The 144,179-nt window shown below is 40.7% G+C and overlaps 2 protein-coding genes across 2 annotated transcripts; one reads left to right on the top strand and one right to left on the bottom strand.

Moving 5' to 3' along the window:
• Positions 1–30,284: 30,284 nt before the first annotated feature.
• Positions 30,285–31,436, bottom strand: LOC139654639 (5-hydroxytryptamine receptor 1B-like). The gene has a single exon (XM_071531760.1). It carries the CDS (start codon positions 31,434–31,436, stop codon positions 30,285–30,287), a length of 1,152 nt encoding a protein of 383 aa, XP_071387861.1.
• Positions 31,437–38,850: 7,414 nt separating this feature from the next.
• mei4 (meiosis-specific, MEI4 homolog (S. cerevisiae)) lies at positions 38,851–96,258 on the top strand. The gene is made up of 4 exons (XM_071531759.1): positions 38,851–39,061; positions 47,278–47,807; positions 58,261–58,392; positions 95,983–96,258. The coding sequence occupies exons 1-4, from the start codon at positions 38,851–38,853 to the stop codon at positions 96,256–96,258; spliced, it is 1,149 nt and encodes a 382-aa protein (XP_071387860.1).
• The last annotated feature ends 47,921 nt before the right edge of the window (positions 96,259–144,179 follow it).

Genomic DNA, 144,179 nt, shown 5'->3' with positions numbered 1-144,179 from the left:
ACTTTGACTAAATTAGACCTGTCTTTAAACTGACATGTTTTCATCTTGAAGTGTTTAGAAACTTGTGTAATAGATGTGTAGTTAAAGACATGGACGCTGTGTCCAGAGGGTGTGTGTGTGTGTGTGTGTGTTTTAGCGTGATGTACAGGTAAAATTCACACTCCAGATTATGTAGATTGACTAACTGAAAATATGTTGGCTGCTCAAAATGTGGTTATTTGTCTCTAATTTACAGTTTCACAAATTGTTGACGCAGCATCTAAATGGTTCATCTCCCTCCTCTCTCTTCTGGGATCAGGCCTTTACTGCGCTGATAAAATAAATTAGTAACTCCACTTATTCCACTTTTATGTTTCCCCCAGTGATTTTATTCATTTATTTATTAATCTTTACTTATCCATGGAAAGTTGACTCCGTCCTGCTTCACATTCACCCTGGGAGCTGCCCGGTGCGAACACTTCTTCTTCTTCTGCCACTTCTGCAGCCAATCAGCAGCTGTAATGAGCGGCTCATTGCGGTTCAGGGCAATCGGAGGTTAAGTGTTGCTCAAGGGTACTTTGGCAGTAATTGCTGAGATGTCATTTCTTATTCACTTTCCCCACCCAGATTATTATTACCTTCCCATATCCCTCCCAAGTGTGGCGGGATGGCTTTTTTATTATAACGACCATCTCATAAAGGCCAGGTTCAAGCCAAGTGCTGCTGAGCAAGGCACTGAAGCCCGGCCTGCTCACTCACTGTCAGTCATGCACACCAATAATCTGATCCACCAATCCGTGCTTAGCATCCGTCTACTTCCTCCGACATGTTGCTCCAACAATTCCTTTCTTTTCAAAATCTTCTTATAGAGATTTTCAACAAAAGTTCCCAGGGTTGGGCAGGCATATTCCACATTGTTATAAAATATACCACCAATGTAGTATCATATAAAAATAAAAACAGTAGTAGTGACAGTAATAAAGTAAGACGTCTCTACCCCCCCACCCCCTTGATTACCTAGAATAGGTACGAGGCACAGTATCTAGAAATAAAGAAATAAAACTGAAGATGTTTTTCCATGAAGTCAGGTGTTATTTTCGTGTGAAGGGCAGGGCTAGAATGCACGTCACACGATGTCCTTTGGGTGTTATGAAAGAATGTCAACAAGGGTCCCCAGGTCTTACAGAATTTCTCCCCAGAGCCACTGATTGAGAAGCGTATCATCTCCAATTTAAGGCAGGACATTATCTCCAACAATTCCTACAGTTCCTACAGAGCCTCTGACATCGCACAGAGTTTGGCTCAGAAGCACAAAAGTACGGCTTTTGTTGCAGCGGTTTGAAGGACAAAACACAGTAAAAATGTGTTTTTGTGGAACCACTAAGGCAGATTGTAACGTCTACAGTAGCGTCCATCTTCAAAGTTTGTCAGACATAGCAGCGGTAACTAAGGGGGGCGGGCCGTTAACAGAAATGTTGCAAACGATCAATTATAATGCGATTAAGGCAGTAATGTGAGTATGGTGGAGCCATGAAAACACCAGACTCTGATGTTTGCACATTATATAAATGCAGTCCATTATGTTAATGTGAAAATTCACGGGTTGCTGCTTATCCGCATCCAGAGACGTCACGTTGAACGAGGGCGAGGCAGGCAACCCAAGTTCCACAGGTGATGCCAGCGAGGCTGAGATCAATTGATCAGTTGATCAATTGATCAGCTGATCAATCATCAAGAGGACGGCATTCTGCAGCTGGAACAGGCCGATAAAATGGCTATAGATATGAAGTGGGAGAACAGCAGAGTGTTGCGGGACAGATTTAGAAACTACCCACAATTCTTCAAATAATCGGATAACTACGAGTCATGTAAACATCTTAATCGGAGTAATGCCTTACTCTGATTAGGCAAGGCAAGGCAAGGCAAACTTTATTTATATAGCACATTTCATACACAAGGCAAATACAATGTGCTTCACATAAAACAGAAAAAATACATAAAATGACATTAAAAACGAAAGAAAGAAACATATTGAGCAGTCACTCTCACACTGGTGACACTGGTGACTCCCTCAATGTTTCCTCTCAAAAGGAAATCAATTTAGATGAGATCTTGAAGGATTCTTCGAAGGAGCCTAGAGTCTTTCCAGTGGTCTTACCCCCCCCCCCCCTATAGGCAGGCCCCACAGCCCCTATAGGACTTGTAAATGTTCCTGTAGAACAATACACAGATCATCTAAACAATTACAATTATAAACTTTAAGAAATCTTTCAATTCTCAATACAGGTTTGAGGATCCTGATTATTGGCCATAATCGCATTATTAGCGTGCATGTAAACCCAGTCAGTGACTCAGCTCAGTCAGATAACACCATCAGCTAAACACAGTAAAAACGCTTTGTAACTCTGCTTTGAAAAGTGCAAATCAAAGAAAGTTGATCATTATTATATTTGAAAATATATAGAGAGGGAAATCTTCAGCCTGCAACCACACACAGACAATAAATTCGATGATCTCTCACTAATCTCTTATTGAATCTTCTGGGGTGAAGCGGGGAATAATTTGAGAGCGATTTAACATTTTATGTGCCCAGAATCCGCTTTCTTGAATTTAAACTAATCGCTGAGCGGCTTGATGCCAACATTTTTTCGGGTGGCCTTCCCCTCACTGCACTTGACATGCCTGAGTCACCGGGCGCCGCGTGTCTCTGCTGTGAAACACTGGAGGGAGGTGAGGAAGATACAGCAGAGGCCTTGAAGAAGTTTAACAAGGCAGACAGCGCTGTCAACTGGCTAAAACAATGATGAGGTTTGTAACTTATTCTCAAACGAAGATGGCTTTTGTGATTTAATTAGATGTTAAGTGCTGCATTGAAGTGAAAATGTAAAAGCCTGACTGGTTAGAATTTGCCGCAGTTGGGAGTAAACATTCTCAAAGAGGAGATGAGGAGAAAGAGGATGCTTAAACCTGCAATAAGCGATATCAGACCTTATAACCAGTCCTGAAACTAATGTGTGCTATGTGGAGATTTCATTGTTTCATAATGATATAAACCAATATCCACACAGCAGCAGCTGTGTTGCTGTTTTCTCCTCTTTTCTAAAGCTTGTTGTCAAATTCCGCTCCTGAACGAAGCTCCTCCCGCTCCATTCAGCAGCTTTTCATGTTTTTTTAAAACTAGCTTGCCTCCTTCCTCGCTGTTTAAAAACAGCACTTTCCCCCTCCCATTGCTGAAAAACATTCTCATAATGGTGGAATCGTACGGAGCCCCTCTGGGGTCAGATGTTAGAAAAATAAACTCAATGTGTAAATCCGTGCGAACGGATTTGTAAACTGTGCGAACGGATTTGTACAATAAATGCTAAATTTCACATAATAGCTGTGAAACTCCAAAAACACAGTTAAGTTAAATCAATTGAACTAATTTCACTATTGTTGCCGTTAAATCTAGATAACATTGAACTTACTTGCTGGATGTGGTCACCGCAGTCCATGCAAGGGAGGTCCATTCGCTGAAGAACAGAAGAGTGCATGTAACCGTGCGCACAGATTTGTAAACTGTGTGAACGGATTGTGAAACGGTTTACAAATCCGTTTGCACAGATTGTGCATCTGAGGGCATGGTTTAGAAAATCTGTGCGTACGGATTTACACATCGAGTTTTTTTTTCTACCATGTGACCCCAGAGGGGCTCCGTAGAATCGACAAAGCGAGTGAGTAAACTTGTTAAACTAGTAAACTTGTCACCTGCCTCTTCACTTGTCATAGTGGGACATGTAACGTTCAGCGGGAGAAAAATCTGTCAGTGAGCCTGGTAACCGTGACTCTTCTCTGTAGGTACGTTTAGCTTATCTGTTAGCATTTAAGCATGGTTTGTTCGTAGGTGCTTCCGTAGTCCAGTAGTTTTGCTGTGCTTTATCTGTCACCCTATAGTGGTCGGAAAATCGCTTATTGCAGCTTTAATTAATCTAATTAAAATATCATGTTATATCTGAACTCTGTGACTGTTACAAAGTTACAAAGTTGCTACAAAGTTTCGACCGGGAAAAACAAGCTATGTATTTATACAGATCATGTGCTTTTAACGCTACATGGTTTTGATGAGTTAACATGGCTAGTTAGTAAGTGCTAGTTAGGTAGCATAGACAGAAAATAACAATAAATTGATGTGACAAAGCTTACCAGCGACCCCAGCGATGGATGCAATTGTTCTCCAAACATAATTTTTGAGACGTTTATTCTTTTAGTCTTTCAAAATAAAAGCTTTAGAGAACTGGGAAGATTTGAATAGTTGGAATCAACTTCTTAGTAGGAACTATTTATAAAACCAAATCAGATCAGTAAGGAAACAAGGAAGTGCAGAAATCTGATTGGCTGTTGACGGCCACTGACCGCAAAACTTTTAGCTTCTCTCGGCCAACAAGCTAGTCAGCTGACATTCTGCTCTGTATGAAATGAATGGACTCTCAGTGACTTGTTGATCGTGTTGCTCACAGTGAGAACACAGTTAGATCTGTCACCATCTGAGAGAAGTCTGATTGGGTATAGAGGTCCTTCAAACATCATAAAACTCTAAACACAGTGTCTATTAGCAAAACCTTTACTTTGCACCTCATTAACTACACAGGCAGAGTCTTCTTCTCCTGTTACAAAGCTGTTGAATGTGGAAAAGTTGCTCAGTCACTTCATGGAGAAAGTTGCTGTGATTGACTGTTGACTATACTGTGTTATATGGTCCATGAAATTTCTCAGCGGAACAATATCGCCTGTCTGTTCTCACCTTGACAACACCATTATGAGTTTGTTGAGAATGTATATGGGGCGAGAATAATTACTAATTTATTTGGACTGAGCCAACTCAAAAAGTGTAGCTTCAGTTATGACAGCTCACTGTCATCAGAAAACTGCAATTCCATGGCAACAAATCATCACATAAAAGCATGAGAGTAATGAGTTGCAGTTGGGATGAGTAAAAATAAATTATAATAATGTAATTATCTTTATCTGATACATTTATCCAAAAATTCAGAAGGTCTTTGTCAACGTCACAAAAGAAAGACAAAATGTTTACACAGACAAACATCACGTCCCACACTTTACACCAGTGATTCTCAACCTTTTTCATATCAAGGACCCCTAATTTAGTCCACATTGGGGCCACGGACCCCCATTTAATGACATTTTGTGTCTCAGACCCAAATCTGAGAATTTGTCCAGAATTCCATGACACTATGATCAAAATAGTCATTCTTCTACATTCTCTAATTGTGTTAACTTCTTCTACATGAAATAATGGTGAAGTTTAACAATTCCTAAATTTGCTGGGGACCCCCTGGAACTCCCTCAAGGACCCCTGGTGGTCCCCGGACCCCACGTTGAGAACCACTGCTTTACACTATCGGTTCAACCAATATGGGTTTTTGAAGGCCAATATGAGAAAAAAAAAATTGACAAATTCTACAAATGCCACTTATTCCTATTGAAGGCTCAGCTGATGAAGACTGTGATATACAGCTGGTTTGACTGCTGTTGACAAAATGCACTTATTGTAAGTCACTTTGGACAAAAGCGTCTGCTAAATGACGTAATGTAATGTAATGTAATGTAATGTAATGTAATGGATGATATGATACCAATATTTTCACTTTTATTCACCTTCACTCATCATATCTCAACATGCTGCAGACCTTGTTAAAGTCTCAATGAAGTCAGAATTGACTCTTTCACCTTGTTAGCTAATTCTCCACATCATAACATAAACCTATACAACAATAAATACCCCAAAAATTGCTTTTTATTTTTCCATATTTTTTATATCAAAATCCCATTACTTTGCCTTCCTGGAAAACAGTGTATTTTTAGTCGTTACTCCATGCTGTACCAGTAGGTGACATATAAATAAACCCAATAAAACCATCACAGATTTTTGAACACCTAAAAAAAAAAAAAATCTAATAAATAAATCTGTATTTCCTCATTAATATGCAAATGTGTGCAGCAAGGTGCTCCAAAATCCAATCATCCCCTCTATAGGGGGAACCTGAGGTGAAAGTATGAAGTTTCTATTGCTCCTGAGTTATTGTGTTCACAAGAATCTGTCTATAGCATGTGTCAAGCTGAGATATCTGAGCGGTTTAGTGCTTCTGCCTCTGGAGCGTCATTTATCCCACTGATGCAGGACTGAATACCAGCAGAGCATCTCTCTCTCTCTCTCCTCTCTCACTCAATACTTCTTCTACTGTAGAAAGACAGAATATAAAATAAAGAGAATCAAAATACTGTTTAGATTTGGTTTAGCCGTGATCTAAAAATACAGGACTTGGACGGGAATCTACGAGCGTTTGAGTGTTTATGCTGCTGACACATTGTGTGAAAACCTTGTAACTCTAATTTAGGTGATTTTTTTAATGCTTTGATTTCGATTGAAGGATCACATGTTCCTCTATTGTTTGAGAAAGTTCTGCAACCCTTGGGCCGATGAAACCCTTTCAAAACCCCATTGGATAATGTCAGAAATGCATCGCCATCAAGCTAAAAACAAGACTTTTTTTTCTTAGCTCCTGAAAAGTTGACATTTTGGAAATACAAGCTTTTTACCTTACAGCGACAATATTTTTTTTCCTGATTTATTCCGTTATTTATTTTTGCTTAGGCCCAACTCTATGTCAGCACCCATTTACGACATCAAATAACACCGTGCTCCGAGATAAAAGTTAACTGGATCAAGGCGTATTTTCAGCCGGGAGCCCGACCGCAATATCTTGACATTTAGTGTCCAGAATCCGCAGGCTCGCCGCAATCAAACGGCGGCGGCGCCGCTGAGTGCGGCGGGCTAGATAAGCCGGGCCGAGACGCGTGCCGGCTGAACCGCTCTTTACTCCGGGATCGCGAAGAGCTGTGAAGGACCCCGCCGCTGCCATTGTGGAGCGATCGCGAATCACCGAGGAGATATCTGCACCTCAAACAGCCTGAGGAAATTGGTCTCTGAAGCCCCCGGAAAAAAAAAAAAAAAACACACCCGATTTGGAGAGGTGATGGTTGGAAAAAGCCAATATGCAATTGATTTTTTTTTTCTCTCCTCTTCCATCCAATGACAGAGTTCCTGGGTGATGTGTGTGGCTCAAACACTCAGACACAATCAGGCATGTGGCAGCGGTGAGGACTCGTTCAACCCGTAGTGTTCTGCAGCCAATCTGCCGCAAATGTTTTCCTCCTATCAAAAAGCAGCAGTGAGCGAACACAGTCGCTGAACATCACACCGAGGTGCGGCGGCAGAACTCCATCAGATGTCGGGATCAAAAGGCAAAAATTTGTATGCGAATTTAACTTCAGGCAGATTAAACCGAGCGTCTCTGTGGGCCGAGCCGCGGCACAAACCTGTCCGACTGCATTTCACCACGTGAGGCAGACATGATGCTGCAGCTCATGCAGGTGTAACGATGGTAATAAGTGTAATAATTTAAAGTCATGGTTAAAAGACAATCAAGTGTGTGACCATACTCTGTAACTTATTCAAATAACCTGAAGCGTGCTTTGTTTTATGTATTGTTGTCCTTGTTTTAAAGTATTTTATGTGTTCTTATGAAGTACATGTCATGTTAAGAAACTGGTACAGTCATGCTTTTTTCAATTAAGGAACATTGCCAAAATCAATACTTTTCTCTCTTTTCACAACACTGAACGGGGTAATTAATGCCTTTGTGACATCATGTTTAGACTGTTGCAATGCATTGTTTACCTGCCTGAATCAGTCGGCCTTGGGACGGATCAAACTAGTTCAAAACTCTGCAGCAAGATTGTTGACCAAAACTAAGCGTACGTCACACGTTACACCTGTCTTAGCCTCTTCACACTGGCTTCCAATGGAGTCCAGAATTAAGTTTAAAATTCTTCTAATTACATATAAGGCCTTGCATGACCAGGCACCTGAGTATATCATTGAGTTGCTTCATCTATACCAGACCACAAGGTCCCTTAGGTCTTCCAACCAAATCAAAAGGTAATAAAGCATTTGCAGCAATGGCACCTAGTCAGTGGAACAGTCTGCCTCCCATTGTAAGATTGTCTGACTCCGTTACTACTTTTAAATCACGTCTCAAGGCACATTTTTATGGTTTGGCTTTTAACTGATTGTACTTATGTCTTTCTTTCTGTCTGTTTCTATTTTCTCTGTAAAGCACTTTGTAAACTCTGTTTTTTGAAAAGTGCTATATAAATAAAGTTCATTATTATTATTATTATTATTATTATTATTAATTGTGCTCTGCTATATGTACAGTATTGCTGTTCCTGATTTAATGTATTTTATGTGTCTTTTGTAGCTGTCATTACACCTGCCCACGGACTGCAGTTGAAAATTAGCCAAGATGGCTAAACTGGCACATTTAGGGAAATGTCTATTAATGTGCGCTGTCCCTGTAACTTTAAACTGTATACATAAATAAATAAATAAATAAAATAAAATAAAAAATGCAATTTAGATGAGTTTTGTGCTGAACACCATCTAAAACTTATAATGATGAAATGAATTCAGTTCTGCTTGGTGGCTCATGGATTTCATTTTAGTGTGTGAGTGAGGAAAGTTACTAAACAACAGAAGACAAAATAGAGCAGCCCATACACTGTTATATAACATAATGTACACTCACCGGCCACTTTATTAGGTACACCTGCTTGTTAATGCAAATAGCCTGCTCCTCCAAACAGCGAATCATGTGGCAGCAACTCAACATAAAGGTTTAGTTTTGTGTTTGACTGAACATTAGACTGGGTAAGATGCGTTATCTAAGGGCGTTTTCACACCTGCACTTTTAGTCCGGTTAAATCGGACTCTATTTTACAGTTGTGAGTGGACTAAATCAGGGGTCCTTGATATGAAAAGGTTGAGAACCACTGGCCTAGATACAGAGGCCGGACTTTCCCGGACATATTGGCAGGAACATGGCTGCTCACCCTTAAAATACCAACTCCTGCTCTGTCTCACATACGCTACATTTTGTATCACTGGATGAATAAGAGTCCAAACTCTATAATAATAATATATCCTCTGCAGGAAATGAAATAAAACAGGTTCTGGGACTCTACCTTTATTTTTTCCTCAGTAGGTCTAACAAGCTGCCACTCGAGGTGAAACCTAAAAACCAATTTTGTGATTTTCATCACACAAATGCTCACAACATTTCCCTGCTTGCAACAGCAATTTCTGTGTTGTCTATCTAACATGAAGCAGAATGAGGCAGTGTCTGCAACACAACAAAGAAAACCCATTCATGCAGTATTGGTAGACAACAAAAAAATTGAGAATCAACATTACACCCAAACAGATAATTCACCAAACTGTTGCCAGTGGATGTTGGCACCATGACTGCAAACAGGAAATGTGGCATCTGTGACATGTTGAGTTTTGCTTTTGTGTCATAAAAAAGTGTGTCATAAATAAATAAAATGTCTAATTATTTCACAGCAAATGGTCTTTTTCAGGTTTCTTGTTCACCACATTTTGTTCATGTTCAATTCATTGTCCAGAGAGTGCATTTGCTTTACAGACTGGGTTTACAGTATAAGCATCCACTAAATGCATATAACTAATTGATCCATTCGTTGTCTTTAGCCGCTTCTTCCTGTTCAGGGTCACACGGGGCTGCAGTCCTTCCCAAGATGCACTGGGCTGCAGGCAGGGAAACAGGGCTAGAAAAGCAATCAATAAAAAACACACATAGCATAAAAACACGATAAAAGTAATGAGAAATCGTTACAAAATACACCATACAAGCATCAGCTGATGAGACCAAGCAGGGAGTCGATAGCTCGACAGAATATAAAGTCGCTCATTAGTTCAGAATACAAAATTCTCGTACAGGTCTGAGATGCTACATCATTTCAAGTGCAAATTAAGCGATCGAGCTGCAGTGGGAATAAATGGGTCTCTGGTTATTTTCCTGCTGAGTTCAGGCTCTCTAATGCTGCGTTCAGGTGGATCCAGATAGACAGCAGACGGCAAACCAGATGTCATGTTAGTGGACAAGTAGATGGTATTCCCATCCAAAGTTAAAGGTCCCATATTCTACACTTTCCAATGTTTTGTTGAGGTCCATTCAAAGCTGTGTGTGTGGCGTCATGAACCAAAAACACTCTCAATCCATTTTGACACGTTCATTTTACAGCATCTCTCTGAGCCTTACCAAGAACAGGCTGTTTCTGTCGCCGTGTCTTTAAGGCTCATTAATATTAACGACCCCTCTGTTCCAATTGGCTAACCGTTTCAAGAGTGAAACGTGAGACGCCGCGGCCCGGCAGCTACAGGTAGGGAAAACTCTCCGGTAATAAACAATGACAACCGCTCAACCGCTTTGAAAAAAACACTTTGTTAGTCTATTATTTCTTACAAAAATGATAATGAGCGAACCTTTGTGACGCCACAAAGTTACGGAAGTCCAAACAGCTCGTTTAGAGGCTCGGTTCAGGTCTGTCCATCTGTCCTTCCTCACCTAAAGTTCCAGTTATCTGTTCCCGGCTCACACCAGTAACCTTCCTGCCTGTTTCCTTCATGCTCCCCAGTCTGTTTTTCCTTAAGCTTGAGGTAGAAACCAGGCTGCAGTCCAACAGCTTCAACACAGCTGATAAAACAGGGTCATCGTTTCACCACCAACGCTACAGGAGTTCAGCTTCTGTCGGAAGAAACAAACACTGCTGTATCTTCTTAGATTGCATCTGGATTTGCCTCAAAGCAAAGTCTGCTATCAACAACAGTTCCCAGATATTCATAGTTGTTAACAAATCCTTTTTTTTTTGTGAACAGGTTTGTTTTTACCTTCTAAAATCCATGACCATGTCCTCACTACTCAGCAGCTACTCAGTTTCAGTGATAATAGTAAATGTAATTTGGTTCTTCCACCCTTGTTGCTGCTGAATCGCTAATACCTGATGATTAAAGGCCCATTCACATCTAGAAAGATAACTATAAACTATAATGTTACATTGTTGCTCAAGCATTCACACAATATCTGTGATCAGTTCCCCGCGTCACTGCAGTGAGCTAACGAATGCTCCGCCCCCTTGTTTCTTACGACTTTAATTTGATTGGTTGAAAATGTTTTATTGTTATTTCTGCATCCAAAAACTCACTCTGAGATTGAACCAAAAATATACTTATAGTTATCGTTTTGGATGTTTTTATAGTTATCGTTGTAGTGGGAATGCAGACACTCTATTTACTTTTTATAGTTACAATTACGTGAATGGGCCTATAAATTGAAAAATTTTAAATCTGGGCATGTGATATGGAAAAAAATAGAGGACCTAATAATTTTGTTCCCATAGAGCATGCATGAGATTCAACAGCTAGTGTCTGAATACTGAATGTACATTTGCATTTTCATTCCAAAATACTATATATCTATTTTGGAAAAACATTTGGCACCTGAAATGCATCAATATTTGAAAAACATAAAGGATTCTGTCGTAAAAAAAAAAAAAAAAGAGCTATTTTATAAGCAAATGTCCTAACTTCAATACTAGGCCATAATGTGCTTCACTTTCATGCCTGCAGACAATATGAGAGAGTGGGTGTCATTTTCTTTTTTTAAATGATGGATATGTCATTTTGGAATGAAATTCTTCATTGTGAGATTCTATTATCCCTGTACAATATGTGTCTGTATGTAATATTTTACTATGGAACTTGTTTATGTCACCAAGACAAAATCCTGCCTGTATTTTTTGTACTTGGTGAATGAAGTGATTGATTTTGAGCGACATTACACCCGCCTGCCTACAGAATACTCTAAAAACACTCAACAGCTACAACTGGGAATAAAAACAAAATAATAGTCTATGTGAAGGAACAATTATACAGCTTTGGTTGCCGCCTCGTATTGGCTTGATTTTTTTTCAGTCTTTTATCAAAGCCGCACAGAGAAACAGACTTGATTAAGCCTTTACACTTGGGAAAGTCTCTTCGGTGGCTTCACAGCCGGCCCTCCTGTCGATATTGTACTTTTAACCAGCCGTGTAATTGTGAGGAATGAGGTGCGTTTGGCCGAGGACCTAAGTGGGCAAGATGTGGGACTTGGCCGCCTTTGAAAGCTGATCCATGCGGTCCAAGAGGTGGCGGGGTGAGCGAGCTGCTCTCTGCTGCCAGCCAATGACTTTTTTATCTATTATTTATCCGGGGAAGGACAGAGCCACACTCTTTTTCAGCGATACACCCAGACAGTCACACACATCCATGATATGGAGTCTGCCTGGTTCATCCATAGCTTTCTACTGCTGGCAAACTGGCAGAGGTGGAGCGAAGTGGAAAGTAACTAAGTACATTTACTCAAGTGTACTTAAGTACAATTTTGAGGTACTGGCACTTTCCATTTTGTGAGACTTTCTACTTTTCCTCCACTGCATTTCAGAGGGAAATATTGTACTTTTTCCTCCACTACATTACAGTATATGGAGCAGTTAGACCTGCAACATTAAAATACTTCTTACAGGTTAATGCTTCAATAATTTGAAGCTGCACTAAGTGATTTTCCAACCACTAGAGGGCGACAGAAACCGCAACACATTTGTAAATAAACCACAGCAAAACTGCTGGACTACAGAAGCCCCTAAGGACAAACCGTGCCTAAAGGCTAATAGCTAAGCTAAACCTACGAACCAAACATACCTACGGAGAAATATCACCGGTTACCGGTCTCGCTTTGCCAGATTTCTCTCCTGCTGAAGGTTACATGTCCCACAACGATAAGTGAAGAGGCAGGTAGCAGGTTTACTAGTTGAAATAGCTTATTCGCTGGCTTCATCGATTCCGCCATGTGTAGTTGTTGAGGAAGGGGAGATACTGGGCGCACTTGTTTAAGGGCAGTGGATGCACCAGCTGGGTGGAGTTCGGCCCTCCCAGCAGCTGAACTGGATAAAAAAAAACAGCTGACAAGAACACAGACAACAATTTGACCTTTAAGCACTCTGAAATTCAATGTCCAAAAGTATCAAAACAAACACTCAAAGCCCCTGTACATTTCCTCTTATCTTCTGTTGTTTTTTCCTGAAGCGCTCATACGAGCGTATGTAGGTATTCATGATGAGGCGTGAATGCCCTTTATCACAGTCTGTCTCAAAGGATTGTACAGAGAATGAGCCTAACTAGATCTAACTGATCAAAATCAAAATCAACCATAGAACAGAATGATACAGGACAAACATCAGGAAGAGCAAGACACACAAAAACAGGTTTTAGCAAGACTGCCTACCTATTCTACAGCCTAACCTTCCAGACATAAATATGTGACATGCATGACAATGTTTTGGCGAGGGAGAGAGAACTCCAGCTGCTTCAGATCTAGAAACAATCAAGACATGAGATGCATGTTACTGCCAGGAGGAAAGGAAGCTTCTCTTGATCCTTGATACGTTTTGTTTTGCTGCTGCCACCGGATTAGGAATACACTGGATTACAGCGGCAGACCCCGCCCATCTGTCCATCTGTCATGTGACCCAGAGGGTACCGGTGGTTCTCAACCTGGGGGTCGGGAAAGCCCAAAGGGTCGCGAGATGATTTTGGGGGGTTGCGAGATGATTTATGGCAGTGATTCTCAACCTTTTTCATATGATGGACACCTAATTTAGTCCACATTAGAGCCACGGACCCCCATTTGATGAGATTTTGTCTCTCGGACCCAAATCTGAGAATATTTTTATTGTTAGATATGATTTTGTCCAAAATTCCATGACTATCTGTATTGTAGGTAGAAAGATAACAGAGAAACTATGATCAAAGGCCTTCAAGGACACCTGCCCTTCAAGGACACCTGGTGGTCCCCGGACCCCACGTTGAGAACCACTGATTTATGGGACAGGAAAAAAAACATTTCTATTATACAAATGATTGTTATCATGTCCATTTTTTCTGATTTTGCTCTAAGATTTGCTTTTTGCTTGTGAAATACTGAATAGTTTAAAGCCTCTAGGTCTCCCCCTATAATAAATCAAATGAAACAACCTGAAAATTATTCTTTGTTCATCGCTCTGCATACGCAATCTGTGATGCGATGGGTGTCACAAGTAGGCATTGCTTCATTTTAAGGGGGTCACAAGCCAAACAGGCGGAGAACCACTGCGCCCCGTTTCTCATTCCCTTCCCCCGTCCAGACTTTCCCCAGCTGATCCAAAAATCTGATCTGGCAAGCCTTTCAGTCACAAGCCCACTTCTCTGAGCTCCAGGCTGCCGCTGACAACAACTCCGGCTTTGTTTGCCAGGAGGACTGACATTGTTTTCCTGGGGAGATGAGGGGATCATTACACCCACTCAGCAGCCTCGCTGTGAAAAAGGCGTTCCGGAGAGAGCGAAGGAGCCGGAGGAGCGATCCAGCCGCCGCCCCGCCGGGCCGCCGCACATCCCTGCCCCCCCCCCCCGCCCCCCCCCGCTCCCCGGCCTCATCAGCAAACCATTCTCTGAGAGAGAGAGAGAGAGAGGGAGAGAGAGAGAGAGAGGGAGAGAGAGAGAGATCTTATGCAAAGAGGTTTTGTAGTACTTTGCCTGTGAGTCATGTAGAGCTGCAGCGGCTGTAGAACTCCCATTTTTAAAGATAAATGGATGTTTTAATCTTTAACAGCCGTACACTGCCATGCCTGCATCAGTTTTTCACATGGGTCCCCCCACCCGACACACACACACACACACACACACACCTCCCCATTTTCCTTCTCTTATCCTGTCTAAACACCCCAATAATCAACAGGTCTTAGGGATAATATTACTATATTTTGATCCATAAATCACTGGTGCCTTTAAATGTTTGTCAGTTTAACCCCATGTCCATATTCATTCATTTTATGTACCATAATGCATTCTTTGTTGTCTTTCTATATTACTATTTATCTGTCATTTAAAGGAAAAATCTGTGATATTTTCATATAAATAAATATCTTAGTAATTAGCATGAGCAGCGATAGCCACCATGGCTGAACAGACAAAGAAAAGAGAAACTCAAACTGCATCGACAGGAAATCCAAGCTCCACCCACACTGTTTGATTGACAGGTGATCTGTGGGAAGTGCAGAGCAGAAACACCACAGTGATGAGCGCTTAGGAATGAAGATGGAGACAAATTGGAAAAAGAAAACACGGATATTGCAGATATGTGGAGTTTTTTTTCCCCATGTCTATATCTGACACAATAAAAAAACAGACAATGTTAGCTGTTAGCTAGTCTGAATAGAAAAAAACGAACCCCTAACCTTGACAGTGTTGACAGTGATACAGAATACAGAATCCAGAGTTCAGGTGGGACTGAGGTCAGACAGAACAGCGCAGTACGCAGTTCTTCAAGCAGAAGAAGAGTGCTTCTTATTCACTTTCATCACCATGATTTTCCAAGCCGGTCTGGGATCCAAGCCAGCGATCCTTCCAGTCACACGCGCATTTGTCCGGGCTGCAGGCCGACACCGCCGTCTGGCAGGCTTCTTACAAATGGACCCAGATCCAGAAGAGAGAGAGAGAGAGAGAGAGCAGAGAGAGAGAGAGAGAGAGAGAGAGAGAGAGAGAGAGACAGAGAGAGCAGAGAGAGAGGGTCTGAACGGACTAAACACCCTGATCAGCCTGCATCCTGCTGCTACTGCTTTCCTTTCCTATTCAGATCTTTGACTTAAGTAAAAGTAGCAATACCACAGTGTAAAAATACAAGTAAAAGTCCTGCATTCAAAATCTTACTTAAGTCAAAGTACAAAAGTATCAACATCAAAATATACTTAAAGTAGCAAAAGTAAAAGTACTCATTATGCAGAATGGCCCATTTCAGAATCATATATATCATGTTATTGGACTATAATTATTGATGCATTAATGTGTTCAGCACTTTAATGTTGCAGCTGGTAAAGGTGGAGCTAATTTTAATTACTTTATATACTGCTGGGTAGCTTAACCTATGAAAATATATTATAATTTATTAGTTGATTTAAATAATAAATGTCAAATAAATGTAGTGGAGTTAAAAAGTACAATATTTCCCTCTGAAATGTAGTGGAGTGGAAGTATAAAGTAGCATGAAATACTCAAGTAAAGTACCTCTAAATTGTACTTAAGTACAGTACTTGAGTAAATGCACTTAGTTACATTCCACCACTGCCTTCTGGATCAATCATCAGTGTGATCCAGAACCCCAATAGGAGCACAAGTGCAGATATGTACATGGTAAAGAATTTATCACAGTAATGCATTTATCATGTCCCCCTCTCTTCTTTCCAGAAGGTAAGGACAAAACTCCTATCAAATATGCATGTACAGTGTTTCTTCTTCTCTTTCTAAAAGTGTTATCCCCCATTTCAGAGCTAAGTATGTCTCTTCAGATGTTTGTGTTTCAAAAAGTTTCCTGAACATTTCTTTTCTCCAAAATGGTACCCAGTAACCACTGGTGGAAGAAGTACTGAGATCTTTTAAATAAATAAAAGTAGCAATACAACAATGTAAAGATACTCCATTACAAGTAAAAGTCCTGCATTCAAAATCTTACTTAAGTAAAAGTACATAAGTATTGGCAGCAAAATGTACTTAGAGTATCAAAGTAAACGTACTCATTATGCAAACTGTCCCCATTTAGAGAGTTATATTTTTCATAAATTATTGGAATATTAATACTGATTTATTGACATACATGTACATGTAAGCAGCATTTTAAAGTTGTCAACGTGAAGCTAATCTTAACAATTTAGCTATACTTTTGGGTAGTCTAATCTATAACAATGCTATTTTATAGTTATTTTATAAAGATCAAATGTTTTAAATATAAAATATTGATCTGAAAAGTAACTAGTAACTATCTCTGTGAAATAAATGTAATGGATTAAAAAGTACAATATTTCCCTCTAAAATGTAGTGGAGTATAAGTACAAAGTAGCATAAAATGGAAATACTCAAGTAAAGTACAAGTACCTCAAAATTGTACTTAAGTACAGTACTTGAGTAAATGTACTTAGTTACTTTCCACCACTGCCAGTAACAGGCAACGGTTCCAGCTAATATTATGTTTCATGAATAGTGGTCTATGTGGAAGACATTATGAATCTCCTAGATCTTGTGAATATTTTCATTTATCATCATATTGTCCGCAATTTCCTAATAATTTCCTAGAAAGAAACTGTTAATTTCTTGGGAAGTTTCCTGGAAAGAATCATGAAATTATGTTCTAATTATAGGGAAAATAGAGAAAAAGAGTTCAATGGTAGTTGGTAAGTTCCTCCAATTTCTTCTGGAGTTTCCCAGACAGAACCATGAAATTCAATCAATTCAATAAATAACTATATTATATAATTATATGAATAATGACTTGGGTTACCAGATTGACCTCTGCCTATTATTTTTCCAATAAATAGTTTATAGTTTTGCAGTTTTTTCCAGGAAATTATTTTAGAATTTGACAATACCTTCACCAGATATCGATATTGATTTCACCAGACTGCTGACATTTTCTGTATAACTACTACATCACTTCAAACTTCCAAAGAAATTAACAGTTCCTTTCTAGAAAATAATAATTAATTGTGGACCCAGAAAATAAAGTGTTACCACAACACATAAGCACATATATGACCCAGGCTCTTAATAGTGACCACAGGCTGCTATAGGCCTCCTACCATTAAAAAAGTTTCCCAGCCTCTGCCTTTTTTTGGAAATTCAGTGTTTGGCAGATTCAATTATTTGATTTGATTTCTTTCCACATCATATTTGTCTTGATGTCTTTAAAAAGCGAAGCAGTAAAGAAGTAAAATCATCAAGACGTCATGATAAAGTCTCATAGGGCGATGGGCTTCCTGCTGCGTCTAGACTCTGAATTATTATTTTAATCATTGCTCTGTTAGCCGTTATAATGTTTGCTGTCGTTATAAATAATGGTCTACAAAGAAGGAAACTATTAAAGCCATTCATTACCACGGCTCAGCAGCTGTTTTTTTTTTTTACAGCTGACAATTTACCTCTCTTTGCACCTGTGACATCTCCACAACTGTCAAATAAATATTCACAACACAAGGAGACGTGGCAGACATGGTGCTGATCAGGACATCGTGACTTTGGACTCTTAAAGTTGTCCTATTACAGGAATTCAGATTTTCCTTTTTTTTATATCCACATATGATCAAAGCTGTTTAATGCTGACATTATTAAAATTTGGTTTGGTTCAAGTGGTTCAATTTAAAGTTATCGCAGTTTCTAAAATCCGTCCTTTTCTCCCAGGCAGTTTCAGACTAACTCCAGGAAACGCATCACAGCTGGACTCGGTCCTGATTGGCTGCCTCACTAAAGAATGACTGAAATCCGTCCAATCAGTCCAGTTTGCTTGCCTGGTATCAAGCCCCTATGAATTGCAGTTTTCAGCACTCTTCGAATTTGCATGGCGATTCATAAGGGTCTGGACGCAAGCCTATCTACTGGCATTTATTTCAGACAGATACTGTCTGAGATACCTGATTGGCTGGTCGATGTAGGCGGGACTAATCTACTGATGATGCCATTACAGAGCGCAGCAACAACAACAACAACCAACATGGCAGCAGCACCGGAAAAGGAATTGGATGATAGCGAGCTAGATTTAGCGATTTCGTCAGTCCTTAAAAAACCTAATGGCATCGATGAATTAAAACAGGAACAATCCGTGTGTTTAAAAGCCTTTTTCAGAGGTCAGGATGTATTGGCGGTGCTTCCCACCGGCTTTGGTAAGAGCTTCATTTACCTGCTCGCTCCTCTGGTGGCTACAGAAATGAGACTGTGCCAAATCCTCTTGTTATTGTCATTTGTCCGTCGGTCGCTCTTATGGAAGATCAAGTGAAAGAGGCCGCAAAATTTGGTATTTCTGCCTTGCGACTTATAGTGGACTCCGCAAAGGAAATACAGGAAGAACGAGGGGCGATCAAGCAGTCCGGGGGCCTGGGAGCTCGACGACAAGCGGCAACAATATTGTCGTTGACGAGGTCCATCTCACTCAAAAATGGTTTGTACAAGAATAACACACTGTTGTCTTCACTGGGAAGTGAACGCCGCCATGATTGTTGTTGCTATGGGGCACCTCCAGATTACGTCAATCTGCTTTGCTACTGTGATTGGTCAAAGAGTTTGATCATTGAGAACTAACAGCAACCAATCGGTTGGGGCAAGAAATTACGTCACCGAATCAGTGGTGGACAGGCTAGAGTCCAGACCTTTATGAATCGCCATGCAAATTTGATGAGTGCTGAAAACTGTGATTCATAGGACACCAGGCTACCAGTTTGCAGCATTTGAACTGGAAAGCCTCCACTCAGCAGGTTTGAACCTCATTTGAATTAGAGGAGTTAGTCAATGTGTTCCCATACAATGTTTGTACGATATTTTACAAAAACGTATTACCTTCATTTGTACTATGCCTGCACATTTGATTCGTAGTATACCTATGCATGGCCATCGCATAACCTGCCCCAAAACAACTTTTAAGGTTAAGGTTAAGGTTAGGCGACTAAAAGTTTAGTCAAAGTTTTAGTAAAAATGTAAAAGGTCAAGGTTAGGTTTTTGTCATGGTTAAATAATAAAATCTTTCACTGAAAATTAAAACTTCATTCACAGCAGAAAGCTTGGGTTGGGATTTGAACCCAGGTTGCAGGATGGAAGCTAAATGTATCTATTTCTTGTTTCATTGGAATATCGTACGAAATTATGATGCAATACTTTTCGTAATTTGCTATGAGATCATCCTAAACTGGTATTGTCGGCCAATCAGGGTCCAGTATTGTGACTGTTCTGTCTGTCAAATTCATTCAACAAATCCCCTTTTAACTAAACGATTTATCTGCAAAACCATCATGAGGAGCATTATTCTCCTCCTGAGCCAGAGTTTATCTGACAACAGAATCATGAAAACTGAGTCATGTGGGACCCGATTCATCCTGACATTTGGATTGAAAATGAGTTCTTCGCATAATCTTTGGCTGAAGCTAGACTGTTATTCTGAAAATGTTTTTCCGTAAGCGGGCAAAAATGCAAATTAAAAAGATTCAATTAGTTTTACTCTATGGGTGTGAAAAATTGAATGCTTAACGGCTCACAGCCACTCTGAGCGCAGATGATCCCCGGCTCACAACAAACCGCACACAGCAAAGTAAAGCAGATTTTTTCGGGGGGTAATTTCTTGTAGTAGCATTAGAAACTAAACTAATATGTAAATCTGCAATATGGTTCACTACCAGTCAAAAGTCTGAATGTTCTGTGGTGTTCATTCTCCTAAAGCCATTTTGATCTAAAGGCTTCTGCTTGAAATTAGTTTCGTAGACAAATAGAAATAGTGAAGTTGATCCTATGTATGAATTTCTTTCCAAAGCCTTTGCCTTTCCATCAAGGCAAAGGGCGGCTACTTTAAAGAATCTAAAATATAAGATGGTTTTGATTTGTTTAACACTTTTTTTGGTTGCTGCATAATTCCATTTGTGTTATTTCACAGTTTTGATGTCTTTACTAGGATTCTAAAATGTGCAAAACAGTAAAAATAAAGAAAAATACATGTGTCTAAACTTTTGACTGGTAGTGTATATATACTGCTTGGGCTTAATTTCACTGCGAAACTCATTATCTATTCCATGTTCCACAATGCCGCAGCGCATATTGACACATCTAAAGGGGGATTAGCGGTGCAGAAATGAGCACACTAGTTATAGATGCGAGAAGACAGGCAGGAGCCCTGTACAAATAGGACTGATATGTACAGGGGAGATATGTACATGGTAAATAATTCATCGTGAGAGTGTATTTACCATGTAGGTCGTTGCAGAGCTCATAACAAAACTCATGCAAAATTCACGGCCGAGGGGCATATGCTGCCGGCGCCGGGAGAATGCTGACTGATGCACAGGCGGAGTGAAGAAGAAGCTGACTAACAGTTAGTGCAGCACAGCCGTGTGTCTGTGACGCCACACACACACACACACACACACACACACACACACACTCCCACTCACTCTCCCTCCGGTTTCACTTTCCTCCATCAAGGCTGTGTTCATTTGTTTTTATTTTCTTTGTCGTTTTAAGGATCTTGTTGTTCTGCTGCCGCTTCCCTCTGTCTCCTGTCCTGATGCCTGATCCTGTTCAGCAGATTCTCTCATCTGGTTTGGGTTTTGTCTTTGCTTGTCGTCTGGATTTTTTGTTTCTGTAGTTTGTTTGGAGGTGGGATGTCTTTCTAAGCCTCCTGGGATTTTCACCTGCACAAATGACTCATTTTTCTATTTTTTCTGTGTTTATATCATATTTATTGACTGTGGGAATTTTAGGGTGCGTTTGGTGCGGTTTCTCTGAACTCTGCAGTGTTTCCTCCTTCAGTTCAGTCGGTTTCTCCAGGTGAGAACGATGACCTTTGAACTCTGGTGGCACCAAATAACGACACCGAGAGTCTCAGTCTCAGTAACAAGAGAACTGCGGTGCGGTTCGTTAATCCAATGGTTCTCAGCGAGGGGTCCGGGGACCACCAGGGGTCCTTGAGGGTGTTCCAGGGCGTCCCCAGCAAATTGATGAATTGTTAAACTTCACCGTTATTTCATTTACAAGAAGTTAACACAATTAGAGAATGCAGAAGAATGACTTTTTTGATAGTTTCATTGTTATCTCTCTACCCACAATACAGATAGTCATGGAATTCTGGACAAAATCATATCTAGCAATAATAGATATCGTCAGATTTGGGTCCGAGAGACAAAATCTCATCAAATGGGGGTCCGTGGCCCTAATGTGGACTAAATTAGGGGTCCTTGATATGAAAAAGGTTGAGAATCACTGTGTTAATCCAGGAAACCACCCCGAAACACAAGGGATTATGGGTGGAAGGAGACAGATGCGGTTCCTCATGCTTGGAAAGCCTAGCAGAACAAAATGAAGTCTGCACTGATGCTCATATTCAGCTGTTTCTTCATGTGTTCTCAACTGGTATGAACACCACAGAAGAAGAGACAGACAAGTCCATCATGCTGAGATAAAGTTACAGGAGCTGGAATTGGGTTTTGTTTTGCTTCTACTTGCTACTTGCTTGTGAGTCATGTGACTTTTGTTTACAAGCTGCGGTTGGCTTCTAATCAGGCGGTGTGAACACAAACAAACCAAACACAAAAACTGCCACAAAGCAAACTTTTCCACTGTGGTTCAGACCGAAGACTCTGTAGGTGTGATCGCAGCCTTAATCACTTCAGCTGTTTGTTTTATCACTGTGCCGAGGAAACTAGCCTGAGCTAAACTCCTCAGCAGCAGAGACACCAGGCTGTATCCACAAAGCCTCCTAGTACTAAGAGTTGGTCCTGGTGGTGAAATTCTAAGAAAACTCTGAGAGTGATGACGTTTTCTAACAATTTCCCCTTAAAAGTAAGACTAAATCCTAGCAAAGATAAAAGCTATTCACAAAGCATCTTAAGAGAGCTCCTAAGGTGGAAAACTGTTAAGAGTAGAGAGGAGGACTTTTAGGGGCTGAGGAGTTTCTTAAGGAGAGGAGGAAATGGCTGAAAGACGCAGAAAAGACGCATTAATGCTATTATTATTATGAAAGTTATCACAATGTTAAGATATTTAGCATCAGGCAAACAGGGCAGCAGTGATAATTTAGGTTTATGCAACCACATAGTAGAACAATCACACAAACAATCACAGCTCCATCAGACTCATATTGTGACGCAACCTGTTTAATTCCCACTGGCCGATCACACTTGAGTTTTCTCTGTATTGTCTGGTCACTGATGGGACACACGTCTGCATCATCTGCAATATACTCATGTTCAAAAATCCCATTCATACAGGCTATGCTACTGAGTCTTGAGCCATTTTCACAAAATCTTAATATCAAATTAGTAAAGTATAATAACATTACTGTATTAGCCCAAATAAAGGCATAATGCATCAAACTGTGAGGACTGCACAAGTATTAAAAAGTACGGTTCGTATGGTTTTCAAAGATTTTGTCCAATGAGCTCTATTTTTATTTTATTTTTGATAGTATAAGCAAACCACGCGTTAATATTGAGTAAATTGTGTTTTATCTTGTGTGATTCCTTGTGTTCATTCTGGATGACAAAAAGAGGCGTGTTGATTTTGCTTGATCAACCAATGACAGCGTCCGAAAGAGAGCGTCACACCTATCAGCGGGGTCGACCACACCTCCTCACTAAGATAAAAGTTCTTGTCCATTCCTTGCTCAGAGTTGCTCTGAGAACTTTCCTAAATCACTCCTAAGCTGGGACTCCTTGCTAAGGAATTTTAGGCTGAGATAAGACTCTCTGAGGTTGTGGATACGGCCCCAGGCAGTCACAGCACAATGCCACAGGTTCGATCCCCGCGACAACACACGTGTCCATTAAACAGCCGTTTGTCCATTTTGTCCTTCAGCAAGACACTGACCTGCCTACACACACAGAAAAATAAAGGTGCAAACTGGAACTGAAAATGCTTCTTCCGGGTGATGCCATAGAAGAACCATTTCTGGTTCCACAAAGAACCTTTCAAGAACCTTTTAATATCCCAAAAAAACATTAATTCTTCTCTATTGGATGGTGGGTGATGGCATAAATGTGGAAAATAACCAAACCCCTCCATAGTATATATATCTTGCAATTGCAAATGAGTCTAGTCAAGGGCAGATAAACAAAAACACAAAGCAAGTCTCTAAGCAAAGGAGAGCAGACATGGTTCTTTAAAGCAGTGATTCTCAACCTTTTTCATATCAAGGACCCCTAATTTAGTCCACATTAGGGCCACAGACCCCCATTTGATGAGATTCTGGACTTTGGATGAGAGTCTCGGACCCAAATCTGAGAATATTTTTATTCTTAGATATGATTTTGTCCTAAATCCCATGACTATCTGTGTTGTAGGTAGAGAGATAACAGTGAAACTATGATCAGAACAGTCATTCTTCTACATTCTCTAATTGTGTTAATTTCTTGTAAATTAAATAATGGTGAAGTTTAACAATCCATCAATTTGCTGGGGACCCCCTGGAACCCCCTCAAGGACCCCCTGGTGGTCTCCGGACCCCACGTTGAGAACCACTGCTTTAAAGAACCACACATGGTTCTTCTATTGCATATCACTCTGAAGAAACATTTTCAGTTCCAGTTCGCACCTTTATGTTTCTGTGTGTGCCTCCTCTTTTATTCCAAGTCGCTGTGGATAAGCGCATCATAAATGCCTCAAATGAAAATGTAGATAACTGTCACACGCTGTATGAGCATGAAATATGAGGCTTTTAACAATGTTTTTTAAAAATGTCATGTCATTCTCAGGAAACATTAAAAGGCGGGTGGATGGCAGAGGCACTCTGGAGGAGGAACACAGCAGAGGAAATGAAAAAAAAGGAGCATGACTCAATTTAACAATCCCTACATGCTGTTCCTTTGGTCTAGGACTGTGGAATCAATATTTATGAATGTGAACTCTTTTCAAAGGCAGAGAAACCAGAGAGCAAAACCTTCGAGTTGTGATGTCATAGAGAGGTAAAAATCTGTTGTTGCTCCATAGAGAATGAACAGGGGGAAGATGGGAAAGATGAGAAAAAGAGGAAGAGAAGAGAAAAAGAGATATTTTTGGGGGGATAAGAGGATATTTTCAGGTTCAGAACTGACAATATTACTATAAATTAAAGAGAATTTCCATACGAAAACTCAAACGAACGTACTGTGTGTCTATAAATTAAGTTTCTCATTCATTCCCTATGGAGCAGCCCCTGCAATTTTCTGTCAGTATCACAAGTTTCGAGTCTTAGATGTCTGGTTTCTGGTTTTTGGGAGAGAGTCTCATCTATATTCTGGACTCTCCTAGACGATGGGAACAACATTTACAGGCTCTTAGCGCCGAGTCTCCCTCCTCTTCTGAAACAAACCCTCTGATCGTTTGAGAAAGAGGTGCGACGACGTGACATCTCCTCTCGTCCTTCATCTTTATTCCAGACAATGTGTTTATTTGGCTCCTGCAGCATGACACATTTCCAGCAGTGCCTGTGTTGCCATGGTTTAGCCGAGCATCAAACCATGGAAACAGTAATCAGGGGGCCACAGCGGTCTGATCGATTTCAAAAGGGAGCGAATGATATTAATTTTTGACAAAGGGAAGAACGGCATTGGCACAGCGCTTCGCTTTCCAGTATCTGGGGAGGTTTCTCTGGAGGGGATGCCAAGAAGAGTCGGGGTGGTTTGGGTGTTTCTTTGCGTTCAGGAACATGGAGGCCAACCTGACCCGGATAAATTTGACAAGTCAGGTACACACTGCAAAAAAATCTCCATCTTAACAAGTCATTTAGTCTATTACTGAGTCCTAAATTGGTAATTTTCTTAAAATAAGTGAAAAAATCTGCCAATGGAGTTAGATAATTTCCCTTGTTTCCAATGCAAATCAACTTGTTTGAAGAATTTAGTAGAATCAAGAGTCATTTTCTTGACAGCAGTGCAGTGATCTACCTTATTCTGACTGGTTTCAACAGACTGACACTCATTTCTAGAAAACTCCTGAAACAAGTGAAGCTGCATTGGAAACAAGTGGAGTTATCTCTCCTCACTGCACAATATTTCTCTTGGTTTAAGAACAATAAGATTTGAAGGCTGACTATGAGACTAAATGACTTGTTATAATTGACTTTTTTTGCAGTATATTTGGAAAATTTGGTTGCAAAATAAGATCTCCAGCATTTGAAAAAAAAGTGACACTGACCCGTAAAAAAAGACTGATGGCACCAAAATAAAACAAATTATGGTTGTTTTTTTTAAAGGACAGCAGGTATCTTAAGCCCTTAGTTGATGGAATAATAACATTTTGATATACTGGCTCTCCTATATTTCAAAGATATCGAATAATGAACTTCTGGTAAGGCTTTTCTTTTTAAATCCAAAGCAGATATACTGTGTTTTGGAACAGAACTCAACATTTTTTAAAGACTATAGGCCAGTGGTTCTCAACGTGGGGTCCGGGGACCACCAGGGGTCCTTGAGGGGGTTCCAGGGGGTCCCCAGCAAATTGATGAATTGTTAAACTTCAGCGTTATTTCATTTACCAGAAGTTAACACAATTAGAGAATGTAGAAGAATGACTGTTCTGATCATAGTTTCTCTGTTATCTCTCTACCTACAATACAGATAGTCATGGGATTCTGGACAAAATCATATCTAACAGTAAAAAATATTCTCAGATTTGGGTTTGAGAGACAAAATCTCATCAAATGGGGGTCTGTGGCCCTGATCTGAACTAAATTAGGGGTCCTTGATATGAAAAAGGTTGAGAATCACTACTATAGGCTACATCATATATACTGTATTCCCTAATGCAAAAGTGAAAAAGTCTACAAGCTGTAACGCAAGCGGCCGACCGCTTCAGAGTGACGACAGCCTCATTATAGTGCAGTACGCACGCTGAGCTTTGCACATAAATATATAATCCTCCTTAAGGACAAAGACATAGAGGAAGCAGGAACGCATCTCATTAGGTTACAGTTTATACAGCCTGCTTTTAAATAACTGACATTTTCCCCATTTTTTGTTGTTTTTTTCCACTGATTAATTAAGTTGACAAGCTGCATGCCTCTAATGCCTTCACACAGCACAGCCATCAGTTCACATCTGTGAATGTGCAGCGTTCACAAGATGTTTTTATCCCCTCAAAGCTCCCGACCAATCAGACGGCAGAAAATACCACACCAGATCCCAGTAATGATAAAAGAAATGTCAGCACTCTCTTCATATTATTCATGAAAATATGTATGGGGGCAGCAGCGTTTCACACCATCACATTAACACAGAAAATGTTTTTAGTTACATTATTTTAAAGCAAACTCCTAAGAGTGACTTGAGTGACAGGTGCGTAGGACAAAAATCCCACACACTGTCTGCACTTGCATAACACTTTATTGCGATGTTTCGGTCAACAGAAATATCGCAATAAAGTTTCTTTCTCAGTAACATTAGTTGGTAATATTGACCACTGTAAATGAGTATGAAATCACCATTAAGGAAAATGAGAGCCTGTGATTCGTTCATGAGATAAACATTAAGGAAAATGAGAGCCTGTGATTTGTTTAGAAAATGAGAGCCTGTGATTTGTTTAGAAAATGAGAACCTGTGATTCGTTTAGAAAATGAGAACCTGTGATTCGTTCATGAGATCAACATTAAAGAAAATGAGAACCTGTGATTAGTTCATGAGATCGACATTAAAGAAAATGAGAGCCTGTGATTCGTTCATGAGATCGACATTAAAGAAAATGAGAGCCTGTGATTCGTTCATGAGATCGACATTAAAGAAAATGAGAGCCTGTGATTCGTTCATGAGATCGACATTAAAGAAAATGAGAGCCTGTGATTCGTTTAGAAAATGAGAGCCTGTGATTCGTTCATGAGATCGACATTAAAGAAAATGAGAGCCTGTGATTCGTTCATGAGATAAACATTAAGGAAAATGAGAGCTTGTGATTTGTTTAGAAAATGAGAGCCTGTGATTTGTTTAGAAAATGAGAGCCTGTGATTCGTTTAGAAAATGAGAGCCTGTGATTCGTTCATGAGATCGACATTAAAGAAAATGAGAGCCTGTGATTCGTTCATGAGATCGACATTAAAGAAAATGAGAGCCTGTGATTCGTTTATGAGATCGACATTAAAGAAAATGAGAGCCTGTGATTCGTTTATGAGATAAACATTAAAGAAAATGAGAGCCTGTGATTCGTTTAGAAAATGAGAGCCTGTGATTCGTTCATGAGATCGACATGAAAGAAAATGAGAGCCTGTGATTCGTTAATGAGATCGACATTAAAGAAAATGAGAACCATTTCTTGTCCTTCCCAGTAAGTTTTCATTTTTTTTTAGGGACACAAATGAGATCAACATGAAATAAAATGAGAACCTGTGATTCATTTATGAGATCACAATTAAAGAAAATGAGAACCTGGATTTGGTTCCCAGCCATGATGTTTCCATCCCCAAGGAAAAGGGTCATAACCTCATGGTGCCATAGACCTTTTTATTAACTGTTTTTTTTTTTCAGTTTTCACAACAGCAGCAGTGCTTTGCGCTCCGGTTTGAGGCGGACTTCGTCCTACGGAGCAAAGCGGTTACAGTGCATCGCTTATGTGTGCAGAAGCGTTGTACAGCAGAAGCTAACCTGGATGAAATGCAACGTCCGTCCGATTGATACAGCCATCGGATGAGCTTCACATTGAGCCGATCAATACTGTACACAAAAGAGGCTATTCATCACAGAAGTGTAATCGGCAGAATGGGTATGTCCATTGAAATCAAGATTCTCAAAAAAAAAAACGGTAATTTGGCTGGAAAGCTGAAGACGGAGAGCGTTTTTAGATCGCGCTGACATGGAAATGAGCGTCGGTTGTCAGAAGCTGGTGTTTCCATGACATGTCCATAGTCCGATGAGCGTTCAGGTTTCAGACGCTCATTTACATGTCAGGGTAAAAGTCTCTGGCGGCCATCTTCCATGTACTGACAGTACTCACCACGCTGCACCAGGAAACGCCCTCCTTCTATCCTCCATAACTCTGCTGTTTCTTTTACAGAGAGTCCTTCTGCTTCCACTGCTGCCACAACTCCTGTCTGCAGCCATGTTGCGGCAGCCATTTTGTGTCCTTTTGTGTCCAATAAGTTTTCAGTTTTGTTTTTTGTTTTTTTGTTTTTTGTTTTTTTTTGGGACACAAAACGTCAGAAGTTCAAAGTGTCCCATGGTCAGTTCTCCACTTCTACTGTGCTACTGAATCCATGGGTTAAGCGTTTATCAATTCAGTTGAACTTAAAATCAAAATTTACAGGGTTCCTACACACTCATCACATTCTGAGTTTTCCTTTACTATTATGGCACAGTTTCCAGGACCAATATGTGTCAGTGTCTTTGTTTTTGTTTATTCTATTTTTTTTTGCATCTGATCTGAACGTCCCAGGTCTTGTTTTGGGAAGCAGCAAACCACTGACTTGGGTTTTATTCAGTCAGGAAATGCGTTACTTGGCTTATTATTTCTTCCAGCAGCAGCCAAGCTTGACATTTAACATGTTCTCAAGACTGGTTGAGAAAGATTAAATCAGATTACCATTACATTTCCCAACGTTTTAGGCCATATATCATCTTCCATAACTTTCCCAGGTTTGCCATGACCGTAGGAACCCTGTATTAGCCCTGTTCCCATTAGAACGCAATACATTTGAATGGCTATTTGTTCAGCCTGATATGAAATGAAACATCAAAGCTAGTCTTAACAATTGAGAGCGCGTCATTAACAAGAGGCCTGGTGAAGAGGGTTGGTGTTTTACGGTATTGGCTCTTCATTCTTTCAGAGATGAGATCATTTTGCACTATTTTACAGTATGATACCCAAGCTGCCACGTTTTGACTGAGCAAAACTCAAGCTCATTAGCAAAATAAGGTAAAAATCACGCTGATGTCGACAACGCATACAGATTCGTACATTTACGCTCATTTCGGAGCCCGGATTGAAGTAAACATCAGTCACAACAAGAACAAAAATAAAAAGATTACATACACTGACCACAAGATAAAATAAATTTTGTATCTTTTTTCCCAAACTGAAATCATGCTCATCTCCACCTGGGCCAGGCACATCTGAGGAACGAAACAAAACTGTTGTAGGCACCAGTGTTTCCCCTTATTGAGTCAGGAAAGGAAACAAACAAACAAAAAAAATCCTTATTCTTATTTTTTGCCCTCGGTGGGGGGATGGTAGCTTAGTCCTAAGCTGTTTGTGCTTACTAGCCAACAGATGTTGACTGTCAAACTTGTATGGCAACATGAGTGTGCAGGCTGCGGTCCGGTCCGGTCCGGTCCGGTCCGGTGCAGCGTCCGGGGCTATGGGCTTTCTCCAGAGAACCAAGTCAGTGTGCAGACTATCAACGGCAAAGCAGTCTCAGTGCTTCCTCCCTCCTGCTCCTCACACCCCCCTCCTGCCATTTCTCCTCGCACCCACAGCAGGCTATTTAAAAATCCAATGGTTATGGAATGACAGCCATTCATTAAGCAGAGCCGGAGATATTAGAGTGTGCAGCCTAAATTGCACCCTTATGCAATGGCAGTGACAGGTCAATACATTTTCACACTCCTCTGCGCCAATTTATCAGGTGGAAACCCCATTGTGTGGCCACATCATCATAAACAATATGGATTTAGGTGATGTTGCCCTTGGGCATAACTGGAGAAATCAAAGTATTTGTGCTGCACCATGGATTTGATTGAATTCTGGCATTGTACTGTAGGCCAAAAGCTGCTGGAAGGTCGGACATGGGGGAGTGAGAGAGGGGGGTAGGAGAGATATTATGGCTGATAATCATAGTTCATGCCCTGCAACATCTAAATCGTATCAGTTTGTGGAAAGCTTGCTTGAAGTCCTCGTTGGACATGGTGTAAATGATGGGGTTGATTAAGGAGTTGAGGTAACCCAACCAGGTGAAAATGTCAAATAGCTCCGGGTGGAAGCAGGACTCGCAGACAGGCACTAGTAACGTGTAAATGAAAAACGGCAGCCAGCATATGATGTAGGCTCCGAGGATTATTCCCAAAGTTTTGGTCGCCTTCCTCTCCCGGGCGGCGGAGATCCGCTTCTTCTCCAGCAGCGCGTCGGACACGGTGACTTTCACCTGGCTCACGTTCGCGGACGAGATGGTGTCGCAGGAGGAGGCGTCGTTCGTCCCGTAGTTTAGGGAAGTGGTGGACGCCACCGAGCCGGGCGAGTTGGTGATCAGGTGCGCCGAGGTGAGTCTTTTCCCCGGTTTGTTGGGCGACTGCTTCAGGATGCGCTTTCGGGCTTCCACGTAAATCCTCCCGTACAGCGCGATGAGCAGCAGCGTGGGGATGTAGAAAGCGCCGAAAGTGGAGTAGATGGTGTAGAAAATGTGATCGGTGTTCACGTTGCAGCTGGTCACCTCCTCGGCTTTCACCTGGCGCCAGAAGAAAGGCGGCAGGGAGATGGAGATGGCGATCACCCAGGCGGTGGCGATCATCCCGGCCGCGCGCGCCGGGGTGCGCTTCTTGGAGTACTCCACCGCGTCCGTTATGGCCCAGTAGCGGTCCAGCGCAATTACGCACAGGTGGAGGATGGATGCGGTGCAGCACGTTATATCCGACGACAGCCAAATATCGCACACGACCTGCCCCAAAGTCCACGTCTGACTCACCGTGTACAGCGCGCTTATGGGCATCACCAAAATGGACACGAGGAGGTCCGTGACGGCCAGGGAGGCGATCAGAAAGTTTGCCGGAGTGTGTAATTTTCGGGATTGGTAGATGGTGGCGATGACAAAAGCGTTGGATAGCGTCGTGGCGAAAGTTATGAGGGACAAGGTGACGGCGAGACCCGCCTGGAAAGCCAGGTTAGTGTCCTTCTCCTCTGCTTTCGACGTGAAATTGACATGCGTGTCGTTGGTGGAGATGTTCAACAACTCTCCGTAGATGACAGGCGTTGGTTTGAGCTGACCGGCATTCTCCATCCCTCCACCTTCCCTTATTAGATCCGCCTGTCATTTAGCTCAAGAGTAAGCCCGGAGATCCCTCTAAAAACACTCAGATACTCATCCATACCTCGCGTTTCTTGTCTTTTTCTTTTTACCCGAAATAAAAGCAGCTCCATCTCCACCGGTGCCCGTCGGAAGCGCAGTAGTTATCCAACATCAGAACACAGATGTTGCCGTAAAGATAATTTTTTTGCCTCCTCTTCTTCATCTTACTCACTTCAGCCGCGGCATTGCTATTTTTTCAACTTAAACAGACAGAGATAAAAAAATAAAATAAAATGACGCGCAAAACGGCATCTCCATCATCCACCGTTCGCTTGCAGTGATATAATAATCATTTCCCGGTCATGTGAAACGTCCCAGGCCGGAGCAGAAATGAAAATAGACACTTGTGTGTGTTTTAATCCGCTCTCTGAAGCTCAGCGGGCTGCGCGGCTCTTCACAACTTCAGAGCCGCTGAAGCCTGACTCCTGGTTTTATACTGGCAACGCAGAGCGCTGATACCAGTTATCTCTCTCTCTCTCTCTCTCTCTCTCTCTCTCTCTCTCACACACACACACACACACACACACACACTCACTTTCACAGTCACACTCATACACACACACACACACACACACACTCTCTCTCTCGCTCACTGTCTCTCTCCCTCCCTTTTTCCTTTCTCTCTCTACCTCCCCTACTACAAATATCTCTTTCTCACTCTCGTCACTCCCTCTATTTCCACCCTCTCTCTCTCTCTCTCTCTGTCTCTCTCTCTCTCTCACACACACACACACACACACTCTCTCTCTCTCTCTCTTGCTGTCTCGCTCCCTCCCTTTTTCCTTTCTCTCTCTCTCTACCTCCCCTACTACAAATATCTTTCTCACTCTTGTCACTCCCTCTATTTCCACCCTCTCTCTCTCTCTCTCTCTCTCTCTCTCTCTCTCACACACACACACCCTCTCTCTCTCTCTCTCGCTCACTGTCTCTCTCTCCCTCCCCTTTTCTTTCTCTCTTTCTCTACCTCCCCTACTACAAATATATCATTCTCTCTCTCCCTCTATTTCCTCTCTCTCTCTCTCACACACACTCACACACACACACACACACACACACACTCTCTCTCTCATATACAAACACACCCTCTCTCTCCCTTCCTTTTTCTTTCTCTCTCTCTCTTCCTCCCCTACTACAAATATCCCTTTATCTCGCTCTCTACCTACTTCCTCTCTCTTCCTCTATTTCCTCTCGCTCTCTCTCCCTCCATTTCCTCTCTCTCTCTCTAGTACACTAGTATCTCTCCCTCTCCATCTAACTTCCCCTTTCTCTCCCTCCTTCCCCAGCTAGAAATCTCTCTCTCACTCTCTTTCTCTCCCTTTCTAACACCTCTCTCTCCCTCTCTCTCTCTCTCTCTCTCTACCTCCCAGGCCTACTGGAAATTTCTATTTCCCTCCCTCCCTCTCTCTCTCCCTCCCCCTCCCTTTATCTATCTCCCTCTGTGTCTGCCACTCTCTCCCTCTTTACATCTAACTTGCCTCTCTCTCTCTATCTCTCTCCCTCCTTTTCTTTGCTCTCCCTATCTCTCTCTGTACCTCCTCTACTAGAAAGCTCTCTCTCTCTCTCTCTCTCTCTGAAGTACTTTCATATAGGCCCGCTACTGGGTCATAATGCCCGAGGGTTTCGTCTAGAGAGAGGCTAACTAGGGCTATTATTTCTGACACAGACTAATGAATGAAGCCTGGTGTGAGCAGCAGCTTCAGCACCATGGATAGCTCCCTGACCTGAAAAGATCAACTCGGGCTTAATTGTGAAAGTGAGCGCAGGGCACAGAAACACAGACTGAGCTGCACACAAAGCACCAAGAGTTTACGTTAATAATTTTTGTTGAGGGGTTGGAGGTTAGAGAGGCAGCGTGGGAAATTACCGCCGGCCACCTGGCAAATGCTGCTGTTTTTGTTGCTTTTTCGCTGCGGCTGATAAATCCCAAGTGTTTCCCATACAATTTACAATTTACAATTTCCGATTTGGCAGACGCTTTTATCTAAAGCGATGTACACATGAGACCACATGAGATCATGTTAATATCTGGGCAGCCCATAAAGTAAACAACTAAATTAAAAGCAGTTACAAAAGGTCCGAAAGAATGAGACTGGGGATACAATTCGCGGCTGAAATGAGGTTTCTCTGCAGGGTGTCTGGTGTCAGTCTTCATAGCAGAGGTGGGGACTCAAGCCACAATTTTAATTGCTTGAGACTTGACTTGATGCATGAAGAGAAGACTTGAGACTTGGCTTGACTTGGGTTCTGGTGACTTGGGACTTGGCTTTGACTTGTACTTTGATGACTTGAAAAGGTTTCTAAAGTCTTGACTTGAGATCTTGTGTTTGTGTAAATGACTCAGATTGAAAGTGATGAGATTTGTTTCAGCAGACGACTGAATTTAAATTCTGTTTTCTGAATTTGTATGGAATGATTGAATGTATTGAAGTTGAAACTGATTATAGAAATCAAACTCATGATGCTCTTACCAAGTTTTTATCCTATTAAAACCTTATTGCATTGAAAAGTCCTAGATATTTAGTTTTCTTTAAGATATTAAATTGATACTGGACTCTTGATTTGTTCTGACTTGACTTGCTGTTCTACATTTAGACTTGAGACTTGACATTAATGACATGGCTTGACTTGGACTTGACTTGACTACATTTAGACTTAGGACTTGACTTGAGACTTGTGCCTCAAGACTTGAGACTGACTTGGGACTCGAGCGAAGTTGACTTGGTCACAACTCTGCCCCCCACCCACCCACCCACCCTCCGGCTTTGGAAGTGTACTAGTCTCAACAGACTGGCAGGAGAACTTCGGGGCAGAGCCAGGATGCACTGGATGGACTACATCCCCCAGTATGCCTGGGGGATGTAGTGCTGCTTGCTTTGTGGCACAAAACAGAGAGAGGACGCTGTTCTTCCATCTCGAGCGGAGGTAAAGTTTCCCAGACTTTCCTGCTACAGTAGATGGTGGAAGGAGTGAAGCACCAATAGCGAAATCACTTCTGGCATGTTTATCCTCTTCAGTAAAGACAAAGAGAAAACCTCTTTGGGGCAGGAACCGATGGGGTTTGTGGGTAATGTGGTCTTAAATTTGAGAAACAGTAGCACTGGTGTGAGGTAGAGGCTACCAATCATCTCGACCATGGTCTCTTTTGTTTACAGTAATTATATCAAGGTATCACAATTAATTTGATAATGTTGATGTTTAACAATGCTACACATTTTAGCGCCTTTAATGACTGCAACTACCACATATTTTTGGCTGTAAAATAAAAAAGGGGAATTGCATTTTTAATCAAGTTTACATACAACAGTCCTTCTTCAATTTTTCTGTGAAGAACCCAAATTGTGTTGTTTGGTTTGGGCTTAGGCCCAGACTGAGTGGAAATGTAGAAGTGATGGACAACACATCCAAAAGAAAGTTAACACTGCTTGCACTTCATCCTGTCATGAAGCCAGAGAACAATATTTGGTCTGGACTCTAGTTTCTGGCAGGCAGCTGTCAGACTGTGAACATTACTGGCTCTGTATTTCAATTTACAATTTCCCATTTGGCAGACGCTTTTATCCAAAGAGACGCACACATGAGATTTTAATACAACACAAGCAAGGATCTAGTCAGGAGCAAGGATCTAGTCAGGTATACTAGTCAGTATTTCAAATAAAATCCATTTTTTGATTGAACATCCTCGACAACAACAGTGGTATTTTTAAAGTCATGTGATTTTGTAATATATGACATTGCAGATGTAGATATTTCAGATGTAGATCAGTTTTATAAACTTTACTCAACAAAAAATATATTCTGTTGATGGAAGCTTTGCTGTTGTTCGACTTCTTCTGATGTGAAATAGCTTGTAAAACTAGATTTTCAAAGAAGCTTCCCCTCAAAATAGATGCACATTAGACCTCAGACCCCCACTTGGTAAGATATTACCTGAGGGAGCTCCATTTCAGAATTTTTATTATCACATATTATTTAGTAGCCCATAGAACTGGACACTGTTTATACTGTAGGTGAAGAGATAACAGTGGGGAGAGTTAAATCTCATTCCTATATCATTCTTTTACTGTTCTTTCTTCAAATAAACTGTGAATAAACTGTAAAGCTGTACAAATTCTCATTGACGACCCCCTTTAAAGGACCCCACTTTGGGAACCACGGGTCTTCTCTATCAGTCACATCTGGCAGGTAAAGTACTGTAAGTGGCTGGTAAATCTAGGAAATCACAAGCCACTTTGGCCGGTACACATAAATGTTACCTGCCCTGATGAAAAATAAAGCAAAACTACTTGAATTTGATAATGGATCAAAGAATATGACAGCCTGTCACTGCTCAGTACCAGCCAGTGATTTTTTTCAGCCTTGCTGCAGTCAGGCAGGTTTGAAACTCTTATAGCTTGAGGATTCTTGAAAATGTCATCAGGAAACTTTCAAAAGGTTAACAATTCCTATGCAAATTTTGCCAATTTTCAACAAATTGGGCTACTATCACACACGGAAAAAGGCAAATGCAAAAATGGCCTTTTGCCTGTCTGTCTGTCAGCTGAAGATCCCTCCCTAACAAGAAATCACCATAATATTCCTATAATGCTCCTACAGGGACTCATAGTGTCTGTGGTACTCAATAATGAGTTTACAGTGACCTTATCATACCTTATGGTATTTTTATCTCCTGTGGTATCGTAAAATACCTATGATATCCCCATAGCAACTTAAAGTGTCTCCGTGGGACTCAATAGTGAGTTTTTAAAGACCTTATTGTAGCCTACTTAACGGTATTTTTTTTTTCATTTTTATTTTTTAAATCTCCCATGGTGTCACGGTTGTATTTATAGTTTGCTGTGTTAATTAGATAGGCCAATATCCTGCTAAAATTCATTATAGCCTAATAGATAATACTTAATTATTTTTCACAAGGGGGTATTCATTAACTCAAGAACAAATTCAATAAAATATTGAATCCTCTTCCCAGATGAGCCCTCTTGCTGTTAAATATTTTCCATCATAAATGTTAACTGCGGTTAATTGTCGGTCAGGGAGCTGAATTTGTCCTACTTGTGGTAAGTAAAATGGATTGACTGTTGGAGTGAGTGTCACAACTATATTATCCAAAAATCTGTCTTTGTTTAATGTTACCTTGCGTATTGACAAACGCACATAAGTAGAGGGACATAACTTTGACGAATCATTAGGGTCTTATGGTAAATTCGGCATATAAAAAAAAATCCACCAAGCAGACGCACACACACACACACACACACACACACCGCGGGGTATTTCGGCGGAAGAAGATTGGAAGGAGTAAGAGGAGAACCAATTTAAAAAGTTGAGATTTTATTTAAATAAGTGCTGCTGCTTGGTGAATTCGGTGTATGCCGAATTGAAGAGCGGCTCCAATTCATTTGGGAAAGGTGGTGAACCATGTTCTTTCAGGTAAGTACTTCTATTGACGAGCAAAGCGACATTTGACTGAGAAATGGAGTTTGGTGGATTATATTGTATCTTGGGATGGAGAAGTCAGTTTGGTGCCTTACTCGCCGTTCCTCAAAAATTCTGGGAAAAGGAAAATAGTTTTAAAAGATAGATTGCTAGTTTGCGTCTACTGTATAAAGTGTGATTTTGTAGCAGGTTACTAAAAACACAACATTGTACATCGCACACAAGAACGTTGTATTTTTGTTCCCTTCATAGCGAGCTGCTGAGTCCCGCCCTTCTGCTTGTTTAAGACTAGCTAAAGTTAGCACGATTAACGTACACTATTTAACGTTAGTGATTTCATTCAAGCTCACAAGACACGGTCAGTCGTGCAACGAGGAAGTTTGCCACGCTTATATTAAAATCTAACGTTAACTAGGTCTGACTGATAGGGCCTCTTCCCCGCGTTAGTTAACAATTTAGCTAGCTAACTAGTAACTACATGATAGTAACGTTACAAGAGTAACGTAAATCGACTTGACGTTAGCGTTACCAACCGGACCGGTGATGATGGATGGTGAAGCTGAGGAGAATGAACCCCAAACAACAAAAAGTAAGAGCAAAGTAAACATTACAGCCCTACAAAAAGCATATTCATTTGATTAACAATTAACCAACAATGTGAAAGTGGCTCTAAAACAATGTCGTTACACTTTGTAACCCGCGTTTATTTTTCGCGTGATGAACAATTTATCAATACAGCCTCAGAGTCGAGAAGATGTCGATTATCGGACGGGTAACTTTAGCTAAGCTGGATGTTTAACAAGTCTGGTATCGTTTTTGAAGCAACGAGATTGCTTATCCCGTCTTCCATGGCTATTATTTGACAAGATGGGGACTTTGGTTATAGCATTACCACTCATACATCCCATGACCCGGGAAAACACAAGTAATTGTCCAGCGCTAGCTTGAGCAGATGCACCTGTCCAATTTCGGGGAAGCAGAGAGCAAACTGACTTTTGTACTCCGAAATATGTATGTATCGTCACATAAATGGGATATAATGTTATATTTATTGGTTAACCTGTATAAATACTGTGGTACTGTGTACTTGTTGAGGGGAGTGGAAAAATAAAGAGGCAAGTCGGACAGGGATATGTCCCATAATGAACGCATTTAAGCTAGCTAGTGGCAGCTAGGCTAACTAACCTAACGGACCTGGCAGCTTCATTCAGCAAAACATTAAACGTTTAGTCAAATTAGCAAATTTTCCACTGATGTGTGTTTCTTATAACTATAAATAAGATGTTGGTGTGTTTGCAGGTTATGTAATGTTATGATGGGAAGCTAAAGGTGTAGGACATGGGTTTTATTCACTTTTAGGCCAGTAGGAGTATTTAAATTTCAAAATTAATCACAAATAACAAGTTTTCCACTTGCTGAATATACTCTATATACTATTTATTCATGAATATAATTCATTAAAGTCATTAATCATATCTGCATGTCTTTAGCCAACATTTGAACCCTTGGAGGTGATGTTGATTAACTTAATCCAGTGGGAAATGACAACCAGCCACCAACCAAATACACACAAACTGTGGCTGTGAATAGTAAGTGAGTTTGTCAGGTAAAAATAAACAACAAAATATTATTTGGAGGGCCTTCTCTAATTCTAAACATCCAGTTGGCTGATAAAATAATAAAAGTGGCTGGTGAGTTTAGAGGTGTACTGTCTGCTGTGGACCTCACTGCTGACACATACAACCATGATCTTGCCATTTCACTTTATTTTCTGCTATTTCACTGTCACTTTGTCACTGCAGCCAGCCTGGATATCACCGCCCAGAATCTTGAACTCTGTGAATTTTGTCGGCTGACCTCCTGAAGTATACCTTTCCGCTCTGTTTTAGGAGCAAGACAAGCGGAGTTGGTTATGAAGAAAGCCAGACTGGCCCTGGCAGTGGCTGTAATAAAGAACAAGCCCTCGGGTCAGAGTGGCAGAGAGCACGCCGAGGCTCTGGCCGGCCAGCTGAGGAGCCTGGATGAAGGCTGCAGGAACAAAGCCCAGCAGCTACAGCGGGAGGTGCTGCGGCTGCGACAGGAGCTGCTGCTCGCCAAGATGACGCCAAACACACAGAGAGCAGGTGGGTTCGTCTCCATTCACTTATGATGATATTAACAATAATAAGAATGTTAGTAATAATAATGGGGATGAGGATGATGGGTAGGGCTGGGTGATAATTCAATATTATCGTTTATCGTCTTTCAGTGGAATCATATCGTGATGATATGAAGATATTTTAATATTGTGACACACACTTCTTTTTTTTTTTAAAGATTTATTTTTGGCATTTTTTTTATGCTTTATTTGAGCGATATAGTGAGAGAGAGACAGGAAGGTATGGGAGAGAGAGCGAGGGGAGGACATGCAGCAAAGGACCACGGGTAGGATTTGAACCCGGGTCGCTGCGGGAAGGCCTGAGCCAAATGGTACGAGCCCTACTCGGTGAGCCACCAGGGCGCCTCTGACACACACTTCTGCTGTCTAAATTGATGATGACAAGCAAATTTTACTTAAAAACTCTCATAAAAACGAGGTATGGTAGGAATGTTATTTGAATATTTCTGTTTTGTTTGACATCACACCTAACATTACCATTCGGTTCAATGAGATGAACATTAATTTAGGGCTGCAACTAACGATTATTTTCATTGTCGATTAATCTGTCTATTAATTAATCGATTAGTTGTTTGGTCTATAAAATGTCAGAAAATGGTGAAAAATGTGGATCAGTGTTTCCCAAAGCCCAAGATGACGTCCTCAAATGTCTTGTTTTGTCCACAACCCAAAGATATTCAGTTTACTGTCATAGAGGAGGAAAGAAACCAGAAAATATTCACATTTAAGAAGCTGGAATCAGAGAATTTTGACTTATTTTTCTTAAAAAATTACTCAAACAGATTAATCGATTATCAAAATAGTTGGCGATTAATTTAATAGTTGACAACTAATCGATTAATCGATTAATTGTTGCAGCTCTACATTAATTTGATTATTTAACGTGATTTTGCATACATGAACCATATCGTGATATATATCTTGATATTGAGAAAAATCCTTATGATTATCATGATATTGATTTCAACCATATCGCCCAGCCCTAATGATGGTGACAAAAACAACAACAATACTACTTAGGGTTAGACCGATATACAGTACTGTGCAAAAGTCTTAGGCACATGTACAAAAACATCCATAAAGCAAAGATGCTTTCAAAAACAATGAAATGAAAAGTTTCTCCATCCATATCAAAGAAATGTACTATAAAGAGCAGTCTACTGACACGCCAATGCAGAAAACAAATAAACATCAAAGATACATTTTATATAAAAAAGCTAGGGTGCCTAAGACTTTTGCACAGTACTGTATATTCAATTCTATTGTTGAGGAAGAGAGATTATGTACTGTATGTGAACTGGGTGTTGTTGAAGAATTTTGCTTTTCGTTTAACTGTACGCTGTATGATGAATTAAGACTACCTGTACTTGAGACCATGCAAAACAAGAAACCTGAGCTGTTCTGGTTGGGAGATGAGGTAAAGATGGAATAGCTTTTCAGAGAGGAAGTATTCAGTGTAGCGTGGAAATTGAGAAGTGATAAGCTGTATGCTTGAAGGCAAAGTACGTGTATGTTTATTATCGCAGTGTTAAAGTTGATTAGCAGTATGAACTTGCGGCCTGTTCTGTTTTGTAGCAGCTTGACTTTTGAGTCTATCAGAATGTATGACTTATATTTGGTTGTAATTTGTTCCTGTTTCTTTTTGTCTGTTTTGTCTTTGTGTCTTGTAAGCACATATGGGCTGGGCACCATGTGGCATATGACACACAAATAAAATCATCAATCAATCAATCAATAAATCACTCATATGGGTTTGCAGGTATAAGGGACCGATATTGGCCTTTGATTACATATCAGATATCTGATACCTGTCATTTCATCCACCTCCGATATGATGGAGGTTCCTCCCTGACCACAGTTATATAAACAGTCAGTCTGTAAAACCTGCAGTAAAATGAAATTTTCATTGCACATTTTATTCATTTAATTGTTCAGTAATGTTTTTTTTGTAACTGAATTCTTTTTTTAAAGGCAGTAATGTGTCCCATTGAATCGATGTGGTGAGTCACCCTGCCTGAAAGAACTGCTAACCCTAAAATAATTTAATTATCTCTGGGTTTCAGTGGAGTTTTAGTGTCCCATGATGGTCTAAATGCTGTTTTACAGGCTTTTCCAAGAATAATAATTCTGGGGAGAAACACTGAATAATTGTACGCTTTTGGCATGAAAATGGAAACATTTAAAGATACTGAATATTTGTAGAAAATATCAGCTATCTGCAGCTTCAATACAGAAATCGGTAACAGTATCAGCCTCCAAAAACCCACACTGGTTGGACCCTAATACAACTGCTACTACTAAAGTTAACAATGACCAAAGGTAATGATGAGAATAAATCAAAGGCATAAAACACAGGGAGAATAGGGGCTCACTCACAGTGCAAAGGGATAGTGCAAGACATTCATTAGACACAAGATTATACATAACACTCTGCAAAGATGCATTCATCAAATGTAAGGGGTAATACAAGACCAGGTGGACACGAAGCAATCTGAATAGATGATTCAGCGGCTAAGAACCACCAGCTGCAAAGCCACTGATTATATGCCAATTTATAGATTAGATTAGTTTAGATGAGACGAGATGAAAATTTAATGATCTCTGTGGGAAAATTGGGTCATTTCAGAAGCACGGAACAAATTCAAGAGATTGCAGAACATATTGAGGATTGTACAGTAAATAAATTATTAAAGAGAAAGTGTCATGGTAGATTCACAGGTTAGCAGATGTTCAGTGTACAGATCCACAAATAACAGCATATACGCAGGGTGTGTAAAAGGTGTATTGTTGGCTGTGCATGGTTTAAATAGAAAGTTTAAATCTTGCTAGGCATTAATTCAGAGCAGCGATCCACATGGTGGGAAATAACCTCTATCCACTAGGTAAATGCTGGTAAATTTCTCCACCCTGCTGTGACATAAGGTTTTAAGTAGACACCAATAATTTCTATTTGTTTGGCTTTTGAAATGGTGAAAGTGGTGTATGAATTCTTGGATCTAGCAGCCACTGTAGCAGATGATTGATTCCTGCTTGGATTGACATGCACTCAAGCTTTGTCCACACTAATGCGGATAAATTTGAAAATGCCGTTTTCGTGTCGAAAGTTTACCGTCCACACTAGCGTTTTCACTAGTGTTTTCAAAAAGTTCCCTGTCCACACTGAACCGCCAAAAACGCAACATTTCTTCCATGGGCATGAGCAGGCCACTTGGGCTGGCTGCTTTACTCCATTCCACCAAGCTCTAGCTTTCTGCCAGCTTTCCACCACCGCCATTTTACAAAGGTTGTTGTTTACAGAGCGATCGTGAAGAACGAAGTCCGTTAGCAAGTTAAGTTTGTGAAAAAATACCTAAATCAAAAAGTGAAAAAGTGTCACGGTAGAGTTGTGCTTTGAGAACTTAGAGTTGTGTGAACGAGTTTGGGGCGGGTCTCCAGTCACAACCAGCATTCCTTGAGGCATTGAAACAGTTTATCCACTTGGGAGAGTGTTTTTGGAAAGCTCTGTTTTCTGTGGTCGGAGATGCCGGTTTAGTGTGGATGGAAGGCCAAAATAAAGATTAGTGTGGACTAGGCCCCACCAAAGGTCGGTGAAATTATCTTGTAATGTGAATGGGCTCAAAACGAAAACTGTGACTTGAGACCAGTCAGTGCCTGACAAGAATTTTTTGGCATGTTTGATTTGGTCGGTCCAGTCTGGGCAGACGCGGTCCAGGAATCACCGAGACTGAAATCTGACAGTTACCCTGGTATCAGCCATTGGGAGTTTAGCTCAAGGGGCAGTATGATATTTCTTTGGATCAGTGCCACACAATTTTCATTAAACATACAGTACAAGCATTTATATCACACAAAGTTAGAGCAGTCTAAAAAGAGAATGAACCAGTAGAGAAGTCACTTTTAACAACCGTTTCCACTTGCGTAGACATTTTCCATCAGTAGAGATTCTCACCTCTACTTGCTCCACTCTTGATAAATTATACAATTTTATTTGGAGGAATAAAGTGGCTCATATAAAGTGGTATAAAATGGCAACATGCCTAAATCAGTCCACAAAAGTATGCAACTACAAATTAAGTGAAAGCAGTCTCACACAAAATATTAAGTGTTATCACTGTAATAATGCTACTTCAAAATACATTTGAAATTTATATGCAAATTGTAGCTTCTCTATCATGGAGCAATAAATGATAGAACACCTAATTTGTAATTGTATTGACAGTGAACTGTTGTGGGCGAATGAGAAAAAATGTTTAAATGACAAAGTTGGGTCATGTGTGATCCCTGTTCTTCATGTGTGTGACGCCCAGTCTCACCCGTCGCCTAGTGTAAACGGTTTTCTGACCCGTCATTTTGTCTGAACTGCCCTCATTGGGCAACATGTGAACAGTCTTGTGGTCTGACCTGGGCTTAATTAATTATGCAGAACTGTCTCATGAAAAGCAGGTAGTCGGTCACATTTTGTATCTGAGTTGTCATGCCATCTAGGGCTGGGCGATAATTCAATATTATTGTTTATCGTCTTTTAGTGGAATCATATCGTGATGATATGAAGATATTTTAATATCGTGACACACATTTCTGCTGTCTAAATTGATGATGACAAGCAAATTTTACTTAAAAACTCTCATAAAATGAGGTATGTTAGGAATATTATTTGAATATTTCTGTTTTTTGTTTGACATCACACCTAACATTACCATTCGGTTCAATGAGATGAACATTAATTTGATTATTTAACGTGATTTTGCATACATGAACCATATCGTGATATATATCTTGCTATCGAGAAAAATCCTTATGATTATCATGATATTGATTTCAACCATATCGCCCAGCCCTAATGCCATTCTACATCAGGGTGGCATAGTGAGTAAGGAGATTCAGCCAGAGGACTCTGGTTCAAGCACCTATCGGCAAACATTTGCCCTGCTGAAGTGTCCTTGAGCAAAACACTAAATGCCCACCAGCTCCAGACCCTGACCTCTGGACCTTTCTGTGGAAAGCGGCAAGAGAAAACAGCATTTTCCTATGGGGATCGATAAAAGTCAGATTATCATTATTATATAACCATCATATGAAGACTTCATTTTCAAAACTCATTATGTCCATTTTGCATTTGTATTGCATTTGTGTTGTTAATGTGCCTTGCTGCGTGCTGAATTTCCCTCGTGGACAATAAAGTGAACTGAATTGAACCGAAGTGAACCATTCGAAATAAAATATAGAGGATCCTGAAGTGTTGTCATTCCCTTCGTAACTTGCTCTTCTTTGCCAATTGCCATCATTGGTTTTGATATTGTGCTATCAGTCATTTTGTAAGAGTAGGGGTCACTGTTTTCCAATAGAAGATACTCAGTATAAACGGTCAGAGTTGTAAACACTGCAGGCTTAACAGCGACATTTGTTTGAGGAACACACAGACCCTCCTAAATTGAAAAGTTCAAGGGCACCACAGTCTGTGAAAACAACCACTAATGTCCATCTGCACTTTGAATTGCGAGTTACACCCCAAATTATCTTTGTAAGTAGCATGAATTGATTTTTAGAAACACATGCCACCGAAATAGTATCAGTGTAGAACCCTCATTGGTTGCGAGTAAACTGTCACATTTTTTTTTGTTTGTTTGTTTGTTTGAACGGGGGGCCTGTATTCAAAAATGGCAGATTTTTGTGTCTGCCATGGATGGTAATTGGCAGAGCATGTCGGTACAGGAAGCTGGAAAGCTGTTTTCCCAGCCTAAAGTGGCATTCTGCTAATGAGCCTCTCTGTCATTAATGAGGCTGGGCATCATGGAGAAACACAGAGAAACAAGGTCTTTCAAATGTGTGAAACCAATGGAGGACCTCTATTACCCGAGGTAAACTGCTCTAAGAGCGACATGAATAATTGGAGTTTAATGACATAGCTAATTGGATGACATGAGGTTTAGTCCCAATGCCTAGGTGTTGACTTAAATCCCCAATCTGGGTATTTTGGGGTGGGGTATCAAGTCTGGTATACCGACTAATTTGGGACTTAGTGATGGGGAATAATTTTCGCTGGGACAGTAATATTCAAGTTTAATTTAGTCACAATAAGAACTTATTCTGGTCAACTGGGGGCTTCTGAACAGCTCCACTGGAACAGATGGGGTTTTTACTGCCTTGCTCAAGGGGGTTGATGGTACTAAATGTTTAAAAAAATAATGAATGCTCTTTGAATACAGCTCTACATGATAAGTTGATCTTGGCACGTCAGCAGCTCCTCTGGTGAGAATTCACAATGTCACTCTACGTTCGATTTTACTGCCGTTGCACTTTTAATGAGGTCAGACAACAAACCAGTGTGAGCTTATTGATCAGTAAACACTCATGACACTGCGGGCTGCTGGGGATCAAACTGTTTGGACACAGAAAAGTAAGATGTTTGGAATAAAACGCTGCATCTGCCGTTGTAGAATACTACAACGGGCTAATATAGCTGTTACGTAAAATGCATCACTCCCTAGGCGACATTACTATTTCGGCTGTTCAGTCTCGTGTTACGTTGGTTTCGTTCGAACTTGGAAAGGCAAACTCCAACACTAATAGCAATTAAAAGTGAATGTTTTACCACAAAAAAGTCATTACATAGAGCTTTAATTTCTCATGCTTTAAATCACATGTTTTTCAGTAAATCCGCTTGCTTAAAGGATAAGTCTAGTGTTTTTAATGCATTGCTTACCGTCAATAAATCCTATGAAAATAACAAAATCAGCAATGCGTTTGCTCTACTCCCGTTGCTTTCTGACTTCCCACGTACCATTTTTAGCCTTCAACCCGGAAGTCATTGGCTCCAATTGTAAGATAAAAACCTTGAAACACAGCTCACAAAGACATAGTTTACATTTTAAAAATCGCTAACTGTTACCACGAAAAGTCAGGCTGTTGTAGTTATTACCAAATCAAATTCAAATGGGAACAAATTCTTCATTACGCCGGGGACTATTTTCTGTGCTACGGAACTACTTTCCTGAGATCGCAAACATGTTAACAGCCGGCTTATTAAGTTGTTTGAGGAAAAAAAAAGTCGGTTGTGATGATGAAATATCATGGAGTTCTATGGCTGCTGGGACATGGCTGCATTGGGCACCGACTACATGGACGAGACTTGTTGCCAAAACAAAATCATTGCTGATTTTGTTATTTTCATAGGATTTGTTGATGGTAAGCAGTGCATTAAAAAACACCAGCCTTATCCTTTAATTGAACAAATTGAAAGGCAATCAAATCTGGATTTTATTAATGCATTCTGGATTATGCCTCAGTGTTTTCCTCTGTATTCATTCAGCCGTGGTTTGGCACCACAGCAAGAAAACAACCATCACTCCCTAGAGAAAATGTGAAATTAAAATAAGAGTACAATTTGGAACAATTTCCCTCTAAAATAACACGAAATGTACTCCTAATGCCTGCATGTTTATGGGTTTATTATGATAAAAAGTCTACAGAAAAACTGATTTTTAGAACAGAATCATAACAGAGAGTAAAGCAGGGACTAATACATAAAATTATATAGGAAACACTGTGGTTTTTAACAGGCCAGACTCTAAGTTGATAACTAACAAGGTCGATTTTAAAATAAGGTAAACACAGTGGCTCTCTCATATTGTGCCCTACTGACCACAGGGATCATGTTGGAAATAATGAACTGTAATTATGCACTTTTATGATGATTGTGTAATTGTGTGATTATCATTGTGACCTGCGTCTTTCAGTAACATGGGCAGCCATTCTGAATGGCCGAACTATTTGTGCAGTCTTTATGTCTCCTTTCAAAATAACTTTATATGTTACAATAATTTGGGGGGAGTTGTTGCTGCAAAGTGTTATCAGGCACAATCTTGATTTGCGTGGCCTCAAACACAAATGATTATTAGGCGGGAAAAATGAGATTTACATATAATTTACATATGCATGACCATGACAGGCGCAAAGAGGCTTTATTGTTTGACCAGTGCTATTAGGCACGCTTTCCACTCATTGTGCACAGTTAATGAATAGCCAGGTGTTCTCATTTCAACCTTCAACCAGCCTTTAGTGAATCTGGGCCTCTGTCTTTATTGTGATATCCTCAGTGATTTTACTGATGCTGAGCGTGTTTAAAGTCATCAAATAAGTCAAGTCCAATCATGTGAAATCTGACTTTGTGAAATCCTCCAGGTGATGACAACACCATGGACTTGTCGCAGGACCTAATTGGTCCAGTGAAGGAGCTGTGCAGTTTGGACCTGGACTCGGGCTGCGACACAGAGACTCTGCTTCCCACGCCAGACGCCGCTGAGCCCAGGACCAACCGGAAGCCAGACCCCCCACCTGCCGCCTCAGGCCCTCCACCGCCACTCCCCTCCATGCTTCTCCATATGCAGTTTCTCCAGAGCTTGTGTGGCCTCCGCCGGGTGGAAGGGAAGGATTACGGCCCGGCGGCGGCGGCGTGGCTCAGCCCTGATGGGGACACGCAGTCTTTGTTGGTGGATTCTGTGTGCCAGCTGCTCGACTCGGTGGTGACGGCGTGCAGGGACGCCCCCCCGCTGCCCCCCGCCGCCCTCCTCCTGCAGGCCTGCCAGGTGGCCGCCCGAGCGGTGGACCTCTGCTGCTCCCAGAAGCAGCCATCGCCACGGTTTGTGACGTATGTGGAAGAGTCGCTGAGGGAGCTAACTGGGATGCTGCTACACGCTGATCAGCTCAACAGGGTGAGTAATGCGATCGAGGGGAGGGGGTACATTTACATGCTCACAGTAGTTTCTTTATCTTCATTTAGCTGCGGTGGCCCACAGCTGGAAAATTGCCCCCACAGCTAGAAAAATGTAAAAACAAGGAAATTTCATCTGGGTTTATTGCTCAGGTGTGTAACCAAACACACCACCGCTGCATTTAGGTCAACTTCCTCTGTGATTTTTTGACACTTTAATAACAGTGGGGGGTGGTGATGATAGTTTTGGTGGGTGTGTGACCTAATTTCCATATATCATGCCCTGTCGTCTCGTGGTCTACTGGTCTGACCATATTATTATTACATTGTTTCCCATACATAGGCTTATTTGTGACACAATATTGGCACAGGCCGCCACAAAATCAAAAGTTGGTCAGTATATAGAACTTGATCTAAAGCGCTGCACGCTGCACATCACGTTATATATTCTCTGTCACACCAGAGACTATTCTCGCTTTTTTTGATTGTAAACTCACCGCACACACATGCCTTTCTTCCACATCCGCTTGTGTGAGAAAGAGTAGCTAAAAAAGTAGCTTTGTACTCAATCTGACAGAGCCTCCCGTTGTGAAAACAAAAGTGAAACATAAAATTCCACAATTTGCTCCAAAGTCGCAAGTGTGTGTAAAAGGTAAGTTGACACTTTTTTGTTATCGGAGATGTGTGAAACTGCTCAGCACTCACATAGAGAGTTTACCAGTGGATTGTACTGGACACTGCTGTCACTGTAGGTAAGTGCAAGTAAGGCTACACATGCCAATACCAGTGTATCCCGTTATCCCATTTGGGCTTCTCATAATAGTAAGTAGAGCTTATCCAGGTTACTCTAAATGGGATAATGTTTGAGGATGTATTTTTCTTTTAATGAAACATTGCTATCATTGCTTTCTTGTATAACACTATAGCACTGTTCATTTTTAAAAAAAAATCAACCTTCATAATGTAGGCTATAGGCTGAATACCTTTTTACCCTTGAAATAACATTGAGGAATTTTCATTACCATGTAGAGAGGAGAGCAATATTCCTTATTAGCAGCTTTAACCTTCATTCAAAGCCCACTGAGCCAGTACCAGATAAAATGGCCGTTGCCTTCACACCTGATAGTGAAAGTCAGTCACCCTCTCAGTCATGTTACTGTCATGATAGGGCATGGCCAGCTGGGATATGGAGATGAAAGTGAAGGTGGGTTGACAAGGATGAAGTAATCACATCTGGCTGTATCTATACCCAAGTTAGATGGCTGCAGGTTTGTCTCGCAACAACTGCAATTTCCGCTCTTTGTCCTCCTCCTAACAGTGAAGAAACTGGCGCATTTCCAATCTAATCTGGTGATGTTTTACAAATGCCAATGAAACTGATTATAGTGGTGAAGAGGCTTTAAAATAATGCAAATTTAATGAGGGAATTTCCATTAACACTGCACCAATCTGTCTCTTACAGGCTTTAATGCCCCCGTAGAGGCAAGTTGTCTTATAGCACAGTTTACTTACAGTCAGACAACGAATCACAATAATGTAAATGAATATACAAAGGAGGAATGGCATTACTTTAGATCGTTACTCTACGTTATTGTCTGTAGAGGGGGCATAATCATCACAGTCTCAGAAGTGATGAATAAAACATGTTGGGATTGTGTGAGCCATGTTCCATCGTGATTTAAGATTAAGAAAAGGGAATATATTTCTGTTCCATAGGCAGGTTTTTCACAAAGTAAAGCCTAGTTTTGGTTTTTTGGTTTTTGGGAAGAAATTGCTTCAGGGATTCTGTGACTTGCTGAAATCTTTGGTCGTGTTTAGGCATAACGGTAGATGAATAATAGCCAGTAGTCAGTGCCACTGATAACTGTTGTCATTTTCACATGTCCGTCTTCCACCTTCACACTGACTTGACTGCCTACAGTCAAGTATTAACTGCTCACACAGTAACATAACAGGTTCCCTAAAAAGTGTGAGCCCCCTGAGGTTTGTATTTTTCAGAAAGTGCTATTCAGTAATAGGCGAGTGGCACATCTAATCATCTCTGTCATGGATGGTAGCCTCTGTGACAGACACACTGTAACAGGGGTGAATCTGTGAGACTCCCGGGTATTTTGGTACTAAATTTATGCGCACTGTCCCACCTTTTTATCATAGCTATATTGCACCATATACAGTGAGCTCCATAAGTATGTAGACAGAGAAACCATCGGATACTCTTACACTGTTAGATATCTTCAATCTGTGATGTTCACTGCATCGAGGGGTTAATTTGTGGTAAAGCGTTGTAATTTAGTTTTTTGGTGAACCCACTTTCCCTCAACCTGCCTTGTCTGCTTCTACTTCAGTTAGTTGTTTCCTATATTTCCCAGAATGCCTTTTGACAACCCCCAGAGAAGGGGCATGGACTTGTTGCTTTCAGTCAAAGCTGGGCATATGGGCATAGAAATAGCTTGAAAGTGTAATTATTCAGTTGTGGGTTAAACATGTCTATGATCATGGCCACGCCCCTTACTCAAAACTCAACATGTCTTGTGGCCGCATTGCATTCTGGTCTGTTGGTGGAGAAATTGGTCTCTCTGCCTCCTCTATGATGGTTTTCTTCCTGTGTGGTTGTTGACGGCTCTAGAGAGATTTGATTTGACTCTGAGGGACTGACACAAAAACCTGATGTTTACACTGTTGATGTTTTAGATTTTTAAAGTTTTCTGCTGTCAACCTCCATTGTAGTTGCACTGGAAATACCTCGATGTGACATCATGTCGTCTACGTTTGGCCAGTTATTCACGGGAATAAGAAGTACCTTGCCAATAATTGTTTTTAAAGAGTGTTGCGGTGTTTTAGGGTGGATTTCTCCTTTAATGGTATGAGGCCATACTGTAATTATATGTGAAATGACACAATGACTATGAGATTTAAGTTTTGATTTAATTAGCATTTTAAGCCATATCAGATGAGCAGTGAAAGAACTACTGCCCTTTTTTTACTTGGTCCCTCCTCCACATTTCAGCATGGCAAAAGTATTTGGATGGATCAAGATAGTAATTTTTAGTTTGTAGTCAATAATTCTCTCTGTTATGTCTTCCAAATGTCTAAAACCCATAAACAGCAACAGACTATTAATATCTTGTTTTCAGCTTCACACTCCAGCCTCTTTGCAATTGATTTTATCTCTGCGAGAGGCTTCTCAATGGCTGAAAATACCCCCAAATTAAAGCTGACAAGCTGCACTTTAACCTCATAGTCATCCTGTCTTTTCACATCCAGAGTTATGAGCACAGAGTCAAACATCATTGTCTCACTGTCGATATACATATGGATCTCACTGTATGGATTGACCTTACATTTGTATTTCAGAGCAATGTGTGGTCATTCACACACATTTCTGCTCTCTGCTAGAACTTGAAGTTCCCCACCACAATCACAGTTTTCCATGTAGCTAACCTACTTTTCACCATCTGTGTTCATACTTCTCATTAAAAATTTACATTCCATATAACTTGCTCAATTATGACACCGAGTATGACTTTGAGGCATACCCGTTAATGAACTCTCTATATTTCTGACATTCAGTGAAGAATCGTTCTGCCAGTCAAGCTGATTGTTCAAGACAATTCAGATTCGGAGGGGAGGTCAGGGATGAAGGGCAGGGGTAATTATAATACTGGAAAGGCTTCTCACTAGATCAAGGAGCGTCAGAGAAAACAATGTGACACTGGACTAATCTATTAAACACGCCGATCAAAAACAATTTAATATTTATAGTGGGATAAGATTGTCTGGGATATGGTGTCGTCATAAAAGTTTGACTGGATTCCCACTGTATATCCTGGTAATTGAGGATATGAAGTGAGGAGCTATGTTAGTGACAATGGGGTTTTCCACTGCTAGATCAATAAACTCATACTACTAATATAGTACTACTCAATTACTACTACCACTACTATTACTACTACTAGCTAGCTACCACTACTACATCAACCAGTGATGCCCTTGCTAGTAAACAACAAGTTATGTAAGATCTGGAAGGTTAGCAACTACTTACATCTTCAAATATATAATGATTATTCAAATTAGTGAATAGATTAGTATTACAGTAGTGAATAGAAGAGAGTGAACCATTCCTTAAAAAGGAATGAGTGTGTTTGTGTCCAACAAGACAGCCTGAACTATATTGGGAACCCTCGAACTTGCCAATGCATAGCAACCAGAGAGACAGAAGAACACATCAATCCTTCAGGATGATGTCTCAGCAGAAGAATAGTAACCAGAGACAGTCTGGCCCCATCAGCTCCCTGAAAACTCCTCCTTAGTGGGAGAATGCCTGACAGGGATGCTATTTTGGAAAACCCTCCAAGAGGTGTAAGAGGGAGAAAAGGGGAGAGAAAGGGAGAAGAGGAAGAGGAAGACTCAAGGGAGGGCTGTGTAACGACCACGCACCTCCCCCCCTGGAAAACGATCCCGCCTGATTGTTTTAATATTTATTTATGCAAAATAGATAGTGGGGGTCATTCTTTTACTGTCTTGCATATAGTCTGTTTTGGATTTATCCCCAAAATCCAGTGTCAAATTATCATTTCAAAAGCATATAGCTTTATTTGTATTGCCCTGTTTATATGCCTTGGGGCCACTGGGGACACACACTTAGAATACAGCCTCAAATGCTGTGTCAGCCAATTCTGTTTTTATTAGCAAATATACCTTGATGTGGCCTAAGAGCCGGGCAAGAAACAAACTTTGTCCACTAGCTAGTGGCTGGTGCATCCAAAAATCTGCCACCAGCAAGAGGGTAAGAATGTATAAGACCTCCAAAATGATGGGTGTTTACCTGACAAAGAGGCTGGTGATGAGTAGACAAACCTATCAGCCAGAGCCAATAATTTGCCAGCATTTGACTGGTGGTAATTTCCCAACCTGGGTTCAGTCAATTTCCAAATCTAGGACATCTTGCCTGGATAATAAATAGATCAATGTGCTGCATATAATTGAAAACCAGGAAGCGTCCTTTCTGAAAAGCAATTGTGAGAAATGCCAGTCAGTCCTTTCAGACTAGCAGACGTAGAGCAGCGATACTGGCAGAGCAGGACACATTTTAGCCCATCATATCACAGTGGCTCGTAAATCTCAAAATTAACCAGCCATTGCCTTTTATCAGCCAATCAGATTTATGGAATAGGACTTCTGAACAATGTTTAATTGCCTGCCAAAGTGGCTGATAGAGCACCAGCAACAACTTACCTGCATTTGGCTGGTTATAGGCAAGAGGGGAGACTCTGATCCAGTTATATTTGGCGTGAATTGTTGAGTTAAAATGAGGAGGTGCCGATCACAGGGGGAGTGTAGCCAAACAATAACGCTGTAACTCTCTTTTACATGACATGCCATTTTTCCGGCATGGAAGTGGAAAGCCAGTGAGCCGTGGTGTCCATGATCGGCTGTGTACATGAATCACAGGCAGTGGAAATTAAGGTGTAAAAACTGGAGATGGGAGGGCAAGATGCAGTGCCCTTGGCGTGGGATGAGGATGTGTTTTCAAGACCAGACAACCCTTTAGTTCCGCTCCATTGTAACACAATGACGGGTAAAATACATCTTACATGCAAGCCAGGCCTGAAGTGATTTTATTATTATTTTTGCTGGACTGCCAAGCGTGGCCGGCCAATAATAGTCTTTGTCCCTAACTGACTGACTGACTCACTCCCCATTGTTGAAGCGCGCGTGCGTGACCCATACATAGCGTCAAAATAAAAAGTTGGTCAATGTATAGAAATTGATCTCTAATGCACCTGATGTGCACATCAGGTCCTGTTTGTCATTTGGCGATACACAGACCAGCAGACCAGTAGCCTTGTACTCAATCCAACAGTCTTTTTCTGAGATTTGTAAAACTGCTCAACACTTAGTTAACATGAGTGCAAAGACTGGCATATTGCCCCAGTTTACCATTGGATTGCACTGGAAACACTGCTGTCACTGTAGGTAAGGTCAAGTAATAAATCCTATTGAAATTCACCTGAAAATGTTGCCCTACGTCTCATTGACTTTCAATAGGGAAGAAGTACTGTATCTTACCTACATGAAGTACCATAGAGAGAAAGTCATGGGTCAAATGTTTCAATTCCTGACAGACAATGTTCCTCTCAGGCTGCATTCGCGATCAGATTTTTATCCTTTATTTTTACCAGGAAAGGTTTGCTGTGATCCTTTACGTCGCTGCCACCCCTGTTTTGACACAACGTTGTCTGTTTTCCTCTCCATTATGCATGTATGAGAGGAACCAGTTGTATTCTACTCATGCTTGGATGATACAGTCGCTGAGTAGAAGATGTGAGTCTGGTAATGGTGCCCTATCTGTCAATCTGTCAATTTGTCAGTCTTTGGATCATTTCCATCCAAATTATGTATTAGGATGCTGCTCATACAGCCATGCCAAGCAAGAGGTTTGGGTCTTTTGTACATGGTTTACAGCCTTTGACGGAGAAGCAGTTGGAGGATATAAAGTTGTGTTGGACTGTGTGTGAAAAGCTTTTTTAAAGGTATCATCAACATAGTGAAATGAGGCATAGACACATCACTGATTTTTTTTCGTAGTCACTCAGGATGCATTTTTCATGGGATTGGAAAGGATATTTGTCCTTATGTGTACAGGCTTGTGCCAAGCAGTAGTTGCACATATTTTTTAGTGTTCGTTTTAACTTGCTTACTTCATCAGGACTAACTCAGATAGTGTCAGGTAAATTGTTAATCACAGGAAAACATTGAAAACTGATTTTCAAAAGCTAAACTCAATACAGTCCTCAAGTACCTCTTGTCCATTTGTTCCAGCTCTACTTTTGTATGCCAGATCCGCTTAAGGGCTACACACCTCATGCTAGTCCTGTTCAGGTAGATCAGTTAATACTGCTCAACCAATCGGCATTACGTCCTTAATTAGATCAGATGTACAAGAGTAAAGATGGAATAAAAACTTGCATGTAGAGCTGTACTCTTTGGCCTGAGATTCATATCACTATATATAATATTTACCTCGATAATGATAAATGAGACAATAATTTGTTCATTTTTCTAACAGTGCAGAAATACTACATTCACCATTAGTGTCATGAATATAAAAAGTATGCTTTTATTTTGAAGGTAAACCCCCCTTACTTGGGTCTTATTCGGTCCATCTCTAGCTCGCTTGACACAGACGGTTCTACACTAGCTCTGCTACTTTGAAGCGCGACTCTCGGTTTAATTAAACGTTCATGCAAAGTTTGATACTTGACAAATGTACTTACCGAACATACCGACATGTAGAACATCGGTGAGAAAGTGCAAAATAGACCCATCTGGCACACAAAACATACAATAGATGTGTTTGCACATCCATGTTTTTGGCCCAGTCCTGATGTGTATAGTAACATGTCTATGACTGTAATTAGAAGCAGTAGTTTGACCATGCTGCATTTTATTTTAGCCGCTAGGACACCAATAGGTAGAGAAACTGTCCTGTAACAGAAGGGTCATGGTTTGGTCCCTGCAACAGCCAGCGTGTCCTGTTGAAGTGTCTTTGAGCAAGACACTGAAGTCACTCTTTGTAAGCATGGTGGGAAATTACCACCAGCTGAATGCCAGTCAATTCTAGCTGTGGTAAGTAACCCACCGTCATTTTGTGGTCCTATTCTAAAACTCTGGCTGGCTGGTAAAATAGTGAAAGCGGCTGGATAAGAGTGCTCTGGAAAAGGGCGTCAGTGAAATGCCTAAAATGTAAGTGTGTTTCCATCTTGAGAAATGATGCTGCAAGCAGCTGCAATTTACCCAGCGGCGGGGTTCAGAGCCATTCGAGTCCTGCAGGAGAGCTCTCGTGTCTGAGTGGATCTTCTGCTCCGGCCCTCTTTGCGATGGCTCTGTTTCTGAGACAGACCTGGAGGAGTCGGTACGGTCTAGGAGGGAGGAGATTGGACAAGATGAAGAGCCCAGACGATGAAATTGCAGATCCTGACTCCCAAGCGGCGTCACTCAAATGTCACTCTCCTGCTGTGTTCAACTGCAGACATATTTCATGTAATAACCTTTTGGAGAGCGGCACAGTTTGGTGCGTCTGGCTGGCCTCATATAGCCTCACGCCTGCCTCGTCTTACCGTGTCATCCTTTTGTCTGTCGGAAGAACTTTTATTACCTCCTCTTATATTGCATCCAGCTCGCCTGATTTGTTTTCACTCCAAACAGAACGCTCAAGTACATCTTTTATCACTCTATTAATTTCTCAATGCTGCCTTTCAGTGTTAGTGTTACAGCATAAGCCTGTAAAAACCGAGAAATGGGACTGGAAGTAAAAGTAGAGCTCGGTTGTCAACCGAGAACCAACTTAAAATCCATGTTATTACATTTATATGAGACAATTTTTATCAGTTTTAATATGTCTAACTTAGTTAAAAGACAGCGGTTAATTGGATTTGTTGTCAACAGTGTTGGGAATAACGTGTTACAAAGTAACGTAGTACACAAAGTAGCGTTACTGTAATTACGCTACTTTTGGCAGTAACTAGTAATGTAACAAATTACTTTTTCAAATTAATAACGCAATTACAATTACTGAAATTTAAATGGGCTTGTTACTCGTTACTGGATCATCCGGTTTATGATCATCCGACTTTACGTGGCGCAAGTGAATCAAAAGACTACCAACCTCCCTGGAGACTTTATTTCTCAAAAGCGACTAGCGACAAATCTGGCATCTTTTTCTGACCATGGGAAGCAATGTTGATGTATTGAATCCCAAAGCATTTGCCAATAAATTGGTACGGCTGATGCCAGTTTTCTCTACTTGCTTGTCTAATCCAGAAAGTCTGATGATCAGAGCGCTTCCCACAGCAGGGGCTGTAGGATAGGGTCCACTTGTAATTGTTACCGGCGTACGCCGAAACTGGCCCGAGTGGGCGGAGTCAGCACTTATATTAAAACGGGCTACTCCGCGGCGTGCATAACAAGTACAGCATTATATATTGATATGCAAATTATCGTATGACATCATCTGGCAGCCAATAGCTACTTTCCTTGGAAAGTGATATCATCATAGTGATAATGGGTACAATGATAGATAAAATTTGACAGTTGTCTTGTCCCACACTAAAATAATATAGCTATGTGTAATAAGAGAATTGAAGCAGACATAAAAGTAACGCAAAAGTTACTTTCCCTAGTAACTAATTACTTTTATTATGCAGTAATTGGTAAAGTAATTAAATTACTTTTTGAGAGAAGTAACTAGTAACTGTAACTAATTACTAATTTTCAGTAACTTGCCCAACACTGGTTGTCAACAGCATAAACTAGGCAATACAAAGGAAAAATTGCATTTTGTCTTTTTATCTCTGTGGTTCCAAGCAAACAACCAAAATAGCCCACCTGATCAGGCTTAAATATCAAACGGCAGCAGCTTAAAGGTGAGAGAGGCAGGCTTGTGACTGTCTGCCTGTTTGAATCCTACAGCCTGAGAAAATATGGTTAGAGGAATTGAATAAGCAACATTCTCCCTCTCTTCCTCAACAGTTTCAAATCATAAAATAATATTTATCTTATTCTGTGATAGGGTAATCATTCATGTATTTGGCATTCACAATACCAAGCCGGTTTAAATGCTTTGCTATCTGTCAAGACTCATAGAGTGCTTCTCTTCTGCTCTTTTACAGTAAAAATAAATCAACTCCTGGCTTGATATTAGAGAATGTAGTAGTTACTCAGGCAGATGGGTGATGGAGCAACTCACTGGTTTTCCAGAAATTCCCCTTCCTGAATAGATTGACTTGAAGAGGGTTGACGCCCATTTCATTCTGATATTAGATCTTATATTATGTAGAACAAAATGATACTCAATCAACAATATTACAAAATGAGCCCATAGAGTTGAGTTTGTCATTTGTTGCTATGCTTCTATGTGCTGCAGTCATAAAGAAACTTTTTCTTGTGTAGAAGTGAACTGAACACACACACACACACACACACACCCACACACACACTCACTCACCACATCACGACAACCTCAGTCATTCGCACACACAGTGTACAGTTATGTAATGTGAAACACAATAATAAAACAGTATGAAATGAACAGTCAATATTTTTTTGTTCTTTCCAATTCGGGATTGGTAGCAGAATTTCAATCAACTGAGTTACAGATTTTGTACTTTCTGGGTGCTATGAACGTAATATATATGTATACAATATATATACACACTACCAGTCAAACGTTTGGACACACCATTCATATGTTGGCATCAACTTCACTATTTATATTTGTCTAAGAAAATTTCAAGCATTTAAGCAGAAGCCTTTACATCAAAATGGCTTTAAGACAATGAAAAAACACAGTACATTCAATCAGGTGTGTGTTTCCAAACCTTTGACTGGTAGTGTATATAAGGAAGTGTAAGAAGGAATCGACTATAGTGAAATCGTATTATTCCTCTCCTCAGCTCCAGGTCGAGGAGAAGCTGATGGGGTGTCTGATCGTCCTGGGAAGGAGCGGCTCGTCCAAGTCCTTCCTCATCCGTCACGTCCTCTCTCAGATCAACGGCCTGGCCGAGCGGCTCTGGCAGGCCTGCCAGGTAAACACAGACCCGCTGCCTCTCCAGACCCGCTGCTGCATTCTCATCGCTTTTTCTTCCTCTGCCTCTCTCTCTGTCTCTCTGTGTTTGGCTCTGTCTCTCCCGCTCTGTTTCTCTCTGTGTGCGTTTCTCTCGCATCTCTTCTGCTTTGCTGCCTCACGATTACCTGCTGTTGCATTCTTTCTGTCTCTCTCCACGTTTCTGCCCCTCTCTACCTGTCTGTCTCTTTCTTTCTCTCTCTCTCTCCCTCTCTCTCTCTCTCTCTCCCTCTCTCTCTCATGATAACCTGCTGTTGCATTCTCTCTATTTCTGTGTTTCTCAATTCAGTGGATTTCAGTTAGTTTATTGACATGACAAAGCAGTGTCCAAAATGTAAAATTTCAACAAACCGGTTCATGCATTCAAGCCATATTGAGATGATGAATTACTGGGTTTCTCTCTCTGTCTCTCTCTTGCTTGTACTCCTTCTCTGTTTCGCTCTATCTTTGTTGGTTTCTCTCTCTTTTCTCTGTTTCTGTGTTTCTCTCTCTCTCTCACTCTCTCTGTCTCTCTCACTATATCTTTCACCTCCTCCTTTTCGGCTTACATCACAGTCTGCCTTTGTGAAAGGCTTCAGGTGTAAACAGTTTGGCCTATTGAGTAGTTTCTATGGTCACTTCTGTACTACCAAAATCAATACTGCGTCCCAGCAGTTTCCTTCCTGCCATGTATTCAAAAGCCCTTCAGTAGCTTTGACGACAGAGTCACAGGAGAGGCGAGAGCAGCATTTGCCTGGCCAAGAACCCCTGGTGTCAGTCCACCAGGGGCGTCAAGCCGCAAGGGGTCCTTCGAAATTGAAATGTGCAAAAAGGGAAAAGGAAGCAGATGATTTTACCCTCCCTCCCTCCTGTTGAGCTCCCCTCCCTCCTGTTGAGCTCCCCTCCCTCCCGTTGAGCTCCCCTCCTCCTCGGCAGGGCCAGTCGTGCCCACTTGCATCTATTTTTCTCCTTCCCTTTTAGTCAGGCCTCTTGAATTGAGCAAATGCAAAAGGATAAATTCCACCGCTTCATTTTCCAGAGCCAAGTTCAAGAGAAAAACTGAGCCTACTGTCCACTCCAAATATTAATAATGTCATACAGCCTTGCGCTGCTGCGGAGCTGTCTTGTCCAACAAACCAGAAGTAATGGACAAATATAAGCAAGGATCTGAAGATTCAGTCCACCACAAACTGTCCGATAGAAGTGGATCACTGTCATCCGCCTTGATGCATTCAGAGGACCTGTAATTGCGCACTTAATTATCAGCTTGTTGGCTCAGACCACTCTTAATGTGGTGGTTTGACATTTCAAAGCACTTGGACAGCCATCAGTGTGCCCATGGAAACGGCTTGGAATCTCAAGCGCCCCCCCACCCCCTTTGTAATTTATATTTTCTTTCAAGGCTGAAGAAGGGACGATGAAATTGCTTTTGAAGACTGAGTTTTGAAGGGTGTTTGAAGACTGAGCAACTGGACCGTCTTATTAGCTCGTGGCTCCATGCCTGCAACTCTCTGTGAATTCCTTCTCTCAGAGGGAGAGGTCTCCTTCAGGCTGTCTTCATGTGTTAGCTGCACCGCCCCACTCTATAAAGACATTGAAAAAGGTTTCATCTATATTAATCTCGCATAGCCACTCCTCCGCCTCATGCTCAACTTCTCGTCAGAAAATATTCGATGACGAGACCTTGTGGAGCCGGAAACGGCACCTCTGGTTTGTTTTTCTGTCCGGGTAGAATTAGTTTTACCTGAATTTCGGTCGGATTAGGATTTTCCATTCGAGGCAGGGATTTTCTTTTGTTATGGCCAGACACCTTGACTGTAAAGCGTTGCGTAAAACCCTGGCACAAGAAGGAGACCTAACCTGAAGACAGACCTCTCACAATTTGATTTAAGACACAGATTAAGCACGATGCAGTTACTCAGTAGTACAACAGCTGTGTAAAGGACAGTGCGAACAGAGGGTTGGAAGCTGCTGATTTGCACTTCATAACAGCAAAGTATTGACTCATCAGATCGTCACCACTGCTGCTCCTTTCAGAAAAGGCCAGTTCGCAGAAGTTGTGTTACTGTGATTACCTAGAGCTATGAAGATTGACTGAGCACAAATGCTTTTCTCCTGCAGTATCTTGATTCACATTCAAATTGTTGGAAAACTGTGGTTGTTGTTGATTTAGTAATGAACAGTCTGGACAGCATATATGTATTACTTCCATAAATTACTAAGAGGGCGTATCATTACTGTCAGATTCCAGAATATGTCTACTGCACAAAGCATTAGTAATTTATGAATTACTTGCGATCAATCCACACGGTACTAAACTTGACAGAGGATGTTGGAGTTCACTGAAAAAGGTAAGTTATTTCCTTTTTCCTTAGTAACTATTGCTCCCACTGGGATAGCCGCTCTGTAATAAACATAAATAACTTTGATCCACACAGGATTTAAATCAGTGAATCACTCTGGTACAGCACCAGACCTCCTCTAGGAATACTAATGCCGTATGGACAGGGCTTTACAGTAGGTAATTTCAGCTGTAACTTTTACCAGGGAGAAAATCACTGACAGGTTAATTCCAGACGGCATAAAATTTCTGGGGCCCTGAGGTAAAAAATATTGCTCACTGGATCTCCCCTGGTAATAGTAATGATGTCCGGAGAGGGCTTAACTAGGATTAATTAAATTATAGTGAAATTAACCTATTCCTCATTTTGCCGGGGATCCCCTGGAACCCACTCAAACACCCTCTGGGAGTCCCTGGATCCCCGTTTGGGAATCACTGCTCTGGGCTACTGCTACACCCACTACCAAACTCTGAGCCTTCATACACTCCAGGCTCAGTCAAAGCCACAGACAGCAGTTCCCTGTCTCTGCTCTGTGCCAGCAGTACCAGACAGCAGACTGAGTAAAAACTCTCTCTCATTGATGAGAATTTTCTTTGTGTGAAAAATTGTCTCGCCAATTAGATGAAAAATTGAGTAGGTGAGTTCTCTGTGACTACCTGCACACACATTTCTGGTGAAAATTCAATGCTAAATGTACATTTGCTCCTGTACCATATGAGTCAGTATGTACTGAATTACTACAGTATGTAAGTTATCAATGTGTCTATGCAGCAGTGTCACCAAGATTAATTCCTGTACATTTATTGTATTTGGGGCAGTGACTCTGACTCAAAAAAAACAACAAAAAAAAAACAGTTAACTGGCATCATTTATTAGGCAGCTGTCATCAATGTAGCATCTTTTTGAAGTATTTTAGTATTGTTATACTGCCGTATGTATAAGCATTGCAATGGTGTGTGGTGGCATCAAGCTTTGAAAACTAGAATCTTAAAATGAATACATATTTTACAGTAGATTTTGCCGATACCATGTGCCAGTTTTTGCACTTTTACATCAACAATTATAACTTTGCTAAAAAAATTATCCCATCAAATAGCATCCTCCCTCTGTTGTTGAAGTGTAATTAATCTATAAACGTAATTTCAATATCAGCAGTATCATGGTGTTAGAACCAAGCTGTGCAATTACCAGCAGCCAAATGCTGATAAATTTGGACTGTGCCTGTCAGTGTGTCTACTATACCAGCCTCTGTGGCAGGCAACCAACCATGGTCTGGAGTTGCATTTCTGTTCTAAAAATCAAAGTTTATAGTCAAACAGTGAGAGTGACTGGTGAATTTTGGAATGAATAAATCAGTTTCCTCCCAAGGCTAATATATAGCTCCTTCACTAATCCCAGTGTAAGCCTGCCTGGTGTAACCTCAACACCAGAAGGTATCAGTGACACTTTTTCTCAGGATATTCCTGGAATTCCAATATACACAAAAAAGACAAACACAAAACAAAACAACACAAAAATGAGACGAGAGTGTCCTCATATAGTGCAAAAGAGAATCCTTTTCTTACTGAAGTATCAGCACACATGAAACCACAAAGGTGTTTAAGCATGGTACATCTTCAAAATAAGGAAAATACTAAAAGCACAAAGGATAGATAATATTGAAACATCATTGCACAAAAGTCACCTGAACCATTTGAACCACGGAGGTTCTTCTTCAGGCTGTGCAAGCAGTTAATATGCTGCACCTAAGAAATTAAGAAAAACGAGTATGGGGTGGCACAAATTCTGGCAGGTGTATATACCATAAGGTCCTGGCAGGAAACTACACACAGGTATATACAGTGACAGGCATTCAAATATACAATAATAAATGGCTAAATATTCAATATGTTCAAATTCTAAACATTTCTAAACTACACCACAAAAGTAGTTCCTCATTTAAGCCATTAAGCAAAACAGTCCTGTGGAGGTGGATCCAGTGTGATTTATATTGGAAGATAATTTTATCAGAGTTTCCACCTCTTGGGTTGGGCTTAACTTCCTCAGTGGGCCAGAATTTGTCAAAGTTCTATGGTTGTTGTGAAAAATGCTTGGCCAAGGGAGAATTTTCAATCATTATGGCAAATGGCACCCTTGTGCTCTGAAATACCTGTGTGTAATGGTTGGGAGGTTTTGCGGATGTATGTGAGAGGTCAGGGGCACTGAAAAGCAAAGATCACCCCCTTAAGATGCGCAAGTAATGAGTTGTTTAACGGTTATGGTGCCTTTTTCTGGGGTTTGGAGCACCTTAATTTTCAGTGATTATGAGCAGCAGGTGCAATGTGTGCAAGGAAATTGTCCAGTAGGTGGGGGCATGGTGTCAGTGGTACATTGAGCGCAGGTTCTTAATCAATTAATCAAAATAATGATTTGGTCTATAAAATGTCAAAAATAATGACAAATGCCCATCACAAGTTACCAGAGCCCAAAGTGATTCTTGAAATTGGTTATTTAGTCTGACCAGCAGCCAAAAAGCAAGCAAATTTTAGCATTTGTGAAGCTGTAACTAGCAAATGTTTTCCTTGATAAATGACTAAAATGATTAATCAATTATCAAAATTAAAATCAGTTAATGTAACAATCAATTAATCAACTAATCGTTCCAGTACTAAAGTGAACTCTACAAAATCGTTTTTTTGTCAGGAAAAGGAATTCTGATATGAAGCCACACCAGATTGAGGCTCCGTTAGTGGTTTATTCAGCAGCTTTTTGCCCTCAACCCCCCCTTCTGATCCTATCATTGACTTCACTTTCAGAATACTGCCAGGCAGGTGTAGTCTGTTGGTAATTCAGTTGAACAACTGTATGGACCAACATGCTTCCAGCTGCCCTACAGCATAATATCTGAGGGCACAGGAATGACTTTCAGTGCTGCTGAAAGGACGTTGTAACTTAGAGTATGATGATATATAAAATAAACAGTTTGATGAACAATAATCACCACCGTGGTTATCTAGAATGGTCAGTACCTGTGGAGGACAGAAGTCAGGGAGGAGAGGTCAGAAGGAGAGAAAAAGAAAAAGCAATTGGGCACAGTCAGATATTCATTTTAAATATGAGTTTTGTGATTGGCCCATTGGTGATTGGCATGCTCTGATATTCAAATCTGATTTTGTGGGGGGCGTCCTGGTGGTTCAGTGGTCTAACGGGCATCCTATGCATCCTATCCCTGCGACGTCCTAGTTCGAATCCGCACCAGGACAAGGACCGCATCTCATCTCCCTTTCTCTCCCAATCTTTCCTTTCTCTCTCTACGGTATACTGCCCAATAAAGGCAAAATGCCCAAAAAAATTTAAACCCCCCCCCCCCCAAAACTCTGATGTTGTGAACTGTTTGCGTCATCCACTGAAGTATCCACCAAACAATGTAGTGAAATGCCAGTGAAAAACATTGATCACATCCATCAATACAGAGCGTCACTCGTATCCTGTTGAAAGTTGAAAATTGAACATGAATCCATAAAGAGTTCTGATGAGAAGCCTTGGTTTGAACTTGAACTTTTGTCAATTAGGCCTATTCACAAAATCTCTTCAAAAAATCAAGAAAGTGCAGCATCCACCACTTTTGCTATACCTCTCTGATTGATAATAATATACTGTGTTCGATTGAGGTGTCCTCATGTAAAGCTGTGCTGAAGTGTTCTTAGGCGGCTAAACCCTTACCTGACACAGTCACTGATTGCACTGATGCCGTAAACTCCACCCATCTGGTACTCCAAGAGGGTTCAAGTAAACACTAAGACGTATTTACAATTGCAATTTCACCCAAGGCAAGCCTCTATGTTTCAATTTGTACTTACACGCTCATGCCAGTCTCCCTGTACCAACATCAGATCTTCCAGCCAGGTGCTGCGCAGTATATTTTTAGTGTCTGGTTGTCAGTGATTTATGTGGGCATTTAGATTCAGTTAACCCTTCACTCCTGCCGATAGTAGAACCATATGGCTTGCTGCTCAGCCTCTCTGGCCTCTTGTATCATCAAGGAAGAGCACCACAGGGGTCGCCCCTCCGGATAGGGAATGGACTGCAGACTTGTTATTTCCAATGAAAGTCCTTGGCGGCAGATTTAAAGCTGCAGTAGGCACGATTTTTATGTAAAAATACACCTGGCTTATCAGTCTAAATCACAAAGGGGGGCTGCAACAGAGAGCAGCATCCCATCTATCTTAATCGAGACAAATGAAATGGTGTCTGGTGTCAAGTATGGAAACTTCTCCGCTCACAAGAAGTGATGAATTGAAACTTAAGAACTTTCTGAATGGGTTCAATGGGTTAGCCTTGTTATTCCATTAAATGGTTATGTCTGCTCATCAACACCCTCCCTATTCCTGAGCAGGGAAAACCTCAGTGGAAGGGACATGTATTTTTAAGATAATAATTACTTTATTAGCCAATTAATGCAACTAATATTTTCATACCCATTCTTGGCACATCCACCCATAGGCCCTTACATACTGTATGCTTTTCTTCATAAAGATCAGAGTACAGGATCAGGATCACCTGCAGTGGGGTGCCCCTGGAGCTATTTAGGATCAAGTGCCTTGCTCAGAGGCATTTTGGCACTTTTGCTTGGAATGTGACTGACGATCTCTTGTTTTTGTTTTGTTTGTCTCTCTGCCTCATTGTTCGGCATTTACATTGTAGTTGTTTCAGTATCAGGGTGCTTTTATCCAGAGCAAGTTACAATGAGTGCAACAGCAGAGTGGGCCCACAGAAACTAATCTTAAATTCTTAGGTCGTCAACATACCACTAGGCCAACCTGCCACCATTGCTGCAGTAGTAAATACCAGAGGTGCCTTCACTACCCACCCCTGTCCAGCTGGTGGTTAAGAGAGCAGAGCACTCCCATCTGTCCTGGGACCCTCAGTAGCTGATTCAGCCTGTTCCATGCCAGAGGTTGTAAGGACATAGGCGGTGATGGTTGAAGGGCTTTGTATCATGTTCACACATCATCAACCTTATTTTCTCCTATCAGTCGCATCATAGCAGGGCTGGACTGGAGCAGTCTCTCTGGGTTTTCAGTTGTCAGGAAACACTCATGCAAAACAAGGAGCTAACAAGTAATCAGAGTGACAGCAGGGTGTTTGCAAGTCCATAATGTGTGTTAATGTCTTAAGTTGAATTATCTCAAGTCAAGGTCTTGAATAGAGATAAATATAGGTTTTAATTCTCAAATACAGCTTCAGAAGTCTAACATTAACGGTAGGTAGCATCATTACCTTGTGGTATTTAACTAACGTTAGTGGAATTAGGTAGTTTAATTGATAACCGTATGACAATGCATTGAATTGAGTTCAAAACACACGCTGTCAAAGAGATGCGCTTGTTTGTTTTTTTAAAAGATTTATTTTTTGGCATTTTATGCTTTATTTGAGAGATATAGTGAGAGAGAGACAGGAAGGTATGGGACAGAGAGCGAGGGGAGGACATGCAGCAAAGGACCACGGGATTCGAACCCTGGTCGCGATTTTAATACGATTAATTGTGCAGCCCTAATGTAAAGATAGCCTTACTACTACTACTACTACTACTACTACTACTACTACTACTACTACTACTACTAGAAAATAACAGATGTCAACAAGAATGAATGAAATACAGGGTTAACAATGAATAAAACAAATGCAACAGGAATAAACTAGGAGGGGAGAAGGCCATCTGTAAAATTGTGTTTTAAAGCTGCACCATGCAACTTTGCATGTTGGTTTCTCCAAGTTGCAGTGAGAGGTGATCGTTTGATCATTTTGAATTTCAATATCCAGAAATCATGTTTTACATTGTGGGTAAACAATGTGCTCATGTTTACCAGCCCAGCCCAGCCAGTCTGTGATGGCTTAATACCAAAGGAAACCAAAGAGACAAGAGAGGAAAAGATCTAATGTTGGTGACCCGCTTTCTCTCGATGGAGCACTTGCTTGCTGCTGTTTAGGAGTTTATAGTTTGCTCTTAAGTTTCAATTTGTCACTTCCTGTGGGCGAAGGAGTGCCCATACCTGATGCCAGAATTTCATTTTGACAAATGGGGCGAATCTACAGGTCTCAACTAGGAGTTATGGGACACTCTTCTCTGTTGCAGCCCCACGCTCCTCAGACACTGCATGCCAAAGGCTAGGGGTCCAGACGGCAAAGCCCTGATTTCCTCACAAATAAACTTTAGTGCAGGCCTTGTCTTTCTCTGGGAGCAAAGAGGATTAAGAATGTAAGAATTTCATCCCCCCATAAATAGAAGCAATTACTAGAGCTATGAGGTAAGTTCAGTAATTGCAGTGCAGACTTAAGACAGTCATCAGAGTATGTAGTTTTCTATAATGGTGCACTGCAGGCTACCTGATGCAAGATAATAAACCACGGATTATTGTGAACCCTTGGGTGTCAAAGCTGTGATGGGACTTATCTATAGAATGACTGTTTCGGGAGCACGGTTTCAAGGGCATGACTTACAGTTATTTAAGTCATGAGTATTCTCTCAGAGGGCAGCGTGGCTGAGTCCACTGTGCCTGTCTGACATGTAGCCTCAGAGCCGCTGCAGCCTGGTGCCACTGTCCTTGGAGCAGCGCGGCATACAGATAAGCTGTGCCATCTGGGCGCCGTGTTGTTCTGTCAGAGGGCGTGACAGTCAATGGCATACGCCAACGGCCACAGCCCCTCAGGACGAAGCCACCGTGAAAACCCAGCAATAACACTAAACCACCGGACAGTATAAATGCCACTCTGTCGCTATTACTATGCACCCTCAGTTGTCACCGTCCCAGTGTCTGCATTTTATGCAAACTGCGGTTGGTCTACGGCTGGCTGTCTCATCTTGACCCGCATCTGCGTTTTTCCTGATTTACCAGAGAGATTGCTAGGTGAATGGCTAGCAGAGAGTCCCTCAGGGGAAAGCCACAGAATCTCAGTAGGGTCCAGCTGGCGTGGGATCCCATGAAACTTCTCTGTGTTATTGTCTCATTAGAGTGCTCCAGCCGAGTTTGAAGTCTAGCCAGGGAATGCCAGGGATGATTGCATTTAATGATATTAAGTTTGCCTTGGTGATGATGAATGTGTTTTCAGACATGCAGGGCTCAGTGATGGTTGCAAAGCCAGAGGAGATGAGCATCGCAGCTGATGCTTCTAAAGGCCAATGCCAGCTCAATTTGCACACTTTGGCTTCAGAACCTGTGGCGAACTCTGAGGGAATATTTTTGCTCCAGATCTGTTAATGTCTATCTGAAGATTTCCTTACATTTCATCCTTAAATGTCATGAGGTGGCTATTTCTAGAGCTTCAAATACATTCTCAGCGCTATATTTTTCTTTAGAGCTGGCTTCATGATATCGCATTTTTTTTCTCATTCAACGCCTGATAGTGATCTCTGACTTAGATAAGGTGGGGGATTCAGTCTCAAAGTTGGGAACTTAATGATATTCATTTGTCAGTAGGAGTTCTGTGCTATTTTGAGGACGTCTTACAGAGATGTGGGATGAGCTACAGTGCGCTTGGATGACATTTCCAAGCAACTGGCTCCATATGCCTTAAAGCTCATTTCCCCCTGACAGTGTCCTCATGTGTGTCACCATGGCAGCCTAAAGGCTCAGCTATGTAGAGGACTCTTACAGAGGCACAGTGACTGTATGAGTGGTGAAACTGAGATACATTGTCATCCTTCCATCTTGGCAGTTACTGAAAAATTCCACCCTGTGGAATCTGGTTTTAGGGACTAAAGACTGCCAAATGGTTTAGGTGAATAAGGTGTGTTGGATTCAATTGTGGAGTATTAATACATTTTTTGACAAAATAGCCAGTTACTACACTTGACCTTTGTAGGGCAGCACAGCCACACCTTAGCTTAGGGACATCATCGCTGCCGCACTGTGGCATTGTAGTGAGAGTACAGAGTAGAATTTAGATGAGATCTTTGGGATGAGATACAATCAAATGTACAATGAGAGCGCAGAGTAACTCACCCCCGCGCTTCCACTCACCCCCATCCTCCATTGGTAGAAGTGTCAGGTACCAGTTCAAGACATGCCATACACTCAGTAGTGCTCTATATTATCCATACAGATCCACTATGAGAAGCACATAGGACTACATCTCTCCCCTTTGCCTGAGTTACCACAAAGAGCTTTGTCAGTACATCTCTGCTTCTTTATCTCCCTTACACACCCACAGTGCTCTGTTCCTCAAGGAAAAAAAAACAAAAAAAAAAACGAAGACACTTTTGTAGGGAAACAAGTGATGAGGTCATCACTTTAATTTTCTGCCCGCTGTATAGCTTTGTATGAACCAAAGGGCAGGCAGGTGGGGAAATTGTTGGCATGTTGAGATGAGTCAGCGGTAAATTGATAAGTGGAGATAGTCTTTCCCTACACAGGAAGCACAGGAAGTCCAGATGCTGTTCCCTCTGCAGACACCAAGCAACAAAACCCCTTCCTGTGGAATTGCACCATATCTAATGCTGTGTTCATGTCGGAAAAATGTAAGAATGGGATGACAGCTACAATTTGCAAGTGTTCACGTGTTTAACTCGATGGAACGCCCACATTCATAATTTTTTATTTAAAATCAACCATAAACAAAGTTCAGCAGTCAGTACTCACTTTTTACAAGTAGATTTGATTGTGTTATTGTGAAAATAACCAATATTGTAGATTTTCAAATTCCCATTTATCCACTTGTACTTACCACTAGGAAGTTGATGTGAACCGTTTTTCACAGTCGGCAGTCATATCATTATGACATGAACGGAGCATTAGCTGCATCTATACTTATCTGTGCTTATTTCCAGTCCCCACGATCAAGGTGAGAAGCAAACGTCATTCCACACCAGCTACAGTGGCCAGTGGTCTCCATATTTCACAAAACTCTTTCAGTTGATGCTACAATTTGATTTCTAGTCTGGAAAACAACCTACAAAGAATGGTTAGTTACCTGCCAGCTACTTCAGTGGCTAAGAGAACACAAACTTACCAGTCAATTTGGTAAATTTGGTTTTGGCTCCATATCCATCCCTGCTTTGGTGACATTTTGGTCGGTGTACAGATAGTAGCACTAATACTGTAACATACTGTAAAACGTGTTTGGAGTGAGAGTGGAACCTCTTACCCTGGCAGTGTTAATGCCTTGCTCTACCCATTAAGCTACACAAGGAATGGAACCCCCAATCTAACCCTAACCCCTAACCTTGGCAGGGTTTAGTGTGTAGTTCTGTAACCACTGATCTATGCAAGTCCACATTATTCTGCTTATTTAATTCAATACTTTTCTCATTTGGAGAATTTATCATACTAAAAACAATTATTTCAAACATTAAGCCTATACTTAATACTCAGGATATGTATACGTGGTCTATATCTTACTTTCTGTAGCAGTGCATTTTTCTTGATGTGATGACCCACCACTGCTCAATAAATGTAGAGGATAAACTGCACTGTATTCGGCCATACTCAAGGCTCACAAATCCAGATGCCCTCAAGATTACGACTGACCATTGTCCCTCTCCACATCACTGCTCTCAGCAATAAGCAGCCGACATTTTATTTGCTTCAGAGACTGTCTGGTAGAAGAGTGGGGGTATTAAAAACAGAGGTAAAACAAAGAGCCTAGTTATTATTTCTTTACTTGGCACTTCTCTATTATACAGGAATATTCTTGGGGCACTTTTGTCAGGGCACTCTGGCTTTGAACTTTGCACTCCCCTCTAGTGCTGAAATGATTAGTCAATTAATCATTTAATTAGGCTATAATTTTGATAAACGATTAATAGTTCTAGTCATCTATCAAGTAAAAATACTAAACATTTGCTGGTAACAGCTTCAAGATTTGCTGCTTTTTTCTGTTTCATATCATTATAAAATGAATAATTTGGAGTTTTCTTGGCTGCTGGTCACTTTGGGCTCTGGTAACTTATGATGGGCATTTGTCATCATTTTTGACATTTCGTAGACTAAAAGATTAATTGATTAATCAAAAACGTAATCAATAGATTAATTGGTAATGAAAACAATTGTTAGTTGCACCCCCACTCCCCACTATTGGTTGCTTGTAATGTTGGCGATGTAGCCTAGTTTATTCGACTGTTGCACTCAATGTAATATGCTATAGATAACAGTGTGAGCTTATTGCCTAGAACATAAAATATTGAATTGATGAGACCAGGATGTGTATGAGGATATGCTTGTCTTATAGCTTGAATAAAATAAGTACAGATTCTCTACAGTCCCATGGTGCATTCATGGTGATGACGTGTAGAGCTAATTAATTAGCGTTCTCTGGCTCCTTAGTTGATCTGCTGCGTTCATCTCTATCTCTCATCTCCTTTGCACACTCACAGTGCTCTATTTGCCTGTCTCAGCTGTCACTAGACTCTGAAATAGTACCACTGCATCCACTTATTCTACTTAATGATCTCTGGTATCACATGTATCCAGTGGATACGGATGGATGGTATGGCTGGTATAACAGTACTTTAATTGCACTGAATTGCTGTGCAGCCACGGGTGGGGAGTATGCATTTTCATAATCATTTTGGTCTTCCTGACGTGCGATGAGGGCATGTGTCTGTAGTTAGGACTTCATACATAAGCTATATATTCTTTATTCCTTCTGTCATCACTGTGATTTTTTTTTTATTGACAAAAGATTTATTTAATGTCACCTGCTATCAGTTAATCATGCCCTGCGAAAATGCAAGACCGTCGTCTTGCGAGGCAACTTGAGTAATGGCTCCCAGCATTTCACAGTCATAATCATTATGGCTTTGGCATTTCAGGTTGAGCTATTATCTGACTACCCTACAGATTCACTAAGAACTAACCTATATCATCTTGAGCACTGTCTAGAGACATCTAGACCCAATGCTTTTCCAGCTACATTAAGTCTGTAAAGGAGCAAAACATTGGCTGCCACTGCTGGAGAAAATGTGAAATTAATTGAACCAATATTTAGACCAGTCAGAATCAGAATCGTTGCCAAGTACAGTAAGGAAGAAGTACAGTAAGCAGGAATTTGGCTTCGTATAAAATAAACAATGCTGAACAGTTTTAGTGCTACAACCTGCTTTTTTCTTTCTTGGTTTCTTGCTTGTCTTTCTGTCCTGTCTTTCTGTCCTGTCTTTCTGTCTGTCCTTCTGTCTTACTGTCTGTCTGTTTCTTTCTTTGAAAATTTTAAAAACACGTCATATAGGCATGAGAAGAAAAAATCATTGACATGACGATGACATGAAAAAGTCCTGGACTTATTTCTGGTGGTCCTTGCTTTTCCTTCAGCCTATCAAGTTATCAAGTGCAAGACAGCATACAAGTGAGATTATTTATACTCATACAGTATATTCTCTCTAAATGTATAATAAAAAAAAAAATTGAAGAAACATCCTGGAGACACCGCATTTTTGAAAAATATATGAGGAACACTGATACTGTGCATGTGTGCAGCCACAGCCAGTTTTTTAGTTTGACAAGTTGCTGAAGACGGACCTCCTCTTGGTGAGGTGAGTGCATCTCGCCAGCGCTCCATCCCGCCACGCTCCTCCACTTGTGACAGATTTGAAGAACGATCAGATTAAGAGGAGTCAGAGAAGCTGGCGGACAATTAGCTGGGGATCAAAGTCGTCCTCTCTCCTCAAAGCACACAGCTCTCATTAACGGCCTAACCAAGAAGGAAAATGAGGCTGTTTGATCAAAGTCACGTTATAAGTCTAAACCTGGGAGACTCTGCGGAGTCGGTAAGTGGCATCGTCCCTCGTGAAACGTTGATGGCCGTCAAGCGCACATGCTCCAAATAATGCATAAATTCACGAACACACCCATGTACACGTGTAGAATAAGCTTCCAAAATGCTCTATATCCATTTTGGAAAAAGCAATTACCTGGAGTTCATCGTTCAGTACCTCTGAAATGGGATTCGGTCTGTAAGGGTTATCATTTTGTCAACCAAGGACTTAAGTTGTGGTATCAATCATTCTTTACAAGAAGATGTTGCTTTCTTTTTAAGTTGTGGATTTCTCTTGGAACATGGAACTAGCTAACAGTCTAGTCACCAACAGGGAATAGCTGCACATGTAGAGATGTAGTTGGGAATCTTTGATCTCGCCCCCTCACAGCCATGTGGAATAACATTATTTTTTTTCCTATTACAGTAAAGATCTCATTCAGATCTCCCCTGGAAACAACAGTATTGTTGAGAGATAATCGCATATAGCCTACACTTTGAATTAAAAAGAAAAGTGACATTCAACATGGTTGTGTAGAACAGATAAATGCAATAGAACAGGGCAGAATAGAATAGAAAAGAACAATTCTATTGTAACTTTATATTACACATAAAGTTTAATAATGTGTAATATAAATAGAAATTGTTATTTTCTTTACTTTTATTTTCACAAAACTTGCAGCACCTGGTAGACAGGTAGAAATTTTAATGGTAAAGAATTGAATTCAATAATTCAGATCATGGTATTTTTGTTCTTGTTGATGTAGCAGAACTCCTCAACCCATCATTTTAATTTAATGGTGAACCCTTAAGTCTTTTTGTTTGAAATGCTTTTAAATTAACCCTTTTTATAATGACTCATAACGTAAAATATGCACAGGTTTTGTATGGGGGGGGGATCTAGGTATTTATATGCATATCTGCTGCTTGATTTTTTTTTAAGCAGGCACAGTAGTATGTGTATAGTTTTTATCCAGTCATGCTCTAAATTAATCAATATGTCTGTCCATGAATATTTCAGAAAAAAAACAAAACAGTTTACCCTTGAGGACCATATCAGAACTCATTAAATAAAACAAAATAAAACAAAACGGGGGCACAAAACATTCCACGAAAAATCTTACGACATAGCAAACTGTTCAGAAACCCTTACTCTGAAGTGTGTTGTTAGAAGTTCTCCTCGCAGAACAACTCTACATATAGATCTACATTTTAGCTACTTGGCTGATGCTCTTATCCAGAGGGATTTACAATGAGTGAGAAAGTAGGGGTGCAGTGTCTTGCTCATGGACACTTTCACAAGCTGCGTGGCTGTTAAATGGATCAAACCTTTGAGGGTCACTCTAACCACTAGGCCACCCTTAGGTCTATCTCAGCTCTTTATCCAGTTCTTTCTAAACCTTTAAGCCTGCCCAGTGCCCAGAGGCCCCGAAGATTGACATCTCCATGTGTCAGAATGTTCCAGTGCTGTTGTTAACATGACTCTATGCCCCGCTGTGTCCAGTCTGTCGTATTGGGGCTGTGGAAATGAGGCTGCAGGGTGGGCAAACTGCCACTAGCTAAAAATTTGCAAACTTGCTGTGGCTGGTAAGTTTGTCTATTCTACTAACCACTTTGACAGGGAACCATCCATCATTTTTGGATCTTTTCTATGATCCTAAAAGTCATAGAAACAGTGAAAGAAGCTTTTCAATTTTAGGATTCACAAGCTTATGTGGCTGCAGATGAAACACGAGTTTCCTGTGTTGGAAGGCTGCCCATCCTGAGTGAATTTGCGGGGGAGGGGATGGTAGGCAAATAGTGCAGAGGAGAGCCAAGGAAAGCTTGGAGAACAGAGTAAAAGGAGGAATTTGGGTGTTCAGGCCAGAGGTACAATGTTTCTGTAGCCCCTGGCATTTCTACTCAAGCCTCTCCAAGTGGTGGAACGCTCTAAATATTGCGGTTTGGTCCTTGGGGGAAGTCGTGACAAAACTCTCTGAACTCGGCTGTCGTATCAGCCATCTCCAGTCGACAGATGCCGCAGAGCTGGCATTCTGTCTGTCTGAAGGCTGGCTCTCTCCTATCAGTCAAAGCCTTGTGAGACCATTTCACAAAGAATGGAAAATAATCGTTCAACCCAATGGATTTTTCTAGGGTTGTTGATGCTGAGATAAACTTCAAGAAAACTAGGTGATATAGTATTTTTTTGTATGTGTGTGTGTGAAACAGACAAAACAAAACTGTGTTCTCCCAGCTCCTCAGGCAGTCAAGATGTCAAGATATGAGCTCAGAGAATGCCGACTTAGATGAGATTGGATCGATTTTCTGTCTGTTGAATCAGTGGATTGTCAGTAGACCGCCTTGAAAGAGATGGTGGGAAAAAAACACAAAACACTGCAACAGGACGCTTCTACAAGACAGGGAAAAAAAAAATCAATTCCAAGGAGTTGTTTTCTGCTCTGGGCTAGCTAGTAGTGAAAGTTGTGTGTGGTCATGTTGCCTGTAAGCCTAAAGTGTACTGCAGTCTTGTCCAGTGCAGTGGAGGACTACCAGAAAGGACTCAGTGTACCCTGCATTGAGTGCTCTTCCATCGTTGCACACGGCATGTGGTTGCAACGAGCTCAAAACATTAAATTTTAAATTGTCATTTCTACTGACAAATTTCCAGCTTGTTCAGAGAAGAAGACAATGGATTTTGACTTAATTACTGAAGACAGCCTTGGATCTCATGAAGTCCTAATCCCATGCCATAAAATGCTGTTTCTATCTTAAAATGATAAACCCAAATGTAGCACTCTATTATTGTTGCTTTGAAATTCGATTTAAGCCATACATGTTTACAGTGTGCAATACATTATTATAGTTTTAGGTTTACTATTTACTTACTATTTCATTTCTTTATTTCCCCAGCATTGTCTGTACTTTCTGTCTGGAATTTCTACTGTCTGTGTGACTGACAGTCGGGGTATTATTTAGCATCTTCCATCCCAGATACTTTTTCATATCGATCCAGAAACGTTGTGACCAAAGGCAGTTGTAATATCAGATGAGCTAACTGTCTGCACTGGCAACGACCTCCAGCCAGCCATTTCAACTATCAGACCGCAGATTCAGTTTGCAAGGCCAACACAGAAAATAGTATTTGTTATATAGTATTGGACAACATATAATGTATTCATCAGATGAGTAGCCAAGTTCAACCCTTGCACATTGTGTTCCCATAGATTAGCGACCCAGCAAGGATAGAAATGTAAAAAAGAAGATAAACATATCCTTGTATCAGATTTCATATTATTAATGTGTATACAAAAAATCATACAATTCAAAGTACACATTTGTAGTAGACACAGTAGACACTACAGTAGACACTGTAGTTACTGTAACTAACTGTAATTAACACTTGATTGGAATATGATTTGATTGAACTGACACTGAAGTGCAAAAAACATTTTTGTCCATCCTGAAATGAATACTGCTCATAAATATCCTCGCAATTGAGTGTGACCACATTCTTTTTAATGAGCAAAAACATAAACTGGTAACAACAATATACACAAACAAGAATGCAGACTGTGGTTTGTGGAGACCAGCAGTCCTCACCTGTTGAAGTCTTCACAGCAAACATTTTGACTTTGAATAGTGTTTAAAAGCCTGTTTAGTCCTAAAATTAAAGTTGAGATTGCGTCCGTAGTTGTCCGTAGCTGCTAACTGCATCACAGTATTATTATGATACTAGACTACAATACCAATACTAAGATTAATATCTAAAAATACTCAATACTACTACAATAGCACACCAAAAAAGAAAAAATATCAAGCAATGTGTTTGAGTTGGAGAGCTTTTTTTTCAAGACGTGGTGTACTGTTTGATGCTGGTGCCATGTTGTCAGCTGTTTTCACTGTTTTCACAATTGCTGCAGTCGACTGTCAAGAGCCACACTCTAGCTATTTCAGTCTTTCCTCCTCTTCTTTTAATGTATATCCCCTCTGGAGGTGATGTAATTTTGGCTTGCAGAACACATTTGGTGAAAAAGTTGAACGTTTATAAAATTCAATATTGAATTCAATCTTTTGTAGCATTGGAGTAGCATTGGAAACGTCAGTTATCGTGACAATGCCACTGCATCATTTTGTGAAGTTGGGAGCTAGATATCCTTATTATCATTTCAGAACTCTTTCCAAAGCTGTTTTCTGTGTCATAATATTACACCATGCAAACTTTGTGCTTGTTTAAGTTGACGTTGAACCTGCACACAAACCCAAAAAGTTTGACTTGGCCACGTCATCGCCATCTGTGATGGGCAAATTAAATTTGTAACCTATGTATGTCATTGGTCTTGTGGGATGTCAGGCCAGCTTCAGCTCCTTCTGAACAGAAAGTTTGGGGTTTGAATTCCTGGACTGGATTAGAAAATCTGGGAAAGTGGGAGTCTGAATGAGCAATGATCTGTCCTCCTTCAATAACTACAACTTGAGCAAGCCACCCCCAACTGCTCCAGTGGCCAACGGTAGAAGACTGTGTTTATGCTGGCCTGTTCCCAGGTATGAATGTCTACAACTACTGTGTATGAATGTGAAGCAGGGCATTGCTGAAAAAGAGCATGCTTTCTTTAGGGGTGGGAATCACCAGAGACTTCACTTCTCAAACACTGGAAATGCTATGGTCTCATCCTTCCATGACTTTTTCCAAATATTTGGGCTTTAATGGCTTGCATTTTCAGAATTCTAAAAAACGAGGATTGTACATTTTTTGCAATTTTCTCCCTGCAACATTCCCGCAACTTACACCAGTACAACGGGCTATAGGGCATTCATAGACAGGTGAAAGTACATGATAAGTAATTTAGAACATTTTAGAACAACAGTGTGATGGGGCGCACAGAGCTCCTAGACATGAAACGTGGGACAGCCATCTGTGGATGAACTGAAAAAAGTGCACAATATTGTACTTCTGTATTTCTATGGAATATCCAAACATGAATATCGACAGCTAGTCATTATAAACAGACTTTTTTCAGACAAATCATGCCAAGGCTCCGCTTCAGAGAAATCCCCTGGTAGTGTTGACTGTCTGTCGGAGGAGAGGAGAGAAACAAGTGCGTGCACAAAGCCACATTCCCAAAAGGATTTAATGGACAGAGCACATTATATGTGTATGAATATTTGACGTTTAGCAAATGTTATTCCTGCTGGTAATTTCTTTTTATTGTATACAATATAATACTGTAAGATAGGCTATAGAAAATATGAAATGAGTGAAAGCGCATTCCAAGAATTCCATGCAGTAAATTCATGACGTTTACACAATCCTGTAATTTTTTTCAAATGCCTTATTGTTCGTTACTCTTTATTATTTAATTGGTAAGTTCTTTTTGCAGTTTTCTACTCAAGCACTTTTGCCGGTGCCTGTAATATTTTATATAATAAAGTTTACAATAGGCCTAAAACATAAAAACAAATGTGGGTATGACGGTAATGAGCTCAACCCTGCAGCAGGCGTCACATGACCACAGTATTGCGGTAATGCGATAACCGTCACAGCCCTAAATGCCACTGGTCTACTGGTTTGGGCATTGCAAAATGACAGTTGCAAAGCCAGCTCTCTATAATACGATGTCAGTTTGACAAACTTGAGATGAAATTTAAAACACAATTAAAAAAATTGTCCTGGGCTGGAACAAATTGTCCTATGCTGGCCGCCCAGGTAAAGCCTGTGTATGGCAAACACTGACAGCAAAAAGCTGCATGGAGTAAATAATTAAATGAAGTATCGATACTTGGCGTCAGCTCCTTGGAGCGTACACTCCTTATGCGTGTTGTATCAAGATCTATAGAGTGTGGAATGGGAATGGGTGGGGGGGGATTTGCCACTAGGTCTTTGTATGCTATACTTGTCTGCAATCTCTGTGAAACTATTTTGATAACATATACTTTGGAAATGTAATAAATATTTGATCACAAAAAAAAATACTTAGCATCAGTGTATTGATGAAATATCACAGGAAAAAATATTGCAATACGTATCGATTTTTTCCCCCCACCCCTAAAAAAATGTCACGGGTAAATTAGAAATGGTGAGTTGTGCCCTATGTGTGCTGTTGATCTTGTGGGATGCCAGTCCTGCCTCAACATTTAACATTCTCCTCAGCGTAGTGTGTGTCAGAGGAGCAGAAAATAAGAGTTGTAGTTGGCAGTACTAGAGGGCAGACCTTGGTGAAGTTATGGTCTGGGGCAGCGAAGGCGGAGGCTGTGTGCATTTAGATGGTAATACTGGGCTGCCAAACTGACAGTATTGTTGTTGGGAGAATGAGTGGAGTTGCATGAGGCTTCTCAGTCACGCTGTGGGCTTTCTCCTCCACTCGGGCGACAAATCAATCTCTGTCCTTGATCAGTGAATTACCGCCCTTCACACTCAGAGCCAAGCGCAGCTTCATTATGTACTCTTTGTCGGCTCTCTCTCTCATTCTCTCTCTCATTTTCACTGTCTCACTCTGTATTTGTCTCTGTCTCTCTGCCTCTGTCACTCCTCCTTTGTCTCTTATTCCCTCTACCTATCTGTCTTTCCCCTTCTCATTCTTTATCTCTCTTTCTCTGTCACACATTTCCTCTTTCTCTAGCTGTCTGACGCTCTCATTCCCTTTCTTTACCTCGATCTGTCTGTCTTTCTAACTCTGTCTCTTTCTCTTTCTCTTATTCTCTCTTGCTATCTGTCTCTCTTTCTCTCTATACAGGTGTCTGTCTATTTACCTATCTATCTGTGTCTCTGACTCTCTTAGAAAATGACTGAGACTAATTTTCTGTCTCACTATCTCTCTTTCTCTCTCTGTATCTGTCTCTCTGACTCTACCTCTGTCAGATTCAGGCTGTTGGCTTGCCTGAGGCCCAGTCAGAACAGTAACGAGCTCCAGGCCTAATCAAATGGACGATTAAATCCCATTCAGGGTGCTGCTTTATAATCTCAGGGCGGCTGATGTTATCTGGGTCACGGCGCTTCAGGTTACCTGGCTGCATACAGATCCAGGAGTCACCTCCTTACCACAGTGGAGGTCCTCATCCACCTCAGTGCCAAGGATGTGGTGTGGCCTTTCACATTTCCAAATCCCACTGGTGGTAATTAACATGGTTCCTGCGCAGGTCTGAGAATGAGAAGTCTTGAAAAGTATTGGAAGTGCAAGAAAAGGCTGGAAGAGTATGGAACAAGTACAGATTGTGTCTAGTCCAACAGCACATTCCATGGTAATGACAAAAGTCTTAATAGAGTTAATGATTTTCTATTTAAATGTGATCACAGCTCTGTCGCTCCCTCGTTGATCAGCTGCCTTCAGATCATAAAAAGATCGTAAGAAGATTTAGCTACACGTCATTATACAACACTGCATGGCAGCAATCCGTGCACTAATAAATGAAAAACTCAGAGGTACGATTTCCCATCATATGAAGTCAACTGAATGTATCTGCATAACGAGGAATGTGGGAGTTGTGTAGAAAATTGCAGCCAAGGTGGGTACATTTATAGTTACAATTCAATTTGCACAATATTACAACCTTTACTTCTTTCATTAATTAGATACAGCTCAACAAAGAATAGACTGACAAAGTTTGGTAGTGGCCAGGTAAAAAGGAGTAAAGTGTGTAACCCTTTCTGGCTAGCTTTGGTTCTTGAAGTAATTCATAAGTAATTGTCCATTTTTGTATGTAGGATTTGTTTTGTTATCTGTCCCTAAGGTTAGGGACCTAAATTAGGAGAAACATGTACTGTTTTAATACTCTGAATACGCTGAAAGAGCTGCTCTCTCTTCGAAAGTTCAAACTGATAATGAAGGATGTTGTGGCAGTGGCAGTAAGGAACCGACTTTGCTTTGTTTAGTCAAGATTTACATGCAAGTGAGCCTTACACGGCCTGTGAGCCAGCTGGTTTGATGTTGGCTGCTGTTGGCTGCTTTGAAAAAAAAGTAGAATATGTACTTCCCTTTCTCTATTATGTGATTTTCATTGCATTTTTTGTAGATTATTATATGTTGTTTATGTGCAACTTTTATGTTTTTTTCACAAGGTGTTGAAAGCGTTCCACAGGGATGCTGGCCCATGCTTGCTCCAGTGCTTCCCACAGTTGTGATAAGCTGGCTGGTAGTTTGATATCTACTCCAAATAGCTTGTTCCATCTCCATCTCATTCCACAGATGTTCAGTTGGATTGAAATGTGTTGACTGAGCCGGTTGCTGCATCAGGCTGAATTCATTGTCATGTTCATGGAACCATTCCTGGACAATCCTAGCCTTGTGGCATGGGGCCTTATCCTGCTGAAAAAATCCAATAATTCAGATGGATTTTTCTGGATGGTTACACTGCTGCCATGAAGGGATGCACCAGATTGGCAATGATGTTCAGATATCCTGTCACATTCATTTGCTCCACTTTTATCAAGGGGCCCAATGTGTGCCATGAACACACCGTCACGCCACCACCAGCCTGCAGTTCCTCCAGTGTCCAATGTTTTCATTCATTAGCCCACTGCAAACGCTGTTTCTTGTGTTTTGCTGAAAGAAGTGGAACTCTGTCAGGTTGTTGGTTGCCATACCCCATTTATATCAAGGTGCGACATGTTGTGCATTCTTTTATGGGTCTTTTGGCACCAATGTTGTACTGGACTTTCAGTTGACTAACTGCTCTGCACAGTTTGCGTCAGTGTCCTTTCATCAATGAGCTGTTTTCGACCACTGGCCTGCTGTGGGCTGGGTGTCCTTTGGGTGTTTGACCATTACAGATATACACAGACACTGCTGAACTTGAGAAACTCAACAGTGTTGCAGTTTTTGATGAATCTTTTTTCTTGCCCATTCTCCCTCACATACACAATCCTTCTCTGTCACTGTCTCAAAAATCCTTCTTTCACCTGTCTTCCCCCCTTCATCTACACTGATTGAAGTGGAAATAACAGGTGAAATCAATTAGGGATCATAACTGTCATCTGGCCAGTGTATTTCAAGGAAAGAGCAGGCATCCCTTATGTTTTGCACACTCACTGTAGAGTGATAGGGCCCCTTTGTTAGTCATATTGCCCAGCCCCTGTCAGCATGCATTATATTGAACACATTTGATTTTTTATTGATCAAATCCAGTCAAGAGACTGTTAATGTAATAAACTTAATTAAATTGTGTTAATGATAATAATTTGCAGCTTATAGTATAATACTCCTGTTAACATAATAGATTTCCCATTAATGTAATAATAGTTAGCTATCACTAACATAATACATGTTTTCCTATCAGCGTTATAATTATTACATTGTGGGGTTTTATTATTACTATTACTAGGAAGACTGGACTTTATCAGTTCAGTTATACGATTTTTTTGAAAACTGAAATGTCAAAATTCAATACACAACTTACTTGTTCACAAATTTCGTTATTAACTACATATGAGAGATGAATGTATAGTATATGGAAGAGGTGACTGGTGATCTTTAATAGCTTACACTGCCAATTGGTGCTGTAACATTATTCTCAAGTACCCGTATTTTCAATAGGTTATATGTCACATAGTGAGCACATATTTATTTTTTCTTGATAAACCATGGCTGCACAAAGTGTCCCCCGTTGGCCATAGTTAGACCCCCACCAAAACTTTTGACCCTACAGAAGCTCCCAGACTGATATTCTATATTTGGCTTTTTACAAATTAATAAATTGTGAGACATTTTGAGCTACATTGCTTTCAGAAGGCAATTTATCAAGCTTCTTGATGACATAAGACCTAAGAAGTTATTAAAGATAATCAATTTCCAAAAGCATATTTTTGTCTCATAGATAACCATCATTTTATACTTCTGCCGTTGGCCCTCTAGCCCTTTTAAACATTTATTGTTGTCTGGTGCATCTTCCTTTTACAACCCTCTTTATTCTTTTCTGCTTTCACAGCCAAGATCATATCCTTTAACACTCATTGTATTTCACTCTTTCACTCCTCCAAATGTGTTTTCTAAGCACTTTTGGTGTGTGTGTGTGTGCGTGTGCCTGTATGAATGAATGTGGAATGTTGGAGACTCATGAAAATGGGCAAGTACAAGTCTGGGGAGCATCTCCTTTTAATCTAATTTTAAATCTATTTTGGCATAGCCCACCTCTTAAAAAAACGTACAGAAATGTCAACAAAAGTACTCAATAGGATCTCTTTTAAAACATCATAAATACTCCATGACATGTTGATACAATCCATTCTAATCAAATTGGTAATTATTATATTACAAAACCAGAAATATATCAGTGTTTCCTATATGCACCTAGCAGCAGCGTTACGCCGCTGCTGAATTTTTTTTTTTCTTACGAGAGGCGAGAAGAGGAAGAGAGGAGAGGAAGAGAGGAGAGGAGGGCTCCGTCTTGTCTCTTTAGAAACTAACGTTATATTATTGTGTGCTACGGACACTTCATATCCAGGTCAATTCACACACCAGTGAGTAAAGCATATAAACGAGAAACTTTGCGCGATTATAACAAGCACCAGGTAGATGTCAACAATGAAGCAAGCTATGCTGATCACGGATTCAGGATTATCATTCGCCAAAGGGAAAACAGTCCTGCAGCTTCACGTGAGTATCGCACAGTAACGTTACAGCAAATGCAATCATTTGATAGGAATACACAAGGAAACACATATCTGTGAAATAAACAACCTTTGGAAGATCCATCTTGATACGAAGATAGTAGGTATTCCACATGCACCGATTGTTTTCTTCTTCCTGGAGGCGGGTCTTACTATGCATGAGGGCCACCGTGACGCGCGAAAGCTGTCAATCTCAAAGACAACTGACAGATTCCCTCACAGAGATATTAATGTTACATATTATTTGGATAGGATTCCCTTAAAGAAACGTCATAAATGTAAGTTATTTTATCATTGAAAATGTCATTACATTTAAGTAAATTAACACTGTTTGATAATACAACAGTGTGGTGATGCAAGTTAATTTGGGAAAAAAGGACAGTTAAGAATGAATAATTGGAAGAATAAATGACAGCTAGCTAGCCGCTAGCTAACACCCAGTGGATATATTGGTCACACATAAACTAAAAGCTTGTTTGTCAAATCACGTTTGAATTTTCAGATGAGTTTAAAAGACTGGCTGATACACATAGAAACCTCCCGTCAGGGCAAGCACACAAAAAAAATAAAGTTTGTGCGCTTTGTGAGCACAGTGTAGTGTAAAGTAATTATACTAAAGTCTCAAAATGAATGTAGTAATGATTTATTGATGTTAAAATACTACATGTAACACAACTTTTGAAATAAAGCTTGACGGATCAAGAAATGTAAAATGAACGGACAGTAGGACTTGAATCTCCTTCTTACTATATAGCAGCCACAAATCAAGTCTTTCAGGACCATCCAGGGTTTCATCCACTTTATATTGTGTGAAAAAATGTCTTTGATTCATTGTGCCAGACCAATGTCTCACTGGTAGCTGTGTCATGTCTATTTCAAGATGTTCAGACAATGGATGTCTGAGATAGAGCCAGGAAAGATGTCTAGTAGCTGTCTGAACATGGAGTACGCTACTGAATGACGAGTAGAGAAATGGTGCATTCACACCAAGCATGTTCCTACTTAGAGTTTCCTCCTTTAGTTGGGTTCGTTTGTCGAGGTGAGAACAGTGCCATTCAAACTCGGTGGCACCAAATATCCACACCGAGATACCTGAAAATGCAGGTATTGGTCTTCTTTCAAGAGATCTGATAGGCTCTGCAATCATGAGTAACTGCTGGCTAGCAGTTGGTTTACCGAGGGCAAACTTGGAGTCCAGATGAGGTGAGGTGAAATTCCCTCTCAATATGTGAGCCGAGGATTGAATGTCGTATGAACACCAGAGAGGATAAATTACAGGAAAGAGCGCAAACAAGTCCATCATGCTTGGCTGAAGTTAGTGAGACTGGAATTGGAATTGTTTTGGACCACCACTCCGCACCCCCCACCCCCCACCACCGCACTCCCCTGCCTGCTGCCAAAATATCTAATCTCACGGGATGACAAGTTACCAAAACTCTGTCCAATACCTCAGCTGAGTCATGTGACTTTTGTTTATAAGTCCTGGTTTGCTTGTATAAAACAATGCAACAAAGTTTCTGCTATGGTTTATTGTGAAGAGTACAGACAATAGGTGTGATTGCAACCTAAATTTGTGACTGACTCATTTTAAACAGAAACAGATAGCTAGAACTATTTAATTCCATTAGAATATGCACTTTTACCTTTTTCAGATAACTCTGCAAAGAGCCTCTGAACTGTTAAGTGTTCAGCTCCTTATCGTTTCAACACTTTGTCCTGATGCACCATCTCTCATTCTGCCATCAAACCGCTATAATGAGGATTTGAGTAATGAGAGTTCAGTCTGGTTGAGTAAGTAGCGATGGAGAAGGTGATGATGAAATTCCACAATGACCCGTCTGACCCTGCTGAATGTTCGACACTGTGTTCTGTTAGATGTTAGAATATTAGACGCTGATTCATTGCTTCACTGAGTGACTTTGATTTAACCTCATTTAAACTCAGATTATTCATATTTGTATAAAAACTTCTTTGACTTGTTCAGTAGAACCAAGGGTGTACGGCAAATGGTTATATGGCAGGTATAATACTGTTTTACTTACTTTAGCTTACTAATTAGGCATTTCCTTGAGAACAAGCTGGCTTGCATTCATGTTATACATACATGTTATTTTCAATGTAGTAAATAATACATACAGATACTACATCATTGCTATTTGTGTTCACATATAATCTGTTAAAAATGCTTGAGTTTAATGCTGAAGCACGCTGATTGGAAATGTAAGCCATTTACAATGATCAGAAAAGACCATTCGTAATTATCCCTTTTTTAAACATAGCAACATAGTTAATTTGGTTAATTTAACCAAATTTGTTAATGAGTGACAGCTATGTATTAAGTTCTGACAATTATTACATTGTCAATTTGTTTATTACATGTTTGAAAAGTGAAAATTTCAATCTTCCTATTAATGTAATACCCCAAATAATGTAGTAATCATCAGGTTAACAGGAAAAAGATTATTACATGATTAGCCTATAATTGTAATGTTAATTGTTTATTTCGTTAAGGGGAAGTTATTACATTAAGAGTTGTAACAGATCAAAATAAGAATTTGTAGGAACCCTGATTTAAACTTTTAACATTACATTTTACTGCTAACACAATGTGCTGTAGCTCAAATGACTTACATTTCTACTGTTTGGAATGAAACAAAGGTTTTTATTTTTTCTGTCAAGGAATTTTTTGAAAAAAGAGTGGCAAAGACCGCTAACAAAATCAAAAGTGGATCCTCAAAACTGTGTCTGTGATCATGTAGCACCATGTGAACAGAGATGATTGCTTTCATCTCTGGTGAACTGATTCCCCAGGTACCCAATTATTGCCTTTTTGGGGGCACAATTGTAGGACAATAATCTCTCTCTGTTACCGGTCCAACCTCCTACAGATTTTCAAAGAATTGTTATCCTCTTGCCAAGTTATAAACCTAACCCTTACCTTAACCTCAACCTCACTGGAAACCTCATCTCTTACCCTTAGCTTTAACCTCACTGGAAACCTCATCTCTTACCCTTAGCTTGGGTAATTTTTTGGGATCACAATGACTTTGTGGTTTGGCCATAAAGTGAAAACCTATCCAACCCAGCATGGAGGGAGGAGGGAGTTTATCAGGATTATTAAAAGGCGGTAGCCAGGCCTGTCGCTGTCAACCAGCCAGAGCCCCGAGGAGAGCTAACGAGCCAACAGACAACTCAATCAGTCTCTCCTGCTGCTTTCCTCCTCTCACATAGAATGGGACTCTGGTTAGGCTACATGCAGATGGCCCTCTCATCTCATCTTATGTTCTCATCTTCATCTCGTGCTGTTCTAATCTATTCTATTATGATCTGTTCAGTTTGGGTCTGTTGTGCCCTGTTCTGTACCGCACCTCAGCAATTCTTTCTTAAAGTTACACTCTAGAACAAAATTTGCATGTTGTAACACACAACTCTAAAATCTCTTAACCAACAATTCACCAGACATGTTTTTAAGTTCCAAAGATGGAGAGGACAGAGAAACTTGATTTTTCCAAACAATTTCTCTTGGTTGATGGAGCACAGATGCAGCAGTACTTCAGCAAACCCGCAGTAGAAGGTGGGACCTCAACAATAGCTAGATCTGTAGCTACGGAAACACTTTGATGAACCCACACTCCTATATCTTCCCCATCCTCTTACAATGAAAATGCTCCTGTCAGAAACAAAAAACAAAGATACACAACTTTCTAACTTTTCTTCCTGCCTCCTATTTCCTTGTCTTTCCTATCTATCCACTACTATTGGTTGCTTGTGATTTTGACCTTTTAGGAATTTAAGCTGATGCTACATCTCTTGTGTACCTTAAGACTTAAACCATTATGCATTCATCATAAGTTACTTTGGAGAAGAGCATCAGCTAACTTAAAAGTAAATGTGTATTACTATTTTATGCCTTCGGACACTCTTCCTCGCTGGATCTTATGTGTTCTGGGCTTTCTTATTACAGTGCTTCCCATGTAGTACATACGTTTCGATTTGGTTCCACATCTGTCCTTTTTTTCTCCCCCCAATTTACACTTCTAGCACAGGTGGAACACTTCATCATAATTTAAACATTTATTTTAAACAATGCTATTTGCAAAGACTATGCATCTTTGTGTTTCAGAGGAACAATAGGCTAAATTATATTAAATTAACATATTCTGTTCTAGTGGTGGTAGTGTTGTTGCTGGTGCTTTTTACCGCTGCTGAATGAATACAGAGGGGGAAACAATGTTGGAGTCATTTAGAAACAAATGTTCACGAGTTTTTGCTTAGTCTACTCAGCATATTTCTCATTTTGCAGCTGTTGACAGAATACTTGTGTGCTCAGAATTCTTTCTCCAGCAGAAACATGGCCTAAGTGTATTATGCAAGTGATGATTATTTATTTTGGAGGGTTGCCCTGCAATTGGATTGCTGAGCTCATTACATAGCCTGGTGGATGGTAAAATATTGCCAGGGGGTTTCCAGCTTGAACCCATTGCAGGGAGCACAGCCACCCACTGATAGAGGTGCCACATTTTATTTAATATCATCTCTCTCTCCACATCTCTTGAGTGCAAAAGACTGTTTAAGATGTGGTGATTTTAGTTGTGTTGTTTCCACTGATGAATCTATCACTCTTTCTGTTATACCAAAGATATTATTGAGTCACTGGGACACATTTTTAATCAGCGTCTGATTATTTTCCAGGAACAATGAATGCGCAAGGATTTGTTTTGATGACTTTAGGAAAGAGCAGAATGGAATTGAACAGAATAATAATGTTTTGTGCTGTTAGAGTTCTATGATAGGTTCCAGTTAAAAAAGTGTTGTGCAGTTATGCTATGCTGCACAACATTGCCATCAAGGTAGCACCTGAGAGAGCACCTGTAGGCCTATCTGACAGAGCGGAGGAGGAGGGAAGAGGATTGCATGAGCCAAGGGAGGCTCAGTATATGGTTGGTTTTGAAGCACGTCGCCAAGTCATTCCAAGTATCTTTTAAACACCCCCCCCGCACGCACACCTTTCTTTCTTCCTCAGTTCAACAATCCCCAGGGTTTAGTTATCTGCATCAACAGCCACAAGTCACCCATTTTGTGTATTATTTCACTTTTTCCCCAGTTACCCCACTTCCTGAAGTTCATCAAATAAACAATTCAAGTCAGGAAGTATGCCCTGAAAACTATAGCCTAGTTTATAGTTTTGAGTAGATGTTTTTCACTCTACATAAATATTTTATCGTGGTTCTAAACATTGTGTGCATATTTTAGGGCTACTGTAGACCACACTCAGCATCGCTAGTCAAAATAAAACTGAAGTTGGGCGTCCTGGTGGCTCAGTGGACTAAGGATTACCATGTAATCGTGATGTCCTGGGTTTAAATCCAGTTTGGGACTTTTGTCGTATGTCATCCCCTCTCTCTTCCAATCTTTCCTGTCTCTCTCCACTTTCATCTGTGTAATAAAGGGCAACAAATAAATTGACGATCAGTCCTGCAAGTGGTAGTGATGCTTCTTTTCTTCTTGATGACATTCTTGGCATTCTACGAGTGGTAAGAAGCACTCTTAATCTACAACAGTTTTTTTTTTAGAGGGTTGTTAGTTACAATTGTTTTGGTAAACATGACGTAAGAAGCTTTTTACAATGTACTTACGGACATCTTAGGCTTACGATGCTTTTGGGAAATGCAGCCCATGACTCTCCAATTGCTACAGAGACATTTGATCCCGCAGATGGGAAGAAAACCTGTCTAGAGCAGTATATGCCAGTACAAGTGATATACTGTATATGATTTGGTTCAGACCTGGACAACTGGTTATACTGTAGGAGCAGAGATAACAGTGGGGAGGGTGACCTGATCACACCACTCAATCCTATATCATTCTTTCACTGCCCTGTCTTCAAATGAAATAAAAGTGACATTATACCAGTTCTCTGGCAGCGTTAAGGACCTGGGGGTCCCTTGAACCCTACGTTTTGAACCACAGGTGAAAGCAATTTTGATCTCAAATGATCTTCGTCAGATATACATACATACAGACCTGATGAATACACTTAGCTGCCACTTCATTAGATACATTGAAGCCAGTACCAGGTTGGAGCCCCCGTTTGCCTCCAGAACAGTCTGAAGGCATGGATGCAACAAGTTACTGAAATGTACCACAGGTATCTTGGTCAGTGCCATCTCAGTCATGCATCTGCACTCACACAGTTCCTGCAATTTTTTTGTCAGCACATTCATGCTGCAAACATCCTGTTCCACCTCATCCCAAAGGTCTATTGGGTTGAGGTCCCTGGACTGTGCGAAACAGTGTAGTAAACTAAAGTCACTGTCCTGTTCCTAAAACCATCTTGAGATGATGCATGCTTTATGACATGGACCGATGGGTAGACATGAAGAGAAGCACTTGTTCACCAACAATAATTTTGTATGGTGTGGCTTTCAAATGATGTTCCATTGGTCGTCAGGGGTCTAATGTGTCTATTACACCAACACCACCAGCCTAGACTGTTGACACCAGGCATAGTGGATCCATGGATTTATGTTGTTTACGCCAAATTATCACTGTGCCATCAGCATGTCACAACAGAAACCAGGATTTGTCAGACCAGACAGCATTTTTTCAGTCTTCAGTCATCCAATTTTGCTTCATCTTGTTGTTCTTGGCTGACAGGAGTGGAAAACAAAAAAAAAAATGTCCCAGTACCGGACATTTCACTCTTTTATTCTGTGCATATACAGTATTATTTTGTTCTTATCTATTTTATATTTTTGTATCTTATACTCTAGTGTTTATATTTTCTTATAGCTTTTATCCTTAATTAGGCATCTATAGGCTTGCTCCAAACGACATTTCATTGTACTCGTACAGTGACAATAAAGGTATCTATCTATCTATCTATCTATCTATCTATCTATCTATCTATCTATCTATCTATCTATCTGTCTATCTAACAGCATGGTCTTCTGCCATTGTAGCCAGTTGGCTTCAAGGTTTGATGAGTTGTGTGTTCTGAGATGTCCTTCTTCACACCACTATTGTACTTTGCATACTTTTGGCCCACCTGTTAGTTTGAATGAGTCTTGACATTCTCCTCTGACCTCACTCATCAAAAAGGCATTTTTGCCCTCAGGACCGCAGCTGAACATTCCAGCTGAACTTTATTGTTTATCGCACCATTCTTGGTAAACTCTAAACACTATAGTGGGTGAAAATTTCAGCAGGTTCGGTCGTTTCTGAGACTGTGGAACTGGTACATCTGGCACCAACAATCTTGCCGCGTTCAAAGTAAATAGCGACTTGCCAATTCTAATGTTTAGTCAAATAGTAACTGAACCTCTCAACCCTGTTTGTATGCTTTATGCTTATGCTTTATTGTATGTGACTCTGTCTGGAAGACTGAGCTGTTTTGTGTAAAGGAAGAGGTGGCCACTGAGTGTATACTGTATATACCTGATCAGATGAGGTCAAACCAATGCTGATTAAACCACAGAGGGAGCATCAATCCAATGGGCAGGGATCTTTTTTTCACTGACATTTATAGCTTCCCATTAATAGCATTCCCATGGTTCTCTGGAATTTCTGGAATAACGAGTTTGGAGTTGTCAGTGAATTTGAATGATCTGTTGATGAGGGATAGGAGTATGAATCAGAATCACTTTCTTCAAAGGAGAGAAGAAAGAGAATTTTAGAGAAGAAATGGGGAGATGAGAGGAAGAGAATAGAAGAATAAAAGGGAAGGCAAGAGAAGAGAGGAAAGACTGTTTGTCAACCCTAGGCCGTGTCGTTCCTCAGTGGAAAATCAACAATAGAACGATCCACACCTATTGTTTTTCTTCACCCTCCTTTCTTCACCAAATTCCAAGGAATAGGCTGGACAAAGACTGCATTTTGTGAGATTTATTGAATGAAATGCTCTCAAGATCTTGAGTGAGAGAAACAACAGTTACAGCAAGAGTGCAGTGTGATTTCTCTAACTAAAAATGTGAGGCTGTCCTCATTATATGATAAGGTCTCTCCCATCAGCCAGCTGCAGCCATAAAACCATCTCAAGGGATGAAAAATTTCTAGCCTTGAGGGCGCTTAAGCTGTAAATTGCCTGGCAATTTACCATTTGACCGTCTTTACCTTAACTGTCTAGTCTTAATCATTTCTGGCATCAGTGTAGAACTCTGTGAGCTCTGTGGGCCCTCGGTGTACGGAGGGTCAAAAGCCAAAGAAGACCACCAAGTGCCTTAAAACAAAGGCTCAAAATGTCTCAGCAGAAAGATATTCCTAAAATGTTCAATCCCCAACGATGTAAAGCAAGGTGTGTCCACCTTCACATTTTGATACATGCATTCTCACTCTGACTTAATTCCATTTGTACATTCCCTTCCTCATGCGGCCCAAAACCCACCAGTTGTGGTCCCATTGGTTTCCTGGTGTAAAACAAGAAAACTGCATACTAAGTAAATGGCAAAGCCATCAAACAGGACATGAAATGTTGAGTCATTGAACTTGAAGCAATAACCAGTATCAATAAAATTAATTGACTAAATGTTTTAAAAAAAAAAAAAAAAAATGTATAATGATCTCAGTCCACTAAATCCTTCATTGAATGGTTGGAATGCTTTCATTTCCACACTAATACACAGCTTCATCTCACACAATTTGGCTGGATTTCCAAAGGATCTTCAAAAGAGAGGGTGCAGAGAGGGAGCCAAGAAATCAGTTGAATGTGCTGAGTGTGACACCCTGTGCATCCAGAATTTGCACATGGACAGGGTTTGGATCGTTTCGGTTTGCCTCGTACGATGATCTTCAGAGCCAGACTGCACAGCAGAAATCCCTTTTAACCCAGAAATCCAGGAAAAATGCGTCCTTTCCATCCTGTCAACAGGTGCTGCACAAAGTGTCCGGGGATGTTGTGCTCTGTGTCCCACTGCCTGGCACAGTTCTTAATGGCAATGATGCACCCAAATATCTATAGATATATCTACATATATCTATCTACAGTATATACTGATGATACTGACCAAGGACAGATTCCATCTTATTGCAAGCTTTCTAATCACCAATGCCAACGACTGCATGAAAACTTATTTTTGATTTGACTTAAAATTATTTCAATGATTTTATCGGCAAAAACACAAATTAGCCTAAATCATTTCAGATTTTACTTTTATCAAATTCATGTCCCAAGGGCAGTTTATCATATCACCAGTTTAATAGTGCCATTGTCCAAAACAAAACAGACTTAACACTAGAACCGCCAACATTCCAATACTGCCTAGAACCGCCAGGGGGCATTTTTATCCCCTGCCGCAACAGCGTCAGAAATCGCAAAGATGTCATTCCTTGAAGCAGTTAAGTTGTTCATTTTCATCTATTTTTTTAAATAATAAGTAAGACTTGACAAAATAACTATTTAAAATTCAGTTTATGGGGTTTATTAATTTTACTTTATTTCATTACAGATCGAAAAAAAGGCGCATTTTAAAATGCATTTTAAAATACATTTTAAAATTCATCAATAAATTCATCATTAAAATACATTTAAAAAAAAAAAAAACATTTTAAAATTCATAAATTCATCAATAAACTGTAGGCTACAACAAACAAACAATTAACACATTTAAACAATTTAATTATTGTAGAAGAAGAACATTAAGTAAAAGTTAAAAACAAATTTTTGGATAGTAATTTTGGATAATAACGTGTTGTTTTAGTTACGCTACTGGGAATAAAGAAACGGAGCTCTCTCTCTCTCTCTCTCACTCAGGCAGGCAGGCAGGCGCCTGGCAGGCAGGCAGGCTGGCTGGCTGGCTGGCTGGCTGGCTGGCTGGCGCGGTCCCGGCTGGATAGATCTCCAAACCGTCCCGTCCCTGCCCGTCTCATGCCCAAGCTCGCACAGAAGTTGCAGTGGTTGAGCCGACAATAAACAATATAAATATGTATAATTAGTTTAGCTGAAAATTGCTAAAAGTGTAATGTGTCAAATAAAGAAGTCTGATGAAAAACAAGTGGCTTCCTGGCCGTATGCCTGCGGTGGCGATATGGGCAAGGTGGGTGGTCGCTCTATTGAGAGTAATTATACTATGATATAGATCGTGATGTTTGTTTTATGCTATAGCTAGAGTCACGCATTTTCAAGTTGAGTTGTAGGAGCCTACCTTTCACCAGAAGCCTTTTTTTTTTACGGGGTGGAGGCTCGTACTCCTCAGATGAAGATGATTCATCAGGTGAAAATGAAGGGTCAATCATCTCTTTACATCAGATTCTCCCTCACTCATGTCCTGAAGCATTTTCAGTGCCTCTTGGACATTCATCTTTCTTCTTTTGTCCATTTCTTGTTTTTGCTAAGCTAGGTAGCCTACTGTAAGCCAAAAGACATCTTGACTAAACAATGGGTGTTGCTAGGCAACCGGGCATGGCGCGAATGCTGTTTCTATGAGGGGGTAAAAATGACCCCTCGGTTTATCCCACACCCCCCATAATTCACTAGATGATTAATAAAACCATTTTATGAAAAGTCATGAACTGAGAGATGTAGGGGTTTTATTTTAACAGAGTTTCATGCATTTGAAAATGCAAGGGGGGTAAAAATGACCCCTTGGCGGTTCTAGTGTTAAAGTACTTGCTGGAAATGGATCAGCAGAAAGACAAATGTTTTGAATAAACCTAAAAAGGCACTGCTCAAATCCTCAGTGCGCCCGTCGAGTAGTCCATGCATGAATAGGAACATTCAGGCATGAACCCCAGCTCAAATGTGCAGATCTTAGTCCATGCAAGACTACACATGTCACCATATGGTAAACTTCAGAATGCATATATCACTAGCCTATATATGCATATTTTTCAGCTTGTTTCACTCGCTCAATGGCTTAGATGTGTTATGGTTATTAAGTAGTAATTACATTAATGTATCTCCTCAGACCTTTTCTCTGCTAAAAACTGGTGCAAACATGCTGGAAAACTATATTTTATCTCAAAAGAACTGCGCTGTCATCATAGTTAAGTCATGGATTGTTATAGTGTCACCGGAGGAATCCTGTCTTTCCAGAATAGGTTAGTATCGCTTTAAGCTGTACACCCACTAGAGAGAAGGAGAGCATTGTGAAAGTTGGGGAAAAGGTTTTGAAGCAGGCAGAAGTGAATTGTGAGATTAAAAGAGAATAATGTTCTAGTTCTCTAGAGCACAGCACTAAGTGACCTACTCCTGATGGGGTCTGAGTGGTGTGTGTGCGTGTTGATGTTTTGTTTTGTGTGTGTGTTTGTGTGAAAGGGGTGAGGGGTGTTGTTGTCACATTCTGTCAGCTCTCTGAAGGTCTTAGCCTGGAGGAATACCTGACAGCCATCTGGCTGCTGTTTTGTTCTGTGACATCACACACACACACTCACATACACACACACACATACACAAACAGGCGCATTGAAACATAGCCTGAAAGAGATGCACTAACTCATGTTTATTTAAATAACTTGTATTTGGTTCAGAGTGTATTGTGTGGTATGCCTTGTTGCAAATCCAATTTCCAGGACAGGGACAATAAAGTCAGATCTTGAGCTTGCACGTGAACTAGTGTGACCTGCAAACAATGTCACATTTGTACTTCATACTGCTGTGGTGTCCATCTATGGTTAAAAATGACCAAGCTGTTTAGTGTTTGCAACATGTTGCAACATCATCTAGCAGTCCATTATCCCAGGAGGATTACTCTAGTGTTGATTTATTTTAGTAATTATTCACATGTTCAACTGGTCCTATACCATTGTCTTCCCCTTGTATCAATGTTGTCAACAATGGGCTTGAGCTAGTTAGTAACTTCAATAATATTCAATAGTGAGTTTTAATTTCATACCAACAATCATTTTGTCACAATAGGTATCACATTTTTCAAATGTGGAAACATCACTGGAGTGAAACTCTTCAGATTTCGTCAGAGGCACTGTTGGAATGTGACATGACTTTTATGGATTGATAATACTGACCAAATAATGACTGTGATACATGTGGATAATAATATGGATACATTTTTCAAAAAAGATGCAGAGAAAATGAGCAGCCAGCACTCAGGATTTGGTTAGTTTGTAGGTCTGGGATTCTGTGCTAGAAAACCTTGTTTAGTGATTTGGAAATGTAAGTATTAAATATGTAAGGGATAATGCCCTTCAAGGTATCCATTATCAGGAATTAATGGACGACGGTTGCCTCTGCAGAGTCCATTAATTCCTGATTATGGACACCTCGAAGGGCATTATCCCGCTTATACCATGGTCACTTGCCAAAGAAAAAAAATGAAGACCATTAATTTATATTTTCATGCGTTTTGTAATCAAAATCTAAAGTTTTTCACAAGCCATAACTCAGTTTCCCTGGTAACACCCAAGGGTTTGACTAATACCTGGAACAGTCATTACCATCCCATAAGGTTCTTATGCAATGGAAACGTTGTTCACTTCTTCAGTAAATAGGACGAACCTTAGATAGGACTTGGCAGCAGGAGATATTTCTAGTCCGCTCAGCTCATAGAACCCTTTGGCTCAGCTATGAGCCAGAAAGCTAACGTTATGCTAGCAACATTCAAAGTCAATAACATTGCGTACGGTTGACAAACAGTAAATATAATTTGACAGTATGTTTAACAACAAGACTAGCTAGCTATCCAGCCATGTCATTGTCCCCAAATCAATATCAAGATTTTCACGAACAAATGACAGAGTAAACGGAGGCTTTGATTGCGTCCCTGTTGCTATGGTTACTCATTTCAGATACAGGCTGATGCTACGTAGCCAGCGCATTAATTTAGAATGGTGAACAGACAGTTTCACTGGAACTACTTAGTAGGTGTCTATTATCAGGAATTAATGGACACCCTGCAGCCAGACCATGGTATAATGTGACTTAAATATTTGTTTCAATGAATAATGCAGCCCTAATGTCAGTGTTACTTTCCAGGGGAAGGAGAGCTCAGGGCCTGAGGAGTTTGCTGTGAACCAGTATGAGAATTCAGTCTACCTGTTCTGGATCCTGGAGGAGCTCCTGCAGAAGTCAGAGGTACCGGGTAGGGAGGAGATGGGGTCAGGGGTCACGAGCCATCACCACACTGCAGAGCAGAAGGCCCTCCTGGGTCACCTGGAACACCACGTCCTGCTGTTGTCCGATGAGTTCCCCCTGTTCGCCCTCTACATGTGGAGGTTAGGGGGTCTCCTATCCTGCTCAGACACCGCCTAGGATCCCCTGTGCTCAAGGAACATGCATCCGTAAATTCATTTTTGAGGCGTTTCTACATCAAAGCAGGGTTCCTACACAGGTACGCAAAGTCAAAAAAATATATAAAAAATACATTTGATAGCTTGGTGGGCTCACAGTTTTGTGAATTGCACTAAATGTCCCGAAAAGCATGGGGATAAACTGTTCAGCCTGAATATATAAATGCCTACACTTTTTTGTATTGGTGGACCCAATGTCACTTCACATGCTGTGGTATCTCTTAATGTGAACAATATGAAAAGCATAGCCACAGAATGCCACACGGACCATAATCTTCAAAAAAAATTTAAGTCTGCAAAAATGTGGAATTTTGAACTGGAAATAAGAAGCCTGTAAGACAGAATTGAGGATTTGACAGATTTTTGCCTTTGATGTCATATATTATCTGTTGAAACGGTCAAAAGAGTCAAATCAGGGCTTTGATTTTGTTAAACAGAGTTTAGCAAAACTTGTCCATATGATATTTGGGATTTTTGAGCCCTTCAAAATCTTCAAATCCAGTTGAGAAACAACTGGGAAAATTGTTATTCTGAAGAATATTCCTCAGGTATTGAGCGTTTAGGCCTAGCTGACAGTGATTGCCAGCCAGCATACATCACAGTTATCATCGACCCAAATTTTCAAATCCAGTCAAGAAATTTCCGTCTGGGAAAAGTGATGACTGCTGAAATAGAGTATGTGTAGGAATCCTGTCAAAGGGCTGCCATAGAAGTTTCTTTCCAAGTCAGAGACGACTCAACTGACAGTAAAAACGTCAGGACCAACTAGACTGAAGAATGCCAATGAGACGTCCGCATGCTTTATTCACACCGTTACCTCAGAACTATATCTAACAGTACTGCCTCGGCTGAGCTCCGAGAAAATACTTTAGTTACCAAAATATTATTCCCACTGAGATATTGGGGACATAGAGCAAGTCAGCATGAGGAAATAACCAAGACAGAACAATATATTTTTAATGAGAATTTTTTATCTGTATAAAGGCTAAGTGGAGTTTATGTTCCAAGCACCCACCATATCAGCAGGAAATATTGCCACCAAGAAGTATGTAAAATGTTAGGCGCTTGTGTTTTAATTTGTTGTTTCTATTAGTGTCATGTCTTTCAGAACTGCACAACTGAGCAAAAAAATAAATCCCAAACTTCTCTCCTCTAATAGTTGTTTGCTCATTCATTCCACCATTGATTGCTGTCTGTAATTGGGTAATGAAGAATAGCTTTTATTCACAGCAAAAGTATTTAACTGAAAAAAAAAAAAAATCAATTAAAGTAAAACTTTTATCCCTTAAAAGTTGTAGAGTGATTCGACATTGAACCGCTGTCTTTAATTGGGTAATGAGGACTGTCTCTTGATAGAGGAAAAACTAGGGAAAAGTATTTCACAATGACAATGAAGCCAAACGCTGTCCTTTATACTTTTGGAGTACTAATTGTTTTTATTCCCCCTTGAAGCTTTCAGTAAGTGAGTAATGAGGAGTGTCTAATAAATCCCATATTCTTCATTCACTCAAAGTGTCAACATTATTCTTCATCATTGACGGCTGATGGCGTATTCTAAGTCAAAGACACTGGTGTTGTCTATATGGGAGATGCCTGTGTCCTGCAGGGGTCCAACGCAGGTCTTGAAGTTGAGGAAATATGCCAAAAGTAGGTGGGGAAAATGGTTGTTCAGTCCCAATTCATGTATAACAATACATTATTTGTAATTGTAGACCTACTTTCATTCCACATATTGTGATGTTGCGAAGAATAATCATCAGACCTAGACTAGCGCTGAAAGATATTGACAGAAATTTGAATCGCGATTATTTGACAGAATATTGCAATTGCGATTTCAACTGCGATTCATAGCATTACATATGTTTTTCCTGTCATACATTTTTTAGAACTCTAAAATTGTTTAAAGAAAAGTAATTTTGTTGAAAAAAAAGAAATGTCAGTGCGCAGGATTTACTGAGTTTAAGTCTGATGAAAGGTTTTGATTCATGGACCAAAGATTACCTGCAGCTCTAAAACACACAAATCCATTTTGGACCAAACTGTCGCTGCTGCGATTTGGAAATTGCAGTTCATATTCATGTTCATATTGCAATTTTGATTAATTTTTTTCAATGAATTGCTCTGCTCTACCATAGAATGATGTGGCCTGACAGACATACTGCCCAACCATCATCATCATACAATGTAATGAACAGCAACCAAAATCTTCAAATCGAGTCAGGAAATATAAGTCTTGAGAAAGTGTAGAATTTTGAAATGAAAAATGTGTTGGAACCTTTTATTAGTGGAGTCTATATGGGAGACGTCTGCTTCTTCATGATGTGAACTTGTTGGCCCTTCATCACCCTCCCTCCTCTCCTCGAGAAACCGAGGACCACCGTCGGCGATGATGTTCTCTGCCCTGCGGGTTATTTGTGTGTGCAATAATGGCCGAGGCATGAGCTCAAATGGCTGCAGCGCTAAATAAGTTTCCTGATGCGTCATGAATTACCAAAGGCTCACGGGTCCCAGTTGCTCCGATAGCCATCGCTCCTATTGTGTCTGCTCTGGGTTTCTGCCCCTCTCTGTCTGTGATCTCCTCATCTTTCATATCCTGTTGAGAGCAAAGCAGGGAGAGGCCCGCTGGAGAAATAAAAACGGACTGCTTTTACGTGCATAGATGGTTAATGTGCCTCAGCGGGGAGGTGAGTCTGTCTCACCATGCATGGGATTGACAGGGACAAACATGGCTGCCTGCGTCATCAGCAGAGAACCCCGATGCTCTCGGCCTTTGTGCAAAAGCCCACTGTTTCATCTGTGTGGTTAAAGAAGACGGCATGCTATGATGAAAGCTCTGACATATGTTTGAAAAGAACATCACTTCTATTTATTTGAATTCTGCAGCTGGTGTCTTTGTCTGTCAGCACTGATGCATGCTTTGTTCATAGGTACCACATGGCCATGTACTCTCACTAGTTTAAAGACCATTTAATGAAATTAAATGAAAAATAACATCTTTATTTTTTTTAATTTTTTTTTACCTTTTTGCCGATGTTGCTGGACCTAGTGTTCACCTGTTCACCATTACAGACCAATAAAAAGACCAAAAATGTTAATTTCTAGAAATTTTATATCAAAATTAACTGACCGTCCCTTTGCGGTAAAGAGAACATGTCTGTTGATGACTCATCCTGCACTTTCACTCATCCAGTGAAATTTTGATAACTGTTGGAATTATTTTGCATCATTTGGCTGGTGGCTCGTACTAATTTCCCACCATGGATACCTGCATCAGATATTGGCCTGACATCAGGCTGAAGTACTCATATTTCCTGTGTCAGTAAATTATACTAGAGTGATTTTTAGGTTTATCTATCAATAACATTAGAAAGCTGAATGAAAGGTTGCCAATTGATTAGATTACAACTATAAAAATGAACAGCAAAATGTAAAATATAAAAGTATGTCCCCCCATAATTTGTCAAAATGGTAAATAACAAGCAACATATGAATATTGAATATATACTGTATATTCAAAGCCCTGGACCAGCCATAGGAAAACCTGGTTAGGGAAAGTGAATGAGTAACGCTCTCTCCTCCCTCAACAAATAAAGTGGTCATGCTCTTGAGCAAGGCACATAACCCTCAACTGCTCCAGTGGAGCTGAATGTGTGGAACTGTGTGAATGTGAGGCAGGGAAGAGCTGAAGAAGAAACATTCACACTCAGCACAACATTTCCCTGGATAAACTAAGGTTAAAAAGTGGTGTGCACATATAATTGTAATACTCATCAAAAAGCAAAGCATTGGCATGTCTGTTTATGATTAATCACTTCCCTGTTGGGGTATACAGTAACAGTGAAATAACAGAAACAGAAAGTGATGTGTCTGTAAAACTTCACCATAGCAGACTGGTTTCTCCCCAGATACAGGCTAAGGTTATTTCCATCTGTCTGGTCTGACTTTTCCTATAAGGTGACTGTGACCCAAATGTCTTTAAGCAACCTTAATTTTTATCCTAGTTTCCTCCTGTTAGCTCACTTACTTGTAGAAGAGTCATGGTGAGTGTCCAGCAATGCATTGGACCAGTCTACCAAGAAGTAGCTATACTGAATCGGGTGAAATGCATAAGTTAAGAGCGTTATGGAGCATAGACGTAATTACTGAGGCTGTAAAATGGCTTAGTGTGCAAAGACTTGTGTAGACATTGTGAGCAGATTGTGCAAATAAGGCTTGACTCAGGGACTCGAGGCTTTTCCATGAGGACTGGATGATTTACGAGCTCTTTGATGAGTCCCTGAACCCACTTGACCTTGATTGATACGAAAAATAATTTAGCTTTGATGCTTTTCCATATGCTTAGTCGCTGCTGTTATAGATCACTGGCTTTTTGACAGCTGATTCAGGAAGTAGGCCAGAGTTGCTAAGTAGGTCCAGAAGGTTTGGGGAAATTATTTTGATAATTTTCCAGGTCTTTCAAATTTTTGGAATGGGAATGTTTATGTATTGTAGTTACACACCCACTGTTATTTATCAGCATACATGATATTGAACACCACGCAAGACCTTAAAATCCTGTCAAGAAATTAAGGTCTGGGGATAGTTTGTTATTATGAAGCATAACCTTCCGCTATAGAGTGATATGGCCCAGTTGACAGTCATATTGCCCAGATACTATCAGCATACGGTACATCACATTGAGCTCAAGTCAAGAACAATTTTACAGGAACATTGGAAAAAGGGAGGATTGAACCCTTGCATGACTTCTAGATTAACGGATTAGGTAACGCAACAAGTTTTGAAAACATTGGTTTTTTTTAGCCCTGTCCTTCGTTTCTACTAAATCTTTGCGAATACATAATTTTTGTCATTGACCTAACATCCATACTGGAGAAATTCAGTTACGAGAAACTAGCCCCTGTAGCCCCTTTATGTGCAGTTCTCTCTTTTTTTCTCATGTAAAATCGGTAGGATCCTTTGGTAAATTCAGCTTACATATGATCAACCACTACAATAAAAAGCCAGTTGATTCACGCTGCAGCCCCTCTGTATTTTGGTGGATGAAGACAAATGAACAGCAGTCAAACCAGTTAGAAAAGTTGAGATTTTACTGAAATAAATGCTGCTTGGTGGATTATATGTGTGCCAAATTTACCAAAGGAGCCTATAAGCAAGGCAACATTAAACTGACAGATTTCTGCATGCAGTTTGACATGATGTAGAGGGAAGGAGAATGGCATGCATCGGAGCTAGGCTTGTTGTTTTTTAAATATGCTGGAATCCTGTGATTCAGACAAGAGGATTAAACCTCTCTGTGTCCATGCACTTTCAATTCAAAAAGGGATATTAGGAGTTTTCATTTCATCCATGTGGAATGGATGCTTTAGGAGCCGTTTGAGCTGATAACGATGACTTCCTGAACCCTTTTGACCTTGATTGATATGGGAACTAATATAACTCTGATGCTCTTCCAGATGCTTAGTCTCTGATGTTCTAGATCACTGCCCTTATTTGACAGCTGTTTCAGAAATCAGCTGTAACAGCAGCTAATGATTTTATTACTGGAGTGCAATTAGCACACTGAATTTGAGCGTTAAAAAGATATCCATGATGGGTCAGGGGGACAGGCTTATTAACACAAAGAGGATGCCAGATAAACTTTTTCGAAAGAATATTCTCAGAATTTCTCACTGCAGTTTGACAAAACCCAGATATCAGAAAAAAAGTAAGAACCCCTTATGATCGTATTTCCACAAGTCTCTAACATGTTTTTTTCAAGGGAGGACCCCTACGGTGCTAATTGGCTCCATTAGGATCTTACTGTAGATCTGTGTTTTAGTCTTGTGCAACTACAGGACAATCATGTATTTTCTGCTGGTTTGGTATTGCCTCCCATAATGTTGCCTTGTTTTTGATGCGTTAACATAGGAAGTGCTAATTAGTGAGCCCTAATTAGGCAGCATTCATCAAACATAAACAGGAAAAAGTCAATAAAGTTACTTCAGAGCTTTCCAGCAACCTCAACAATGGATGCAGCCGTTCTCCAAGCATTGTTTTTGAGACGTTTATTGTAGGGCGGTTGAAATCAATATCATGATAATCATAAGGAATTTTTTCGATTGCTCACATATGCAAAATCACGTTAAATCATCAAATTAATGTTTATCCCATTGAACCTTCTTCCTCATTTTTTTAAAATTGCATTTGCTTGTCATCAATTTAGACAGCAGAATGGTGCATCACGATATCCCAAAATCACCATGTCATCCACTGAAAGACGATAAATGATAATATTGAATTATAGCCCAGCCCTAGTTTATTTCTGTCTTTTTTCAAGTACAAGTTGTAGAGAACTGGTAAGCTTTGAGTAGCTGCAACATGTGACAAAATCCCAGGCTGGATTCGAACCCAGGACTTCGCGGTTACATGGTACGCACCTTAGCCAACCAGAGTACAGAACCACTGAAGAATCACTGGGTGCTCTGTGGAACTGTTCTTCAAATAGCAGTGGAAAAAACCTTTAGTTAACCCTTTTGCTGGTTCTTCAGCCTCCCTCAAATAACCTCCAGGGAAGCCTCTCATATAACTCAAGTGGAAAACGCCATTCTCTGGCCCCTCTCATCCAGTCGGTCGCTCTAACACAGTGTGAGCATGCAATCAGGGTGATGAATGTAATCTAGTTTGGCAAGCTGTAAATTGAGGTAGAGTTCTGCTCGTTCGTCTTAATTTTACAGGTTTTTGCATCCCTGGGAGATGACAGCGTTATTTTCGCCTCGGCCACGTTAACTTGAAATATTACTTCTTAGCATAAGGGTGAATTTAAGGAGAAGGGGAAGAGAAATTGCCCGTAGTCTGAGCACTGAGCAACTACACGTGTCCATCAATCTCAATATAGGAAATGAGAGCCTTTTTCAGCAATACACACTCCACTGAGCAACACGAGGGTGGTGCAAGGATTTATGCTGAAAGTCAGGGAATCTGCACACATTGCTAATTCCACTTGTTTACCATTATTCGCTCTAATGGTGGCAGAAGTTGTGCCAAATAGAAAGTCCATTTTTATAGGGAACATCCAACATCTCCCTTAAATAGAGTTCCATTATGTCATTCCTGTAATCTTAAATGGTTTAGTCAATATTTTATGAGCACAAACGACTCACCCAAACCAAATCTGGACATTAAAACTGTGAATCTGTGAAGTCACCAAAAGCTATTCACTTGATTAGATAAAATTAGATTAGACATTATAGAAGTGAGTCAAAGAAAACAGATGAGTGTGTAAGACCTTCCTCCAAACAATAAAGATGTTATAATTCATAGTATCCCCATGATGTCACATGCATTTTCTACCAATATGGTGCTTTAACATGCACACAGCTCATTGGCAGTGCTTGTCATTTGATTATAATCACATGTTAATTTATTACATGTTATTTTCCTACCAAGACTGCTGGGTGGTGATGTAACAGAATACTACAAATAGCACTATTACATCACTGTTGTTCCCATAATCACAGTAAAGAACAACCTCTTGTATTATGGCTTTTATACAACAGTAACCGAAGCATGTGTTGTGACAAAATTTTTCTTCAGAATGACTGAAAAACAGGAGAAAACAAGAAAATTACTACCTTGCACCCTGGTTATCACAAGAGTTGGCATAGTAGCCAACAAAGTTTGGCCAACAGTGCCATATGGGAATTGAACAGTTGGAACCTGCCTTCATCCGTTCAAATTTCTTGGCTGAAATAGCTGGACTGGATAAACAACAGTAATGACAGAATGTACGGCATGTGTATACAGTTCCAAAACAAAAAATAGTGTAGATCCATTTAGAGATGCTTTTTGGCAGCATTGTGCTAATTTATAAATGTGGACTATATAAGGCGTGGGTCAAAGAGTATTTGCAAAATCATTTTTATTGTTTGTTTTATCTAGCTTTGGTGCCAGATGGGTAGAATTTGCCACATTGGTACCAGAAAGCTTAGACAATCAAGTATTTCAAAGTGAATTTAGTATACTTTTCTGTGATTGGCACCTTACCTGCCTTTGTCTCAAATGTTACACTTCAAGCAAATTAAAATAAACTGAAATTTTAACTACTATTTGACACAGGTCTAGGCTGAACTGTAGAGGATCATCGGAGTAGAATATCCATTTAAAAGCTCAATCTGTGATGACGTACTGATACAGTTGACTCATACACAGTGATTTACTGGACTGAAAACTTTTTTCACTCTGAAATTAATTTAGTTTTTGATGCAAGAACGTCACGGCTGAACATGTGTGTTACATGTATTTTGAGGCTGTGAAAGGTTTATTTACTTTTGTAATGGCTGTAAATGGTGGAGTAAAAAAGATCTGCATTTTGAGTTATGATGGATTGACAAAGATTGACAAATTTTCCATCAACAAGCCAGTCTTCGTGACAAAATATATTAAATATATACAAAATAATAATAACAGCTTTTTCCTTGTTCAAGTTTTAAGTGCTCTAAAAAAAACAGAACAAAACAAACACCAAGAATCAACCAGCTATGAGTGAAGATTTGTGCTGCTGACTCCGGTTCACTGGTGCATGAGTGCAGCCAACATTTAGACCGTCCAATAAATGGCTGATTGTATCTTTAATTCAGAGTAATTTGACAGCCAGCCCCGGTCCTCCAGGGCTTCCCGCTGGCTGCTTCTTTGGGCAGGGCTTTCCAGCCACTGATTGCGACCATCAGTACCAGGTGCTCTCCTCCGCTCATTAGTGACATTCATTTGTCTAGAACACATGCGGAAATGGATGCACATTGTCAATAATGCAGCCAGCAGGGAACGGTGATGGGGACGCCAGTGGCTGAGGTCCATGTTTGTTAAATAACCCCACCCCCGAGTGACCTCATCAGCAATCTGAACATATTCAGAGCCCTGCAAGCAAATGATTGGTTTACAAAGCCAACTGACTATTGCCAAATGAAACGGACCAAGCTGTACATCTCTGTCCTGACTGCCCTGCTGCACCTGAACCTTGTTAGAATGGGATTGGGGCTGGCAAAGAGAACCAGGCATCACTTTCTATGCTGCGTTCATGTCATATAGTCCAAATCAGAATGTTTGTAAACAAACAGATTGGCTATACTTCCGGGTGGATAACTCGCACCTGTTGGCAGCGGAAATCGTTCATTTTAAGCAGCGGTAAATACGAGTCAACTAAACAAAACATTAGTGATTATGCCGAAATCGGGTTGTGTTTGGGGCTGTAATGCCAAATATAGCTTGGTACATAATGGATTAGGTTTAGGCTTTTTCCTACCTAACGGCCATCTGCATCTACAGACCTGGGGACAGACTTGCAGCCAACCACTCATGACCCGGTTTTGCAGCAGGCATTTTCTTACAGGTCAGTACTAAAAATGATAAACGTTGCTGTTGGGTAGCATAACGTGCAAGCTTGCTAGAGTGACAGTAATACAGTCTCTCGGTTTTGCTAGTCTCATTTGGGTCTAGCACAGCAGTAGCTCCGTTGTGACTGGCACTGCACTGCCAGTCCCAAGGCGTTCCATTAAAAACCGTTCGTTTTTTTTTCACTTCATGTAGGTAAGGTTTCCTGACCAAAATTTTGCCAACATGATAAGCTTTCTGAAATCCTTGAGCCCGTTTCTGTTACACGAGTAAAACATATTGTCAAAGTGCCACAAATGTTTTATCCCCACGGTTTTTAATGGACCGCGGTTCTAGCACAGCACAAGTAGCACAACACACGCAGTGGTTTGTGATCTGGCTTTGCTATCCTTCCCTGCTTTACAGTCAAGATGCTTTACGATCGAGTCTGAAAGTAAATAACGAACAGTCCACAGTTTCTACTATAAAGCAAAACACTAAAGAATGACTGGTTTGAGGTTGCTTTGTTAGATGAGCACTTGAATTTGAACTTCTGCTCGCTGAATCACACTGACAGCCTACTTTGTGTCAATGGCTGTCACTGTTTGGCTATATAACATAATATAAAATAAAAACAAAAAGTTATGGTTAATTTGTATAAGACAGTGGCCAAAACAGAACTTTTAAGCATTTCTAAACATTTTGGTAAAATATAGTAGTTTGTGGACACATGTTTAAATAGGCTATATATTTAGGTTATGTTAGGTTATACACTAACAAATATCAACAGCAACGACATCAGGAACGTCCTGTTTTTTTGGTGGACAGCCACAACTACATAATGTCTGTGTATTTATAATCACAAGAGCTTAAAAAGGGGTCTTACTTTGGTTAAATAACACGAAAAATACTGTAGCGCCGATGCAGCACCACCGACGTTATCCACCCGGAAGTAAGTTATTTGTTGTTGTGACGTCACGCTGATATGGCCTATTGAAAGAAACAGAGGAACGGGATGACATCTTGTTGCTACGACTTTCAAGCATTCACGTGTTTAAACTTGTTGGCATGGCCACATCCCATCCGCAAATCGTCCGTGAACAAACGCCAGCAGATATCGCTTGCGTTTCGTCAGTAGAGTTGCTTGTATTGGTGCAAATATAACTGATAATTTTGATTTTCATTACGTTGGAGTAGCGATCGGTGGATTTGTCTCGTGCTGTCCTTTCCATTTGAATCATCTTTGAGCGAAACACTGAACCCCTCTCTGCTCCAGGAGGTAGCGGCCCTCACTGCTGACTCTGCACTTTGACCTTTTTGGTGAAATGTGTACATGGTATGGGTATGAGGGATATTTGAGGTAGCCATTCCCTAATGTGTAATACGGTGTTTGAATTCTCTGAATTTGGGAAAAATAAATAAATAAAATGTTTTGAGATATGTGGGGGGCTGCAGAACTTGGATGCCATCACTCTCCGCCTAAGGACAAGGGAAAAGGCCTCGTGATTTAATTTATACAAAGGTCTGGTACCATTGAGGAGGAAGGGGGAATTGAATAATGCAGAAATTCATCAGACAGAATAATCAAAGCGTGTCTTCTGCTGACCTTTGTATACAAAAAGCCTCTATGGATGATTCCTCGCAGCCCTAATGAAACAGAGTATTCTCATTAGCTGAATGTTGCGCGACATAATCTGCCCTCCATGAAAATATATGCAAAGTACATTGTGGCAGATGCATTGTAATTCTGTTGGCTGTGAAAGAATGTCACAATGGCCTTTTTTCTAGTAATTAGCAGGCAGTGGTGTTAATGTATTAATGGGCATTTTTTATGTAAAAAAAACACAAACAACCCTCGAACGCGTATGAATGTTGCAATCTAAGGGCATGTGTGTTGCTAGGAGTTTTAGGAGTAACGTAGGTTGTGTTAAAACGTAACAAATGTGCGTAGACACACGGATGTGTTGAAAATGATGCTTCCTTTTGAACAGAGTGCTGTGGGAGCTCTGTATTCTAGTTGCCTCTGATGCAAAATGACTTTCACTGACTCCAAACTTGTCAATAAATTACCCCAGCCCAGAATGGCCATGATTAGATTTTTTTTCAATTTAGCAAAGCATGACACGAAATGCTTAAATTCACTTTCAATCTATCTAGGGCAATTTTGGCCTTTGCTTTGCGTGTCGAGCCCTCTGGGAATTTCTTAATAAGCAGTGGGGGCAAAGTGAAATGGTGAGGACCCTCATTTTCTTGTGTTACTGGCTGGTTTGATCTAACTTCTGTCAGCCTCTGCTTAATTCACTCGAGTGAAATTTTCATTACTTCCCTCTCGCTATGGTGCCTCTTAAAATATTCAACAAATAGTAAGTTATAGCTTTAATAGAAGCTGCAGTCTGTTCAGATTGTGTCTATCTTCGTCTAGAGTGCCGCTGAGCATGTATGCCTCCGTACATCATAAGCAGACCCTCTTTATATCGTTTGTGACTTTATTGATCCCCGAGGGGAAGCTCATATTTTCACCTGAGAGCAAGTCAGTCACACAGAGCAGCACCCTGCAGGTTGTAGGAATTAAGTGTCTTGCTCGAGGAAACTTAAGCAAGTTGGGCATTTGGGGTCACGGACATAGTAGCGCGGCCTAGTGGTTTGAGTGGTCCATGTTGTTTTCACTATCAGCGGACAACATTGGGATCCAGGTAGGAGGAAATACGAAGCAGTCAATCACAGTTCTATCTTATATTTTTGGAGAGGTGTACATACTGTAAGCTACGGTGGTAGACACAGATCCATAAATTACCCTTAAGGGGGTGAACAGGCAAACGGTGGGTTGAGGGGGTGCAGATTGGCCCCAGGGGTTGCTGTTGGGCGCTGGGGTTGTCTGGGGGCTCCCAGTGGGTATCTGTATCCCAACAAAGGAAAAAGGAGCTTGAGAAAAGCAGCAGCAGTGTCAACTCTGTGTGTGTGTGTGTGTGTGTGTGTGTGTGTGTGTGCGCTCACCAGACTGTTCAATCCTGGCTCTTTTTGCTGTAACGAGCCCTGAATTGACTGCAGCTGTGACTTTCCAGTCTGGCTGGAGGGGGGTCAGGTGTGGACGATTAGGAGTTCTTTTCTGATCTTGTGTCCTCTGTGATGCCTTTGACAGTAACATCTAACAGCCGAAATATGATTCCAAAATAAAATAACGCTGAGGACAGATAAAGATCCTGGAAGTTTCCTTAATAACCGGGGATGCATCGGATGCTGAGGCCAATGAGAACGATTGGGAAGCCTCAAGATTTATTGTGAGAATGATGCATCACACCCAAACAGCATCATGGTCAATAGCCCAGAGCTGGTTTAAACAACTGGGAAAATGAACACCTGTCTCCTAATCGATGGCTCGATGTCAAGCACACTGCCCATCAGAAACTGTAAAGATCTGTTCTCACTTTCTTGAGAAGTTTATTTCCAAGACAACTTGTGAAGAATTTTCTCCCCAAGGACACAAGTATCAGCTTGGCATTCTTGGATTTGATAATTACCCCCTGTCTTGTTCCATCTGTTTATTTGTTGGCAGTCTGGGGGAAAGGAAGTACTCAACTGCTATAGCAGTCGGAGACCTCCTTTGTCATGCAGAATACACAGTAGATCCCATTTGTCTATCAAGTTGTCCCTTCCCCCCTTCACCACACCCTTAGTTGCAGCTAGCGCCTCCCCTTCATCTGAGTTTCTCGTGTGTGACACTGCTTTCAAGTCCGCAAGCAGCAACAGCTAACTCGTTAAGTTATCTGGCAGCAGCTAGCCCGTCAACAAACATGGATAAATTACAAGAGGATTTGGACTTAGCAATATCAGAGACATGTATCGCACATTCAGTCCCTTCATTTAAAAAACATCAATGTATTTAACATTTTCAACGGTGTCTTTGTATGTGATTCCATTGTAGCCCATCATTACTATTTTGCCAGCACACACACAACCACACCCCCCACAGCCAGCTCAGTCACTACTCCCTGGCCACTCCACATTCATGTGATTGGTGGAAGTTTTTCCCACTACGTAAATTCAGGTCAGTCAGTCAGTCAGGTAACGCTTAGTGAGATGATGCGCTTTGTCAGATGGCCTCTAGAGGGCGTGAGATGCAGTGTTTCCTTGCCTGGGTCCAGACCTTTGACTCCGCCCACTCCACCAGTTGACTGATTCGGGTCTGGCGTCGTGACATGAAACAACGATTTCTCGGTTGAAAAATGATCGGTCCAATGAGCGCCGGGGGGGACTAACGATTAGCCAATCAGTGCCATGGGCGGGACTAACGCCATTGTCAAGCTGTTGTCAAGCTGTGCGCCGGAACCAAGGAGGAGTAATAACAATAATGGCGACCGCTATAGACAAGATGAACGCTGCTATCGAGGCTGTTCTAAATCGATTGAAAGTTGTCGTACTTTGTTTTTACTTCGCTCCGTGTTGTCAAAGATGCTCTATACTTTCTGAACGTCTCTGGTGTTGTCATGGCTACACATCAGTGTCGTCTTAAAATGACGTTAGATTCAGGCGGATACGTCGGTCTCTAGTGATTGGTTAGGGAAAATTGTATCCCCCTCCCCCACGGAAATCGGTTAGAGTGGAGGCAATGTCAGACTGAAGATGGAAATGGAGTAGAACGTTGACAATTCTGTCTGATATCAGGCAAAGTGTTTCCCATACAGAGGCACAAAATCAAAAGTTGGTCAGTGTATAGAAATGGATCTAAATCGATCTCTAATGCGCCTGATGTCGCATCACATCATGTCTGTAATTTGGAGATATACAGACAGCAGACCAGCAGCACTGAACTCAGTCCACAGAGTCTCCCAGTGTGAAAACAAAAGTGAAACTTAACATTCCACAGTCAGTACTGGGGATTTGCAGACAGTAACTCGTCTTCGCCTTAAAGTCTTCTCAGACTTTAACGGTAGGTGAAGTCATCTTGCGGTATTTAAGTAACGTTAGTGGAATTAGGTCATTTAAAAACTGTGTCGCAGTGCTTCAGTGCATAGAATTGAACACACACCGTGGGTCTACAGGATCTGTGCTTGTGTTGCTGTGGTAACTTCCTACAGCAGTTTAGTGGTTTCAGACAGGCTCTCCTGGCGCAACAGGGGAGACTGTTGAGAGGCTAATGCGTTGGTGACTGCTGTACATGGTGATGAAGCTGAACTCTTAGTACACAGATAAAGGCATTGTTGGGGCTTCCTGCCACCGGGCCAATACTGATTGCTGATGGATCTCATGTGAGCAGAATCGGCCGATACTGATGCCAGCGTATGTAGCGATATGGTTTTAATCTCTGACTAAGTAGGCGCAGAGACACTTAATTGCACTTTCCATGGCCGCTGCCTTTTGGAGTTGAGTTTTTGAGAACAGATCAGATTTGCTAGATAAAATCTACACAGTTTCTTTAATAAAATAAGGAGGATTGTGCACTGATTGTAGTCATCTTCTTTTTCTTTTATTCTTTTATTTTCTTTTAACTGCACTCAGTGGTGATTAAACATTTTTCTCTCCGGCGCAAGTCTGTAGGCCTGTTCTGTAGTGTCCTATTTATTATGCAGCAATAAAACGAAGTATCTTTAAAGGCATTGCAGAGAATCTAAAAATTAAAAGGCACTCCAGAAAGCAGAATGATTTGACGACTGTTTAATGACAGGCTTTAGCTCTACAAACACTTGTTTATTCATCACAGAAGCGAGTGAAACATTTCAAAGGGGCTTTCTATTTTAAGATCGACTTTTAGAGGTCAGTGATAAAATTGTCCTGCTTATACATATTTCCATGCATAGACCTGAATAAAACCTGAGGCTAGAGTAGTTTTCCAGTCATAGGCCTAACAAATTGACAGTAAGTTTAATTTATAGGCCATTCCAGAATACAGTCTTACTGGTCTGTTAGAAAATACCTGAAACTCTGTCATATAGCCTACACTACACTGTCAGATGCAGACAAATCCACACAAGTTGGCCTTTTGCCCAGGCAATAAAGGTTAAACTTGTACAAAGCACTGGCGGTGCAACCTCCCACGTTATTTTCTTTTATCAAATGCATGTAATGGCTAACAAAAAAGATTAAATGTCGGCCAAAACATAACCTACACGCTTCGCTCAAGGTATAGGGCAACAAATATAAATGTTAACACGGCCTGGCCATACGAGGCTTTATTGTGAAACAAAAAGCCAATAATTTGCAAGGCAGAGTAGCTACAGCCAAATCAAAAGCATGCATCGACTCTATCCGACTGGTATAATGACATGTATAGGCTTTAACGTACTTCTGATTTTTTTATTTTTTATTTTACTTCTCATTTCTTTAACTTACTTCCTCTAGAGCATCAGAGGCAGATTTTTCTTCATGAAAATGTGCATCTCATTTTTTGAAGTCCTATCTAAAATATGGGCCTCTGCACTGAACAGTCAGCTCATGCGCGAGGTGTGACATAAATTGCACATGCCGATGTTGTTGTCACTCTCTGACACTAAAAAAAATGCCAGACTGGTGATGACATTTTTGCCTAACTGCAAGATGCTTGTCTCACATGCAGGATTGGCACTTGTTTAAAGGACACATCCTTTATAAATGAGCTCAAACAGATTAAAGAGCGAAACAAGATACACAGAGAAAATGGGAGTGTTTTCCTTTGAAGGAGATGTAATGGTGATGAAGCCTGTGAGCTGGCAGCTCTGTGTTTGAGAAAGACTCCTGGATCTGGATGTATTGATTCAGCCGTCAGTCAGACTGAGGCAGGCCTGCCACCTCCAGGCTTCACCGCAGCATACTGCTGCTGCTGCTGTGGAAAAAACACGAGTGGAAATTCTGTATTTTGGCATTAAACTAAGACACCCACACTTACTGTTGCTATAGTGGGAAACACCACATGACGACATTTTTGGTATTTTTCCAATTTGAAATAGTAACGTGGATGGCTGTTTATCAATGCTCTGTCATGCTTTAATGCTATAGACTGACTCTTCTGTAGAGTGACACAGCTATATAACCTTGTATCAGCAAAAGGTTTTTTCAAGAATGAGGAACATAAATCTTGTATTCTCATTGACACCCAGGGTTTTTGACAGATTGCAAATAAATAACATTAATACCATGTTAACTTTCAATTCCAGTAAGAAACAGCAAAACATTGCGCCGTTTTTCCACAATAACAGTGATTAGCATAGTGTACAAGTTTAACCTTAAATGCTTTTGCTGGGGAGATGGGATCAGAGCCATTGGGTTTGAACAGTGTAGTTTCCAATGGTAGCCATTGTAACTGATAAGGTAGATTTATTTCCAAATAGTGTGACATAGTAAACTGTCTTATCTTCAGCCCTAGTCTCTACTAGGGCTGAACATAAGGCGGCCAATGTTAATGAAGATGCAACTACTAGCCACTGCTAACGCTAGCTTCTACTAGATACATTAGCTAGTGCAGAAATCAGATGTGTTAACAAGACAGTGATGATGAGCTGACCAGATAATATGGCTTCCTAGCTAACAAGCTGACATTACCTAATCACAGAATCACACTGTCCAATATGGCTGCAGAGGTTTGTGTTTTGTCACCTGAAAAGTCAGAGGGAATGCTGTATATTTGTAGTGTCAAATGCTTTATGTGCAGATTTGTGGAACATGTTCCTCTCAATAAGTAGCTATGTAAACTTTCAATTCAGGCAAAATGAAAACACTAAATCTGAAGTGAAGAGGTTTTCAGAGCAGAGAAATGTTTTTATGCATTTTAACACAATGGCTGGTGTCATCCAAGCAATGAAATTGGTCAAAGATGTGTTGTAACACATCTTGTGCTGATAAATTTCATATAGCACTATAGGGGCTAGTTGGTAGTCTTTTGTGTTTTTTATTCTTATGTATGTATACAACTTTGAAGGAAATGTTTCAGTCAGCACACCATAGTTTTAAAGCCATAACACCCAAGAGGATGTTCTTTATTGTGATTATGGGGATGTTGCTTCTGCGGCTGCTACTCTGCCTACTGCATCACTGTCACAGCCATAATCACATTTAAAAACATCCTCTCAAGTATTATTGCTATAGTCTACCAAAGCCCTGCAGTGTGGAGCTCCCATCAATACTATAGGCACCGTGTTTCTTCTCTGTCAGGGAAAAACCTGCAAGTAGAAATCTATGAAGCGGCAACTCCTTTCAGTGAGTCTGAGACAAGAGAAGCTGGAGGGGGATTGAAAAGTGTTAACTTGGATGTTGAAAGCCTAATTTGGATGACATGAAGTTCATCCTATTCTGGGTTCTTACACAAAGTAATGATAACCCAATGAGAAATATACATACATGGGAGCATATCACTGCTGAGGCATGAAAACTTTATAGCTCCATTGTTGATCTTATCTTTCTACTTGAACTGAAAGCTGACATGGTCCTCTACACACCGAGTGTCTTCATTAACGTGTGGCCCACGAAACCCATTTAAAAACCACGGTTTGATTTCATGAATGCATGGCCATCAGTGTCAAAATCATCCTGTTTTAGTCTCAATTTCTGAAAAGTTAGCTTTTTGGGGACACAAGGGGTTCATCCAACAGCAGTTGTATGATATTAATACAAAATGTCATGTACATTATTATTATTCCAGTCATACTGTGGCCCACTGATAAAATAAATTAGTCTGTGAATGTAGAGTTGATATTTTTCATACTGTATGCAGCCAGGCTGATAAAGGTTTCCGTTTGATTGGCACTAATGGCTAAATCTGTTCCTGTGGAACATAATTTTCTAGTATCATTGTGCACATCAAGATCCTCCAACTCCCACATTTAGACCTCTTGCACAGTTATGCTTCAAAACATACTGAGAATTGTTTTGGGCCCTTAAACTGTCAAATTCACATTTACTTAGACTGCGTAAATGTTTCACTTTGAACCACCTAGGATCTGGTTTTGGAAACAGACTAATTTGCCAATCACTTATGTTTGCTGAACCTTTATTTATCTGGGGGTGTTTTGCTGAGCATCCATGCTGTTTTTTCACTTTCATACAGTTCCACACATTCACACCTGGGAGCTGCACAGTACAACCACAGTCTTCTACTGTTGGTATTGTTTACTGAGCAGTTTACCTCTATTGGAGCAGTTTGTGGGGGTTAAGTGCCTTGCTTAAAGGGAATTTGAACGGTTTTACTCATTGTAGATGAGTACAGGGAACAGTTGAAACGTTGTCCTAAAACAATTTCAGACTTATCCTAAGGGTCGGCAGCTGCCCAGAAGGTTTAAGAACCAATCTTGGGACCGGAAGCTCACTGGTTCAAATTCCAGACTGTCTGGAAAAATCTGGGTGAAGTAAGTGAATCTCCCTTCCCTTTGCCTCTAAGCAAGACCCCCAACTGGTCCACTAGACCTGCCTAGTGGACAGCAGTAGAAGTCTGTGGTTGTACTGGTCAGCTCCCAGGTGTGAACAGGTGAAACTGTATCAATGTGAAGCAGGGCATTGCTGAAAAAAAGAGTTTGTATGCTCAGTTGATCAGTATGTGATAATGAAGGTTTTTAAAAATCTCTGAGAATCTGGCAGGTTTAACTTATTTAGCTTCACCAAATCACCCACGCTTCATCAAATGACTCCAGTGCAATTCAAGAAACGTGTGAGCTTTCCAACCCAGTAAGCAATTTGAATAAACGTGTGAGCTTGTCAAAGTTTTCAGCTTAGTAAGCAGCAAGGGGAAGATTCTCATCGATAGTGACTCTCAGCTCATACCTGCCCGGTGAACAACGTTGCTATGGTTGCATTGTCAGTGGCAACATTATTAGCATTCAAATGCTGAGCATTGCATGGTTTTCACACCTTGGCAATGCTCGACAGTTGCCAGAGAGTTGTGAAAAACACTTAACTAAAGTGAGTCAGAATAAATTTATTCGCCAAACAGAGTGAATGTACAGGAGTCTTTGTGACACTGGTGCAGAGATATACAGTATTGACAACTGAGTTCCACATGCTGACACAAGGTACAGGGACTATGGGACCTCACATATATTGCAAAGGGACAGTGCAATACACACTCTGAATATATAGTAAACATTCAATATTCTCCAACTGTGTGGATTTGAGTGGCATACAGAGTGGCTGCTGTAGAAGGAAGTGTCGTAACTGACTAAATCATTTCCAAAAACCCCAAAACCCTTAAATACCTGTCAAGAGTGTACAACACCTACTACAAAGCCAACTAGTGAGTATTAAGATATTGATTTGTCCCAGTAAGTATCGGCAACTTAATCTCAACTCTGAGTGCGATCTGGGAAGTTGCCTTTCCCTCAATGCTGACCAAGGTCGGCAGTAACAGAGAGAGTCTGTGTCAGCAGTGGATGAATGCGACGTCTCTGGGCACTTTTTTAACCTTTATTTGAACTGGGAAGGTTTGCTGAGCATGTATGTTATTCCTCAGCACCGCCCCGTTCCACACATTCACACCTGCAGCTAGGGCTGGGTATAATTACGATACCAGTACCAATACCAGTACCCTTAAAGTGATACTGATACCAATAGGGTACTTCAACCGATACCTTTTTTTTTTACGTTTTGGTGGCGTCTCGGCACGCTGAACTGCCAACTCCGTCACACACACCGCGCGCGACTTCACCACCACAGACTGTATGGGTTGTAGCTGCTGCGGTAGTGGGCCAATCACATGTCGCATTAAATCGAAGAACGCTTGCGGTGATTGGCTGCAAGCAAAACCATACAAATAGTCATTTTTTTCTCGATCTGTGTACAAAAAGTATCGAATGCCAGTATCTTCTGACTGGAGAAGTTTCGATACTACTTGGTACTGGGTTATTTCGATACCTGACCCTACCTACAACCCAAGCGGCCAAAACAATGGCTGAATTTTGAAGGCAATACTGAAGTGGCAGCAGCGGCAGTTCCTCTAACGTCTGCTAGAGGCCGGCTCCAGAAAGACTCCAGACCGCCCAACTCCATGAAGTCAATAGGACCACAACCCAGCTTCTGCTAAAAATATAAAGTCAATACATTTTTTCCACAAGAGGTTATGGTCTCAGTAGCGAATTTTACTTCTCCTAATGTGTGTCCTTATGGAGATTTTCAAAATAATTGTGTCATTAACGGGATATAATGGACATAAAACGGCCTAGTGATTGACAGGTCGCCTGTCCAGTGACAGGCAACCTTTTCACGTCGTCATGGTAGCAGCTTCCATATTGAGAAACCGGTGCATTACAACTTCCTGTGGCAACTTTAGTTTTTGCGACTTAATTGACAAGCCAATCCAACAAAGACAACAAAAACAACAAAATTGTAATGGTACCTAGCACTAGATACATAATGTAATAACGTTATGCAAATGAGGTGATGATTGCTAAGAGATGACATCGGTCAACGAAAAACTGAAGCTAAAACTCACCTTCAAAATCGAAGAGGAAACTTTAGGTGAAGAACTTGTAGCCTTTCTTTAGTTTAGATCCAGGAGTCAACAAAAATAGTCTTATAATAGTGTACTTCACCAGTGTTAATTTTGGCAGGTTGTGGAGTGATTTAGAGAAGGCCATAGTTCGCAACAGGAAGTTGTAATGCATCTGTTTCTCAATGCGGAACCTGTTCCCATGACGATGTGAAAAGGGGCTATAGTAGTCGGAGCTGCAGCTCTGCAGACAATGCAAATTCCACCCTTTGTCTTGCTTTGGCTGCGCCGGCTCCAAAAAGTGTCAACATGGCGGCGACCGTAAACACAATCTCCAGGTTTCAAAACGGCCCTTCAGAAGCCAATCAGGGACGTCACACTCTGGGATGTTTTTACAGTCTGTGCTACAACCACAGTCCTCAACCAGCAATTCCACTGATGCAGCTGGGGATTAAGTGCCTTGCTTAAGTGCACTTTGACAGTAATTGCTGAGGGAAGGGAGAGATTTACTTATTCACTTCCCCCTACCCAGTTTTTCCTAGATGGTCCAGGGATTTAAACCAGTGACCTCATCTCTGTCTCAATCTCTCTCTTGCTCCTCTAAGCTCTAGACTGCAGCCATAATCCTTTAAAGTCACAAGGAAATAGCATTTCGATGGTGTCTTACCTCTGTAATTAGATGCATTTCCAGTTGAGGCAGGATGTTGGTGCGGGACATAATGCAGGGAGAGACTGTTCAAAAGTGCGAGAGTTGGACAAACAAAACAAAGGTCGTGAAGCTCATTGCACACTCGGTGCAGTTGGCGAAGCAGTCCACTGTGAAATCCTTTGCGCATAATCATGAGCTGATTCTTCAAAATGAATAAATTCCAGTTACCGGGATGAAACCATGGTGACAGGGTTTTCGGGGGATGAACACCCAAAATGCACTGCATGTCGCCACTCATGTCACTTTGAGAGTTATGAAATTGCAGGTATGTGATGGAAGAGGAGGGGGAGGGGGAGGGGAGGGGGGGGTTAAAAAGTCTCTGATGGCATCATTGGCTGGAATTTTTAGGTACACCTACTGGTAAGCCATGAAATAACCACTAAAAATGCAGTTTTCCAAGAATAGTAATATTAATGGGATTTTGAAGAATGTGTTATTTTTGTATTACTGTCTTATTTTCACATTTATTAAATAGATGTGATGTGGAGAATTGACTAACAAGCAGAGGTGAACATTGAATAAAAAAAGAAAAAAAAAAAAAACAGCAAAACTGCAATATGAATTGCTCCAAATCACAGAGGCTGCAATTAATTGCTTCAGAGAGAGTTTGGTCCAAATTGGATTTCTGTGTTTTAGAGCTGCAGGTAATCTTTGGTCCATGAGTCAAGTACAATATTGGTGAAAACCTTTCATCTTACTCAAACTCAGTAAATCCTGCACACTGACATCTATTTTTTTCTTTTCTGTAAACAATTTTAAAGTTCTAAAAAGTTTATGACAAGAAAAAAAATATTAATGAACTTATATGATATGAATCACAGTTTAAATCACAATTGCAATATTCTGTCAAATAATCGCAATTTGTTTTTTTTTGTCAATATCTTTCAGCCCTACTAACAAGGTGAAAATGTCATTTTTTATTTCTTTGTGGCGTTAATTGCATGACTCATAAACATCTGCTGAATGGATTAACGGGTACAGCGCTGCACGTGCATCCTGCCCTCCTGAATGTTTTATGAGCCAATTTTCTAAGCACACATCAGCGTCATAATTAGTTAGACGAACCAATTTTCCTGAAACCTTGATAGTGTATTCCTGCTGTCGGATGAAAACCACATATCTGTAGAGGGTGCATTTCCCAGGAAGGAGGAGAAGAATGTTTATGTTCTCACTGATGACTGTATTTTGTTGTGATTGTTTTCAAAGGCCAAAGGGTCATGAAACTCACTTGGCACATAAATGACCGTGTGGGCCTCCAATTTGAGCAAGAAAAATAAAAACAGGAAAACTGTTGTTACGTGTTTTTATTCATCACAGCAGCATTGGATAAACCACCTGGAGCATTGAGCAAAATGTAATGGAAATCCTTTTTGGATTCACTAGCAGTGGTCCACTCTGGCTTGACCCCAGTTTCACTGCGCCTCACAGGCAGCTCCTCAGCCGACTAAACGAGGACCTGGACTTTGCAATCAAACTATAGCTTGAGGGAAAGAGGAATAAACACTGTATAATTAAAAGGATTTGCATGCTATTAGTATTCCCTGACATTGTCAGCAATGACCCTTGAGGCTGAGGGAGCAACAACAATGTTCGCAGATACATAAATTAGACTTTCAGAATAAAAACAGCTGCTTGGGAGAGGAACACAGGGGTACGTGTGAGAGCACTGTGATGCCGAGTGGGACTGTGCCTCCCAGGGGGGTCAAAGGTCACCAGATTGCTAAATGAGGTTGGCAATTGCGGCAGAACTCGTTTGTTGTGTTTAGTTTGGAAATAAAGAAATGGGTGCAACAACTTACAATGTTTACCACGCTGTCTGTTGCTGTTTCCTTTTTTCAGGTCTAGTAAGGGCTACAGAGGAGACTGTCTTAATTAGATTGTAATTGTGTGTGTTTTTTGTTAAATATTTATTCATCCAGGGAAGGGTTTGGTTAGAATTTTTCCGCACTGCTCTGGTTCACATTTTGTTTCAATTTAACCTTTATTTAACCAGGTACAGTAGTTCCAATGAGATCAAAAATCTCTTTTTTTTTAAGAGACCTGGCTAAGAAAGCAGACAAGAAAGACAAATTTAAAAGTTGCGGAGAACATACAACAATGTACAAAAGCAAAGTACAATCAAAGATACATGAAAGAGAGGGTAAAGTAAAATTTCTGTAAGCACTCCAAAAGGCCGTAACCTAATATCAAATCAGCAGGGTCTTGGACCAAACCTTTTTTTTTTTTATCTTGACTGAACAGAGCAAAGAAAACTCCTTATTCAGTCAGCCACAAGATCCCTCATTACCACTATCAGATTAAACTCACCAAGAGAGACCGGCTCTTTCAGCTGAGAATCGCTTGGATTCATACAGTTACACACACTCACACTGGGAGCTGCCCAGCACAAACACAGCCTTCTATTATTGACCACTGAGTAGATCCACTGGAAGAGTAGCTGTGTGTGTGTATGTATGTACGTGTGTGTGTGGAGAGGCAGTATGGCACAGCACATTAACCCAATGGGGAAAAAAACAGTTTACTCACAATGGGCTAACAGAGGTTTACAGGGCAAGGGTAATTTCCCAATCTCCAACTTTAAAGAATAACTAAACACCTATTGGCTGATCTTTGCTGCCAGGTGATGTCACCAGCTGTGCTTTATAAAAGTTGACATCACCTGGCACCAAAGATCAGCCAATAGCAGATGGCAATTTCAGTAGCATGCTTTTTACCGTTAGATGTCAGGCTTTACACAGATTTGGGTTTGGGGTTCAAATATTCTTTTAACGTGAATTAAGCAGTGCTCTCCCATCCCTCAGCAATCACTGATGCGGTGCCCTTGAGCAAGGCATGTAACCCCCCAGCTGCTCCAATGGAGTGGCCCAGCAGGCTGCCAGCAGTAGATGACTGGTTTTGGTTGTACTGGGCGGCTTCCGTCTGCAATTATAAGTGTGAAGCAGCCTGTTGCTAAAAAAGAACACGCCAGCTCAGCTACAACATCCTTGGATGAATAAAGGCTGAAAAGAAATCATTACAACATTTAAGACGACCAAGGCAAAAACATACTCTTATGTGGAGTGTAAACCACAACAAGGCGTTAATCATTTCTTTGACGTGTGCCATGAAAGCCGCTGTATTCATCGCGCTGAGTCATCCGCTTGTAATTTCTCTGACATTTTTTGCGTGATGAAAATCGGGAGTCGGAGCAGCTGATTGACTCTGTGAAGTTTCTCGCATCTCATGCAGATTGACAAGTCTTTTGTGCGTGGAGTCGCATGCTAAATCAGAGCCTGGAATCACACATCACCGCTGTACCACCTGTATCTAAACTGGACCGAGGGAATAAAACCATGCATTCCTACAAGTGTGAATTCATGCTGAACAAGGATTTAATTTGACTGGATTTAAAAATCACTACAGACCTGCAGAATTGACCAGAGCAGCAGAAATGACTGACTAGAGATTGATTAGGACAAAGAGATCAGGGGATTGCGGTCTTTATAGCCTGGTAAAAGACTTTATTAACACCATGTGACACTTAAGTGGACCTAAGGAATACAATAATGAATTCCTATATGTACTATTATTTCTCTAGAGTGAGGCTGGCTCGTACAGTAGATGCAGAGTAGTCCCTGATGGAGTTTAGCATGTACATTAGTGTCTCCTCTGTATTGATTCAGCAGCGGTGTTGCAACACAGTAAGAAATGTACTACCACTGCGACAAAATGTAAAGTGAACAGTACAATACAGCCTCATTTTCCTCAAAAACACAAAGAAGTGCAACGTGCCAATGTTTACCATTGAACAATAAAGCATCATGTCAAAATGCCCGCACAGTGTATACAATGCAGTTGTCAAACATACAAAATAACACAAACAACTCAACCTGCTCTTTTAAAAGAACAATTTGTTTGCTTTTCTTGAAGGACAATTCCAGTGTGATTGGAGTTTCTGCTCATTTGCTGCATTCTTTGCTGCCTTAGTGTTTTACATCACTGCAGTTTTCCAGTGCTTTTATCACGTTATGAAATATTTGCTATTCCTCCCTCGTCTTAGTTGTTTTTCAATGTTAATATTTTGAAATAAATGTCTAAATTTTATGAGAAGTTCAAAGTAAAGAAGAGGGCACCAATTTTAAGCCGTAACTGTATAAAATGAAGCTTTATTTTCTGTTTAATTTTACGGACTATAGCTGGTGGAAACATCTTGCTTTGGTTTGTCTGTTGGCTTGACTGGTATGTGATTGACAGGAGGCGGGTCCTCATGTAACCGCACAGAATGCTAGCTATTGGCTGAAACTTTTACTTTGGAGAGGAAAACGTGGAAATCAGAGAAGCAGAAAACAAAATTAATTTACCCTCTTCTCTCCTGGTGTTCCCGCATGCGCGCATTAATATGAAACGGTGAGCAGAACTTCTCACAAAATGTAAAAGTTCATAGCCTGATATTGGCATTCTGATGCAACTTCTCAAAACACGATTGTCGGCTTCTCATTCACATTGATGGATTACCTTTACCGACTGAATTAGAAGCCTCTGGAGTTGTTTTCTGTGCCGTTTGGAATTGAGTGGGAGTGAATGAGCCCAAGAGGTACGGCAAAACTGATTTAGAAAATATCTTTAATTGTAGCGCGTGCGCGTAAAAACGGTCACAACTAACAGTAAAGGGATGGAAAATCTCAAATCATGCTCTCATCATCATCAGGAATTGTGCTTTAATGTTACAATAGGCAACTTTGCACACTGGCAACTCCAAATTGCAGGAAGAGGTAACTGTGAAAAATTTGAACTTCCATACCCAGAAATCTTGTAAGATGTTGTAGTGCACACAACATGCTCATGTTTACCAACTGGCCGGTCTGTGATGCTTTATACCAAAGGAAACCAAAGAGACGAGAGCAGAAAAGATCTAACGTTGGTGAGTCCAGCTTTCTCTGCTGCTGTTTAGGAGACTGTTTGGGTTTCACACTTAAGTTCTGATTTGTCACTTTGTGTGGGCGGAGAAGTGTCCATACCTGACACCAGTAATTTATTAGGGAGAATAGGGTGAATCTTTGGGGTTTCGGTAGAGGTGGATGGGAGGCTCTTCTCTGTTGCAGCCCCACTTTGTGACATGAATTGATAAGACAGGTGTATTTCTGCATAAAAGTCTTGCTTAGTGTAGATTTAAGTGTTGAACACCTGTAAAAAGCTCCGACTAGTGGCCCTGCTACAGCTACCTGTTCAGACCACTGATATACATAAGAAACAGATGCAGCCTCTGTTGTTTGGGTTTAAAGTAAAGCCTGAGGCCAATATTCTTCACTACACCTGTGTTCATGCAGCTGTTCTGCTGTGGCCTGGTCCTGCTCATTACCTCCGCCAAGGAGGTTATGTTTTCAGTGCCGTTTGTTTGTTTGTCTGTTTGTTTGTCTGTTAGCAGGATTACGGAAAAACTACTGGCCCCATTTTCATGAAACTTCGTGGAAGGGTGTAGCATGGGTCAAGGAAGAACCCATTACATTTTGAAGTGGATCCGGATCCGACTCTCACGAACAAGCAATAATAGCACGAACCTTGGCGGAGGTCTGCGCCCTTCTAGTTTTTGGTATGCAATTTCCAAAAGCCTATAGTCACATCCACCAATGGCAAGTAATGTAACACTAGTCTGTAGTCAGCTCCATCAATCAGAACTAATTTATTAACACAAGAGTCCTGGCTCAACTGGCTTGGTCCAGATTATTGGCTGTTGCCTGATTTTGAATCATCCAATAATTGAATTGAGACGTTGAAACATAAAACCCCAAATAGGATCAAATCAATACAGGTGAATTTAAGAAATGAATCATTCTTCATTAAAACTTGGCTTCAAAGACACGCCCCTTTCCCGACCCCCTGGTTTGGGACGAATGAGGGACCTGGGTTTGACAAAGAGAGGAAATATCTGATGTTGCATATAAAATTAAAAAGAGACTGTAAAGCCTCATATAAAATTGAAAGCAAACTCTTCAAAGTTTATCAACATATGTCCCTGGTTGATATTGAAAAATAAAACATTAAAGATTTTTTTTTTTCCCCATAAAAGAATATAGAACATTTTGGAAATAAATGTTTAGTTTATGATTAATCTGTCCACTCAGTTTAGGTCTTTAGGCTTTACAAGCCCATTACACAATCCATCATATTCTGACACATCTCCTCTCAGCATCCGAGCTGTCAGCTAATTGAGACATTTGTACCACAAGGCCTCTGTGAGAATTGGCCTGCGAGTTCCTGTGATGAAGGCCCATTAGGACACAAATGCTGTCATTTGTCAGTGTTGTCTGTATTATATAAACAGTGTTTTGCAACACCGTTTTGTCTCTCATGTTGGTTTCTTCAACCCAACACCTCAGACTGGATGGGTGTAATTATTTTCTTTCTGAATTTAAAGGGGCATTAAAGTAATAATCTGCAACTTTTTCATAGAAGTGTCTGTTTCATTACTCTGTATTGCCGATTGATCCCATACAACAGTGATCCAACCTACAGTATATCCAGTTCATTAAAGCTTATACCTTTGATGTTCTAAATGCCTATGAGGCGGTCCCTCTTTCCCGGGGAGAAGTGCTTGATGTTAACGGAAGCAACAACAGCAGTTTGTTCGGAATAAATATAAGAAGGTAGAAGAAATATAAGAAGCAACAGTCTACATTCAGTGTCTGTATTATAACAGTTTCTTGGGCCAGTGTCTACACTGAGTACAAAACACCAAAGTAATGACCGCTTATCACCAAAGGCGTTGCCAAAATCAACAACAATCGTGCGGATTATGGGCCACAAAGGGAGTTTTGAAAGCCAGAAATCCCAGCAGCTGGCCAAGTAATCGTTGAGTCGGGTATCGATCAGAAGCCCGTACTTATTGCCCCTGTAAAAGAGGGAGGGTGGTAAGGTGATCCTTGCCATAAAGGGTGGAACAAAAGATGAATGTAGTCAGAATGTCATGTCATTAATCAAGGCAATTATAAGCTTCCAGAAAACACTTTACGACCTCTGCGTGGATATGGGTGAGCACTTTCCTGAATCCCCTTTTTGCTGCCATCGTGTTGGGTGGGGGAAAAAAAACAACAACATAATTGTAGTTTTGGCATTTTTCTCTGTCTGAGAGAGACTCCTGTGTCTGGCTGTATTGATCCAGACATCAGTCAAACTCAGAAGCTGGCCCTCCACCTCTACGCTTAACCTCAATATACTGCTGCTGTCATGGAGAAAAACACGTACTGTAACTGCAATTTTAGGGGGGTTTTCTTGTCCTTACTTGAAATGAAAGTTTACACGGTCATATATGTGTTGAGTGAGTTTCATGACCCATGGGCCTTTGAAATCTGGTAAAACCCCAGTGTATAACTGTGCCTGGGCATCAACAAGAACATGAGCATTCTTTTTTTAATTGCTTTCTGTGAGTATGTTGTTGTCGGAGCCATTTTCAGTTTTTTGTGCAGAGAATTACAAAGGCCTTTATTATTGTTGTTGATCATGTTTACACAATTCAATGGCCTATTATAATCTCTACATTGGAGTGAAATGTATTTCTTACTTCATTATTCTGTTGATTCTGAAGGCAAAGTAACATAAGTCGATTATGTCACTGATTACAGTTTTGAGCAGGTAATTTGTAATGGATTTGATTTTGAACAGAACAGAACCTTCCCAATCTTAATCAATGTTGTGCTGTGTACCTAAGGAGGATCCTCTCTCTTCAATGTCCTTTAATCAAGCACATAACCCTAACCCTAACCCAGAGCATTTATTATTCACTGTCCTCATCCAGATTTTCCCAGCTGGTCCGGGATTCAAATCGGCATCTTTCCGATCTCAAGCCCACTCCTCTAACCTCGAGGCCACACGCCCCAATCTGCTCGATGCACAAGAAAAGCAGTGGCAGTGGTACTTATGTCCCATGTGTTTTTTTTCCTCTCAAAACCATGGCAACATGGGAGTTATTTTGAAACAAAGTGTGTGTCTGTGTTTTTGTAGGTGGAATATGAAGTTTAGAGCAGCAGGGTCAAAGCTTAGAGGCCAGCCATTGCAGGCTGAATATATGCAAACATATATATACAAACAATGATACAAACAGCACTAATTTAACATTTTTGGTTGACGTGTTTATCCAAAGAGCTTGACAGTATGTGCATCAATCTTTGTAGCATGGTTGCCCCAGTGGGAATTGAACCCCTAACTGTGGCAGTGTTAGTGTCTTGTTTTAACCGTTGAGCTACACAGGAGAGCAATTTCAGTTTGGATTAGGAGTGTCTTTAAATTCCAATGGTGGGGAGTTTTTGTTCCAAAAGAGAGTACGGGCCTGAAAGTGAGTTTTGAAAGCTAGAAATCTCAGCAGCTGGCCAGCTAACTCTTCAGCTCCACTACCAGCGTTGCGTCGCGTTGCCATCAGTGTAGCGCCAATCTGACGTGACATTGTGAACGGATACACCACAAAACAACCAATACCAAATTTATTTTTCTTTATGTCAGTGAGGGAGAATGCGTGCATCAGCAATCGAGAATTGAACCTTGGCGATTTTTTTTAGCTTGGACGCAAAGCAACGCAAGCAGTGGAGCGTCTTTCAGTGCTTTTAAAGGACTCTTTCCTTCGATGGCTGACGGCCGATAGCTGTAGTGGAGCAGGGCCGTAATCTTTCAGTCACTGAAATTGATCAACAACCCTATAGAATCCCCGTAGATATATTATGGCCGTTTCGCGCTACGGGGTAGTAAAAATCGTACTTATTGCCCCTTTGAATCTCTCGACTCTTTCTGTGGCGTGGAGAGAGCAGGATGAGAAATCTCAGCATTCTTCTCCCACCAAGACAAATGTAACAGTAAATTAGCGGCTGCAGTTTTTCTGTCACAGCATGTATCTCCTCCGCTCCAGAATTACAGAGGACTGACGACAAATCATTGCAATCATCCCATGTCTGCCGCGCCAGGGATCCCGCATTCTCCACAGCCTTGGAATCATAATGTCCGCCCGCTCGGCTGCCAGGCGGCGGTCTCCGTGCGTGCGGTGCCTCGTTGTAGATGTGCCGTTTCATGTGTATAACGTGACTGATGAGGGATATCAAGAATTCATCCCTCTCTCCCCGCCGCGGAACGACAAAGAGCCGTCGGGCCGGCGCCTGCTTCAAGCGACAAGAGATGAAAGCAGGGAAGCGTAGCGTGGCTCAACAGAGTGGCAGAGACAGATACACAAACCGCCGTTGTCAGACTAGAACCACATCGGCAAAAAGTACATTTATCAGCAAGGAAGAGCGCTTATTTTCTCCTTGACACTCATGTTTTTTGGAGAACATACAATGGGGTTTTTTTTTTTAAACAAGTTTCAAGGGCCCAAGGGTCAGAAAACTCATTCCACACATAAATCACCATGTTAACTTTCAATTCAGGTAATAAAAAATTACAAAATTACACCAGCGTGGTTTTTCCTCAATAGCAGCTTAAAGGATAAGGCTGGTGTTTTTTAATGCATTGCTTACCGTCAACAAATCCTATGAAAATAACAAAATCAACAATGCGTTTGCTCTACTCCCGTTACTTTCTGACTTCCCACGTACCGTTTTTAGCCGTCAACCCGGAAGTCATTGGCTCCAATTGTAAGATAAAACCTTGAACTACAGCTCACAAAGACATAGTTTACTTTTTAAAAATCGCTAACTGTTACCACGAAAAGTCAGGCTGTTGTAGTTATTACCAAATCAAATTCAAATGGGAACAAATTCTTCATTACGCCGGGGACTATTTTCTCTGCTACGGAACTACTTTCCTGAGATCGCAAAGTGTTCACAGCCGGCTTATTAAGTTGTTTGAGGAAAAAGTCGGCCGGCCCGGTGCATGGTGATGATGAAATATGCTGCAGAGCAGCAGCATGGCTCTCTGACGGGTTTTTAATCGTTTTTTTAATACAATGGAGTTCTATGGCTGCTGGGACATGGCTGCATTGGGCACCGGCTACATGGATGAGACTTGCTGGCAAAACAAATTAATTGCTGATTTTGTTATTTTCATAGTATTTGTTGACGGTAAGCAATGCATTAAAAAACACCGGCCTTATCCTTTAAAACTGTCCTTCACCGTTTTGTTACTACAAAAGGCCCAATCCTTGATCCAAACAGAAATAAAACATCGGCAGTCTGAAGGCCACTGCTGACTGAATGTGTGTCAGGAAGTAGAGGGTAAAGGTACGCTGGGATGAGTTTAAATTGGATTTACAACTAATAAAATAAAAAATTGAATGAGATGAAAAAGTACCAAAAAGATTCACGTGACAAATCGAGGGTGCAAGTTACATTTTTACAGTATATATCAGGGAAGAACAGAAACCTAGCATCATTTTAGATTTTAAAAAAACTCACAAATCATTCCATTCCACAATTGCATGATGCACATAATTAATTATGATAATTACACAATGTTTATTAGTCTCAGTGTCCCCTTTGGTTATGCGATTACGATGCCAATGCATGTAATCCTTGGTTCTCTATTCAGTGTTCCAGAAGATATAAACACACAGTCGAGGCTACTTCCACTATGTTTTTTTTATTCTATTTTATATACTTTGTATTTTCTTTTTATTACTTATCTTTGAATTATATTACTCTCTTTTTAATTACTATTTTATGTACTTTGTACTTTCTTTTAATTATATATGGATGTTCCTTTTTGTTTTTATGTATGTAAAGCACACTGAATTACCCCTGTGTACGAAATGTGCTATATAAATAAACTTGCTTGCTTGCTAATTCCACATCTAAGTCGACCTCGGCCATTCCAGTTTCCGAAGCCGTGCTTTTGCCTGACTCCTGCTCCATAGCTGCTGCCTGTAACTGTTTGCCAGCTGGTATTTACTGCAGGATGTCGGGCATCCAAACATGGTAGTGTTATGAAGGGAACTGTTACATACTGTATTTGCATCCAACAATTTTCAGTTCTAGCAAAGGGACAACAAGGTTCAAGAGACACAGGGATATTTGGCCGCACTTCAAGAGCTGCTTATAAAGCATAATGAGGTATAGCCTAAGTGCATTATGAACACATTGTGAGTGCTGGATAAACATTATAATCAGAGAATGATATAATAAATAATCTGCAAAAAATTTGGGTGGTTGAATACCTTGTAGGGCAATTTGGCATGATATTAAATTGACTGTAATTTTGTGATATTTGATGATTATATTTTAAGAACATTTTACCTCTGCTTCCACTGGTCTCATAATCTGCTTGTTATGCATCTCAATACACTTCAAGTAAAGCATTTCCAGATATTTTGTTACAAGTATTGTGTGGGAGCTGTAACTTTGACCCTTGCACTCTTAGTGTTGGCTCTTGGTAATGATGCGATGTTGATCTAATTTTAATCCCTAATTAAGCTCATTTGACTGGTCTGCTCATTGCAGGTTTTTCTGGATAAGAGTTTATACTAAATGTAAATGTTAGTCTAATGGTGCGATCACGCCTACAGTTTGTTTTCTTTCGTTTGAACCATGTTTTTGTAATTGGTTTGTTTAGATTCATGCCGACCAATCAAAACAAATCTAATTTGAGTCCCTTGAACTTTAACTAAGCATGATGCGCTCTTCTTCTCTGGTGTTCATACCAGTTAAGAACACAAGAAGAAATAGCTGAATATGAGCATTTTGTTCTGCTAGGCTTTCCAAGCAAGAGGAACTGCTGGCTATCAGATGTCAACATCCGTCTCCTTCTACCCATAATCCTTTGCGTTTTGGGGTGCTTTACTCTAGTTGGTTGGATTACATTCTCCCTCCTAATGTACCGCACCACAGTTCTCTTGTTAGAGGACTGAGACTCTGGTTTGCTGTTATTTGGTGTCACCAGAGTTTGAATGGCATCGTTCTCACCTGGAGAAACCAACCAACTAAAGGAGGAGGAGTTTGAATAAACTGCTCAAAACATGCTTGTTGTGAACGCACCCTAAGTGGGCACCAGCCTGACCAAAACCACCATCTTTATCACAGATGGGGTGCCGTTTCAGCACAGTACTACTGAAGTTAATATTCCAGATACAGGGGATTTTGTATTGCTGTGAAGTTGCTCGGTCTACCAAGACTTTCATTACGCTGCAATTTAACTTTGTCAAGCGGCAATAAGCCTTCAGTTTCATCACTCCTCTTGTTCCGACTCCCTACACTGCATGTCCTTTTTGATCCAGTCTGCAGAGGCATAGCATGATCGCTTTTCAGAGAGAAAAAATAGTCCCTTCATCTCCAAGGTAACTAGCGGTGTTGAGTGTGTGCGTGTGTGTGCATTTGTTTGTTTGAGTGTGTATGTGTGTGCTTGTGTACGTGTTTGAGTGTCTGTGTGTGTGGGTATATCTAATTGTGTGTGTGAGTGTGAGAGAGAGAGAGAGAGAGCAATGCATGTACGTGTGTGTTTTACCAATGGGCCCGTAGCTGACATTTTATCCAAAAAAAGGCTGTTGTAGTATTTCCCTTTGGAAATGTCTGTGATTGAAAAGCACAGAGTCTGATTTCAATGAGAAGCTCCCTGCAGCTTCAGCACGTTTCCTTAATCTTGCTTATTGATTCACTGCTAATTGCCGCACTGTGGCGGTACTTAGTGAGAGGCAACATGAACTGAAGAGGTTTGTTCCAAATTGAGATATATTTGAAAAAAAATTACACTTACTGTGACAAAATGAGCGACAGCACACAATTAAAACAATGAGATTCTTTACTGTTCCCTGTAGGGTAATTCTTTTTATTTTTTTATTTAGCCTTTATTTTACCAGGATTCAAAATCTCTTTTCCAAGGGAGACCGGGCCAAGAAATGACAGCAGGGGTTACATAGTAAAACACACAAACAGTAGAAAATACAAAAATAGTAAAATGTGTACAATAAAAAAGAAAAGGTCAGAAACAGGAGCACACATCTTGCACAAGTTTGAACTGATTTAGGGGAATAAAATGGTCGAGCTGGAGCTTTGATTGGAGATTGTTCGAGGACCAGGGTGCAAAATAATCAATCATTGTTTTGTTTGACCCCTCTACAGGGAGGTCAGAGGTCAAAGGTCAGGGTCAGAGACACTCAAAGACATTTCAGCAGGGCAGATACTTGCTGACCGTTGCTTCAACCCAGGTTCATCCAACTGAAGGATTCTCTCTCTGACCGCTGGGCCACCTGCTGCCTCTAAAATGCATATGTAACATTTTGGAAATGAACACCACAAGCAAAATAAGTGCTGACAGGGTGAGTGAAGACACAAAGTGTACATTATCCGGCTTATTACACCGCTACTTACCAAAGACATTAATCATTTGGCATTAAATATTGATTTTTCAAATGGTTTTCTCACATCCTTAAGTAGTCTAAAAGCTTCTGCGAAAAAACTGATTCAGCAGCTGTCTGCAGCGACCGAGGAGTACTGTCTTTCTGCCATAAGGTGGCGCCAGTTAATTTGATTAGAAATCAACAAAAACAACAGAACTTCCTGACTGCGGAGTGATAGGTTTGGATGTGAAACAGAGATCTTTGATTCAGAAGCAGCAGACCTCAGAATACACTCATCAGCCAGTTGAATTTGAAAATCACTGCTGTTGGGTGAAAACCTTGTATCTCCAAAACATCAAAGGAACTAAGAAAATCAGCTGTTTTTAGCTTGACGGCCATTTGTTTTTTTTAGTTTATCTAATCGTTTTCAAAAGGATTACATAAGTAATGTAGTGGACTGTGTAATCTTTCAGTTGAAGTGAAAACGCGAAAATGTCCAGAATTTGAGTTACAAGGTTTTTGCATGACAGCAGCGATATGCTGTGTTGAAAAGTAACACAGAAGCATGTTGAAAAAGACAGATCCTGGGGCATTCCGGTGGTTCGGTGGTCTAAGACGCGTACCATGTAAACGCAGCGTCCTGGGATCGAATCTTTTTACACATAGAAAAATCCAGTCGAACCAAAATGCAATACTACAAACCACATGAGAACGTTCACTCCGCTTACTGGTCCAATGTGTCTGGGGCGGGAGCAAGAAAGTAAATACAGGAAGAAGGTCCTGTGTTCTGGACTAGTGCACATTGCTATGCAACATGAAGCAACGGCAGAGTTGGCATTTGCTCATAACTGTTGTAATTATCTGGGAAATATACCAGGCAAGACTGTACCAGCAGAATGTCGAATGCACTTCGAGGAAACGTCTTGAAAATGCTATACTGGCTATACCTGCTGGACCTGCTGTAGCTGCTGTACCTGCTACAGGAGCCAATTAGCTCAAACTTGCCGTAAATTGAGTCCACCTGGTAGTTGGGTCGGATCGAGGTCGGATCACGTTCCCACCACAAACAAACCGCTCCAGAGTTCATTTAGGACCGGACCGAGACCGCCTCCTCTAAAGGGTCTCGGTGCGGTTGTTTTGGTCCGCACCCGAGTGCGATTACTGTGTTCACACCTGACCAAACGAATCGCACCAAGGGGGAAAACGAACCAGAGTCCGATTTAACCGGACTAAAAGCGCAGGTGTGAAAAACGCCATTAAGAAAATGACAGATCCTTTTTAAGAGTGCAGCAGCACAGTTTCAGTAATCATTCTGTGGTTTTATGGACATTGTTGACGACGTCTTGTTTACTCAAAGTGCATCCATCCTGACCAGCGTGTCCCGTCGCTCCGTACTGCCTGCCGGTCCTGATCGGCCGTCATTGGCGGGCTGGGAGTGGACTCAGCGGGGACTGATTGACACAGATACCCACTGAGCTGCAGCAGAAAGAAGACTCGCTCACAATCAGCAGCCAGGAAATTGCAGTCAATCAGAGCGTAGCTTAGGTGTCGATCCTAATGAGTGTGGGACTGTCACATCAGCGCCGTACCGCCGGCTGCTCCTGGCGGACTTCTCCTCCGCTGCTGTCAGCACCCAGCAAAGCAGAGAGGGAGGTTTGTCTCAGAGGTAGAGGAGTGTTGGAAATGAGGACAGCAGCACCGATCCTGCTGTTGTGTTTTGGTTTGTTTTTTATTGTATTTTCATCTAATTTGCCTGGTGTCTTTCCAGGGTCCTGCTATAAGGGTTAATTGGATGTTTGCAGGTCCTCAAAAAGTAGGAAATAATATCATCTAAACTCAAGGCCTTAAAAGGGCTTGAATTCAGTTAAATATAGCATTTTAAGTGTTAAATTCAGTTTTAGAGGTCCTAAAAATGTCAAGGTTTCTCATGCCTTGTTTTTCCCAATGAGAAATCATCTCAGTCATGTTCATGCTTTTATGTGAGCTGCATCATGTACACCAAGCACAAAAACACAAAACATCTCAAAATGCCCCTAAATTTGACCTGCTGCTGCTTAACAAAAACAGCTGGTACTTTACAGACTGTTTTTGATATCTTTTGTCATTTCTATGTAGCCTGGCGAAATTAAACCAGCGCAGGACACAAAAATCTCTTTAGGATTCTTTATTCTGAACCAACAACTGATTCTGCAAATTAGTAGTTAAAATTGGAAACAAGGGTGATTCAGTTCTGCTTTTTAAAATAAAATCAGTCTCCAAAAAGATTGAAAACAAAAGACAAAATCTTCAATGCACATGTCGTCGTATATATAACACAACCTAAGGCACTTGAGAGGACTCCTCAACCTAAACTAGTATAGTCTTCACACCGCCTTATACACTAAATGCACTGTAACTGCACTAAGTGCACTATGAATGGTTCTTAAGTACAGTAAATAACTAACATCCTTAGTTAAACATACATTGCATAAGAAATTACAATCAGGAGTACATAAACAACTGTAGTGGTTCTTTCCTGAGAAAATGAAATAAAATACAACAAACCACATTCAGTTATAAACCTTCACAGTTCTGTACAACATGTTTGACAGTATGTAAGAATTCTGTAAAGATACTCACTGCAGAACACCAACCCCATACGCCACTGTACAGGTGAACAATGGAAAAACCAGTAAATCGTATGAATCTTGGTTTAAACATTCTAAAAATAAATGAAACCCAAACTTGGAAACCGACCTACATTACAAGTTTCTCAATAGCCTGGCGGCCATGAGCTGACGGGCTTACTCCGGGAAATCTGCCGACATCCAGCCACACCTGGAATTCTGGACTTCCACTGCCGCTCAACGTGGCGATCACGAAAATGGTTTCCTACTCTTCCTGGTCTATATGGTACACCAACAGAAATAGCGTTGGAGTTGGAGTTAGTGGGAATAGTCCTATTGACACACCTGGCTACATCTATTTTATGGGGTATTTTACATTAAATAAATAATGAAAATCTGACATTTTCACCATATACATTGTATTTTGTAAATAATTCATCAAAAAAGACAAAACTTTTACAAATCCCTTTGTAAATTACAAACTGCACAGTTAGTCATCAGAAAGAAAAAGGAAAGGAAACTATCTTTCCACTTGAGAAAAAGTGTTGTGATGTGCAAAATGACACGTAATTTGAATATGTTAATGACAAAATGAATAAAAATGTTTCTATCTATGCCCATATTCAACATATAAATTGTGATTCTGATAGGATGAAAGGCTTTTTTCCCCCTCTGTCTCTTAAATGTGAAAGTATGGCCATTACAGTGTGACGGGCATACTCAGACTTTTCACCCTTCTTGGAGTCAGAAGTGTGTAAACAGGCTTTGAGTAACTTTACAGGACGTGTACAGACACTCCCTTCTTATAAATTCACCGTTTCATACTTCAGATATTTTGCCGATTAAATCAATTTGGGGGAGGATTTCAACACTTTGCGTCCCGCAGTGTGTAAAACGCATTTTCACCCTCTTGACTCATTGAAGCGGCCCGTTAGTATTCCGGCGGCGTCCCGGCCGAGGAGGCAGCGTCTGCAGCCGGTCGACCGGGGCGGCGCCGGCTTCCTCTGATGAGCGTCTGAACTATGAAATCTGGGCTAAATCTCTGGCCTCCTCCACAGGTCAGCTCCCGGCCCCGCAGCACAGTAGAACGCAGCTGAGGGGAGAAGGAAAAAAAAAAAAAAGAGAGAGAGAGAGAGAGAGAGACTTTTGAAGTTCACATCGGGCTTTGAAAATGTAGAGAAAATCATTAGGATGCGGTTTTCAGCGGCTAAAAGGTAAAGCGGGACGGATGGAGATGGAAAGCGCTCTGCCTTTGTGTCTGCCCTAAACTTCATCTCGACCTCTGACCCCGTGGATTCGTGGGAGTTCTGAGCGCCCGTCCCCCGGGAGCCCCGCAGTCGATCTGTATTAGCTTCAGAATCGCTCTGCAGAGGGAGACTTTGGATTCCAGTCACGTATTCATGTTTATTTTCTCACCGATGACGTCCATTTACAGGATTTATGCTATAGCAAACAGATGCATTTGCTCATTTTAGTTTCCTGCTTTTGCTTCTACCTGGTATTTATTATTATCATTATTATTATTATATATATATTTTTTTTCTCCAGTTGTTAATTAGCCCGTGTGCTGCTTGCCAAAATGGCCGGCATCCATCTCCATTCATACACTGTGACATTGAGACACATTTGCATAAATATCTTCTTTGTTTGAGTACGTGTTAATGACACACACACACACACACACACCACCACTACACAACAAATCATACAAAACCTTATGTAGGGTCTTTGTGTTTATAATTTAACACACACACACACACACATAATAAAACATGAATAGATAAAAAAAAACATCCTTCTGCAGTGTTGTTGTGCTTACAATTTAATTGCTTTAGCTCTCTGTCCCACCCCCAACACACACACACACACTTACATACAAACACACACACCCACACAGACATAGATACGAACACACACACTTACATACAAACACACACACCCACACAGACATAGATACGAACACACACACACACACACATACGCAACTTGATACAAAACCCCTTTGTGCTTTTATTTTTGTGTTTCTAAGTTAATGGTTGATCCACCACTTCTCTCCCACCTGCCCACACCAACACACACACACACACACACACTCAACCATATGCAGTTTTTTACATATACACTACCAGTCAAATGTTTGGACACACCACGTTTTTCTTTATTTTTACTATTTTTTCACATTTTAGAATAACAGTAAAGACATCAAAACTATTAAATAACACAAATGGAATTATGCAGCAACCAAAAAAAGTGTTAAATCAAAACTATCTTATATTTTAGATTCTTTAAAGTAGCCGCCCTTTGCCTTGATGGAAAGGCAAAAGGCTTTGGAAAGAAATTCATACATAGGATCAACTTCACTATTTATATTTGTCTAAAACTAATTTCAAGCATTTAAGCAGAAGCCTTTAGATCAGAATGGCTTTAAGAGAATGAGGAACACAGAACGTTCAGTCAGGTGGGTCCAGACTGTGGCCTGGTTGTGTGTGATGTGCTGTCCGGCCTGCAGCAGCGTCACAGGGAGGAGGGAGGAGGGAGGAGGGAGGAGGGAGGAGGGAGGAGAGTAGCGAGCGTTGCCGTGGTAAAACGCTCAGACGGGCCGAGCGACAGGCTGATCGCCAGGCTGGCTGTCTCTCTCTCACCAGCTGCACCCGCTGGCTCCAGCAACCAGTGTGTGTGTGTGTGTGTGTGACAGCCTGTGACAATGTGTGTGTGTGTGCACGTTTGGTGGCGCTGTTAGTGCTGGTATGTGACACTGACGGCATGGACGGATGACTGTGAGACTGTGTGTGTGTGTGTGTGTGTGTGTGCATGAATAGATGACTTGGTGTGTGTGTGTGACTGTGCAACAGTGTTGTGTGTGAGTAGTCTTTGACTTTATTTGTGTGTGTGTGTGCATAAATTGGTGATGGTGTGTGTGGCTGTGCGTGACTCTGTGACTGATATGACTGTCAGTGTGTGTGTGTGTGTGTGCATAAATTGGTGATTGTGTGTGTGGCTGTGCGTGACTGACTTATATGACTCAGTGTGTGTGTGTGTGCATGACACACCCTATCACTGTATACGTGCATCAACAAGTGTGTGTGTACATGTGTATATGGGTGACTCTTACTGTGATGCATATGTGTGTGAGTGACTGTGTTGCACGTGTGTGGGTGACTGTTACTGAGTGTGTGTGTGTGTGTGTGTGTGTGTGATTGTGAGAATATACACAACAAGTCGAATTAGATTCATAAAGCTCTTTTCGCTAACAGGTTGATCATAAAGTTCTTCACAAACAAACAACACAAACACATAAAAACAAGATGATAAAACAAGGGGAAATAAACTAAACAAACTCAAAGAAATGGAGCCAAACCTTTGTGTGTGTGTGTGTGTGTGTGTGTGTGTGTGTGTGTGTGTGTGTGTGTGTGTGTTTTGTGTATTTTGTGGCCAAAAAAACACAAAAGAACACAAATGTGGATGTTTTGAGAGGGGGCTTGGTTTGTGATCAGTGGGGGAAATACTGAATTTAATTTTATGTTAACTTCCAACTTTTCATAACGGCTCGTACTGTGTGTGTGTGTGCCCGTGTGTGTGTGTGTGTGTGTGCTGGATGACTGTGCATGTGCATGTTTGTCTGACTCCATGGGTGTTTTTGTGTGTTTTGCTCCTAATTACAGCTCGGGCCAAGCGATGTGACTGCGGCGCGGCGCTCTGTGAGCCTTACAGCACACCATACAATATGCTTATGAATCATTGTTGAGCTAGCGAGTGGTAACCAGGGAGCTAATTAGCCTTCTCTCTAGCTTCCTCCTGTTTTTTTATCCCCGTGCATGTCGAGGAAAACTTTTCAGAGAATACATATGCATTGCAGAAAAGCAGCAACACCATTGGCATATGTTTAAAATATTGTTTTTAACCAGAAATCAATACCCTACCCACATTTTCCCTCGATTTTCTTGGGGTTTCCGTGCAATGCATAAAACAGGGTTTGTTTGTGGTTTTCTGAGTCTTTTTGGTGTTTTCAGAGGCTTGTTGGTGGTTTTTAGAGCCATATTTGGGGTTTTCAGAGCCTCCTTGGTGTGGTCAGATGCTTGTTGGTGGTTTTTAAAGCCATATTTCAGGGGGTTTCAGAGCCTTTTTGGTGTTTTTAGAGCTTCGTTGGAGGTTTTCAGAGACTTGTTAGTAGTTTTCAGAGCCTTTTTGGAGGTTTTCAGTCTTGTTTGTGGTTTTCAGAGCCTTGTTCATGGTTTTCAGAGCCTTTTTGGTCTTTTCAGAGGCTTATTAGAGGTTTTCAGAGCCTTTTTTTTGTGGTTTTCAGAGCCTTTTTTTGTGTTTTCAGAGGCTTGTTGGTTTTTTCAGAGCCTTTCTGGTGTTTTCAGAGCCTCGTTCGTGGTTTTCAGAGCCCTTTCTGAGCCCCTGTGTAGCTCTGAGAGGATTCAATCAGCCTTGTCTCTCTGTGTGATAGGATATTTCAGCTATCAGCGACAACAACTCCACAAGTCCTGAGGGCCCCTTTAGAGGTGACGCCATCACCGCGGATAAATGGATCAAAAGATTCAGACAGGGAGGGAATGCACAGCTCGCACCTCAAATAATGACACGCACAGACCCTGACAGAAATCCCATTTTCCTCTTTCAGGAAATGAGGTAGCTCTACATCTGATTCCATCTCAGTGGAGATGGAGCTGAATGATGGCAGTGGACGTCCCGCTGCCATATGTAATTCATCACACTAAAACATGTAAATGTCATATTCTTGCTGACGCGAAAAAATACACAACTGCACCTCTGTTTTTTTCACCTTTCTTGTCATTCTTTTACTTCAACAGAAGGTTTACATGATTGTTTTTTTATATGAGTTTGGGCACTTGGGCCCTGGAAAGCCAGTAAAAATTAACATTGTATAATGTGAAAAATACAACATTAGTTTTTTTCCTTCCTGAAAAAAAAGAAATAGGCTACTTTTGAAAATACATGTTCAAACAAGATGGTGCTTACTGGGGGAGAATAAGTGTTAGCTTTACTCACATTTCCTTATTTTACTGCCCATTATAATCATCGCCATCCAGCTCATTACCCCTAATTTGGATCTACTAACAACTTCATTTGTCAGCGTACTGTGTGTGGAGAAACTCACAAATTTATTATATCTCATACCCACAGGGAAGCCTGGGGCAGAAAACTTGCCAGATAGGACAAGAAAAGAGAGATTAGCTTTCCAACATCAACACTTTGCTCTGTTCGTTACACTGGAAAAAGTCTGAATATTTAAGAACACATAAAAATAAAGTTACTCATTTAATAATAATGATATACTTTGATCCCTGTAGGGAAATTTTATTCTCTATTGCCCCCCCCTCCAGGTCAGAGGTCAGGTTCAGCCAAACCAGGGGCTTGATCCTGATCGTGTTTCCCAAGTTCTCCCATGCTGCCAAATTTTGTTCAAACCCAAAGAACTTTATTTTAAATTTTGGTCAAGATCCCAAGGTTTCCAAAGATACCAAACATGTCGGGCTGAATTACAGGGAAATGAGTATAAAATGATGCACAAGACATCTAGATTTTCTTCAATTTGAATATTTCACTCGGTATAAGCAGCTGTAGCTTCAATGACAGCTTCAGCATTGTCATACAGTATGGACATTTATGTTTTATAACTTTGAAGGGAAAGTCAGGGTGCAAGGGGTTAAGTGTTGTTATAAGTGATGAAAACAGACACCAAAACAAACCATCAGATCATTGGCTCCATTGTTGGGATAAATTAGACATCCAGCATGTTCTTTTCATGCTTTCTACCTTATTATTAGCCCTCTAGATACACATTTTCACTTTTGTATTTTCTTACTCGAATACTCTAAAGTTCTCAGAGTGTAAGAGGCCCCTTGTTCACATTATGTTTGGCAAGGTCGCAGTACTTTGTGAACTGGAGGCAGGTGAAAGGAGATCTCGCCCTTCATCTCTCTGCTCCTCCCCAGAGATAAAGTTGTGTGTGCTGAATGCAATGCGCTGCGGACAAAGTGCCTCCATATTATGTACATATTATTCTCTGAGACTTTGCTTTCTCTCCTCGAGACTGTATTGCACAGCTCTCTGTTCAATTGTAGTATAAGAATAGATTCTCATGACATACAGGATAAGGACATCTGGATCATCCGTCTGTTTTATTCAAGACACTTATGTTGAGTGATAGTAGGCGACTAGCATTATCTCAGAAGTGAGAAAATTAGATCTTGTAGCAGCTCTAAAGCTAAATGATAAGTAATCTTAAATGATGTGCAGCTAATTCTGGGAGTTTTGTGTGGGAGAGTTGACAAGAAATATAATACAAAAACAATGTATTGTTTTGAACGATCAGGGAATACTTTTCCTGTTTCCATAGGAAGTGAAGGTGATGGGCGACAGCTAAAAATCACTCCGCAGTGGATGAATACGTGGTTATTCACCTGAAATAGTTCCAAAAATAACCCATGGCTACATCAGTTATATCGAGTAAATGATACTTCAGTTTTAAAATTTAGGAATGTAATATAATTTTTATATAATAAAAACTAACAACTTTTGATTACTGAGAGATCAGTCTTCTTACTTTGGATGATGCTAGCTGTATTCAAATGGTTTTTATAGTGTATGCTAAAGTGTTAGCATAGAGCACTGGGGGCACATGGGTGATTTTGGTGTCTGTGTTCTCATCACTTAACGGGGAAAGTTGACCAATACCTTGGATGATTACTTTAACATGTTATACTATGTTCCTAGTTCCCAGTTCTCAAAGGAGATGATGCAGACAGAACACTTCACAAAAATCATGACCACAAGAAATACTGTGTTCAAGACCAAGTCCAAAATCATGTCTCATTTACAAAGTAATGTGTAAACAATGACATGTTCTTTTGACTTTACCACAGATTGGCACAGAAACTCACTAATTTATACTGCCAACCACAGGCATGCCTATGGCAGAATACTGGGCAGATAGATGGAGATGAAGTCACTGAGGTCACACATTTTCACACTAGTTGCAATACCGTTGAACTGTCACTCCACCTCTGAGAGGAATTGCTTAGAAAGTCTAATTTGGTTCCTTTTCAGCCATCAGAAGGTCCAAGTAATTTGTCTGCCAACTAGTAGCTTGAAAGATTAGAGTTGTGTGTTACAATTTGCCTTCTCAGCTTTATCTACTACTTTTGAGAAATGAGGCTGCAGTGGCTGTTGCAGGATGATCGATATTTTTCAGAGCTACCACTGTAGGGCATGGAAGGAGACCGGCCGCCTCACTCTGTTTGGTCAGTAAAATAATACAGGAACTAGCAGATTAAAGAGAAAATTAGAAAAGTAAGTAGCGGAGAAAGCAACAGCAAAGAAAAGCGGTCGAGTTTTAGTTTTGCAGACATTTATCAAAGGTAGATCTGCTCTGGAAGCAGAAATAATCTCATTGGTTGAGTTAAACCTCAGTGGGTGGAGCCCAGTTGAAGTTATCTAGGTTAGCTAGTTAGCTAGCTGACCTTGCAAGTTCAAACTAGCCATACTAGCCTATAGTTATCTAGGTAAGCTAGTTAGCTAGCTGCTGACCTTCCTGCATCATGACTACCATGGTCATGCATGAATGGAAAAAGTCATTGCCATTTTAAAATTTTTATTCACATTTTGAGTTCCTTCTTTGCCATTCAGTTAGCTAACTTGTGCTCCAAAAAAAATGGCTCTTTGGCTCCACCCACTGAGGTTTAACTTGAACTCTAACTATTTCTGCCTCCAGAGCAGCTCTACCTCTGAGAAATATCGTGTGTAACTGAAACGCCAATCTAGGATGGAGGCTGCTCACTAGCCTAATTGCAGTTTAGATAGCACTTTGCATACACTTAGCCTCCTCATATAGTTACACTTCTCCTATGTGTCCTGGTAATATTAAAACCTAAATCCCAACAGTAAAATGTTAGTACTGTCAGTATGTCTCTCCACCAATCCCACCACAAATTCCTTCACATGTATTGTACTTGGTAATTAAAGTGATTCTGATTCTGACATACACTTCCTAAATCTGTCTCGTATAATTATATTTGAAGCCTATTCTAAGTGCTGAGGTTATTAATCATGTCATGAATGACGTACCCACGGGTCTCTGACATGCTGTGAGGTATTTCCAACACCTTTCATAAACAGGAGGCTGCAATAGAGCGTCCATATCCAGTCATCTCTGAAGCACTTCACAGAAAGTTACCATCTGGCTTTTGTTGTCCTGATTGAAGGGAGATCAAATCCTTTCCAACAAACGATTGTAATTTTTGCTGTGGGTCTTTTTATGGAGAATTTTAGAGGAATGCAAATCAAAGGCGGTCTGGTGTTGAATTTGCAAGGCTGTGTTCAGGGGATGTTTTACAGAAATGGCTTCTGCATGACCCCTTTTTCAAGATGACTTTTTCCATCTCATCTCCAGTATCAATCTGACACCTCAAACCCCTCCGGCAATCATCTCCCCCTGTCCTCAGAATGTCTCCGCTATCACTCTTCCTTGGTGGAAAGACATTATCTGTCCTCCTCCTCCTAAATCCTGTCATTTACACCCAAGCTGAAAGGTTAGAGAGGCGGGCGTGTGACCAGGAAGTCGCTGGTTCAAATCCCCCAAACTAGCTGAGAATAAATGAATGAGTAAAGTTCTTTCCCTTCCTTCAACAACAACTGTCGTGATGCAAGAGGCATATCGGTGATGTCACTGTTTTGTTGACGCCGCCATAGTTTTTCATTATAACCACACATTAAACAACAAGCGAGAATGAACAAGCAAACGTCTCGCCTAACTTCAGAAGAAAAGGAAAGATTTTTTTTTAAAGTCCTTGTTGGATGTGTCCTTTTCTCTTCTGCCACCAACATCTCTGACATCACTAAAGTCTGCAGATAAACTCCCCGATCTGTCCTTTCATGATATATATATTTATCCTATTCACAATCTCACTCCATGGAACCCTTAATGCGTACAAAAGTACTGATGCATTTCGGTATTTCACTTCAGGGTAGGTGAACTATCCAAAAGTTACGCTACCACTATGTCCCGTCTCTCTTAATCAGTGGGCAAATTAAATTACATGACACGATTATTCCAGCCAACGGCACAACATATGACAGGCATTTTAATTGGTATTCTGTAAGTAAAGGGCAGTATTCAAGTTTAAAGTTTATTTCCATTTACATAAAAATGGATTGGAATTCTTGATCACGAGCCTCATGTCATTCAGGCAAAAAAACACATAAGAGACCGGGTAAAAAGAACAAGTTAATACACTGTCAGCAGAGTGAAATAAAAGGACAAAAGAAACAAGATTACAACAAGACAACAAAATTAATAAAATTGCTATTAATAAAATAGCTGTTAATAACATATCGATGACAGGCACGTTCTTATTCAATAACAGTGAATGTTTGATTTAGGAGTCAATTTGGGACATGGGTAAAAACATGTCACCCCATAAGAGAAAGAGAGAAAAAAATAAAGTTGAGGAACAAAGACAGGTGAATTGTGCAAGAGGAACCAAATGACAAAACTCTTCAGCTGCAACCGTTGAATGAGGCACTTTAAAGCCAAGCCTGGGTTAAGGGAAGGGAGCACAAAGTTTTGGTGGAGGTGAAGGGTGTAGCTCTAAAATGCCCTATATCCATTATGAGAATAAAACGTTATTCCTTAAATTAATCACTCGATATTTCAAAATGATGATTCCATCTTCAAATCTGCTGCCAAAGGTCTTGTTTTTTATTAGGGTGGTCTTTCTTATACTTATTCTAATGTTTTTGGCACTTCTCTTGCTATTATGTACCAATGTCCTCACATGGTCTACTTGACTAAGGATTAGCCTAACCTATATATATGGCTTGGATTTGTCTCTCTTCCATTGGGATCTTACTCCTATGTACGATGGTCATTAGAGAAGTGGCCAAAATTAAGACTTAACTTATTGTCATTACAGAGACTATAATGGCTGGAGCAACATTTCTAGGTGTGCTTTAGTTGTGATTTATTCTATTTTGTATAACCTACAGTTTTGTGGTCTTTACCCCTATATTATATATATATTTTCTGGAGTCTTGATATTGGATGCTAAGTATAGATTTACAGATGTTACAAAAAACTTTTCTGATTGTTGATTAATCTTTTGATTGCCATACTTTGCCACCTGGATGGCCTTTTTTTTTTTTTTTTTTTTTTACCTCACTAGACACCAATTTGTTCCATGAGGTTACCTGATGACCTTGGCCCTATGATTGGACCATCTTATTTCCTGTTCCCCTATATATACAGGCCCTATTGTATTTTTGTAAGTTTATTCAGATACCTGATGAAGGTCACTTGACCGAAACGTTGTGTCATTCAATAAAATTATTTTAAGTGAAGACAGTGCGTGGGAGTCTACAGATTGCTGCCAAAGATCTTGAAATAGGCAATTGCTTAGATGCTTTTCTGTAAGGACTTTTTTATGTTAATGCCATAAATCGTTTCACAACAGTAGGGATCGTCTTTTTCCAAATGGCAAGCGCTGTAGAAAGAGGAGAGAACACCGCAGACTGTCTGAAAACAGAGGAATGACCACACCCAGGCTTTTATTGCAAAAGTCAGAGCAATTTAATAGAGAAAGTGCTGAGGCGACAA

Source organism: Centroberyx affinis, unplaced genomic scaffold, assembly GCF_046629955.1.
Source record: "Centroberyx affinis isolate AG114_WGS23_722 - 3 ecotype Tasmania unplaced genomic scaffold, CSIRO-AGI_Caff_v1 ptg002127l_1, whole genome shotgun sequence".
Classification (NCBI taxonomy): domain Eukaryota; kingdom Metazoa; phylum Chordata; class Actinopteri; order Beryciformes; family Berycidae; genus Centroberyx; species Centroberyx affinis.
This window is presented reverse-complemented; position numbering and strand designations above follow the sequence as displayed.

Bases quoted from the DNA above. Each gene is read 5' to 3' on its own strand.
- LOC139654639 (XM_071531760.1), bottom strand. From the start codon at position 31,436: ATGGAGAATGCCGGTCAGCTCAAACCAACGCCTGTCATCTACGGAGAG.
- mei4 (XM_071531759.1), top strand. From the start codon at position 38,851: ATGAAGAAAGCCAGACTGGCCCTGGCAGTGGCTGTAATAAAGAACAAG. The intron at 39,062-47,277 runs GTGGGTTCGTCT...GAAATCCTCCAG, and splicing joins GCCAAACACACAGAGAGCAG to GTGATGACAACACCATGGAC. The intron at 58,393-95,982 runs GTAAACACAGAC...GTTACTTTCCAG, and splicing joins GGCTCTGGCAGGCCTGCCAG to GGGAAGGAGAGCTCAGGGCC.